The sequence below is a fragment of the Hyperolius riggenbachi genome, chromosome 5 (genome assembly GCF_040937935.1).
Source record: "Hyperolius riggenbachi isolate aHypRig1 chromosome 5, aHypRig1.pri, whole genome shotgun sequence".
Taxonomy (NCBI): domain Eukaryota; kingdom Metazoa; phylum Chordata; class Amphibia; order Anura; family Hyperoliidae; genus Hyperolius; species Hyperolius riggenbachi.
The window spans coordinates 93,586,700-93,708,595 of NC_090650.1; the positions used below are offsets into that span (position 1 = coordinate 93,586,700).

The 121,896-nt window shown below is 45.7% G+C and overlaps 1 protein-coding gene and 1 long non-coding RNA gene across 5 annotated transcripts; one reads left to right on the plus strand and one right to left on the minus strand.

The window, feature by feature from the left end:
* Positions 1 to 17,800: 17,800 nt before the first annotated feature.
* LOC137518315 (uncharacterized) lies at positions 17,801 to 27,288 on the plus strand. Of its 2 annotated transcripts, none has more exons than XR_011020785.1 (4): positions 17,801 to 17,877; positions 20,957 to 20,996; positions 23,761 to 23,814; positions 25,475 to 27,288. It is a non-coding gene; the product is annotated as an uncharacterized lncRNA (long non-coding RNA). The 2 variants fall into 2 exon arrangements; XR_011020786.1 differs by having other exon boundaries at positions 17,858 to 17,918.
* Positions 27,289 to 43,207: 15,919 nt separating this feature from the next.
* LOC137519679 (ferroportin-like) lies at positions 43,208 to 121,650 on the minus strand. Of its 3 annotated transcripts, XM_068238645.1 has the most exons (9): positions 121,399 to 121,650; positions 120,326 to 120,434; positions 102,020 to 102,087; positions 100,816 to 100,975; positions 96,729 to 96,844; positions 94,948 to 95,074; positions 81,096 to 81,350; positions 77,538 to 78,248; positions 43,208 to 43,680 (listed from the first exon to the last, which is right to left on the minus strand). In XM_068238645.1, the coding sequence occupies exons 2-9, from the start codon at positions 120,423 to 120,425 to the stop codon at positions 43,409 to 43,411; spliced, it is 1,809 nt and encodes a 602-aa protein (XP_068094746.1). In that variant the 5' UTR covers positions 120,426 to 120,434; positions 121,399 to 121,650; the 3' UTR covers positions 43,208 to 43,408. The 3 variants fall into 3 exon arrangements, with proteins under 3 accessions (XP_068094746.1, XP_068094747.1, XP_068094748.1); XM_068238646.1 differs by lacking the exon at positions 102,020 to 102,087; XM_068238647.1 differs by lacking the exon at positions 77,538 to 78,248.
* Between the last annotated feature and the right edge of the window lie 246 nt (positions 121,651 to 121,896).

Here is a 121,896-nt window from a genome sequence, read left to right on the forward strand (position 1 = left end):
GCAGCCTGGAAGAGCTCAGGGGGCTAGCCAGCAGGTCACCAGCTGGGAGGGGCGGGCTGAGAGGGTCCTGGGAAGTTATTCCCTCTGAGCTGTCCGAAGTGGAGGAGGCAGACCAGCAGATAATCGTTCCCCAAAGGGACCGAGAGATAGGTCCTGCCACTATAGAGAGAGTGCGTGTAGCGACTGTGGGGACCCTTCCCCAGCTGCAGCACTGTCTTTATGGTCACGAATTCACGGTCGTCACTGACCCGCATTCCCCTGGTTGGTTACGTCAGGTTGCCAAGGGCAACAACACATTGCAGCAACCTGACCTAGCTTTCCAGTCGTGTAGCTTGGAGCTAACTGACAGGTGGGGAACCCTCCTGAGGATGCTAAAGGGTTACCCCACCCGGCCAGGCCGTCAATGTAGGCTTTGGCAGGATGATTCTTTAGAATCACCTGCCAGCGCTATCCGGAAGGGGAGCAATCATGGGAATGCTGATGGACTGTCCCGTCAAGCAGAACCAACAATGTAGGTGCTGGCAGGATAATCTGGGAAGATCATCTGCCTTGCACCAAGTTAACGGCGGAGGTGTGGAGATATATTGAGGTGCTGATGATATTAAGGATAACAGGAACATATTCTTTCATTTTTTTCTGCCAGAAGGGAGCAGGTTACCTTGAGTTGCTTGGGGCAAGGAAATGGGTGATTGTCTTGACCATATGAGAGGCTTTGAGTCTGTATGCAGTTCCTCTGAGAGTGCTAATGGGATTATCTGCCTGGCTTTTGAACTCAGGAGACGGCCCATTGTCTCAATACACAAAGCCAGAGGACCAGAGTCTGGAGACTAACACAGGAACGTTTGAAATGTACATGACAGGCTATTAGAAATGGGTGAAGTCCTGTTGATACCATTTTTTACCTGTGGAAATTAAATCATTAGTGGAGGTGCTATAGTACCCTTTTCATGTATGTGGATCTCTGGAAATCCCATTTATGTCTGAGAACTGAGACAGGAAAAAGCCGTAATCAAGTTTTCACCTGGAGTTGAAAGGCTCACTTCACAATCTTTGATGTATGGACTTTTACCTGGAAATGGAATATGTCTGAGATTTAATTAAAACCTAGTTCCTCCCCTCCCCAAGGAAGTTGCAGCCTACAGGCGTAGCTCAGAGTATAAAAAGCAGAGGCGGATGCCTAGTGACTGTCTTCTCTCGGAGGTAGCGAATAGCTAGGGAGGATCGCGACTCCTGGTCGAAACGGCGTCCTCCCGTCAAACAACGTTCTAACCTAAGCTGGTAACGTTTTTTTTAATCCCCATTTTTATTTTACGCAAATATCCGTGTGTGTTATTTTTGTAACTTTTATCTTGTAACATTTTTACTTTGTTTTTTGTAATCTTTTTGTATATATTAAGTTCTGCATTGTTCTATGTTTTTCTGGAATATTAAATTATTATTTAATAAGTTTGACTTCTGCCATACTAAACTAACACTCATAGCCTAGAAGAGACTGAAGTGTAACCGTGTATAAGTTCATGCCTAATTGTACGCTTGAGCAACACTACCGTATGAAATTGTAATTGCATTGTGTGTGGGGGCGTTTGTCATACGTTGGCCTAAGCGCGCAGCTGACCCAACGTACGAACAACGCCAGTGCGAGTAGCGACAGCAGAGTGGCTAACTGTATCGTTCGGAACGACTGTTAGTGGGTCTTTGCTTCACGACAGTGTAAGATTGCAACTGGGTGTGTGTGTGGGTGCGTGGCGTTCCCGTATTTGGCCTAAGCGCAAAGCTGACCCAAATACGAAAACGCAGATTGCGTATTGAGCACTCGATAGCTGAGTGAACGTGTCTAGCAACGCTAGTGGTGGCAGTGGGAAGTGTTTGAGGGGTTCCAGCCTTGGTTGTAGCTTAAATAAGGCTGTTCCCCGCTTAATCTGGTCAAACCCGCAGTCGGGAACCGTATACGCAGGCGTGCCGCGGGCCGGTTCCTGACAGGTAGGTAGGTAGGAAGCCTGATGGGTGGGTAGGTAACCGGGTGGGTAGGTGGTTAGGTAGCCGGTAGGTAGGTAGGTAGGTAGCCGGGTGGGTGGGTAGCTATCCGGGTTGGGGGCCTGACTCTTATCCTCCCCCCCTTCCTCACCTCGGGGGGCCCCCCTCCCTGTATGCGCGGCGGGAGAGCGGCAAATACAGGAAGTCTCCGGGGCTACAGGCAGGCGCTAGAGGCTCAGCCGCTTGGTCTCCAATATGTATATAGAGTTGGAGACATCGGAGACCAAGCGGCCGCTGAGCCTCTAGCGCCTGCCTGGAGCCCTGGAGACTTCCTGTATTTTCCGCTCTCCCGCCACGCACACCGGGAGGGGGGCCCGAGTTGAGGGAGGGAGGGAGGGAGGATAGGAGTCGGGGCCCCCCAGGGAAAAAAATAAAAAAAAATATATAAAAAAAAAATACTTAATGGGCCCCTGAAGCAACGGAACTTCAGGGGCCCTCGTGCGGCGGCACGGCCTGCACGGCCGTATGTCCGCCACTGGTTGGGCCTGTCATAAGGACGCTATGCTGGATACAAATGTATGTAGAAGATGCTTCTCGAAAATGGCAAGAGAAAATGAGCAGACACCTATGGACGTGTCGGAAATGATTAAAGCAGCCGTTCAGGAGTCAATGAGGGAATATATATATCAACATTACCCTCAAAAGATAGAGTCACGGAACAAACACAATCTTCAGGAAGTATGGAAGAAGTTGCTGCAGGATTTGATTTTGCATTGGTTCAGCCATACGTGCAAGCAGTTCGCAAAGCTATTGAATGGGAGAGTTCGGATGAGGAGCAGGAACCGTCGTCTAGCACGAGAAAACATAAAGAACGTCTAGCACGAGAAAACCTAAAGAAGAAAGTGACAACGTTCCCTATGATGACGGAGATATCGGAGGTCATAAAAGAGGAATGGGAAAAGCTGGAGAAAAACTCCCCACTAAATAACCGTATAATGAAGCTATACCCTCTACACTCTAAGGATACAAAGTCATTGGACAACCCGCCGGTGGTGGACGCATCAGTGAGCCGCCTAGCCAAACATGTTACCCTTCCAAGAGATAATGCGGCAACATTTAAGGACGTGTTGGAGAAAAGAATAGACTCGGAATTAAGGAAAATCTATATGATTGTAGGAAATGCAACAAGACCAGCGGTAGCACTCACTTCTATAGCGAAAGCGATACGTGCATGGTCCACGAATGTTGAAGACGCAGTCCGAGCGGGTGCTGATAAGGAGGCCATAATCTCCGCTCTTGATACCATTAATCTGACGGCAGACTTCATTGGAGAGGCTGCAGTGGATATAATAAGATGTGGGGCCAGAGCAATGGTCTTCTCAGAGGGCCTTATGGCTTAAGTCATGGTCGGCGGATCAATCGTCTAGACAAGAATGGTGTAAGATTCCTTACGATGGCGTAAACCTTTTCGGCAAGGAGATGGACACTGCGATCCAAAGAGTGACTGCTGGAAGATCCGGGCTTATCCCGCAAGATAAGAAACCAAGGAGACCTAATCCTCAACAGCCTAATCGTTTCCAACAGACAAGGTTTAGGTCCTACCGACCGGGAAAGGAGTTCAGTAGAAATTGGCAAAGCAGCCATAGTAACCTGCAAAGGTTGACGAGACAGAAGACGACCACCCCTCCTGCTAATCAACAGAAGAATTTTTGACGGGCACTCCACCCAGAGCTGGCCAGTGGGAGGAATACTCCAGAAATTCGGTCAAGTCTGGGTGGAAAACATCCTCAATCCATGGGTACAAAAAAACGTGACTATCGGTCATCGGTGGAGCTTCACAAGGAGACCACCCAAGACTCATTTTGTGCCCACCAGAGTTCCGAGAGTTGTTCAAAAGAGGCAAATATTGGAGGAATACGTTCAGACTCTACTACAGAAGAATGCTATTGTACAAGTTCCACCAGAAGAGAGGGGGAAAGGGGTTTATTCCCCATTATTCTTCGTACTAAAAAAGACTGGTTCGTTGCGACCGGTGTTGGACCTAAGATTTCTAAATCGTCATATAAAATAAAAAAAAATTCAAGATGGAGACGCTGCAATCAATCAAACAGTCGATAAGACCCTACGACTGGATGCTTTCTGTGGATCTGGAAGATGCATACTTGCATATAGCCATACTGTAACGATCGGTGTAACACAGAGAGGATCTGATTACCGCTGATCTGCAGTAGTGTTGGGCGAACAGTGTTCGCCACTGTTGGGGTTCTGCAGAACATCACCCTGTTCGGGTGATGTTCGAGTTCGGCCGAACACCTGACGGTGCTCGGCCAAACCGTTCGGCCACATGGCCGAACTAAGAGCGCATGGCCGAACGTTCCCCGAACGTTCGGCTAGCGCTGTGATTGGCCGAACGGGTCACGTGGTTCGGACCCGAACGCGCTCTGATTGGCCGAACTGTCACGTGGTTCGGGTAAATAAATACCCGAACCACGTCATATCTCCGCCATTTGTCTGTGGGTTTAGCTTTGGGTAGGCAGGCAGGGTAGTTCGCGCTCCAGCCACGCTAGCCAGGGTCCCCCCTGTCATTGTGTCGCTGCCTGCTGGGAATAGTAGTACACCGCTCGCTCAGCCACACTATATAGCATTCTGTTCACTGTTCTGTGTCTGCTGGGAATAGTGGTACACCGCTCGCTCAGCCACACTATATAGCATTCTGTTTACTGTTCTGTGTCTGCTGGGAATAGTAGTACACCACTCGCTCAGCCACACTATATAGCATTCTGTTTACTGCCACTCTGTGTACCTCGCTCAGCCACATTATATAGCATTCTGTTCACTGTTCTGTGTCTGCTGGGAATAGTGGTACACCGCTCGCTCAGCCACACTATATAGCATTCTGTTTACTGTTTTGTGTCTGCTGGGAATAGTGGTACACCGCTCGCTCAGCCACACTGTATAGCATTCTGTTTACTGTTCTGTGTCTGCTGGGAATAGTGGTACACCGCTCGCTCAGCCACACTATATAGCATTCTGTTTACTGTTCTGTGTCTGCTGGGAATAGTAGTACACCACTCGCTCAGCCACACTATATAGCATTCTGTTTACTGCCACTCTGTGTACCTCGCTCAGCCACATTATATAGCATTCTGTTCACTGTTCTGTGTCTGCTGGGAATAGTGGTACACCGCTCGCTCAGCCACACTATATAGCATTCTGTTTACTGTTCTGTGTCTGCTGGGAACAGTAGTACACCGCTCGCTCAGCCAGACTATATAGCATTGTGTTTACTGCCACTCTGTGTACACCGCTCAGCCAGACTATATACCATTGTTTACTGACACTCTGTGTACACCGCTCAGCCAGACTATATACCATTGTTTACTGACACTCTGTGTACACCGCTCAGCCAGACTATATACCATTGTTTACTGCCACTCTGATTCTGCTGGGAACAGTAGTACACCGCTCGCTCAGCCAGACTATATAGCATTGTGTTTACTGCCACTCTGTGTACACCGCTCAGCCAGACTATATACCATTGTTTACTGACACTCTGTGTACACCGCTCAGCCAGACTATATACCATTGTTTACCTCATCCGGAAATGCTAACCCAGCACCAGCAGCAGTAGGATCGTGGAAGCAGTGCAGCACAGCTGTTGGCATGCGTCAGCAAGCGTTGCTGAAGCTGATCTGCCTTGGGGATAAGCAGCACACAGGGGAGAAAATTTGGAGGGGAATAAAGGAACAGACGGATTTGTGGCTGGCACCGCTGGACCTGAAACCGGGCATGAAGCTAGACACCTGGCACGAACTGGCAATGTACGCAATAGAGGTGCTGGCTTGCCCGGCAGCCAGCGTTATGTCGGAACGCTGTTTCAGTGCTGCCGGAGGCATCGTCACAGATCGGCGTATCCGCCTCTCCACAGAAAATGCAGACCGTCTGACTCAAATTAAAATGAATCAATCCTGGATTGGAAACGACTACGCAACACTCCAGGACCCCAACCAAGTAACATGACCGATGAACATCTGGGATGGTTTAGCATTTCCGGTCCCTTTTTATTGAACCTCTCATCTGTATTACATTTATGACTGCATGGCGGCAAAAAGCATTGCTGCTATATCCGCACGCTTTTTGTCCTCATGCAAGGCCTGGGTTGTTGTGTCTCACAAAGCGTGGCCTTCTCCTCCTGCGCCTCCTCCTGTTCCATCACGTGTGCTGCTGCTGGGTTAGCGTTGCCGGTCCCTGTTTATGGAACCACTTATCTTTATTACATTTATGACTGCATGGTGGTACAAAGCATGCTATCCGCACGCTTCTTGTCCTCATGCAAGGCCTGGGTTGTTGTGTCTCAAAGCGTGGCCTTCTCCTCCTGCGCCACCCTCCTCCTGTTCCATCACGTGTGCTGCTGCTGGGTTAGCATTACCGGTCCCTTTTCCTGGAACCTCTTATATGTATTACATTTATGACTGCATGCCGACAAAAAGCATGTTACCTGTGCAAAGAAAACAGACATTTCCCGCATTTAAAAGACAGTTTTCCCTTTGAAACTCGATTTTCTCAAAAACTATAAGCTCTTTTTGCTAAAAAATTTTTCCTCTTGTACCCACTCCCAAGGTGCACATACCCTGTAAATTTGGGGTATGTAGCATGTAAGGAGGCTTTACAAACCACAAAAGTTCGGGTCCCCATTGACTTCCATTATGTTCGGAGTTCGGGTCGAACACCCGAACATCGCGGCCATGTTCGGCCTGTTCGGCCCGAACCCGAACATCTAGATGTTCGCCCAACACTAATCTGCAGTATCACCGAGAATGCAGATATATACCCGATTATTGATGATCTGCAGTATCACCGATAATCAGATATATCTCTAACCTCTGGACACCTGAGTGATGAGAGTGTTTTGGTGCAACAGTAATACTTTGAGGACCGCACCTGCATATCAGGTGCTAGAGCAATAAGGAGTATTGCTCTGCAGCAAGTTCCTTCCGTTGGTCTGAACTCTCCGCAGGGAGGGGTCAGGCCGCGAGAGAGAAGGACAGAATGTGAGTGACACCAATGAGGGAGTGTCACTGACAGATCAGTGAACTATCTCTCAGCAGGAGAGATAGTTCTCGAGGTCGGGCAGGCCAGGTCGTTAACAGACGGACAGATAAAGTACAGAAACAGGAGACAGATGCAGAATCTAGAGACTAGCCGAATTCAGCAACAGAGTATCAGAATGACAAAGGTACAAAATCAGAGATCAGAAGAATGGTCAGAGAAGCAGAAGGTCATAACAAATAATCAACAATTCCTAGACTAAGGTGTGAGTTCCTTGATCATCAACACCTTGGAAACTGGTCTAGATAATAACACAAATAATACAGAATTCTTAGACTAAGGTGTGAGCTCCTTGATCATCAACACCTAAGAAACTGGTCTAATGTAGCACAGATACTGACAGGGTCTGAGTGCTACCACGTAGTGATCGCAACGCCAGACACCAGAAGAATGACCAGCACCCAGTATATATACACCAGCGCTCTCCTGCGCCTCCCGTAAGTGCTGGACCAATGAGAACTAAAAGAATTGTCAGCTGACCGGCCTGGTCAGCTGACACCCCTCTGGCTGTCATAAATGCTCTGCCCCCTCCACGCGCGCACGCGTCCTTCTGAACCAGTGTGGACTATCAGTCCCAGCCACACCAGACATGTGTTGTAATGCCTCTGCTGTTTTGGATGCGGAATCCGCCGCACCGCTGTCCGAGCATGCGGCGTTTACTCCGCATTCAGCAGTACTGACAGAGGTAGGCCTATGCGTGCAAACCGCCGCATCGGACGCGGAATCCGCCGCCCTGTTCTCTGGGCCTGCGGCGGTTTCTCCGCGTTTCGTCAGGCCAGTGAATGCAGGTCCCTGCGCGCAAGCTGCCATGTTGAACGCGGAATCAGCTGCCTTACTCTGAGTACTTGTGGCGGCTTTTCCGCGTTTTCTCACACATACATCCAAAATTCCAAAAATTCCTCAGATTTGCAATAGAAGACTCCCATTATCAATTCAGATGCCTGCCATTCGGGATATCCACGGCACCCAGAACTTTCTCAAAAGTACTACTAGCTCTGGTAGCGACTCTTCGACTGATAGGTCTTCGTCTATTTCACTACCTAGACTACTACTATCAGCAGACAAACAGATACTCATCCAACACCGGGACATCCTAACTCACTCTTTAACCCGCTTCGGATGGAAATTGAACACCCTGAAGAGTCACCTTATTCCAACGCAATCGATGGTCTTCCTAGGGGCTCTTTTCCAGACTGCTCAGAACTCAATCAGTCTTCCGCAGGAGAAGAGGGATATGATCGTTCAAAAGATACACAACATATCGACAGTGAAAACCTTATCGGCAAGACAGTGCATGAGTATCTTGGGCACGTTAACCTCCACTATACAGATGATGCGTTGGGCTAACTGGCCCACCAGAGTCTTTCAATGGGGATTCATGACCCAGTGGGACAAGAAAACCTGGAATCAGGAGATAAACATTACCCCTCTAATGAAGAACAGTCTCTCATGGTGGATCAATGTGGACAATTTATCCAAACACCATTTAATACAGACGCAACACATGATCACAATTACAACAGACGCCAGCCAGAAGGGATGGGGAGCCCACTGTGGTTCAGTGACAGCGCAGGGGCAATGGACCAATCAACAGATTCACACTCATTGCAACATATTGGAGTTGAGAGCGGTGTACCAGGCTTTAATCAGCTTTGTCGATATAATCAGGGGACACTCAGTGTTGGTCCAAGTAGACAACAAGACGGCAGTCGCATACGTGAGGAGACAGGGAGGTACGAAGAGTATGTCTCTACTCCAGGAAACAGCTCCCATCTTACAATTTGCGTAAAAAAAATCTATGGGACTTGAAGTCAGTCTACATTCCGAGCAGGCACAACATACTGGCGGACCGTCTAAGCAGAACATTCATCGACAACAACGAATGGAGCGTGGACACGGAAATATACGAATGGATTTGTCACAGACTAGGAACACCACAACTAGATCTGATGGCCGCACCGCAGAATTCCAAATGCACACTCTTTTACTCCAGGACATACTGCAGTCAGGCGATAGCAGTGGATGCCCTATCGGCCAAATGGGAATTTCAGATTGCCTATGTCTTCCCTCCAACACCGACAATTTTCCAGCTATTAATGAGATTAATCAGGGAGAGGGTGACTCTGATAGCTGTGATTCCCTTTTGGCCGAACCGTCCATGGTTCCCACTGTTGTGGGAGATGAGATTACAGTCTCCTCTACCTCACCCCATACAAGAGAGATATGCTAACACAGAGAGAAACTCTACATCCGAACCCCAGGAAACTGAATCTGAGTGCCTGGATTTTGAAGGGGAAAGGCTAAGAAAGGAGGGTCACTCGGTCGAGGTAATCAAAACCATTCTCAGCTCCAGGATACCAACCACTAACGCAACTTATAAGAGAGTGTGGACTAGGTTTAAGGACTTTGCGGCTGAACTTTAGTTTGAACCCTCAAAACCGGAGCCTAAACACATATTGGAATTCCTACAGAGGGGACTATCCAAAGGATTAGGGTACCATACCCTGAAAGTCCACGTGTCAGCCCTTTCAGCAACAACAGGGATTTCCTGGGCTACCCAGCCGCTTCTAAAATAATTTTTAAGAGGAGTATTAAGAGTAAGACCTCCAAAAAAGGCGTTATTCCCCAAGTGGGATTTACCCTTGGTGTTAGAGGCACTGACGAAACAACCGTTTTTTCCTTTGCAGGAAGCATCACTTTGGCATATTACGTTGAGAACAGTATTCTTGGTGGCTATCGCCTCTGCCCGTAGGGTATCCGAATTGCAAGCGTTAGGGTGTAAAGAACCCTACCTGACCTTATACCCTGATAGGGTGGTGCTGAGACCGATCCAGCAGTTCATCCCTAAGGTAGCCTCCACCTATCACTTGAAAAAGACTGGACATTACCAACCTTCACAGAGGATGAATCAGGAATAACACATCCATTGGATGTTGGCCTAGCGATAAAGACCTACCTGGAAATGACAGCAAATATAAGAACTACGGAAAGACTATGGGTTATACCTACTGTATATAGAAAGGGACAACCTGCTACAGTAAGAACCATAGCCTCATGGATTGTTAAGACCATACAGACTGCCTATAGAATCTTAGGGTTAGAACCCCCTAGTCAGCTATTGGCACATTCTACACGCAGTATGTCTACCTTGTGGGCAGCCTTTAACAAGGTGGCGGCAGAGAAAGTGTGCCAAGCAGCGAACTGGTCACTCCATAAATACCTTTATGCGTCATTATAGAGTAGACTTCTCTACCCAATCCTCAATAACGTTTGGCAAAGCTATTCTGGAGAATGTACAGAATGTGACTACTGTAATTAAAATGTTTCTTTTGTTTCAGCATAATGTGGTCCCACCCTTCTTCTTTCTAGTTAATTCCCAGGTGTGATGACATTAAAGAGACACTGAAGCGAAAAAAAAATTATGATATTATGATTTGTATGTGTAGTACAGCTAAGAAATAAAACATTAAGATCAGATACATCAGTCTAATTGTTTTCAGTACAGGAAGAGTTAAGAAACTCCAGTTATCTCTATGCAAACCAAGCCATTAACTCTATGACTTAAAGGGAAGGTTCAGGGAACTCTTGAAAAAAATAAAAATCCCTATCCACTTACCTGGGGCTTCCTCCAGCCCGTGGCAGGCAGGAGGTGCCCTCGCCGCCGCTCCAGAGGCTTCCGGTCGTCTTCGGTGGCCGACCCGACCTGGCCAGGCCGGCTGCCAGGTCGGGCTCTTCTGCGCTCCATGGCCGGGCTCTTCTGCGTCCCACGCCGGCGCGCTGACATCATCGGACGTCCTCCGGGCTGTACTGCGCAGGCGCAGTAGTTCTGCGCCTGCGCAGTACAGCCCGGAGGACGTCCGATGACGTCAGCGCGCCGGCGTGGGACGCAGAAGAGCCCGGCCATGGAGCGCAGAAGAGCCCGACCTGGCAGCCGGCCTGGCCAGGTCGGGTCGGCCACCGAAGACGACCGGAAGCCTCTGGAGCGGCGGCGAGGGCACCTCCTGCCTGCCACGGGCTGGAGGAAGTTATTTTTTTCAAGAGTTCCCTGAACCTTCCCTTTAAGTTTAGTCCTGGGGAGGGCTGTTATCTGACTTTTATTATCTCAACTGTTTTCTTTTTCTCTGCTAGAGGAGAGGTCATTAGTGCACAGACTGCTCTGAAAGACTCATTTTGAATGCTGAATGTTGTGTAATCTGCACATATTATAGAATGATGCAATGTTAAAAAAAAAACACTATATACCTGAAAATAAAAATATGAGAATATTTTCTTTGCTGCAAATCTTCTAGTAATTATTCATAGTACACAACCAATTCACTATATCATATTTTTTTTTTCGCTTCAGTGTCTCTTTAAGCATAGGGAAAATGGAAAATTGTTACTTACCTATCTGTAATTTTCCTTTCCCGATGCTTATATGTCATCACACCGGTCCCTCCCTTCATGTGAGCTTCGATGATCGAGGTTTACATAGACTGGGGGGGTGCCGGCTTAGTTTAAATTTATAATAGTATGATCCTATGGGGGAGAGGGGGCGGGGCAACTATCCCCAGTGTGATGACATATAAGCAATAAGCATCAGGAAAGGAAAATTACCGATAAGTAAGTAACAATTTTCTGTTTTCCTAGCAGAAAATGGCTTCTGAGAACACGAAAGAGATAAAAAGAGGAATTTCTTATCAGTGAGGGTCACACTGTAGTCACTTCCTGTCAGGACTGAGTCAGCCACTAGCATATCTGATATTTAACTCTTTCAGGCAGAGAAAGAAGAAAAGGAACACAGCATAGTTATTTGTGTGCTAGGCACTGTACATACACATGTCTATCTCATCATGTCACATGTCACTTCGGGTATCCTTTAATGCAGAAAGTCACACTGCAATAGTAAGTTTATGCAACGTTCAGACTGCATGCGGTGCATTGGGATCCAACACACTACAGTGTTTATAACACATGCGTTAACAGAGCCATTATGCAGACTTTTTATTGACCGTATGAAACATAAAGGTTGCATAACATTCGGTTACGTTTCTGTTTTTACTGGGAACGCAATGCATCTTCTACTGTGAACACGTACAAGGAATGTTGCCCAGCGAGGTTCAGTATCAGTAACAAAATTTAAGTAGACTAAGGATTAATGAGTATACATATAAAGTTTTGTTTGTTTGTTTTTTAAAAAGTAAACCTGTAATAAAAAAAAAAGAAAAGAATAAATAGATAATTTCTTTAGTAGAGGGAAGCCTCTGGACAAGCAAAAGGCTTTCAGATCCATCCCTCTGAACATATCTGACAAAAGCTTGTTGGGAATGTTCTTGTGGCCATGCTCCCCTCCGTCTACAAGTGCAGCCATATTCCACACTCCCGAGTAAACCCGTGCTCCTCTCCGACTACACGTGCATCCATACTCCACACTCCCGAGTACGGCCGTGCTCCCCTCCGACTACACGTGCAGCCGTACTCCACACTCCCGAGTAAACCCGTGCTCCTCTCCGACTACACGTGCAGCCGTACTCCACACTCCCGAGTACAGCCATGCTCCACTCCAAATACAAGTGCAGCCGTACTCCACACTCCCGAATAAAGCTATGCTCCTCTCCGACTACAAGTGCAGCCGTACTCCCCACACCGGAGTACAGCCGTGCTCTCCTCCAACTACAAGTGCAGCCGTACTCCACACTCCCAAGTACGGCCGTGCTCCCCTCGAACTACAAGTGCAGCCGTACTCCACACTCCCGAGTATGGCCGTGCTCCCCTCCGACTACAAGTGTAGCCATACTCCACACTCCCGAGTACAGCCGTGCTCCCGAACTCCACACTCCCGAGTACGGCCGTGCTCCCCTCCGACTTCACGTGCAGCCATACTCCACACTCCCGAGTACGACCGTGCTCCCCTCCGTCTACAAGTGCAGCCATACTCCACACTCCCGAGTATGACCGTGCTCCCCTCCGTCTACAAGTGCAGCTGTACTCCACACTCCCGAGTACGGCTGTGCTCCCCTCCATGTACAAGTGCAGCTGTACTCCACACTCCTGAGTATGGCCGTGCTCCCCTCCGACTACAAGTGCAGCCATACTCCACACTCCCGAGTACGGCCGTGCTTCCCTCTGTCTACAAGTGCAGCTGTACTCCACACTCCCAAGTATGGCCGTGCTCCCCTTCGACTACAAGTGCAGCCATACTCCACACTCCCGAGTACGGCCGTGCTCCCCCCGGTCTACAAGTGCAGCCATACTCCACACTCCCGAGTATGGCCGTGCTCCCCTCCAACTACAAGTGCAGCCGTACTCCACACTCCCAAGTCCGGCTGTGCTCCTCTCCAACTACACGTGCAGCCATACTCCACACTCCCGAGTACGGCCGTGCTCCCCTCCGTCTACAAGTGCAGCCGTACTCCACACTCCCGAGTATGGCCATGCTCCCCTCCGACTACAAGTGTAGCCATACTCCACACTCCCGAGTACGGTCGTGCTCCCCTCCGACTACATGTGCAGCCATACTCCACACTCCCGAGTACAGCCGTGCTCCCGAACTCCACACTCCCGAGTACGGCCGTGCTCCCCTCCGACTTCACGTGCAGCCATGCTCCACACTCCCGAGTACGACCGTGCTCCCCTCCATCTACAAGTGCAGCCATACTCCACACTCCCGAGTATGACCGTGCTCCCCTCCGTCTTCAAGTGAAGCTGTACTCCACACTCCCGAGTACAACCGTGCTCCCCTCCGTCTACAAGTGCAGCTGTACTCCACACTCCCGAGTACAGCCGTGCTCCCGAACTCCACACTCCCGAGTACGGCCGTGCTCCCCTCCGACTACACGTGCAGCCATACTCCACACTCCCGAGTACGACCGTGCTCCCCTCCATCTACAAATGCAGCCATACTCCACACTCCCGAGTACGGCCGTGCTCCCCTCAATCTACAAAAGGAAGGCCATACTCCACACTCCTGAGTACAGCCGTGCTCCCGGTCTCCACACTCCCGAGTACAGACGTGCTCCCCTCCATCTACGAGTGCAGCCATACTCCACACTCCCGAGTACGGCCATGCTCCCCTCCGTCTACAAGTGCAGCTGTACTCCACACTCCCGAGTATGGCCGTGCTCCCCTCCATCTACGAGTGCAGCCATACTCCACACTCCCGAGTATGGCCGTGCTCCCCTCCGTCTACAAGTGCAGCCATACTCCCCACTCCGGAGTACAGCCGTGCTCTCTTCCTACTACAAGTGCAGCCATACTCCACACTCCCAAGTAAAGCTGTGCTCTTCTTCGACTACAAGTGCAGCTGTACTCCCCACTCCGGAGTACAGACGTGCTCTCCTCCAACTACCAGTGCAGCCGTACTCCACACTCCCAAGTACGGCCGTGCTCCCCTCCAACTACTTGTGCAGCCGTACTCCACACTCCAGAGTACAGCCATGCTCCCCTCCAAATACAAGTGAAGCCGTACTCCACGCTCCCGAGTAAAGCTGTGCTCCTCTCCAACTACAAGTGCAGCCATACTCCCCACTCCGGAGTACAGTCGTGCTCTCCTCCAACTACAAGTGCAGCCGTACTCCACACTCCCAAGTACGGCCGTGCTCCCCTCCAACTACACGTGCAGCCGTACTCCACACTCCCGAGTACAGCCATGCTCCCCTCCAAATACAAGTGCAGCCGTACTCCACACTCCCGAGTAAAGCTGTGCTCCTCTCCAACTACAAGTGAAGCCGTACTCCCCACTCTGGAGTACAGCCGTGCTCCCCTCCAACTACAAGTGCAGCCGTACTCCACACTCCCAAGTATGGCCGTGCTCCCCTCCAACTACAAGTGCAGCCGTACTCCACACTCCCAAGTACGGCCGTGCTCCTCTCCAACTACACGTGCAGCCATACTCCACACTCCCGAGTACAGCCGTGCTCCCGAACTCCACACTCCCGAGTACGGCCGTGCTCCCCTCCGACTACTCGTGCAGCCATACTCCACACTCCCGAGTACGACCGTTCTCCTCTCTGTCTACAAGTGCAGCCATAATCCACACTCCCGAGTACGACCGTGCTCCCCTCTGTCTACAAGTGCAGCTGTACTCCACAATCCCGAGTATGGCCGTGCTCCCCTCCGTCTACAAATGCATCCATACACCACACTCCCGAGTACGGCCGTGCTCCCCTCAATCTACAAAAGGAAGGCCATACTCCACACTCCTGAGTACAGCCGTGCTCCCAAACTCCACACTCCCGAGTACAGCCGTGCTCCCCTCCATCTATGGGTGCAGCCATACTCCACACTCCCGAGTACGGCCGTGCTCCCCTCCGTCTACAAGTGCAGCGGTACTCCACACTCCAGAGTACGGCCGCGCTCCCCTCCATCTACATGTGCAGCCATACTTCACACTCCCGAGTATGGCCGTGCTCCCCTCCGTCTACAAGTGCACCTGTACTCCACACTCCCGAGTATAGCCGTGCTCCCGCACTCCACACTCCCGAGTACGGTCGTGCTCCCCTCCAACTACATGTGCAACCATACTCCACACTCCCGAGTACAGCCGTGCTCTCGAACTCCACACTCCCTAGTACGGCCGTGCTCCCCTCTGACTACTCGTGCAGCCATACTCCACACTCCCGAGTACGACCGTGCTCCTCTCCGTCTACAAGTGCAGCCATACTCCACACTCCCGAGTACGACCGTGCTCCCCTCTGTCTACAAGTGCAGCTGTACTCCACAATCCCGAGTATGGCCGTGCTCCCCTCCATCTACAAATGCAGCCATACTCCACACTCCCGAGTACGGCCATGCTCCCCTCAATCTACAAAAGTAAGGTCATACTCCACACTCCTGAGTACAGCCGTGCTCCCAAACTCCACACTCCCGAGTACAGCCGTGCTCCCTTCCATCTACGAGTGCAGCCATACTCCACACTCCCGAGTACGGCCGTGCTCCCCTCCATCTACAAGTGCACCTGTACTCCACACTCCCGAGTATAGCCATGCTCCCGCACTTCACACTCCCGAGTACGACCGTGCTCCCCATTGTCTACAAGTGCACCTGTACTCCACACTCCCAAGTACGGCCATGCTCCCGCACTCCACACTCCTCCACAAGAAAAGTAATCCCATTCAAGTTCACTGCTTCGGTGTACCAGAATGGGATCTTCACTAAAATCATACTTCCCAACTTTTTGAGAAAATAAAGATGGGACCTCTGGAACTACCTCTGTGCTGTGTCTGATCCTGCTGCCCTAAAATGTACACATGTACAGTCCGAACCTGTGCTGCCTGCGCGATTTCCTATTCTATTACGATGCGGGCAGCGGGCGATATCTCCACAGCCATTTCACCTACACTCTTCAAATTTTGAGGGTATGGAGGGGCATTCATGTAAAAAAAGGCGTTAGCTGGTAGTAGAATCTTGCTAAACTTAGCGGTATTCTACTACAACTATCCATAGTGGAATATCGGTATTATGTACCGATATTTTACTATTGCTAAACCTGACTCTACTCCCCCCTGGTGGTGCTAACCCTGACTCTCCCCCCCCCCACGCCTAAACCTACCCCCGTTCCCCAACCCCTGGTGGTGCCTAACCCTACCCGCAAACAGCATAAGCAGCTCTAGGGAAGCACGATCAGACAGATACTGCATCAGTCTTCTAGTGTTGTGCGGATCATGAACGATTCGGATCTTTGATCCGAATTTATTTTGTGAGTCGAATCATCCGAATCATCAAAATGAGTGATTCGGATCGCAAAAGGGGCGGGGCCAGGAGCGACACGCCCCCTCTCAGCGGGCATCGGGGTCCTGGAAGCAGAGCAGAGATGGATCGCTCTGTTGGAGGGGACCAAGGGACAGGTAGATGAGAGAGAGGGGACATGGGTGCCACTGCCAGATATGTGTAGAGCAAACATACTGGCTATAACGTGCTGCTGATTATAGGCTGTCTGTTCCGTAGTTGTGCACAGTCAACACATTGGAAGCTTTTGGCTCAGCTCAGCTCAGCTCAGTAACTTTGCAGGCACTGTGATTGCAGTGCAATATATTCCTCCTGCACTGCTCTATACAGCTGCACTTTACTTCTGGGAATGCTTTGGGGAATGGGAGTTGGGAGTACACAGATGAACATGTAGGTGAAATATATGTAAAGCATATGACTGCAGCATGTGGGTATTGTGTGCAAACAAACATTTCTGCTCTCTGCTCGTCCCTCCTCCCTTCTCTGTCCACTCCCTGCCCTCTGTCCATCTTCTCCCCTTCTCTGTGTGTCCACCCCCCTCCCCTTCTCCTGTCCTGCTAGTCATTTCACCCCTAATGCTTCAGTGGTAAAATGATCCGAGATTCGGATCAAAGATCCGGATCTTTTCAATGATCCGATTCGAATCATCCGGATCATTGAAAAGATCCGAACTTCCCATCTCTACAGTCTTCGGAAAACATTAATCACAATAAATTCCAACACGTTCTGTGCATGCTTCCCTTCCCCCCAACATCTCCCTCCCAAGACCATTGACAGCAAGCTTTTTCATTTATGAGGTTATTCTGACACCTGCTGGTCAAGAGTGGAACAGCAACTGAATGTAGCACGTGATGCAAAACTTTCATAACTTCTGAAAGTTTTATAAATACTCAATTACTTCTATTACCGTGTATTAAAATTGTGTATAAGTAAGAGACATTTTAATTTATGTGATTTTAGTGTTCTATTAATGTTTTCCTCTCTTAGTGCCCGGTGAATGGGTGGGTGCAGCAGACGTCACTGTACATCCTGCTCTTCTAGGAAGACGAGACGCCGCCCAGTCTCAGTCTGCAGGGTGAGAAGCATGAGGTAGGTGGTGGGCTGCCGAGCGCTGCATAGCTTTGCACACGGTAATTGTGTTATGTAATAACTTATGATAGGAGGGAGGGAGAGGGGGGCTTTCCATAGCTGGGAGTATTGTAGTTTGTTGCTGGACTGCTCTGCTTAGTGGCTACGCATGGTTTTACAGGCCCCTGCCTAATGCTGCCAGCAGTCAGTAATAAGTATATAATGTGATACACGTATTCTGGCACAACCAGGCTTGGAATTTGCGGCTGCTGATTCAGATCTTTGCAGCAATCCGATTCAAGATCTGCTGGGTAATTGTCCCACAGATGATCTAGCTTGTAGCCTTCATGAAGCAAGATCCTTCTTATAAGGAGGCCATATTGCCACCCAATACGGCAAACCAGGTCCTTTGCTCCTAGTGTCATAGGGGGGCTTAATATGGCAAATGGGATATATCCCTGTCTGATTTGAATCAATTTGATCAGACAGAACAGAAGATTTGCGTTGATCAGTAGCTAGACCAGTGGTCCTCAAACTAAGGCCCGTGAGCCGAATGTGGCCCCCTGAGGCTTTTCTACCGGCCTACACACACAAAATGTATTATAGATGCGGTCAGCGACCTCTTTAAATATTGGTGGTCTGCATATAGAATAGCAGTGCTGGCACCGCCCATCCTCATGGAAGCCAAAAAGCAATAATTTGCTGATTTCCAAACAAATTCCACATCAGGTGACACTGCTGTCCAATTGGACTGCAGATTGTCATCTTGGTGTGCTTCACTGTCTGGCCTGCAGAGACTTCTACATCATTTTATGTAGTATTAGGGCTCTTTTCCACTATGAAATGCGATCGTGATTCCGATCGCAATCGCGTTTCAATTTCCACCATGCGATTGCGATTGAGCTACTATACTCATTATAGTACAGCTCAATCGCATACAAAACGTGGCAGAACGACGATTGCGATTTGACCAAAATCGCATCGCAATCGGATCGCACTAATGGAAATTGCTGCTGCAGTTTCCATTAGTTTAATGTACCTTGCGATTAGAAGCAAATCGCAGGGTAGTGGAAAAAGGCCCTTACTCTGGCCCCCCAGCAGTCTGAAGTATGTTGACCCGGCCCTCGACCCAAAACGTTTGGGGACCCCCTGAGCTAGACAGAAGCTGTGGTTGATCAATGGGCCTAAAGGTAGCCAGCCATACATCTAGCGATTCTGATTCAATTGACTAAATGATTGATATAGGTATGGTTGATCAAAAGTCAATTGACTAATGCCCCACACACTACAAATGATATCCTATGTAATTCACCTTCACTAATTGATCTGGCTGATGTTGTCTCCATGCTCCTGAATGCAAAAATTGATTCAGATTCAATTGAACAGTAGCAGATTTCTGTGCAGCCTACTGATATCTTGCTCGATTGACTAAGCTGGTCGATTTGTCAGATCAGCCACTTTTCATCAATAGGTTATGCTGGATCACACTTTAGTTTCTCTGGATTCTATAAAATGATCTAATCAAATGGTTGATCGTACAGCCAAATCCTACATGTATGGCCACCTATAGTGTTGCACTGCAGTTAGATTTTTCAATAGATTTCCTGCTCAGATTCCAGTCAGAGGAATCGATTGCTTTGCTATCCATGTGTATAGCCACCTATAGTTTGTAACTTTTTATGTACATTGCTAAATACCGGTAATATGCTTGGTAAACAAAAAATAGCTGCAAAGTTTCTGTGCAGCGCTCTCCTGGGTTTGGTCAAGTTAGAATTTGTGAATTGGTTAGATTATGTGCTTATTAGTAACTAGGTTCTGGATCAGATTGGGACCAGTGCACACCAAAAAACGCTACCGTAATTGCAAACGCTCAGCACTTTTTTAAAAATGATTATTCTAGGCACATGTGTTCCTAGCAATTTTTGGAGTGTTTTGGTGTAGTTTATATTTTGTTACAGTAGAGCTGTAACTGAACAGCTTCTGTAACAAAAACGCTTGGAAAATTGCTCTGATCTTACGATTTTCCACTCTCCTATACATAGCATTGAGGCTGAATCACCTCAGAAATCAGCAACCATGCTGCAGGACCCGCGTTTGTATTTGGGAAAAAAGCTAATCACTCTGGTGTGCTCCATTCAAATACATTAGCCAAGCACTTTTCAAAGCGCAAGCATTTGAAAAAGCGCGCTTGGTGTGCACCAGCCCTCAGTATGGGCTGTGAGTAGAAGTGTTCTTTCACTCAAGAAGAATGCCCTTGCAGTGTATTATACACCAGAAAGCAGCCAACACATTAGTATCCCTTGCAGTACTGATCTTCTATTGAAAAGTATGGAGCAACACTAAATTGTGCCCCCTGGTGGGCTACTGTGATAATGCATAACACAGCAAATACTTTGTTTCAAGACTGCAAATATATTTAGCTCAGTACATGCAATGATAAAAAGTTGCTAAGGTTTCGTACATACTACATGGTTCTCGGCCGAGGTGACCGATTGGGCTAGACTCTGTTAATCTAGAGTGTGTATGGCAGCTCCGATACATTGGTGAGAGATAAGTACTCTTACAGAGCCTTTACAGTCTGCTGTCACCCAAGTAATCAAGTCCTGATCCCTGTAGGTGCCTGTCCCTGTTTTTACTTTCAATTTACTATTTTATTCTTCAAGAAAAGGCATGAACAGTTTTTGTAGCTACGTAAAGATCTTTAGAGCCATCTCCCACTAGCAGCGATTTTTGCAGCACTTGCCGGTTGCCGTTACCAATGGAAGCAGGGTCAACAGCAGCATTACAAGTTCTGATCAATCGCAAAAGCGCTGCCTGCTGCGATTTTCCAATTATCTTGGAGCATTCACTGTACAAAGCATTTTAAGGCCTTTTGTGATGGCTCTGGAAATTCCGAAGACAATCGCGGTACTTTGCGATTTGGAAATCGTAAGTGATTTCTGAATTGCTACCATGGACTCTAGTGTGTGCCTAGCCTAAGTGTGGTTTTAAGTTCTATGTATGTTTAAGATACGTTCACCTTTAGTTGCAGTTGCAATATTTTGTCAAATATACACAAAACCTCTGCTTTGTACATAACATTGCTTATTTTTCTCCCTAGGACATTCAGCAAGCGGGTGGTGATGAAGCAGAGACCAGTGGTAAGCTGTAATCACATAATTGTAAACACACTACTTTAAAAAAATCCACCCAATGCCATATGATTGCATTGGCGGTGTGGTATACGGGCATCAGAGCGATAATCACTATGCTAAAGGCCTTCTTCGTATCTTTACTTTTCATAATCTCAGCTTTTTACCACCAGTTACCTCTGCTCTTTGGTTGCCAAGCTTCCTTTTCAAGTTTAGGCATGCCTGTCGGGTAATAGTAGATTTGTAGTATTCTTAAAGAGGAAGGCAAAGTAAAATAAAAATCCTAGAAAAATGGGGAAAACTGTCCTGAAAACTATATATAATCCTTTTTACACCTTTAGATGAAGCATGATTCCAGCCTTGCTTCTAATGCTTTGATTCTCAAACCTTTTGTAAACCCGTGGTGAGCATGAGTCGCTGTGCATTCTGGGAGACTCAGAAAATTTATGCCAGAGATGGATGGAACTGCAGATTACAAATTAAAACCCATGGAGGAAGACTCAGGAGTTTTCAGCATATCTCAAATGTAATCCTGCCTGAAGGAGGAAGTGTGGCAGCTGGAAATTTGTTGGGTGTGGGTGGGATGTCAACACCAGCTATGCCAATGTCAAGTGCCAGAATTTTCGAAGATGCTGAGAAGGCCTTCCGTATGCACCTCCACATATGCCATCATGTAGTGCTGGGTGGGGTTGCCCTTTTTAAACATTCCAGTTTGTACATAGTCAGTGATGAGATCTGTACTCCTGAATATAATCATACTGATGTATTTTAAGGATTTACCTGAGGCTATGTACATCTGCATGAAGACGACATAAAGTGCATTTATCATATTCAAATCCTATGTAAAATCTATTAGTTTTCATAGTGTGCTTCATAGAACAGTCTTGCACTCAGGATCATTGCTGTTTGTATAACTGAGAGCCAGGTGTGATACTGGAACTGCATCTCTTCCTTAACCTCCCTGGCGTTCCGATTAATTGCGGCGCACGGCCACGGGAGGGTTTTTATAGCTTTTTGGTTTTTTTTAACATGTAGCTAGCTACATGCTTCTCCCTTCGCTTTCCCACCCACCCCTCCGATCGCCGCCGGTGCAAATACCCAACAGGAAATCCCGTTCTGAACGGGATTTCCTGTATGGGCTTCCCAGTCGCCATGGCGTCTATCGGATTGACGTCAGGGGGAGTCCCGATTCACCCAATAGCGCAGCCTGGCAGTGAATGACCAGGCTGCGCAAGGGGGGGGGACTCTTTCGCGGCGGAGCGGTGGCGATCAGAGCAAACACGCAGCTAGCAAAGTGCTAGCTGCGTGTTTGAAAAAAAAATGTGCAAATCGGCCCACCAGGGCCTAAGCAATACTCGGCGGCGTTACTGAATGAGCTAAGCTCGTCCGTAACGCCCAGGAGGTTAAAGCTGATCCAAAATCACACAGCAAATCTAGCTGCAAACGGCTTCAATCGTTTGATTATTTATTTCTGTGATACAATGAGGGCAGCCATGTTCTGTTTGTCACATTACACACAGGCAAGCTGATGGCATCTCCAGCCCTCAGCCTGTGACTCATTCAATCCCCTCTCCTCCTCCCCTCTGCCTCTGAAATCTCTGGCTAGTAACCTCCTCCTACCCAGACTGAGCTCCCATAAGCCCTTGCTACCATTGGACTGAGTGCCTTGGCACTCTGGAAAAGCTGTGGGCGTTGCTTGTTTAGTTTATAGGGAATTAGAGTATTAAAACAAAGTATTTGGCTTGAGGAATGCCCTATAAACTATATAAAAGGAACACAATTATGCAGTGAGTAAAAGTTTATCTTGGATCCATTTTAAAGTGAACCCGAGGTGAGAGTGATATGGAGGCTGCCTTATTTATTTCCTTTTAAACAATACTAGTTAACTGGCAGTCCTGCTGATCTATTCGGCTGCAGTAGTGAACTGAATTGCACCAGAAACAAGCATGCAGCTAATCTTCTCGGTTCTGGCAACCCCTGACCTGCAGCATGCTTATTCAGGGTCTATGGTTGAAAGTATTAGGGCTAGTTCACACTGGGTGCTTTGGTAGCACTTTGCTGATCGCCGGCGATCAGCAAAAACCTGTTTCACTGTACAGGAAAGCGATTTAGGAGTGATTGCGTTTTGTGATTCTATAGCATTGAAGAGCAATCGCTCCAAAAATGCATCAGCAAATCACTGATCACTGGCGATCGCTTCAGTGTGAACACTACCATTGACTTGCATTAGCAGCAGCATTTTGCTGATCGCCAGTGATCAGCAAATTGCTGAAAAATCACCCAGTGTGAACTAGACCTCAGGAGCAGAGGACCAGCAAGTGCAGTCAGGCATCTGATATTGCTTAAAAGGAAATAAATATGGCAGCCACCATATTTTTACTTCTGGTTCCCTTTAGAGGACAAATTAAGTGAGCGGGATTAGTGGGGTGCCATATTTATTTCCTTTTAACTCATACCAGTTGCCTGGCTATCCTGCTGCTCCCCCGCCTCTAATACTTTTAGCCACAGACCTTAAACAAGCATGTGGCAGATCAGGTGTTTCTGACATTGAGGAACGAGAGCTGCAGCCCCCTTTACAGCTATAAGTTGGGAAATTTTTGACTGACTCAAGTATACGGCAACCCCCACAATCTTATACTTGAGTCAGTCCTAAATTTCTTAGATGAGTATATAAGATATATTTTTAATTTTAGCAGCTGTATAATTTAATTAATCTCCTGTCTAAGTTCAGTGAATTCATATTTTGACAGAATTTTCTGATTTTTATTTTTAGTACGTGTGGGGATTCATAGCGTATTTATAATGGAGGGTCCAGATGTACAGAGTGGTAAGTATAAAGCTACATACAGGCTTAAAATTCTTGGCTCCAGAAATGTATTTTCGCGGTCACTACTTTTCACAGCAGTTTTTATAAGGAATCCCCAACAGACACAACGCTCATCTCCTTACTGAGGGGTATGCTCTGTTCTATGGATGGGGAAGTAGTGAGGCTGCTGCTCTGCAGAGATTTCCTTTTTAAAGTTCTGCAGGAACAATAGTGAATGGGAATAATGATCTTTCCATGCTGATTTTTTAAAAAAAAAAATTGGGAACACTGGTATACACAGATTTTTTTTTTTTTATACCAAAACAATCAGGAACAAATGTTTTTGAAGGAGTCTGGTGTGTAGTTGCATCTGATGTCTCTGAGGACAGTGGAGTGCTCCAGTAGCCAGTGATGATAATTGTAGTACACCTGACAGGAGATAATCTCCAATGGAAAATATTAAGGATTTATCTGAGGCTACTCATGGACTAAAGCTTAATTTAAAGGGCAAATGAAGCAAGAGGGATATGGAGGCTGACATATTTCCATTTTAACAAGGCACATTGCCTGGCTGTCTTGCTGATCCTCTGCCTCCAATACTTTTAGCCACAGACCCTCAACAAGCATGCTGTTTCTGACATTATTGTCAGATCTGACAAGATTAGCTGCATGCTTGTTTCTGGTGTGATTTAAACACTTCAGCAGCCAAATAGATCAGCAGGGCTGCCATGCAATGCGTATTGTTTAAAAGGAAACTTCAGTTCTCCTTTAAAGGAAGGATGAGGGCAAAGTTCCCACTACATGCTTTGTTTTGCATGTGAGCATTCACATGCAAATGTACACATAGAAATAAAAATACATGCATTTTTGTATGTGGCTAGCATATTGGACAATTGCTTTCTGTGTAATACTTTATATTCTTGACTATAAACTGAGGTATGTCGTTTTTCCTTCATATGCAAAAATAGTTTGACTCGAACTATAACCCCCCATATCACTTCTCTGGTGGTCTAGTGGGCTCCCCGCCTTCCCAATACAGCGTTTTCTGGTGTCTAATGATCCACCCCTCCCACCCCCATACAGTAAACCTGGTGTCTACTGGTCCTCTCTCCCTTCCCTGTAAAGTTCCCTGGTGTCTAGTGTTCTTCCCTCCTTCCCCCATACAGAGTGTACCTGTGTGTCTTGTGGTTCTTCTGCATGTGGTGATGGATTTTAGCTTGCCATGTATGTGATTGAATAAAGCAGTTTGTTTCCACTGACCTGGTGCGGAATCCACTTTCTATTGCACTGTATCTTCTTACACTGCACTGGCAACAGTGGTGGTGGAAAGGCAGTTTACCCAATCCGAGCCAGACCTTCTTGTCTCATCTGATTCAGCCTTTAGTGTTTAGCAGAGAAGGACAAGGAATTGCAGTCAGCCTGTCTGGCCCAGGATTGGGGAAGTTGCATTTCCACCACACAAGTTGCCAGTACACTCCGCAAGGGGACAATGGAAGGGAAAGGGGACAATGGAAGGGAGGGAGCCGAGACTTGTAGTTCCACATTTTTATAAAGGCTGTGACAATACACAGCATGGCTTATGATTCTACTTGCAGCTTGTTACTATTACATGTGCATTTATAGGCAATCCAGTAGTAATGTATGCACAAATGGTTTCTCATTTGCTTTTGTTTGTACTTAGGTTAACTGCAGTGTCGTGAATCTGATGAACAGGATCTCCTGGGACAATGTGGTCACTGCTGATCTCTGAAGAACCCACCGGTCTTTCAAAGGAACAGACCCTTCCCTGGTTGTTCAAATTTAAAGCAAATCTGAAGTGAAAAAAATCACTTCCCGTTTCATACATACCTATGTAGAGGAAAGGCTGTGGATAACATGGAGATTTTCCGGTCCTTGGTCCATCCTGTCATTCTGCGCTGCCCCCGGTTGAAGTTACTTGTACCTCTAGGTCTTCGGTGCTCTTTTGAAACTGAGACACAGAGTAGTTCAAAGACGAGCACATCTGCACTGCGCATGCACCAGCATGGTACAAATGTGCTAGTCTTTAGAACTACTCGGGGGATACAGGAGTGCTGAAGAGCTACTCAAGTTCAACAGGGGATGAAATGGGATGGAGTGAAGGCTGGGAAGGCTCTGTAGTATAGACTTCCCTCTATGTAGGTAGCATTGGAGTTTTTAGAACTTTAATTCACATGATTAGGTAAGTATTGGTGATGTGTAAAATGGCTTTTGATTATTGAGAAATAAATCTGCCTTCAAAACTTACGGAAAAAAAAGTTGGCATAGTAAAATAAAACATCCATAACGTGAAGAGCATTTAACGTATTAATTGCTGTACAATTACACACCAGAAAGCTTAGTCTATTGTTTGTTTTTTTCACTCAACACACCTGTGTAAAGCCATATTTGCACACAAGGGTAACTAGATAATAATGTAAGGCTCCCTCACTATAACATACAAACACCCTAAAAGACATATCCTACATGTTTCACCTCCCCCTTTCCCACCCCAGTAGTCCATCAGGAATGGGATGTAATGCAGGGGTCTTAAACTCACGGCCCGCGGGCCATTTGCGGCCCTTGATGCAATATTTTGTGGCCCTCGCCGGCAAAAGCTTCCTTATAGTTCGCATCAGTGCTCCCAAGTAATCCGCCGCATCCCCAACTCTAAACGAGGGCTGCAGAGCCCCCAAATCGCCCAGGGGGCAATCCGCCGGCATTTCCTGGAAGGGGCAGAGCTTCAGCTCTGCCCCTCCTGACGTCCATTGCGGCGGATAGCCGCTTCTGCCCGCCCCTCTCTGTGAAGGAAGAGTGAGAGGGGCGGGCAGAGGCGGCAATGTGCCGCGATTGTGAAATCCCTTATGCGGCCCAGCCTCATCCTGACTTTGCCTCCTGCGGCTCCCCATGTAAATTGAGTTTGAGACCCCTGGTGAAATGTATAAATACAGCAAAGTGATGATCGATAGTGGTCTGCCAGCCCACTAGCCTGTTTATATAATAATTTTTGTGGTATTTATTTATGAAATTCCTGTAATTACAATGTGTGCACAAACCAATTTTTTTTACCAGTATTTGCACCGTTGGCATTGCACAACTTGCACTACCTAGATAGCCTGCACATATCGCTACTTGAGCTATGTCGGTGGTGAAAATACTGGTAAAATTTATGTGCATGTGATAACTTTACCGGTCTTCCGTGAATATGCTTCTATAGGTTTTATCCCTGATGAAGTCTCATTTGAGGTTGAAACATGTTTAGGGTTGTTTTGATATATTGAGGGAGACCTGCATCATGTGTTAACATAAAATGGGGGCATAGAGGGAGTACAACAAATTAGATAATCTGGTGGTTTATATAGTGTTATCTCTTGTTATATGGACTCTTCACTATGTGGGATTTTTAATGTGCCAGGTTTCTTTTTTTTTTTTTTAGGTGTACCTACACTAAAGGATGATGTGAATATTCCATGTCAATAAAAACTTTTCTCTGCTTAATGTGTGTGATTTTCTTTCTTGCGTTACAGCTTAATAATTGGGTTTCAGAAGACTTTACAGCTGATTCTCATTTGTTCTGTAGATACTAGGTCATCTTAAATCTACATGCCTCTCAGGAAGTACTGGGGTGGTGGGGGAGGGAAATTAATCTGCCATCATGCTGTGAGTGGTCCCAGTGTTTGATACAAAAGATCCCCTTGCAGATATAATCTTTATTTACCAAGTTTGCTGGCATTGTATGTGGTACAGATGTGCAGCTGCTGATCATAAACGCATTGTGAGCAAAAGCCAGCCTTTTGTAGTAGGAGAGAACAGTCCACCAGGAGATGTACCCCTTAAAGAGACTGTAACAAAAATGTTAGCAGTATTTCTCCTATCCTACAAGTTCCTAAGGCTGTTCCATTATGCTCTGGCTTACTGCAGCACTTTCTACTTGCACCATCTCTGTAATAAATCAACTTATCTTTGCCCTGTGGCTGTGTCTGGAAGGCTGCCAACTCTTCAGTAATGTGAACAAGCCCCTCCAGTGCTCTGGTGATGATTATTCCTCACAGACCCACACTGTCAGCTTGTCTGTTCAGTTTATCAGTCTGTTTATCAACCTCAGATAGCAAAGAATAGCTGGCTGAGGAGGAAGCTGCCTGTCATGTTGACAGGAGTGCAGAGCCAAGACTCCAGGCTCTAAACACAGCATGTCATGCTTCGACACAGAGCTCTTTCAAAACTTGCACATAACCTCTGGAGACTGAATTCAATGTGTACTGACTGAATTCTCTGTGTACTCACTGTGTATTAACTGAGTTTACTGCTCTGCTGATGTACTTCCTGTTTTGGTGGCCATCTTTTCTGTTTATAAAACAGTTTTTTTTACCCTCTTAATTGCAGCGGAGCAGCAAAAATATTACAGGGTGCTAGGAGATGACCCCAAACAGCCAGGGATGTTTGTTTATACTTCATTTTGTGAATACAGATTCTCTTTAAGCCCCATCTACACCATACAATTTTTTTTTTTTGTGCAATTTGATTCAATCCGACATGTCCGAATGGGGTTTGCTATGGCAAATTGAATTGAAACCCATTTGGACATGTCGGATTGAATCGAATCGCAAAAAAAAGTATTGTGTAGGTGGGGCTTTATACCTCTCTTTTGATTTTTCAGACTGGATTGATCTGTTGAAATAGGATTCCAACCTATGGCTGGCCAGTCATCTTATACTTCTATACTCTGAACTATAATCTCAGGTGCCTCTATTCTCATGTTGTGCATTTATCTCCACTTTGATCTTGTGGTCACTTTTTATAATAGAAAGGTTAGTTTTATATTTGTGAGAAATAAATACATTTTGGTAATTTTTTTAGATTTCTATGTGTACATAGATGTACATGTATTTTAAGCCTTGGGTAAACACAATTTTGATTGACCTGATCCTATCTGTTTTGCATAAAATTTGCATTGGAATTATTGGCATCCCTCTGACCACTAGATTTGAATAGCAACTGTAGATAGTGTGCACTTTTAATGATGTCCCAATTCCGCCTGCTCTAATTTTTATGAATTGACATGTATTGAGATAATCACCTCACAAGGCGGTCATTTCCCACACTGCTCAGGAATGACAGCTTTTATGAATTGACACTTTGCTAAATGGTAGATAAAGTCAGCTGTTTTGAGCATTACCACATGTGGGAATGCTTTATGAATAGAGGCCAATGTATTTATTCATGAAAGCACAGATGTAATTGTCACACAAGTAAGTGTTTGCGTTTTTCCTATACCTTCCATTGTAGCAAAATAGCCCTAAACATGCTACAGGTAGTGTTTTGCTGAGCAGAAAGCAGATGAAACACGCCGATATGAACTATCCCATAAGGATTCATTGTATAAGCGGTTTTAGGGTGATTTTTAAAATCGCCTGCGCTTCAAAAACAGCAAAAATCTCTAGGTGTGAAAGAACCCTTACTGACCCACTGCCAAACCGGTCTTGCTGGAGGATGTTGCAGGCAGCAGAACATTCCCAACGGCACCTCCAGACTCTTGTTACGTGCTCAGTGCGAACCTGCTTTCATCTGTGAAGAGCACAGGGCTCCAGTGGCGAACTTGGCAATCTTTGTAGTCTGGCAAATGCCAAACGTCCTGTGTGGTGCTTGGCTGTAAGCACAACCCCACCTGTGGACAGCAGGCACTCATACAACCCTCAGGTGAATTAGGGTATTTTAGCGCTAGGTGCCGTCATAGCAGCTGTGCTGTGCACTCCGCATATCGGTAAATACATCTCCCTCCGAGTAGCAACAACTAGTATTTACCACCGCCTGGGTTTTTAGTGGCAGCAGGGAAACCCGTCATCCGGCTCTCCCTGCGCCTAAACTGACTGGCGCTGAGACGCTAATGTACTCCCCTCATGGAGCCGGTTTCTTGCTGGAAGTCATTTTGCAGGGCTCTGGCTGTGGAGCAGTGCTTTTCAGCGCTGCTAGATTTGGGCGCAGCCGGCACCTCCATAGACTACAATAGGAATCATTCCTATTGCAGCGCTCGGTGAGTAACGTCGGCTCCGTCAGAAGATGGAGCCGAGGTTGCTTAACCTCCCTGGCGGTTAATTTTTTTTGCCAAATAGGCAAAAATCCTCTTTTTGTTTGTTTGTTTGTTTGTTTTGTTTTTGTTTCATGTAAAGCTACCAGCGTGGTAGCTACATGAAACACCACTAGAAGGCGCATGTATCCCTCTAGTGCGATTGTCGCCGGCATCAATAGCAAACGGGAACGCGTATATAACGCGCTCCCCTGTTTGGCTTCTCCTGTTGCAATGGCGTCATGGACGTCTTGACGCCTCCGATCCAGCCCATAGCGCTGCCCGGAACTCATTGGTCTGGGCAGCGCAGGGCTCTGGCGGGGGCCCTCTTCTGCCGCTGCGTGCGGGCGATCGCCGCAGAGCGGCGGCAATCAGGCTGTATGTGCGGCTAGCAAAGTGCTAGCTGCGCGTACAGCACTTTAAATGGCCTAAATCGCCCCACCAGGGGCTGAGATATCTTCCTGCGCGGCAGAGGAAGGCAGGAAGGTTAAAAAAAAACAATGATTCGGCCTCCAGCAATCGCTGGAAGCCGAATTATTTCATTCCCCCACTATCCATGGTGGCCTGGAGGAGGAATAGTAATTAACACAGCCTGGACTTGTGCAGAAGCAGGATCAGCCGTATACCGGCTGTATTCTGCGCCCAAGTCTACCGGTGCCGATTTCAAATGTATTCCTCTGGCTGTGCTCCTCTTGTTCCTTCTTGCACAAAGGCAGAGGTAGTGGTCCTGCTGCTGGGTTGTTGAGCTCCTACGGCCTCCTTCATGTCTCCTGATGTACTAGCCTGTCTCCTGGTAGCGCCTTCATACTTTGAACACAACGCTGACAGACACAGCAAACATTCTTGCCACAGCTCGCATTGATATGCCTTTTCTGGATCAGCTGCACCACCTGAGACATTTGTGTGGGTTGTAGACTCCAGTTTAAGTATGGTTGTGAGGTCCTGCTAGCTTTATCTTTCAGGAGAGCTATAGCCGGTGCACTCCTCCAGACCCCTGTTACACCTGATGAAGGGCGGATCCCAAAACATGTAGTGTATGCTGACGTTGCATTAAAGGACTTCCGAGGCCAAAAAGATGAAAATTACACAATACCTTTTATATATCTGAATCCACGGAGGACGTCCAGCGCGTCCGCACCGTACCGCCGTCATTGCTGCCTTTTTCTTTCCCCCCTGGCTCGGCCCGACCCCACTGAACGGGTCGCATAGGCTTCCACTACTAAGATGGCCGCCGCCTTGAGCCGCGGCTGCGCAGTACGCTTTGCCCTTAGTGCGACTGCGCAGCCTTCAGCCCGCCTCCCGCAGCGTACGGACATACGCTTGGGCAGCATTACGGAATCCGTACGCTGCGGGAGGCGGGCTGAAGGCTGCGCAGTCGCACTAAGGGCAAAGCGTACTGCGCAGCCGCGGCTCAAGGCGGCGGCCATCTTAGTGGAAGCCTATGCGACCCGTTCAGTGGGGTCGGGCCGAGCCAGGGGGGAAAGAGAAAGGCAGCAATGACGGCGGTACGGTGCGGAGGACGCGCTGGACGTCCTCCGTGGATTCAGATATATAAAAGGTATTGTGTAATTTTCATCTTTTTGGCCTCGGAAGTCAGGGAACTCGAGGTGAGAGATAATGGAGGCTGCCATTTTTGTTTCCTTTTAAACAATATCTATGGTCTATTTGGCTGCACTAGTGGCTGAAGTACATCCAGAAGCAAGCATACAGCTAATCCTGTCAGTTCTGACAATATTGTCAAACACCTGATCTGCTGCATGCTTGTTCAGGGTCTATGGCTGAAAGTATTAGAGGCAGAGGATCAGCAGGATAGTCAGGCAACTAGTATTGCTTAAAAGGAAATAAATATGGCAGCCTCCATATAACTCACCTCGGAATAACTTTATAGCGACCATAAGTTCAAGCCTGTGGTGTGCCTCCAACCTTCTACAAGACTGGGTTGCAGACTCCATCTCATGCTACTGCTAAGCACCACCAGCATTCAAAAGTGTCCAATACAGCCAGAAAGCATAGGAACTGAGAAGTGGTCTGACCACCACCACCTGCAAAACCACTCCTTTTATTGTGGATGTCTTGCTAATTTTCTATTTTCACCTGTTGTCTATTCCATTTGCAAAACAGCATGTGGAATTGATAGTCAATCAGTGTTGCTAACTGAAGGCTCATACACACGGGGTACGGCCGTCGCCGCAACCACGTGGCACGCGCGTGTTGCGGCGACGGTTCGTCCGTGTGTATGACGCGCGCGCCCCGAACCGTCGCCCGTCGGAGCTGTCGCCAGGCGATTCACATGTTCAATCGCCGGCTACAGCCGTCGCCGCAACATCGCCGGAACTGTCGCTAGCCCCGCATGTGTATGCGGGCTAGTGACAGCTACCCACACACAGTACACGGAGCATCCGGCGGGGGGGAGGAACCTCGGCAACAGCTTCCGCCGCATCGCTAATCCCTCTGCTGCCGTGTGTATGCAGAGGGACTTGGCGACGAGCTGTCGCCGAACTGTCTCCGAACTGTCGCGCACACGCTCCCGTGTGCAGCGACAGCTACAATTGTCCCCCCGTGAGTACTTAGCTTAAGGCCCAGTGCACACCAAAACCGCTAGCAGATCCGCAATACGCTAGCGGTTTTGGGAGCTGATTTCAGAGCGATTCTAGGTATGTTTAGAGAGGTTTTCTAAACATACCTATCGGTTTTGCGTGCGTTTTTGTGTAGCAGATTACACATATTGTTACAGTAAAAGCTGTTACTGAACAGCTACTGTAACAAAAATGCCTGGCAAACCGCTCTGAAAACAAAAATGCCTGGCAAACCGCTCTGAACTAGCGTTTTTCAGAGCGGTTTGCGGTTTTCCTATACTTTACATTGAGGACGAAACGCTTCCGAAAACCGCAAACGCGCAGCAGGAGGCGCGTTTGCGGCTTGGCAAAAACCGCAAACCGCCGGTGTGCACCATCCCATTGCAATACATTAGACAGGCGTTTTTAGAGGCGGATGCGGCAGGCGGATCGCTCCAAAAACCGCTCGGTGTGCACTGGGCCTAAGGCTTTGTTCACATTGGCAAATGCGGATGGCCGTGCGTTTGGAACGCAGCGCGTACGAACGCACACTATCCGCGTTTGTATGCGTTGATGATCGCTGCGCGTTTTGGGAAAAAAAATGCTTGCAGCATGCGTTCCTGGACCACACAGGTCCGGAACGCATGCAGTGTGAACATCAAACAGTGCAGTCTATGCACTGTCTAATGCCGTGCGTGTCGGCCTCCTGCACACATTCCCGAAACGCGGATGGGAACGCATGCAGTGTGTAAGTGGTCATTTTGATTTCATAGGGCTCTATTCACAATTACACATGCGGGAAGAGATTTTTTTTACCACTATATTACCGCCAGTGATAATTTCCGCCAGGGGCGTCGCTAGCCCTGTTTTGGGGTGGCACGTGCCCCCAATCTGTTCTGGGGTGCCACGGATCTCAGCGGCTCCCTCCAGCCGCCGCCGTGTCACTCAGACCTCAGGATCAGGCGGCGAGCCGGCGACCAATCGTGCGGGCGCTAGGACCCAGCGCCCGCACTGATATGCAGAAGTGACATCACTTCCGCATATAGAGCGGGTGCGTCCAGCTCCCGCTCGTACAACTGGTCGGGTCGCCGTTGATCCTGAGGTCTGCTGAGAGGTAGGGGGGAGCGGCGGCAGCTAGAGGGGGGCCTCCCTGTCATGCACTCACTCCCTAAAGGGGCTCCCTGGCACTCACTCACTCCCTAAAGGGGCCCCCTGTCACTCATTCACTCCCTAAAGGGCCTCCCTGTCACTCACTCACTCACTCCCTAAAGGGCCTCCCTGTCACTCACTCACTTCCTAAAGGGGCTCCCTGGCACTAACTCACTCCCTAAAGGGGCTCCCTGGCACTCACTCACTTCCTAAAGGGGCTCCCTGTCACTCATTCACTCCCTAAAGGGCCTCCCCGTCACTCATTCACTCCCTAAAGGGGCTCCCTGGCACTCACTCACTCCCTAAAGGGGCTCCCTGGCACTCACTCACTTCCTAAAGGGGCTCCCTGGCACTCACTCCCTAAAGGGGCTCCCTGTCACTCACTCACTGCCTAAAGGGGCTCCCTGGCACTCACTCACTGCCTAAAGGGGCTCCCTGGCACTCACTCACTGCCTAAAGGGGCTCCCTGGCACTCACTCACTCCCTAAAGGGGCTCCCTGGCACTCACTCCCTAAAGGGGCTCCCTGGCACTCACTCACTCCCTAAAGGGCCTCCCTGTCACTCACTCACTCACTCCCTAAAGGGCCTCCCTGTCACTCACTTACTCCCTAAAGGGCCTCCCTGTCACTCACTCACTCCCTAAAGGGGCTCCCTGGCACTCACTCACTTCCTAAAGGGGCTCCCTGGCACTCACTCCCTAAAGGGGCTCCCTGTCACTCACTCACTGTCTAAAGGGGCTCCCTGGCACTCACTCACTGCCTAAAGGGGCTCCCTGGCACTCACTCACTGCCTAAAGGGGCTCCCTGGCACTCACTCACTCCCTAAAGGGGCTCCCTGGCACTCACTCCCTAAAGGGCCTCCCTGTCACTCACTCACTCCCTAAAGGGCCTCCCTGTCACTCACTCACTCCCTAAAGGGCCTCCCTGTCACTCACTCACTCCCTAAAGGGCCTCCCTGTCACTCACTCACTCCCTAAAGGGCCTCCCTGTCACTCACTCACTCCCCAAAGGGCCTCCCTGTCACTCACTCACTGCCTAAAGGGGCTCCCTGGCACTCACTCACTGCCTAAAGGGGCTCCCTGGCACTCACTCACTGCCTAAAGGGCCTCACTGTCACTCACTCACTACCTAAAGGGCCTCCCTGTCACTTACTCACTTCCTAAAGGGGCTCCCTGTCACTCACTGCCTAAAGGGGCTCCCTGGCACTCACTCACTACCTAAAGAGCCTCCCTGTCACTCACTCACTGCCTAAAGGGGCTCCCTGTCACTCACTCACTGCCTAAAGGGGCTCCCTGTCACTCACTCACTGCCTAAAGGGGCTCCCTGGCACTCACTCACTGCCTAAAGGGGCTCCCTGTCACTCACTCACTGCCTAAAGGGGCTCCCTGGCACTCACTCACTGCCTAAAGGGGCTCCCTGGCACTCACTCACTGCCTAAAGGGGCTCCCTGGCACTCACTCACTGCCTAAAGGGGCTCCCTGGCACTCACTCACTCCCTAAAGGGGCTCCCTGGCACTCACTCCCTAAAGGGGCTCCCTGGCACTCACTCACTCCCTAAAGGGGCTCCCTGGCACTCACTCCCTAAAGGGGCTCCCTGGCACTCACTCACTCCCTAAAGGGCCTCACTGTCACTCACTCACTCCCTAAAGGGCCTCCCTGTCACTCACTCACTCCCTAAAGGGCCTCCCTGTCACTCACTCACTCCCTAAAGGGCCTCCCCGTTACTCACTCACTCCCTAAAGGGCCTCCCTGGCACTCACTCACTGCCTAAAGGGGCTCCCTGGCACTCACTCACTGCCTAAAGGGGCTCCCTGGCACTCACTCACTGCCTAAAGGGCCTCACTGTCACTCACTCACTACCTAAAGGGCCTCCCTGTCACTCACTCACTTCCTAAAGGGGCTCCCTGTCACTCACTGCCTAAAGGGGCTCCCTGGCACTCACTCACTACCTAAAGGGCCTCCCTGTCACTCACTCACTGCCTAAAGGGGCTCCCTGTCACTCACTCACTGCCTAAAGGGGCTCCCTGTCACTCACTCACTGCCTAAAGGGGCTCCCTGTCACTCACTCACTGCCTAAAGGGACTCCCTGGCGCTCACTCACTGCCTAAAGGGGCTCCCTGGCACTCACTCACTGCCTGAAGGGGCTCTCTGGCACTCACTCACTACCTAAAGGGGCTCCCTGTCACTCACTATCGGGGTCCCTGTCACTCACTACCTAACTGGAGGCGCCTGTCACTCACTAGCTAACCTGGGAGTCCCTGTCAATCACTACCTAACTTGGGGGGCTACCATATTAAGGGGGCATTCTGCCTATTTATGTGAAATGCTGTCTATTTATGTGCCTCATGACTGCTGAATTTGTCTTGTTGGGAGCCTTATGATTTGTTGGGGGCCTCAAGATTGCTGAATTTGTCTTGTTGGGGGCCTCATGATTTGTTGGAGGCCTCATGATTGCTGAATTTGTCTTGTTGGGGGCCTCATGATTGCTGAATTTGTCTTGTTGGGGGCCTCATGATTTGTTGGGGGCCTCATGATTGCTGAATTTGTCTTGTTGGGGGTCACATGATTGCTAACTGCGAGACTATGGGAAAAGCTGAATCCTTATCATATGAGACAATAGCATTCAACCTACTTTTTTAGCGTTTTAAAACAGAAAATAAATCTGGGAGGTTCTAAAAAATTGAATACATTTTTCAGGAGTAGGATGGATGAAATTGTTTATCTTCACAGTTTATTTTCAACTTGGATTTTCCATAATGTTCACGTATGAGTTAAAACGTTTGTACAGTATTTAGTTTAAATTGCTGTTGCCACTTTGCGATAGATAAGTGACTTTTGGGTTGCAGTTTGGGCACTCGGCCTCCAAAAGGTTTGCCACCACTGTCATAATCTAATGTCCCACCATTGCTAGGTTCATGTAAATTTGTCTCCACCCGTTACCACACCTATATTCTGGTCCATGGCCCACCCATTTTTCGGTGCGGCGCGATAAGCACACCGCACAACGTGATCCTCATATTTTTGGCACGCTAGCTGCAGTGTGCTGAATTCTGCTGCCTACAGTATGTACAGTATACGCTGTTCTCTAGTGCCTGCACTGTGTGCTGATTTACCTCCAGTGTGTACAGTGTAAGGTGTTGCTCTGTGCCTTTACTGATTGCAAACCAGCTGTATTGTATGCTGATCCCTGCTACTTTCAGTATGTACAGTATTAGCTGTAAACAGGGCCGGCCTGCTCATGAGGCGGGGTGAAACTTTTGCCTCAGGCGGCAAATTTCCAGGGGCGGCACCCGCCCGTCCGTGTGTGAGTGGAGCCGGCCGCCGAGCTGGAGGGGTAGCTGGCAGGACGGGGGTATTGGGCCAGCGGCGGGGAGGGGGGTCGGACCCCCCCCCCCTCCCTCGCCTGGGTCCCCCGTCCTCCGCTCCCCTCCAGCCTTAAATAGAAGCAGCCGCTATGTGTTAGAGGAACGGGCGGGGAGGACTCACCTCTTCCTCGTTCCAGCGTGCGCTCCACTGACGTCACTTCCTGCAACGCTGCAGGAAGTGACGTCAATGGAGCGCACGCTGGGAAGAGGTGAGTGTCCTCCCCGCCCGCCGCTGGCCCAATACCCCCGTCCTGCCAGCTACCCCTCCAGCTCGGCGCCCCCCCCCCCTATGGGGGGGGGGGGGGGGCGGCGGCGGTGGCAATTTTTAAAAAATTTGCCTCAGGCGGCAAAAAGTCTAGGGCCGGCCCTGGCTGTAAAGCCTGGTACACACATACAATTTTGATTAGCCAATTTTAGCTCTGTTCATAAAATTCATTGTCTGTTGGCCCACTTACTGCACGGGGGTGGTAAAATTGGGGGTCAGTGATTGACCAATCAAAATTGTATGTGCGTATACATCTTTGATCTATGCCTATACTGATTGTAAATTATCCAAATAAAGGACAGGGGGCTCCATCCAATATTTCGATGGGCAGGCCCGTTATCTGTAGCTTACACCGCTGCTAAGTTCATGTAAATTTGGCCCCACCCATGGCCACGCCCACTCACATCATGGCCACGTCCATTTTATGCCGCGGCGCGCTGCGCGCTGCGCGCGACGCATATACCTCCCCGCCTGGTGCCCACAGGTGCCCCCGATCTCCAAGGACCCTAGAAACGCCCCTGATTTCCACATTTTTTCCACATTCACTAAAAATGTTCCGAATGTTTCCCGCATGCGGGAACAATGCGTAAACGAATTTGGGAGGCATGCGTAATCACCAAGTACTAGTAGGTGATAAAAAAATCGATAGTTAAGTCAGAAATACGACTCCCCTTTTTTTGTGAATTTTGATTTATTTATTAGGCCCAGTGCACACCAAAACCTCTAGCAGGTCCACAAAATGCTAGCGGTTTTTGGAGCTGATTTCAGAGCGATTCTAGGCATGTTTAGAGATGTTTTCTAAACATGCCTAGCGGTTTTGGGTGCGTTTTTGGGTAGCAGATTACAAATTTAGTTATAGTAAAAGCTGTTACTGAACAGCTTCTTTAACAAAAACGCCTGGCAAACAGCTCTGATCTAGTGTTTTTCAGAGCGGTTTGCATTTTTCCTATACTTTACATTGAGGACGAAACACTTCAGAAAACCGCAAATGTGCCGCAGGAGGCACGTTTGCGGTTTGGAAAAAACCTAAAACTGCTGGTGTGCACCATTCCATTGAAATACATTAGCCAAGCGTTTTTACAGGTGGATGCGGCCAAGGGATCGCACCTAGTGCTGGTGTGCACTGGGCCTTACTGACTTTTGTGGACGTTTACCGCATTTTTTACGCATGCGGGTAAACAATGCGTACAATTTTACGCATGCGGTAAATAATCATGCGTAAAAATTTGTGAATGTCAAGATGGTCTTTTTTCAGTCTGGAATTTACCGCAAGTGCTTTTCTGCACGGAAAATGATTGTGAATAGAGCCCATTGAAGTTAGGCCTCTTTTCCATGGACTGTTGAAATGCCTCTCAAACTCTCACAACTGCTCACTGCTGCCTGAGGCCTCTTTTCCACGGACTGTTGAGCTGTGTGCTCAGCAAGCAGTTACCAGGCAGCAACAAGCAATTACCAGGCAGCAGTGAGTAATTGTTGGTTTGAGAGGCATTGCACTGCCTATGAACAGTCCGTGGAAAAGAGGCCTAAGATTGACTTGGAGTTACGTTGTGTTGTTTAAAGGGAACCAGAGACGAAGCACCCTCATGTATTTTACCATATACAGTATATCAGTGGGAACATTAGAGAAAACACCTACCCTGCTCTCTGTTTCATTATTTACTGCTTTTTATCACCCCTGATAAAACCCCAGACTGAGCATTCAGTCTGGCTTTGTTCAGGAATCTTTATGTCTGTCTTCTGAGCTGTCTTTTCAAGTCCAAGCCTGCCCCCCTTGTGGCTCTGCTCAGGAATCATTATAGCTGAGTCAATGGGCTCTATTCTCAAAGAGCCAAATTTTCCACAAAATGTTACCGCTATTTTCCCGCCAGCGGTAAACTCCGCATTTTTCCACATTCACTAATATTTTCCGCATGCGGGAAAAAAGATGCGGAAACAGCCATTATTCATGCGGGAATGATGCGGTAAAAAGGTCGCATGAAAAAGTGTATAAAAAAAAAGAAGTTAAAATCCAGCAAGCACAGCCCTTAAGCCTCCACACTTCATTAAAGTCAATGGGATGCGGAATATATCACCTACTACTTGTAGGTGATAAAAAATCGGTAATTAACGACGAAATGATGCGCCTGAACATTTTTGAGAATTGATCTTTTATTGTGGAAAATACCGACTTTTGCAGAAATTTTTCCGCATGAATCCCGCACTTTTACCACACTTTTCCGCATGCGGAAAAAACATGCGTAATACTTTGAGAATTCCAACTTGACGGTATTTTGGGTGCAAACTTCCCGCATGTACTTTAACGCATGCGGAAAGTCTTTGAGAATAGAGCCCATTATAGCAAAGCCAGACTGAATGCTCAGTCGGGGATATTATCTGGGCTGATAAGAAGCAATCTGAACAGCAAATAATGAAACGGAGAGCAGGGTAGGTGTTTTCTCTAATGCTGGATACACACGGTGCGTTCCCGCACTCAATGCGCCGCTCGATTCCTGTCGATTCGCGTCGACTCAATTATTTCTGACATGTCCGATTCGCGTTTCGATGGATCATTAGGTTGATTTGGCATACTTTACATGTGAATCGACCTAACAATCATCGAAATGCTCGGAAATAATCGAGTGCGGTAACGCACCGTGTATATCCAGCATAATGTTCCCACTGATATATATGGTAAAATACATAAGGGTGCTTCGTCTCTGGTTCACTTTAAGGCCTCTTTTCCACAAACTGTTTCTAGGCAGTGAAATGCCTCTCAAACTCTCACAATTGCTCACTGCTGCCTGATAACTGCTCACTGCTGCCTGGCAACTGCTTGCTGAGCACACAGCTCAACAGTTCGTGGAAAAGAGGCCTAAGGGTACGTACAGACATACGATAACGATCGTTCGTTCTGAACGACGAACGATGTTAAAGGAGGTATCGGCCGATGATCGTTTGAAGAAAGGCTACTTTGAACATCGTTCGTGTACGAACGATCTTGGAACGAGCGTTGCGTGCGCAACATGATTTATAAACTGATTTCAAACACAAGTGTCAAAAAGAACTGTTTGAGCATGTGCAAAGCTTTGAGAACGAACGATCAACGACCGATCGTTGTACAGACATTACTTTTTGAACGATGGTCGTTGGAAAAGATCTGGCAGAATGGATCGTTCTTTACCAACGACATATCTCGTTGGTCGGTCGTTTTAACGATCGTTCGTGCACTTTTTACGAACGATCGTCGGGCAATGCCGTCGGTAACAATCGTTTTAAACGACTATAGTCGCATGTCTGTACGCACCCTAAGTGTTCCTTTTATTTATTTATTTTTTAGGGCCTCTTTTCCACGGACTGTTGATAGGCAGTGAAATGCCTCAAACTCTCACAACTGCTCACTGCTGCCTGGTAACTGCTTGCTGTGCACACAGCTCAACTGTCCATGGAAAAGAGGCCTTACAGGGTGTGAGTGTTTTTTTCCCTACCCCTTTTAAACAATTCAAATTGCCTGGCTGTTCTGCTGATCCTCTAATACACTTAGGCCTATTTTCCACAAGCAGTTGATAGGCAGTGAATAGCCTCTCAAACTCTCACAACTGCTTGCTGCTGCCTGGTAACTGCTCACTGCTGCCTGGCAACTGTTCGCTGAGCACACAGTTCAACTGCTCGTGGAAAAGAGGCCTGAGCCCGTTTCCACTTGTGCAACGGGATTTCGACGGGAAAATCGCGGCAACGAATCCGCATGCTTTTGCAGTTTCATTGTCGTTTCTATGTGGATTTTCACGCGGAATCGCTCGCGGTTTGTGCAACGCGATTTTAACCATGTCACTGCCGGCAAGTATTGACATGGGTTTTTAAATGGAAAAGCCGGGAAAACCGCAAGACTAAAATGCCTGCGGTTTTCCTATTTAGTTACATTACCGACGAATCGCGTGCGGGTGTGCGGCGTGTGAATTCTGATGGGTCTGCCGTGCAGATTTTTTCTGCATGACAAACCGCACAGAATCCCGCACAAGTGGAAACAGTCCCATCCACTTGTATTGTCTATGCGAATCTGCATGCAGGAAACACATGCAGATTCGCTGTAGTGGAAACGGGCCCTAAAGGTGCGTACACACATGCGACTATAGTCGTTTGTAACGATCGTTCCCCGATCTTTACCAACGACGATCGTTACAAAAAACGAACCAACGACTATTAAGGCAAACGACGAACGAGGCAAATCGCTACAAAACAAAGTTCTGTCTTGGCGGATTTTTACCACCGACGATCGTTAGCAAAAGTGGCACATCGTTGGAAACGATCGTTCGTACCAGGCTGGACATGCGCATTTCACTTTTTCTCCAAGGAACTTTACAATTTTATGCGCAGGCGCATTAAGTGCTTTTACGTGGTGTAACGTTCGTTCTAACGATGTGATCGTTACATACTTTTTACAACTAACTTTACTTCGGTCGTTCTTTCGTCAATTAAAAGATCGTTCGTCGTTGACAACGAACGATCGTTGTCGCATGTGTGTACGTAGCATTGGTGATAGACAATGAACAAGCATGCTGATTGTTTGTTTGACTGAAATCTGAATGGATTAGCTGCATGCTTGTTTCAGGTGTATGATTCAGAGACTACTGCAGCCAAAGCGATCAGCAGGCCTGCCAGACAACTGGTATTTTTTAAAAGGAAACAAATGTCAGCCTCCATATTTCTCTCCCTTTAAAGAGGATCTGTAACTAAAAAAAAAACCTCTAGGGGATAATTATCTCGATGGGGAAGCCTCTGGATCCTAACTAGGCATTCCCCCATCGGATACATATACAATTGGCGCCGGGAGACTTGGGCGCAGGATACAGCCGGTAAGGCTTATCCTGCTGCTGCACAAGTTCCCTCATTACTATTCCCCCTCTAGGTCGACGTAGATAGTGGGCCTATAGCTGGAGGCCGAATTACAGGGTTTTAAATGTAACTTCAGCTCCGTCTTCTGACAGCACAAGAGTTACTCTGTGTGCGCTGCTATAGCTGTAATTCCTATTACAGCCTATGGTGGAGGCGCCCAAATCTTCCTGTGCTCTAATTAAAGCGCTCGCCCCCATCCTTCGGTGTCCCGACAATCTCCTGCTGCAGCCCCCAAACCATGGCAAGGTAAATATTTACCTACCGCAATCCTGCGCAGGTACACTAGCGGCTCTCCGTTCAGGTTAAGGTGAAAATAGCCGAACCTGATTGGATCCACTCTACTGCGCAGGTGCGAGTCCTTTGCGCCTGCGCAGTAGAATGGATATGATCGGGTTCGGCTATTTCCGCCTTACCCGAACGAAGAGCCGCTAGTGTGCCTGCGCAGGATTGCGGCGAGGTAAATAAATCTCCGCTTGTCGGGGTGGGGGGTTTGGAGGAGCCAGCGCTGGATTCCCCAAAGCTGCAGAGGAGGGGGAAAACTCATTGGGACCCAGAGGCTTCCCCCTCCCGAGGTAAGTATCCACCAGAGGGCTTTTTTTTATACAGGTTCTCTTTAAGGTGTGAATCATGCATAGTCACCGATGTTTGACTACAAAGGACAAAGCATGGCTGACACAATCTATCACCCCTTAGGGCCCATTCACAGTTGAGCGTTTTGCTGGCGATTTTGGCAAAACGCTCAAACGCTATATAATAAAACCCTATGGGCCCGTTCTTACTTATGCGATTTGCGGCAATTAGGCCAAAATCCCGAAACGCAAATGCGTAGCCTGCACTGTTTTCAGGCGATTTCCAGGCGATCGCGTTTCAGGGCTATAGAAGCGGAAACCGCGATCGCGGAGAAATTGCTGCACTGTCCAGTGATTTTTCCGAAAAATCACTCCCGCAAAAATCGCAGGCGTTTTGCCCTTTTAAGTGTGAATGGGCCCTTAAGGCGGGTAGAGCAATGCAACAGATTGCAAAGTGCCGGTGATTGTGAAATTGTGGAAGTCCACAGTTTCGATTTACACTCACACACTTCTCAGAAGATCACCAGGTAGTAAAACAATTATGGACAGCAATCGATAGTAGTTTAAATAATGTGTGTGGTTTATTTTCAGTGAAGTAAATAGAATCTGTATATGGAATCGGGTGGTTCATGTATAAAATTATAATAAAAAAAGAAATGTAACAGATTAGGTGAACATTGGACAGGTCTGCTAAGGTTATCCAACACTTCATGCTAAAACTTGTACTACGAAGATTATACTACAGAGAGCGCTAGCGGTTTAAAATGGTTCCTCACAAGACTGTCAGGCAGGAGTATTTATTGATTCCCTCTCTTTTGTTTTATATTTTTTGGTATAAAAAAAATACATGGTGTGTCCAGCTATCACAAACAGAATCGAGATGATGACTAGGAGGCCGAACTGCTGAGGCTGAGGTGCTAGAATGACCATGATGAAATGAACTAAGTCCATCAGGTAATTCATTGAGCTTTGCACGCCATTGACGACTCCCCTCTCGGATTCTGGGATGTTCTCCTGGAGAAGCTGAGTCACTGTCAGGTCAAATGACCACAGGCCTGCAGAGGAGAGAAAAGGCAGAGGTCAGAGTATGAATAGCTGTCAGATGTCTATCCCTAATGGCCCATAATACTCACGGGCTACTTTTGTGGCCTGTCGCTAGCACATGGGAGCGTGTGCGTGACAGGCCGGTGACAGCTCGTCGCCAGGTCCCTCCGCGTACACACGCGGAAGAAGGATTAGTGCAGCGACGGAAGCTGTCGCCGACGTTCCTCCCCCTCGCCGGAAGCGCCGTGGATTGTCTATTGGTTGCTGTCGCTAGTCCGCATACACACGCGGACTAGCGACAGTTGCGACGAAGTTGCGGCGGCAACTGTCGCCATGCGATTGACCGCCGCCAATCGCCTGGCGAGAGCAGCGACGAGCGACGGTATGGGGTGCGCGCCCCATACTCACGGGCAACCTGTCGCCGCAACACGCGCGTGCCACGTGGTTGCGGTGACAATTGTAGCCCGTGAGTATGGGCCATTAGAAAGTCCCAACTTAAAGAATAGCTGAGGGAAAAAAACAGCTGGGGTTGCCAATCTTACAGAGGTGACCACAGCACCCTGGAGGACAACGGAACTGCAGCACTAGACCAGATAGACAGCTAGGGTCTGGAAGAATCCCCAGAAAAGTAAAGCCTAATCTTTATTTTTCACCTTGTATATCCTTTAAAGAGGGATTGTCAACCACAAAATCACATTCCATTTCCCCGCGCTCTGTGTTCAATGCGCAGCCTGGAACCTCACCCTGCAGTGCAAGCTCTGCAATCTATTCAGCAATGTTTCTGCTGTAATAAATCTTATTTCAGTCTGCCTGGCTCTATTCTCGCCATCTCTGAGGAGAAGGGAGCTTGTCATCACCGCTTCCACATTCCTCCTCCTCAATGATTGGCTAAGGGAAGTTCAATGTCAGCTGAAATACGATCTCTATGCTGTGCTCACATGTGTTCATGAAGCAAGCAGCTATGACAGATTTTAGAAGAAAAAAAAAAGTCATGCCTGGGACTCACTAGGAATCGCGGCAGCGCTTTAAAATTACCTAGGGCATTTGCAACGGCGATAACCCAACATTTTGAAGCACTGAACATAAGCATGTACAGCGCTTCCAATTTGCAGGGGTTTTTCTTCATAAAACTTTATTATACTTACCAGACGTCCTTCTTCCGTCCGTTCTCCTGCCCCCTAAAGGAAGAGGTCATAAGTGCTTCTCTATGACCAATCAGAGAAGCGCCTGAGATATCTTCAGTTAGGGGTGGGGCTACGGACAGGAGAAGAAAATACAGGGACTTGGTAAGTTTATTAAAGTTTTATTTAAAGCTAATCGCTCGGGCCCCCAAAACGCTGCATAATCACTTTGATAAGTGATTTATGCAGCGTTTATATACTTTGCATTAAAGCGGATCCGAGATGAAAAACTAACTATAACAAGTAACTTGTCTAAATATCTTATCTAAAGTTTATATAGTTTACAAAGCAAATCTAGCTGCAAACAGCTTTAATAGAATATGATTATTTCTTTCTGTGATACAATGATAGCAGCGATGTTGTTTGTAAACATTACACAGAGGCAGGCTTATCTGCATCTTGAGCAAAAAAAAAACCTAATCCCCCCTCCTCCCCTCTGCCTCTGAAATCTTTGGCTAGTAATACCTCCCCTCCTCCTGCCCAGACTGAGCTCCCATGAGCCCTTGCTACTGTCTGAAAGTGCCTTGGATCTCTGAAAACCTGTGGGCGTGGCTTGTTTCATTTATAGTGAATTAGGGTATTAAAACAAAAACAAAAAAAGTATTTGGCTTGAGGAATGCCCTATAAACAATAGGAAAGGAACACAATTATGCAATGAGTAAAAGTTCATCTCGGATCCACTTTAAGCACAAACACGCTCAAAATGTCCTGCAATTGCGATTACACTCATGGGTTCTCCCCCACCCACTTTCATTGGCAAAGCATTTTTGGGAATCGTCGGGGATCCCAAAAAGCTGCCAAAAACACCTTAGTGGGTTCCCACTCTGAGGGAGTAAATTACATCAGTATTGGTTTCAGTCAGAGGGAACCAAGATGGCAAATGCTAGGAACAGAATTCTCTTTATTTACTATATAAAATTCACTGAAATCAAAATGTGAACAATACAATAGATCTGTTATGTAAGTAGAACAAGTAGTTATCTATTTATGCATGTGTTTTTTTCCTGGCATAGTATGGCTGACCCTGCTGCTTTAAGGTATTTACTGTAGAACCTCTCTTAGGCTGCATACACATTAATTACTCATGTCAACCGTCGAGAATCAGGACCTGATTCCCTTGGGCAACATTGCTGGGCTACACACATGCGTTTCAGCTGTGTAGCTGATGATGGGCTATGTGGCAGGCAGAGGGACCACGAGTGGCGTGTGCGTGACTTCACGCAGTGGGCAAGGGAACAGCGTAAACAACGGGATTGGCGTTGCTGGGGTTGAGTAGATCAGCCTTATGTACACATGCCTGATTTATGGCGTAGGGGGTTGTTAAAGGGAACCTAAACTGAGAATAATAATACCAGTTACCTAACTCTCCTGCTGATCCTGTGTCTGAGGGCTCGTTTCCACTATCGCGAATCCGCATGCGTTCAACGCATGCGGATTAGCACATGTAATGCAAGTGGATGGGCCTGTTTCCACTGTAGCGTTGTTGAGGTGCGTTTTTTTCAGCGGTGAAAAAACGCACAAAAGAGCCGCAGAATTCTCCTGCGAGTGGAATGCATGCGAATCGCCGCTAATGTATTTAATAGGAAATTCGCATGCTGTTTTGGTATGCGAATTTTCATGCGAATTCGCATGAAATCAATGGAAAAGCACACCGGCATTGCCATGGTTAAATTCGCATACATCGTCATCGATGCGAATTTTCATGCGAATTCGCACGAAAATTTGCATGGACATGCATGCGAAATTCGCATGAAATCAATGGAAAAGCACACCGGCATTGCCACGGTTAAATTCGCATACATCGTCATCCATGCGAATTTTCATGCGAATTTGCATGAAAATTTACATGGACATGCATGCGAAATTCGCATCTGCATGCGAATTTTGCCGCAGCGATTTCGCAACGCAATAGTGGAAATGAGCCCTAATACGTTTAGCCACAGCCCCTCAATAAGCATGCAGATCAGGTGCTCTGACTGAAGACAGACTGGATTAGCTGCATGCTCGTTGCAGGTGTGTGACTCAGCCACTACAGCTTAAAGGTGGGTACACACATCAGATAAAAGTCTTTGGAAAATGAAAGATCACAGACCAATTTTACCCCCTTCCATGTAGTATGTATGAGAGACATACCTACACAGTCTATTCTATGGAGTTGAACTCCCCATCAGATAGAAATATTTGCAAGATGCTGTAAACAAAGATGCTGATCTTTTGCATGTGTACAGCATCTTTGTGTTCAGCATCTTGCAAAGATATTTATCTGATGGAGAGTTCAGCTCAAAAGAATAGACTGTGTAGGTATGGCTCTCATACTACATGGAAGGGGGTAAAATTGGTCTGTGATCTTTCATTTTCCAAAGACTTTTATCTGATGTGTGTACCAGTGGCGTAGCTAATGAGCTGTGGGCCCCGGTGCATGTTTTACATGGGGCCCCCCAAGCACGCTATACATAGCAATTGATACGGCGCACCAAAACCTGCCAAGGATTTCCACAATGTCAGAGGTGCAAGAAGGGGATGGGGAACAGTTTGTTAATGATTACTACTATTTAAAACATCTATAGAAGTGATTAATACCAGCACAAGACCAATAGAGAGCTAATATTGTGCTTGAAGAAGGGCCCCTTGGGGCCCCTCTGGCCTAAGGGCCCCGATGCGGTCGCTACCTCTGCACCCCCTATTGCTACGCCACTGTGTGTACCCACCTTAAGAGATCAGCAGGACTGCCAGGCAACTGGTATTGTTTAAAAGGAAACAGCCATATCCCTCTCAGTTAAAGTGGACCGAAATTAAAAATACAAGATTTCAGAAATAAAATCTATTTTCTAAATTATAATAATAAATAGCAGCCTTTTTTCAGCTGCATGATGACAAATATAAAATATTTTACATTTATTGGAGGAACCGCTCCCTTCCTTTCAAATTGCCGGGATTTTTCCGGCAAACTGGTGGAGTAGATGGTGTCCGGCAATGGAGGAATTGCTAATGGCTGCCCCCAGTATAACCCTAGTTATGAAAAGAGAAGGGTGAAAAGCATGTACTGAAATGATCATAGGTTTGAAGGAGTGTTTATTTATCTTTGTATGTGTCAGAGTGGTGCAACTAAATATTTTTAATTAAAAAAATGTTTGGTTTGGGTCCGCTTTAAAGCCTCCTTTCCACGGACTGTTAATGGGCAGTGAAATGCCTCTCAAACTCTCACAACTGCTCACTGCTGCCTGGTAACTGCTTGCTGAGCACACGGTTCAACAGTCCATGGTGGAAAAGAGGCCTGAGTCAGGGGTGTGTACGAGTCTTTAGACTATTAGGCCTCTTTTCCATGGGCAGTTGAACTGTGTGCTCAGCAAGCAGTTACCAGGCAGCAACAAGCAGTTACCAGGCAGCAGTGAGCAGTTGTGATCCTTTGTGAGGCATTTCACTGCCTATCAACTGTCCGTGGAAAAGAAGCCTCACTGATGTTGAGTAGGGATGGTCAATGAGATGCAAAACATACATGAAATGCAAATGTATGCAGCTTGGAAATGGACCAATTGAATGCCGTCTTGCTGGAATTCGAATGGTCTGTTTTCAATCAGTATACATTTGCATACAAAGTTTGCCTAATCCTGTATAAACTCAGAACGATTTGCATCTCATTGGCCACCCCTATTGTGGAGTTCACAATGCTTCAGTTTTAGGCCCTTTCCGCGGACCGCTGATAGGCAGTGAAATACCTCTCAATCTCTCTCATCTGCTCACTGCTGCCTAGTAACTGCTCATTGCTGCATGATAACTGCTTACTTCTGCCTGGTAACTGCTTGCTGAGCACACATCTCAACAGTTTGTGGAAAGGAGGCCTAAGTGTCGGGTCTTAGGCCCAGTGCACACCAAAACCGCTAGCAGATCCGCAAAACTCCAGAGTTTTTTGGAGCAGATTTCAGAGCGATTCTAGAGACGTTTTCTAAACATGCCTAGCGTTCTTGGGAGCGTTTTTGGGTAGCAGATTACAATTATTGTTACAGTAAAAGCTGTTACTGAACAGCTACTGTAACAAAAATGCCTGGGAAACCGCTCTGATCTAGCGTAGTGTTTTCCAGAGCGGTGTGAGCTTTTCCTATACTTTACATTGAGGCAGAAACGCTTCTGCAAACTGCAAACGTGCTGCAGGACCCAAGTTTGCAGTTTGCTTAAAACCTCAAATCGCTGGTGTGCACCATCCCATTGAAATACATAACCCAAGCGTTTTCACAGGCGGAAGCGGTTTGCGAAACGCATCAAAACCCGCTCGGTGTGCACCAGGCCTTATACTTGGTACACACAATGCAATTTTCCTTTCAGATGAAATGGGAATTGGGACACATCCCCTAGTTTGATAATTTCCAACATGTCTGATCTGCTTCCGATTGAGAATGGGATCAATTTTTGAGATTAGTACTGCACAAAATCAATCCCTTTCTCTATTGGAAGCAGACTGAACATATTGGAAATTATTGAACGATAGGAAATTTCCTGTCAATCTGATAGGAAAATAGCATTGTTTGTACCATGCACTAGCTGGTACACACCTTCAATTTTGATTGGCCAATGTTACCACCTCCATGTTATATTAGAGTCCACCTATCTTTTATACTATGAGAAGATTGTGTAGGTAAGCTCTTGTACTTCATAGTTAATGAAAATGGTTGATGATTGGTCAATCAAAGTTGAATGTGTACTAGGCTTAAAAGGGAAAATTTTCAAGTGGGATAGGGATAGGAAATGTGTAAAGTCTGTTCCTTTGTCTGTGTCACTACTGAAACCATTTGTTTTCTCACTTCCTAACCAAGAAACAAGGAAAATCTCTAAAGGGACACAAGACAACTAAAAAGAAACAGGGCAAATCGCCAATAGGGACACAAGACAACTACCGGTATATAAAAAAGAAAATTTTTAACACTATATCCAAAAGCAAAATCATTTTTGGCTGGTTTTTGAATTCCAACTGGGTCATCGCAACATTTAAATGTGTTTACTCAGCTAAAAAAAAATCAGTATTTAACAAAATTATAATAATGCATAAATAAATGGACTGTTGGCAAAGAGTGAACAACTTTTCTCCACTCCGCTGAATTAACACCATGTGCACCAAATTATTTTGCTGACAGAATAAACAGAGTGATTACCTGAGTTTATATCCCGGTCCATTTGCCAAAACATTTATGCTAGATTCTGGATGTTGCTATACCTTTTTAATTAAGGGGGGAAAAAGTTTTCATCCATAGGTATAGGTGCCTAATAACAAAGCAGTGAATTTGTTTGCGATTTGTGGCCTAGGAATTTGGCTACCGCATAGTCGCCCGTTCTAAACTAGTGAATTAGCGGCGGTGGATTTGTAGCAGTGTTCTGCTTCCGTTACGGTGATGGTGTGGACTACATTCCACTTGGCTGAGGGTGGTTAATTATTGGTCTGGCCTGCGGGGCAGGGGCAAATTATCAGCTTGCCAGGGTATGGTTTTAAGCGGCTACACTGTAGCCAAAGCCACAGTGTGGTCCCATTTAATACAAACAAATGGTGTCTCAACCTCCAAAGCCTCAAAATGTGTCTCAATGCATTTTTACTATGCCAAACCACATACAGTGTAAATGGTGCTATATTACTAACTGTTAAACTGCCGTTCAGAAAGATGGCGCCTTAATTGGAAGCCATGGCCACAGGATTCTGGCTTTTTCCTGTTTTTGTTGCCTTTTCCCCACCAATTCACCTTGTTTTCCCCCGTGATGGTGTGCAGTGTAGCCTGGGACGCTGGTGCGGGTTGTGGGAGTCCGGGACCTGGAGTTATTTCACCTTGCTGCTGCCTTGGTCTGTTGTTTGTGCAGATACAGGCCAAGTGGAGTCCACTGCTGTTACCCAAGCAGTAAGGGCTCCACTGAAGTAGGACACGGTGCTGATTATGAAACCTTTGGCCTTGCTGTATGTTGGCTCCATCCATTAATTGGCTATCCACAGCAGGGATACCTCTGGTTCAGCCCCTCCATAATGCCATCCACTAAACCGGAAGTAAGGGCCGACGCAGTTGGATACTTCTGTAACAGCCAAATTATCTTGACCAGCCTTGCTGAATGCTGCCCAGGAGTCGAGGACCACCACAGAAATGAACTCTACTGCACCTTTTGAACTGGAACACCTTGGCCAGTGGTGCCAGATGCCAAATGCCAGCAATCGGGATTCTCAGCCATCACCGCAGCTTTGCTTTAGGAGGGACTGGGTCATCACTGCTGAACCTTCGCCCCCCTCTGTCCCCCCCTTCAATGTCTCCTTGAGGATGACAGATGATTACCAGGTGCTACTGGTGGTGCCGTAGTATGGCAGCCTCAGCTTTTGGCTTTCAGACATTACCCCCCCCCCCCCCCCCTCCATGCTTCCAGAACCTGTATGAGCCAAAACTAATTCCGGGTACAACTTCCTTTGTACTTGGCGAAATAAATGACTCTGATTCTGATTAGTAGGGGTTCTTTTACGCTAGCCATTTGACAGTGGTGCATTTACCATCTGTCAACTGCTTCTATAGTTCTGTTAGAGGTGTACAGGCAATTTCAAGTATTTCTCATTGGTAGTGAGTTGGCACCAGTCCCATGCATGTAACTGAGGAGGGGGCAGCCCCCCAGTGGACGTTACATGCAGTGGTCTTGAAACATTGCCCATTCAGTTGCATTACATAGCAACCAGATGGCACAAAAGCACCCTCATCTGAGGGTCATTGTTGTACAGAGTAATGGCATCTTAGGGTTTCAAAGTAAAAGCCTACTGTGCTGTCTGGCAATGCTAAACCACCAGCAAATGGGCAAAACTGTCAAACATCCCTATTAGTGATGGTCATGTCTAGGAGAAGCCGTGGAAAAGCATGTGATCAGTTTGGTCAGGTGATAGATATGTAAGTCTCTGATTTGCTAGTTGTTATGTGCTAAAGCAGGATGTGATCACAGCAAATCCGAGCTTTGCAAATCTATCAGCTGATCAAACAAATCCCATACTTCGCCATGAGATCCCCTAGACATGACCATCACTAAACCCTTTTTAAGGGGTAAATTATATTTTTGTGGTGCTTTTGGCATTAAACAAGCATTTTCTGACATTTTAAGTCTGGTGTTTAACACTAAAGTAATCAGAGGGGTAACAATAGAAGGAACAGCCACTGCTACTCACCCTTCCCCCCAATATAAGGTCCCCATTCCAGAGCAGGTGTTGTTATGGCCATAGTTATAGGTTGGGGTTGCTATGGTGTTAGCACTGTTATATGACTCCAGGTAGATGGGTTTCCTTGCCATGAAGTACAACGAGGATTGGAGGAACAAGATTTGAATGTAGAGGACCACATGATTTGTAGTTATGTCACTGTAAATGCTACACAGACTTAAAAAAAAATGTGTCCATGTGAATTTGGCCTCAAAGACTTGAATGGCATATTTTTTCCCAAAGATTTTCACATTTGCCAAAACTGCTGCAGAATATAGTTACCCTATTTAGTGAATAAAGACAAGGCATGTCCATGAACCCCATCCTTTTGTCCAGTGGATACTAGGAAGTCCTTATGAAACAGCTATTCTGGGGACAGGGATATGCGGGGGGCGCTGGGTGTGGGAGATTTAGGGCAAATTCTTTTTCTACTCATCTTTTCTCTTTTCTTTGTTCTTCTCTCTTCTTCCTTTACCTTCCTTACTTTAGTTAGGCTAGTTTGGCCTATCATGCGTGTATGAGATTGAGCCTTACGCCTATTTTCGTGTCTTCTATCCTCTAATCCATTATCTGGGAAGGATGCCTATAAGTGAATATATGGAGGCACAGTATCTTCTATGTCTATGTGGTGGAAAACTCTTCTTTGTGGTGCAAACTGTTTGCTTAAATTCTGTTATGTCAAAACTTCAATAAACATTTTGAAACAGAAGCAGCTATTCTTCCAGATGCTGACATATCAACCCAAAGATGCTTGCTATTATAAGTAAAGATATTTCCACCTTCCAGTAGTGTTGGACGAACACCTGGATGTTCGGGTTCGCGAACGTTCGCCGAACATGGCCGCGATGTTCGGGTGTTCGCGCCGAACTCCGAACATAATGGAAGTCAATGGGGACCCGAACTTTCGTGATTTGTAAAGCCTCCTTACATGCTACATACCCCAAATTTACAGGGTATGTGCACCTTGGGAGTGGGTACAAGAGGAAAAAAAATTAGCAAAAAGAGCTTATAGTTTTTGAGAAAATCGATTTTAAAGTTTCAAAGGGAAAACTGTCTTTTAAATGCGGGAAATGTCTGTTTTCTTTGCACAGGTAGCATGCATTTTGCCGCCATGCAGTCATAAATGTAATAAAGATAAGAGGTTCCATAAACAGGGACCGGCAACGCTAACCCAGCAGCAGCACACGTGATGGAACAGGAGGAGGCGCAGGAGGAGAAGGCCAAGCTTTGAGACACAACAACCCAGGCCTTGCATGAGGACAAGAAGCGTGCGGATAGCATGCATTTTGCCGCCATGCAGTCATAAATGTAATAAAGATAAGAGGTTCCATAAACAGGGACCGGCAACGCTAACCCAGCAGCAGCACACGTGATGGAACAGGAGGAGGCGCAGGAGGAGAAGGCCACGCTTTCAGACACAACAACCCAGGCCTTGCATGAGGACAAGAAGCGTGCGGATAGCATGCATTTTGCCGCCATGCAGTCATAAATGTAATAAAGATAAGAGGTTCCATAGTGTGGCTGAGCGGTGTACTACTGTTCCTAGCAGCGACACAGAGCACAATGCTATACAGTGGTGGGTGAGCGGTGTACTACTGTTCCCAGCAGAGACACAGAGTGGCAGTAAACACAATGCTATACAGTGGTGGCTGAGCGGTGTACTACTGTTCCCAGCAGCGACACAGAGCACAATGGTATACAGTGGTGGGTGAGTGGTGTACTACTGTTCCCAGCAGCGACACAGAGCACAATGCTATACAGTGGTGGGTGAGCGGTGTACTACTGTTCCCAGCAGAGACACAGAGTGGCAGTAAACACAATGCTATACAGTAGTGGCTGAGCGGTGTACTACTGTTCCCAGCAGCGACACAGAGCACAATGGTATACAGTGGTGGGTGAGTGGTGTACTACTGTTCCAAGCAGCGATACAGAGCACAATGCTATACAGTGATGGGTGAGCGGTGTACTACTGTTCCCAGCAGAGACACAGAGTGGCAGTAAACACAATGCTATATAGTGTGGGTGAGCGGTGTACTACTGTTCCCAGCAGCGACACAGAGCACAATGCTATACAGTGGTGGGTGAGCGGTGTACTACTGTTCCCAGCAAAGACACAGTGTGGCAGTAAACACAATGCTATACAGTGGTGGGTGAGTGGTGTACTACTGTTCCCAGCAGCGACACAGAGCACAATGCTATACAGTGGTGGGTGGGTGAGCGGTGTACTACTGTTCCCAGCAGCGACACAGAGCACAATGCTATACAGTGGTGGGTGAGCGGTGTACTACTGTTCCCAGCAGACACACAGAGTGGCAGTAAACACAATGCTATATAGTGTGGGTGAGCGGTGTACTACTGTTCCCAGCAGCGACACAGAGCACAATGCTATACAGGGTGATCGGTGTACTACTGTTCCCAGCAGAGAGACACAGAGTGGCAGTAAACACAATGCTATATAGTGTGGGTGAGCGGTGTACTACTATTCCCAGCAGTAACACAATGACCGGGGGACCCTGGCTAGCCTGGCTGGAGAGAGAACTACCCTGCCTGCCTACCCAAAGCTAAACCCACAGACAAATGGCGGAGAAATGACGTGGATCGGGTATTTATTTACCCGAACCACGTGACCCGTTCGGCCAATCACAGCGCTAGCCGAACGTTCGGGTAACGTTCGGCCATGCGCTCTTAGTTCGGCCACATGGCCGAACAGTTTGGCCGAACACCATCAGGTGTTCGGCCGAACTCGAACATCACCCGAACAGGGTGATGTTCTGCAGAACCCGAACAGTGGCGAACACTGTTCACCCAACACTACCTTCCAGATCAGCCTAAACATTAGAACCACCTGATATTGTGCACTTCTCCCTCGTGCCACAAACACTGTTGTGACTATGCTAAGGCCAGTGGCAAACACATGATTTTTAGGGGTGGGGGGGATTCCTGAAAGGTCCAGAAGTACTTATGTCCCTGAGTGCTTCCGAATACAGGTGGCTCCATACTGCCCATGCACAAAAGTGCGCTGGCGTATTACGGAGCTGCCTATCTTTGGATGTACTCAAGGACACGAGTGTTTCTGAGGGCTTCTGGTAGCAACAAATTTAAACGTGGGACAGCGCTGGCACAACTCCCCGAGAGAGGAACGGGAGATAGACTTAGTTTGGAGAATTCAGTGGAATATGCTACATAGTGTCACATAGCGCAAGCGGTAGCCATATGATGCAGGGATCTATGCATCTGCGGAAGATGGCGGCGCTATATAAATACTAAATAATAATAATTTGCCTCACCAGGATTGCACTTTTATTTAGCTTTCCTGTATGACAAGAAGACACACCCAGCACTATGGGAAGAGGGAAACAAAGGTGAATGAGGGAGGCTGGTGCATACCAAGAGTGCTTCTGAGCGTTTTTCAAATCAACAGTGATTTGAAAAGCGCTTGGCTAATGTTACCCTATGAGGGTGTTCGCACAGCAGCGTTGTGATTTTTTCAAAATCGCAGGTATACTGCATGTAGCATGTTTTTGAGCGATTCATTCAAAAATCGCTCTGAATATCGCTTCACAAATTCGCACTCACAAATTGCAAGCGATTGCTATTGTCATTTTGGCGTTGCACTAGCCCAGAGAGAGGAGGAGTGGAGAAATTGAAAATAGCCTGAGATGGAGCAGAGAGCTTATCTATATTGCAGTCCCACATCACACAGAGGCTACTTGCCAGGTAATATGACTCCTGTCCCTGCAGCCCTCCTGGAGTCTAGGGACTGTCATAAACTTTTCAACTTGTTTAACACCTTATCCACACATGCAGTCATTATAACAATGGGGAGAGACCAGACAAATGTTTGCCCACAGACCCTGAGTCCAGGCAAGCTCTGCATCATGCTGTGTATATTTACCAGCTATGTACATGACATAAACCTCTTCTGCCCTACATTACACTACAGACAGGCATTTCAGGGGATACTTCAGGGCACTTATAATGGAAAAGGCATTTACACATTTATAGGCTAAAATTCACTAAATAGCCTAAGTTCTGTCAGGCATCATGAAATAGTAGCAGTGTTTGCAGCTTGACTGATTTGTTACTGTTTCTGTTTTCTTATCTACTGCACTTATTTACCTCTAGCAGAGCTGAGTTGATAACACAAGGAGGTCTGTTCCTCCCAGGTCTGAGGTTACACACTCACAGCTTCTGCAGACTGCAGCACAGGGCAGGCAGGAGTGACTGGTGCCTGAGTCCTGGCTCAGCTGACACTTCTGTGCTGTGGAGAGTTGGGGGACTCGAGAATCAACATTCTCTCACTAACGCAGGCTGCAGCTTCTTGTGGGGGCGGGCTAGGCTGCCTCTATCATTCTATTAGCTGGAGGGAGGCGTCAGAAGTAAGAAGGAGAAGTAAGAAGGGAGGGAGAACAGGCTGTTTATATTATGCGGGCTTCCCTGGCTGAATACACAGCTCAGTGCAGGGGGGGAGGTTCCAGACACCCGGAATACCCCCTTCAGTTCGCCAGTGAAGGCATGCTAGAATAATAGATGTTGCCCTCCTTAATCTTAAAATTTAAAACACCTACAAATAAGAAGTACATTTCTCCCAGAGTAAAATGAGCCATAAATTACTACTCTCCTATGTTGCTGTCACTCATAGTAGGTGGGAAAAATCTGACATTACCGATAGGTTTTGGGTTAGTCCATCTCTCCATAGGAGATTCTCAGCATGGCCTTTATTCTTTATAAAGACATTCCCTGAAAAAGATTTATACAAAGATGCTGGCCAGCCTCCCTGTACACTATTTTGGCAGTTGGACGGAGCAACTGGCATTCCCTCAGGGCCCTTTTCCACTACGGCGTTTGCGATGGCTGAATCGCAAAACCGCAAACCGCTAGTGATTTTTCAAATCGCTACAGTTTGCTTTTAACATAGGAATCGCGGTAGGTCATTTCCACTACCGCATTTCGTTTTTTACCTGATCGCGATCGCACGCCGGAGCGATTATTGCCGCGATTTTGCTATGCAGTGCATAGCATAGCAAAATCGCGATCGCAAACGTCGGAAAATCGCCGGGAATTTTTTACCTTTTGCGATTCAGCAATCGCTAGCGTTCAGCGTGAACACTAGCGATTGCTAGTGGAAAAGGGCCAAGTGCTTTTAAAAATAAAGAAAACCCTGAGAACCCCCTATAAGATCATGGGCTTGGTGGTAATGACAGATTTCTACTTCTTATTGTAAGTGACAGCAGGGTTGCTCTACAAATTCGCGAATTCGTTATGTACCTGAAAATTCGGGTCAATTTTCATGGTTGCCGAAGTTGAATCCAAATTCGAATTCTGATGCTGTTGGCGAATTCAAATTCGAAGCTACCCGAATAGTGCCTCTCAAATTCGGCCGAATGATCGCAAATTCGGATTCGATTCGGTATTCTAGGGAATCTGACCATTGAAATACTGTAAAAGGTCCAGGACGTCAATCAGAGGGCTCACAGCAACCATTCACAGAGGGGAACCCTGGCCAGGGATGCTCATCCGGATTACCCGGATATCTGAACTTTTTAGCACTATCCGACCAGATTCATGATACCTGGGCTGAAATCCGCATAGCACTTCCTCCTCCTCCTCCTCTGGAGGAGGATCTTGTCTTCCAGGGATTTGTAGGATGTCAAAAGCATGCTCACATACATTGGCCTGGAATCGAACCCAGGTCAACTGCTTGGAAGGCAGCTATGCTCACCACTATACTGCCAACGCTACAGACTGAAGCCAGCCTAGCTGGCCTGAGAAGGATGAAAAGCTAGGTGGCCATGCAACCATTCTTGCTAACCTAAAGCTTACTTGTGTCTTACAACACATTGGCTTAAGACTTTACCAAATCCAATGATCCAATATGGGGAAGCTTCTCTGTTTGCTGTGTTTTTTTTGTTTTGTTTTTTAAGTGTGGTGTCACAGTTCACTCATCTCTTCAATGTTACGGCAGGGCCCTTATTACACTTTCTCTTACAGGGCTATGGAAACCGTTTTGCCCATGCGATAAAGCAAGGTGCAAAAATGAAATCATGCCTAGCAGAGGTTGGTTTCAATCCATTAACCTCTGGGTTATGGGCCCAGCACACTTCCACTGCGCCTCTCTGCTTACATATGTAAACAATCTTCAAGTTTAAGAAGGGTACATTAGTTGAAATAGTTAGACTACAATCTATGTTACAGCCAGGGGCGTAGCAATAGGGGGTGCAGAGGTTGCCACCGCATCGGGGCCCTTGGGCCAGAGGGGCCCCGAAGGGCCCTCCCTCAACTGCAGTATTAGCTCTCTATTGGTCCTGTGGTGATAATAATCACTTCTATAGATACTTTGAATAGTGGTAATCATTAAAAAAACTGCTCCCCATCCCCTTCTTGCAACTCCGACACTGTAGTTGCCATTGGCAGGTTTTGGTGCACCATATCAATTGTTATGTATACAGTGCTTGGGGGCCCCATTGTAAAACTTGCATCGGGGCCCAGAGCTCCTTAGCTACGCCACTGGTTACAGCAAGGCCCTAATGACACTTTCTCTTAAGGGGCTATGACCGCCGCTTGGCCCATGTGGTAAAGCAAGATGTAAAAAAAAACAGCAAACAGAGAAGCTTCCCCATATTGGAGCATTGGATTTGGTAAAGTCTTAAGCCAATGTGTTGTAAGCGGGGCCGGATTTGTACTCTTTATCGCCCAAGGCCACTGTCAGCAGCCGCCCCCCTTCAGTACAGGTAGCCAAATGACTCCCCCCCCCCCCCCCGTATAGGTAGCCAGATAAGATAACCCTTCTCCCTCCCTCCAGTATAGAAAGCCCATTGACCCTTACCTCTATTATAGTAGGCAGCCAGATGACACCCCCCCCCCCAATATAGGTAGACAGATAATCCATCCCCCAACTCCTCCAGTTTAGACAGCCTAATGACCCCTCTTCCCTCCAGTATAGGTAGCCTGATGACCCCTTCCCCCCCCCCCCCTTCCCTCTAGTATAAGAAGCTCTCCCCCATCTTCTGTATAGATAGCCTGATGACCCCCTCCCTCCAGTATAGGTAGCCAGGTGACCACTCCCAACCCCCGGTATAGCCTGCTGCCCACCCGCCCTTGATCCTGTGGTGCCCTAGGCCATGGCCTATGTGGCCTTGTCTTAAATCCGGCCCTAGTTGTAAGACACAAGTAAGCTTTAGGTTAGCAGGAATGGTTGCATGGCCACCTAGCTCCTTCCCAGGCTAGCTAGGCTGGCTTCAGCATGTAGCGTTGGTGGTATAGTGGTGAGCATAGCTGCCTTCCAAGCAGTTGACCTGGGTTCGATTCCTGGCCAATGTATGTGAGCATGCTTTTGACATCCTACAAATCCCTGGAAGACAAGATCCTCCTCCCCCAGAGAAGGAATTGTTTTTATTAAATTACACCTATTTAAATGTGGTTTTCCTTTAAAAAAAAAAAAAACCCGAATTTCGCGAACACAAACTTTTCTCGAATTTAGTTACCGATCACGAACCGAATTCGAATTGAATTCGATGGTTGCGATCGAATTCGAATCCGAATTTGCCCTGGACCCAAATTCGAAATTTGCCCCGGACCCGAATTTGAATGTACTCGAATAGAATTTGGGTACATTCGAGCATGCCTGAGTGGCAGGAGCATAGGAGAAAAGTAATTTACGGCTCATTTTACTCTGGGAGAAATGTACTTCTTATTTGTATGTGTTTTAAATTTTAAGATTTTCACGACGGTTCCTCCTTAAATATTTCAAAGTCCACTCTGACTGCTTTGCTTAAACTGCAAAATTCTCAAAATACAACCTAAAATGTGTAAGTGCTCTAAACAGTCGTAGGTAATTGCATAAATCTGCAAGTCTTTTGTAAAGCCTGGTACCCACCATGCAATTTCCCATCGGATAGAAGGGGTTGAAAGGACTTGCAGGTTTATGCCATTACCTAGGACTGTTTAGAGCGCTTTCACTTATGCTAAGGCATGGTCTGTATAAGGCCTCTGATGGTATCCTGAGGTATCTGGCACCAAGAGGTTAGCAGCAGATGTTATGTCCTGTAAGTTGCAAAGTGGGTCCTGAATGGATTGGACTTTTTTTTCCGGGACATCCCACAGATTCTCAAGTAGATTCTGATTTGGGGAATTTGAAGAACCAAAGAAAACACAATTTATTAGATCAGGCCACTACTTCTTCCATTGCTTTTGGTAGTGGACAGGGGTCAACAAAGGCTGGTCTGTGGATAGCACTGCAGTTTGCTGCATATAACTACTGTGTGCTCTGACTTTTTTGTTTCATGGCCAGCATTTACTTTTTCAGTGATTTGTGCTACACTAATGCCCCATTCAGCATATCAGAGTTCACATGCGTCGTGTGGAATAGCAATGTTGTGCTTGTCTCACATATAACGTATTTCAATGGAGTTACATTTGACCTTTTTCATTTTTTTTCTTTTTGTGCAATTTTTGATTTTTCTGTGTATTTACTGTACATCATGCAGCAGTGTTGCTTTCTTCCATGTGTGGGTGATGTATGGATCACATGCAGAAATATCACCGTTTTGTGTTGAAGTTAGATACGTTTTTATGTAAATTAACTTAATTGGTATGCACAAAAAAATCCCCAAAAATCACATTAAAATTAGCACAAAAATCGCAAAACACAGAATTGGACACGCAGAAAGCCACATGCAGAATTCCCATGGAATGGAGTGTGAACGATGCCTAACCCTTCTATGCGGTTGGACTAGACGAGCTTGACTTCTTTTCCCGCTCATATCAATGTGCCTTGGGCATGCTGAAGGAATCATGGCCATATACTTTCGTAAGCTTAGCGATTTGTGAATCGCCAGCGATTCTTTGAAAACACCAATTACTACTGAAAACCTTCCAGTGGACCACAGAGCTAAAGATTTTAAAGACGAACTCCACTGAAAATAATGTAATAAAAAAGTGCTTAAAGGGAAAGTCCAAGCTCCAAGCTTACCCGGGGCTTCCTCCAGCCCCTGGCAGCTGTCCTGTGCCCTCACCGCAGCTCCGGTGCCTCCCGTTGTCCTGCACTGCAGAAGCTGACCTGGCGAGGTCAGCTTCCTGGTTGGTTTCTTCTGCGCTCCATGGCGCGGGTCACGTGGTCCGGCCGACGTCATCAGCATTGTACTGCGCAGGCGCAGAACTACTGTGATTCTAGTTTTTGGAGTAAATAGCACTTGGATAGGCGTTAATCATTGTGTCCCTTATATAACTGATTTTGGAGGCAGCAACATCTACACTTCTGTATATAGACCAATACTGTAGTGGACAAATGAATATAGAGTTTGAGAGACAAACTGCCCAATCCAGAAACCAACAAGCCATGTGAAAGAGCCAATTCCATCAACAGAAACCTAAACCAAATAGATGCCAGCTGTACTTTTTTATGCATTTGGTTACCTGTCTATGTGGTTATCAGTAGGAATGGAATGTAAATCTAAGTTGATGCAGAACTATGCAAATTGTGTATGCAAAGGTATGCAGCTTGAAAATCGACCAACCATGGCTTAATTTGGTCCTTTTTCAAGCTACAAAAATTTGCATACACAATTTGCATGAAGACTGGTGTCCCCTGGCAGGGATCAGGGCACGATCCCACAGGCAGCAGTTTGTGAACAAGGCTGTACAGACACAGCCAGCGACATGCTCTGTCTATGTGGAGGGCAGCAGGTGGCCGAAGTGCGGCGGAGGGGGGTGGAGTGCAGGAGAAAACAATACACTGGTGCAATGCTTGGGCGAGATGAAACAGCATGCTGGATCTCCCGCTGATCTACTTGGGTGCCATACGCACACTAGATTCTCAGCAGAGGCAGTCTGTAGCAGCCACCTCAGCCGATGGTCATATCTAGAAGAACCCATGGAGAAGTATGAGATTTGTTTGATCAACTGATAGATTTGCAAAGCTCTGATTTGTTGTGATCTCATCCTGCATCAGCACATGATCATGGCTAGCAAATCAGAGACATACATATCTATCACCTGACCTAACTGATCACATTTCTCCATGAGTTATCCTTGACATGACCATCACTACAAGTCAAGTGTGTATGGACCTTAATTCTGTATTATTTGCATCTAACTGACCATTTCTAGCTATCAGCTTCATGTTCACAGAGCACCTGTGGAGCCAGAGCTGTGACATCATCCTTTTTGTAACTATACAGATTTATTTATTATTACTTCTAAAATAATGCAAAGTTTTGCACTGCTGAACAAAATGCTCATTTCAAAATATCTACCAGGCAAAAACTGGTGCATTTTTTCACAATTGCTTGCAGCTATAGATCTGCACTGCTCACATTTCTCCATTGGATCCCATCATACCTGGTTCCAACAGTGCATCTGCATTTTTACTGAAAAAAAAGAAAGGGCTTTGTCCACTGCAAAGCTCTCCACAATCTCTCTCCCCTGTACATCTCCTCACTAGTCTCCAGATACCAACCCAACCGCAGTCTCAGATCTGCACACGAGCTTCTTCTATCCTCTTCTACAATTACCTCCTCACATTCACGTGTACAAGACTTCTCACGTGCCTCACCCCTCCTCTGGAATGCCCTTCCACAACACATCCGCCACTCTCCCACCTTTGAAATCTTTAAACGCTCCCTCAAAACCCACCTTTTCTGACAAGCATATTCTCTAGCTTAGGCCATGCACCCACTAAATAACCTAATTACGCACTGCCTGTACATATACTGTATACTTCCCCACCTCTTGTTTCCACCCCATTCCTTTAGATTGTAAGCTCGCAAGGGCAGGGCTCTCACCCTTTTGTGTCATGGAATATTATTAATTTAATTGCTTGCACACTGTTAGACATTTATACATTTTAGTCATCATGTTAAATCAAATTGTATCTTGTATCAGTGTTCATATTTGATGTATATCATTGTCTGTATCATTATGTATCCCTTGTTTGTTTTCTTACATTGTACAGCGCCACGGAATATGTTGGCGCTTTATAAATAAATAATAATAATAATAAATAATAATAATAATAATAATCTCAGGCTCTCAAATGCAGAAAATGTTGTCTTGTTTAGCTAGTGCTAAACGCTTTCTACTACCGAGCAGAAAAGCATTTGTCATCAGTTCCTGTTATTCGTCATTGCATCCCGTTTTGAACCCCTAGAGGGATACAGAACTGCAAACAACACTAGATGCTACTGGACATGCAGCATCTTGGAAAATGTGATCCACTGCGGCACTTGTGCAATCTCCAGAAATCAATGGTAAATGCATTGAGAGGTACGCGTCAATTCACCACAATGTGGGATGGGGCAGATCCCAGTGCTAAATGACATGCATGGACACCGGCAGCTGTCCTCTTGAACTGGCCTTAATCCCACCAATATATTCAGGAAGAAGAGTCCCACTTAGCAACATTCTGCTCAAAAGAGACTTTATTCATCCAAATAGGCTGGATTCACAGTGGTCAGTTGTTATGAGTGTGAACTGCAATGGAGACTGGACACAGACTTTAACCACTTCACAACCGCAGTGTTTTTCCGTCTAAAACCAAAGCAATTTTCACATCACGCTCTTCCCCTTCATTGGCCAATAACTTTGTTGTTACTTATCACACCAAAATGATGTACTGTATATATTGGGTTTTTTTTCGCCACAAATTAGGCTTTTTTTGGGTGGTACTTTTTACAACAAATTATTTTATTTTATATGCATTTTAACTTCTTAACAACCGCCCCACGCCAACAGGCGTGGTCGCGGCGGCAGCCCCAGGATCGCCTAAAGCCAATTGGCGTCAAGTCCTGGGGCTGCATTTTGCAGGAGATCGCGCACAGGCAGCGCGCGCATCTCCTGCGCACATCTCCTGCTTCAGGCTCGGGAGACTGTTAGACGGCGTGATCACCGTCTATTTACATGTACAGTGCTGCGATCGGCAGCAGCGCTGTACTGGGGACAGCCGTGTGACACGGCTGTCCCCCTGAGGGACAAGAGAGCGATCGGCTCTCATAGGGTGAAGCCTATGAGAGCTGATCGCTATGATTGGCTGGCTGGGGGGAGGGAGGGTTTGAAATAAATAGATAAGTTAAAAAATAGTAAAAAATAATAAAAAAAACCACAAATATTTAAAAAAAAAAAAAACACCTGGGGGGCGATCAGACCCCACCAACAGAGAGGTCTGTTGGTGGGGAGAAAAGGGGGGGATCACTTGTGTGCTGTGTTGTGCGGTCCTGCAGCTTGGCCTTAAAGCTGCAGTAGCCAATTATGGAAAACACAGCCTGGTCTTTAGGGGGGTTTACCACTGTGGTCCTCAAGTGGTTAAAGGGAATAACGAGAAAAAAAAATTAAAAAATAATTATTTCTCAGTTTTCAGCCATTACAGTTTTAAAATAAAATGTGCTATGATAGATAAAGCCCACATGTTTTATTCGCCCATTTGTTCCAGTTATTACAATGTTTAACCACTTAAGCCTAACTGGCCGAAAATTTTCATCCAGTTAGGCTGCGCGCACTCCCGCGGGTCGCACGCGCTCCCGCGGGCCCCCCCCCCCCCCCCCCCCCCGTGTGCTCCCCCGCTGCTGGCCGCTAGCCCACCGATCAGTGAAAGGGATTATAAATCCCTTTCGCTGATTGGACCCCTCCCCCCGGAGAAAAGCAGACAGCGTCTCTTCAGACGCTGCGGCTTTTCTGAGCTCTGGTCTCCTTTCTTCTGCTGGGAGCAAGATCGATCGCTCCCAGGACTTTTTGATTGTGGCCATCTTGTGGCCAAATAGCAAATTACACCAAAAACACACAGTATTAAATAAACACATTTAAATACATTAAAAAAAAACCCTGTTTACCTCCCACACCAAAAAATACCCACATACAAGTTTAAATTAAAAAAAAAAAAATTACAATAATAAAAAAAAAAAAAACATAAATAGTTACCTAAGGGTCTGAACTTTTTAAATATGCATGTCAAAGGAGTATATCAATATGATTTAATAAATTATGGGCTTCTAAATAGTGATGGACGCAAATTGAAAAAATGCACCTTTATTTCCAAATAAAATATTGTCGCCATACATTGTGATAGGGACATAATTTTAACGGTGTAATACCCGGGGCATATGGGCAAATACAATATGTGAGTTTTAATTATGGAGGCATGTATTATTTTAAAACTATAATGGCTGAAAACTGAGAAATAATGAATTTTTTCCGTTTTTCTCTTATTCTTCCTGTTAAAATGCATTTACAGTAAAGTGGCTCTTAGCAAAATGTACCACCCACAGAAAGCCTAATTGGTGGCGGAAAAAAAAAGATATAGATCAATTGATTGTGATGAGTAGTGATAAAGTTATTGGCAAATGAATGGGAGGTGAAAGTTGCTCGGATGTAAAAAAATTTCAACCCTGTGGGCTTAAGTGGTTAAATTGTGTCCCTAGTACAATGTATGGTGTTAATATTTTATCTGGAAATAAATGTGTATTTTTTCTGTTTAGTGTTTTTTAATACTGTATTAATAATTAAGAGCCTTTGTTTGAAGAAAATAACAGTAAAATACCCTCATTACATACATATTAAAAAGTCCATAAGGTAGCGATTCTTGTAAGTTTTTGTAAATAGTGTCAATTTTTTTTTCAAGTGTTTTTTTTTTTTGGGGGGGGGGGGAGGGGGGGTAACCATAGGGTAGGGGTGTATGGGGTTATATATTAATAAAAATGTAAATATTGCTATATATAATAGTGTATGGGGTGCATTTTGGTGCTACACTTAATGGCCAAGTACTGTAAACAGTACACAGAAGTAGTAGGTGTAAGTGTTTCGTTTCACTTTGTTAATGAAAGCCAATGCCTAGCTGACGTCAGCTTTTCATTCATCACAGGCACTTTGATCGTGTTTGGGAACAACCTGTTCCCTTTCACCAATCACAGAACAGCGGGATTTTGACGGAAACAGCGGCAGTGCGGCGATCTGTAACTAAAGAAATAAGCATATATACACCCCTGGTGCTGAAGTGAAGTCCACAGCAGCATAGATATGCGTACCAGCGGTCGGGAACCGGTTAATACAAAGACTACATGCAGTGAGTTAGAATAACGCAATCTGTTACAACGTAGTACTATGAACAGGCCCATAGGATTGCATGGTGAGTTGACATGAAGAATTATTCTGCAACGCAACTGCGCCCTTTGAACTAGCCCATAAAGGCAATGTAGCCGGTGCCTCATAATACCTTTTTTTTTTATTTTAAATCAACTTTATAGATCTATATCATTTGAATAATTTTTTGAGGGACACACAGCATGCATTTTGTCAGATATAGCGCCCTCCATAATTTGTGGAACAAAGACACATTTTCGTGGATTTACTTCAGTACATAACTCAGATGTGATTAATGTGAACATTCCAGACTTTAAGGATATTTGCATACATTACAGTTTCCTGTAAAAATACAACACTTTTTATACACAGTCCCCCTCTTTTCAGAGCACCATAATGTTTGGAACGAAGCAATGATACGTAAAGTAGTCGTGTATAGTACTTTGTTGCTGAATCCATGCATGCAATGAGTGCAATTTGTTGACATCACCAGCTGCTGAGTTTCCTCTCTGCTGGTGCTCTGACACGCCTCTGCTGTAGCCATCTTCAGCTTTGAGTATTCCTCTGATGAAGGAGTTCACCCCGAAACATGTTACTGCTGAAAATTTGATAAACGCAAGTTTATTGAGCCAATTGAGTGCCTCCTTCTTATCTATTATCTACTATCTATAGAATTCTTGTTTTTAGCAGTATCTTTGGGATAATCATCTTGTTTCAGAATGAAGCACCGTCATATCCATTTACTGGAACTTTTGCAGATAAGATGTTTCTATATACACTAGAATTCATTGTGTAAAGTTTAGTACACACGCTAGATAAAACTTGGCTGAGGTGTCCCATAACGACTGCCTCTGCCGAGAATCTAGTGTGTGTACAGTGGGCCATGATGCCCCCCAACACATCGGTCAGTGATCAGCCTGGGGCATTGCTTCAGAGAGTTGTTCTTACCCCTCCCGCAGCATGAGGTCACTCTTGTGCCACTCCATTGGCCCTCTGCGCCCCTGCATAGTAACAGAATAGGTCACTAGCCTACAGGGTCCCAATCCCTGCCTGGGAATATGCGTCTTATGCAGGGCCGGATCTTCCAAGTGAACCATGTGCTCAGGACAGCGCTGTTTAGAGGGCAGTCCTGTGGCACAGCCAGAAGTGTCAGGGCCGTTTAAACCAACTGTCAGTACCTTGCTGTTCACCTCACTGCATGGAAGATCTGGCATTGAGTACAGGTGACAAGTTAGTTCACCACCACCTCCATACACACCCACCTCCAATGGAGGAAGAAACAGAGCTCTGTTCCACACTGCAACCCTTTAAGGCCACCCCCTCTTTATATAACAGTAGCCACAGGTGCAATGTTTACTGCATGCGGCCCCGCCTCTAACTCTACACACGCACACACACACACACGCTCACACACCCACACACACACACACACCCAAAAGTTCAGGTGCTAGGCTGGTCTTGGGAAGTTCCTGTTTGCCTCCACACTTCCCGCCATCCCTTTGATACAGGTTGAATTTGGTATTGTCTGTCCACAACACTTTTTCCAGAATTATGTAGGCTCTTTTAGGTACTTTCTTGCAAACTGTAATCTGGACAACTTGGTTTTTATGGCTAACCAGTGGTTTGCATCTTGTATTGTAGCCTCTGTAGTTCTGTTCATGAAGCCCCCAACAAAGAAGCCTGGAACTCACTAGCAGTGCTTTTCTAAGCCTTTTGTAAGAGCTTGTGATTCGAAAAGCTTTTTCTAATGTAATGCTATAGGTGTGATCCCGCTAGAGCCATGTGATTTTATAAAAATCCCCCATAGCATTGCATTAGCAAGAGCTTTTCAAATCATAAGCGCCTAGAAAACCACTGCTAGTGGGTCCCAGGGCTGACGCACTGTTTCTGGTATGCTGGACAGGAGTTTTAGAACTTTTCTTATCCAAAGAGGGGATTCTTCTGTTATCAGCAGTGGAGGTCTTCATTCCTCTCTTTGTGGTTACAGAGCTCATCAGTGCATTCTTTATTTTTAAATAATCATAATAATATTCCAGACAGTTGATTTTAGTCATTCTCAGAATTTGACAATTGCCCCTAATGGTTTTCTTCTTGTTTTTCAGCCTCATAATATTTTTGGGACTTTCAGCTTTTCTCCTCATGTTTGCAACAGAAGATGCTGGCACTATATAAATCCAAAATAACTACAGACTCCAAATGGCAGAAACAAATCTAGACATCTTCTCCTTGTAGTGATGAAAGAGTGAAACACACCTCAGTAATCACAAACACCTTCGAAGACAATTGTCCCAAAACAATATGGTGCCCTGAAATGACAGGAGCTATGTATAAAAACGTGTACATTATACACAGTGACACTGAAATGTCTAAAAAGAACTTTACAGTCTAGAATGAGCACAGTAATAAAGTCTGAGATGTTTGGTTTACAATTTGACATTAAGGAGTAGAGGGATAAATCAAATAAAAATGTCTTTGTCCCAAAGATTACGGAGGGCATTGTAAAGCCACCAAATCCAATGATTGAAGGAAAAGTTGCATCTGTTTTTCCAAAACCATAATTTTATGGAATAAAGCATAAAATCTAACTGCTTGGTTATATCGTGTAATCGCTGTGACCATTAGGTCTGTTCACTTGAATCACTGTAAACAGCCAATCAAGTTCACAGGAATTTACAATAGGAACTTCTCTGCACCTGATTGGATGAAAATGAACAGAGACTGCTCTTCATTGCATTTCTCATTTAGAACATCACTCCCTTTAGATCGTAAAAATTGTAATGTTTTATAAGCTTGATAAATTGTATTTATTTGTATTAAAGCTGAACTCCATTCTAATTAAAGTTGATGATAGTGCATTTGTCATTAAACACTTCAGGTTCTGAGTTATTTACCCCTAAAATTGAACCTGGGATGGCAGGGAGGGGGGTGGGAATATACGTATCTGAGGCTTCCTCCAGCCCCATTTAGGCCGATTGCTCCCTCGCCATCCTCCCCCGCCTCCTGAATTTTCTGAAAATGGCCACAGAAAGTCCTCCGGTCTGCGGCATACTGTGTATGCATAGACCGGCCGCACATGCCCGTCGGGCTCCCAGCCACAGGAGCGTGGTCGGGGAGCGCGCATGGCTGGACTACACCTGCACTGATGGGCCCCAACTGGAGGATTTTCCAGGGCCAATTTCAGAAGATTCAGGAGGCAGATGAGGACAGCAAGGGAGTGATCAGCCTGGAGGGGGCTGGAGAAAGCCCCAGGTACGTTTATTCCCCTCACCCCAGACTATCTCGGGTACACTTTAAGGTTCCTGACAATTTTGGCATTTCAGTTGTGTCAATATTGATCTAGCAATAACTTTTACAATACTTACGCCATCAAAGTGATATAGATTTTGGTTTTATTTCGGGATAACATAGGCTTTCTTTGACACATAGATGCTTGGCCCAGCTACAGACCTCCACTGTACCTACTCCTACCTATTGCCTGATAAAGCGGAGTCATACCTGCGAAACGCGTTGCATTTTTCCATGGAGTATGTAAATAAATTTGTTCTGCTAAACTTTGTTGGCAGACATTTTCATTCTTCTGGCGCCTCTGTATCCCTGTTACATAGACTTTCTTTGGTTACTATTTTTTTTCCCAAGAATTGTTCAATTTTCAAGTTTTCCATTTCCACACTTCCTATTTTTCACATGACAAGTGCCACAGATTTAAAACACCTAAATGTATTATTTTGCTTGTCCCAATTAAAACAATCCCATACATGCCATATTTCCATACTAGCAGTGTATGTAGTGGACCATTATCTCTCTTTTTTGTACTTGCTTGACGCTACGTCACCAGTTCACTATTTTATGCACATAACTGCAGCTATAGCAACAGTTCACTATTTTATGTACATTACTGCAGCTATGGCAACAGTTCACTGTAGCTGGGCAGCACGGTGGCATAGTGGTTAGCACTCTCGCCTTGCATCGCTGGGTCCCCAGTTCGAATTCCAGCCAGGTCAACATCTGCAAGGAGTTTGTATGTTCTCCCAGCATCTGTGTGGGTTTCCTCCGGGTACTCCGGTTTCCTCCCACATCCCAAAAACATACAGAGAAGTTAATTGGCTTCCCCCCTAAAATTGTCCCTAGACTACAGTACATACACTACACAATACAGACATATAACTATGGTAGGGACTAGATTGTGAGCTCCTCCGAGGGACAGTTAGTGACAAGACTATATACAATAATACAATACAATAACATTTGTAAAGCGCTTTTCTCCCATAGGACTCAAAGCGCATAGTTGTGTCTCAGATTAATACAGGGTTGCAGGCTGGATTGTGTTACAGAGGAGATAGTCAGATGTTCATGAATGCCAGACTAAAGAGGTAGGTTTTCAGTTTAGACTTAAATGCTTCCAGGGATGGAGCTGTCCTGATTGGGTGTGGCAGGGAGTTCCAAAATGTAGGGGCAGCATGACAAAAGGCTCTGTCTCCAAAGGTTTTGAGGTGGACTCTGGGGGTGACCATGGTGTTACGTCCTTTTGATCTAAGATTGTGGGGGGTATGATGCAGTTGCAACAAGTCCTTTAGGTATCCAGGGCCCAGATTGTGCAAGGATTTGAATGTCAGTAAGCCGATCTTGAACAGAATTCTCCATTTTATCGGTAGCCAGCGGAGTGAGCTCAGGGTTGGTGTTATATACTTTGTACAGAGCTCTGGAAGATGTTGGCGCTATATAAAGACTAAATAATAATAATAATGTTATGTACATAACTGCACCTATGGCAAAAGTTTACTATTTTATGTAACTAACTGCTCCAAATTTTCATTTTTGCATCCCCATAGCATGATGCTGCAAGAATTTCATTCATGAAATTTGGACTAGAGGTAGTACATTAGAATGCTAAATGTCACTCTGTTCACAGCCCATATGAAGCCTCACACAATTGGCCCCTTTTTCAGTACACTTTGATACCAGCTAAAACAGAAACCAAATTAAGAAGGTGAGCTACATTTTTAAAATGTCTGATGAACACTTTACATTGCATACTGCAGTCCTGGATGGATTTTTTTCCCATAAAAGAAGAATTACACTTTAAAGTGGATCAAAAATAAACTTTTGCTGCCTTCATTTTTCTGCAACCTAACATATAGTTTATTGGGCATTCTTCCCCCTAAATGCTTTTTTTAAAATTTTATTTATTACCTAATTGCATGTAAATGAATGTATCCACACCCCCATCTCCTCTAGCACCTAGGCATTCTGAGTCCCATGCTGAAAGTGTTCATGGGAGCTCAACCTGGGGAGGAGGAGGCTTTTGGTGAAGCATGCACGATATTTCAGAGGTGGGGGGAGCCGAGAAAGGAGGAGAGGAGAGTGGAGTTTTCACAGGCTGAGGGATGGAGATGCAGAGCAGCTTGCCTGTGTGTAATGTTGAGAAGCAGAATATGGCTGCTCTCATTGTATCACAAGGAAGAGATAATCATATACTGTTGAAGCCGTTTGCAGCTAGACTTGCTGTGTAAACTATCAAAACTTTAGATAAGATATATAGACAAGTTACTTGTTATAGTTAGCTTTTCATCTCGGATCCGCTTTAATTGTACAATCAGCAGAAAATTGCTGTGCTGGACTCTCCCTGTCATTTTATCATTCATTTCATCATTTGAAAATGATGACTTGACTGTACTTCCTGTTCAGAGCTACAAAAAATAACAACCATGGTTTGACACATTGTTTTGGGGAACACCTTCATTTTCACTACTTTTAATGAAAAAAAGCCCAAATGTCTAGAATATAAAAATAAAGTTGCTAATGACATAAATAATAAATATGTGCTTGCAGTGTAATGATCAGTTTACAGGTGTCAGTTTAAAGATGCCCATTAATGGTACTTTTTTTCACTAAATGCGATCTTTCGATGCGATTTGAATGAAGGCCATTATCGATTGTTCACATTTACTGAGTGATTTTACCCTATTTAGCAATCGACCAAAGAATCGTTCATTGTGATTGCCTTCATAAACAGCATATTTTCTATACCATTCAATTGTAAAATATCACATCGAAAGATTACATTTGGTTAAAAAATTGTACCGTTCATGGGCACCTTAATATAGACTTGAATGGAGGGTACTGTTGGTTTGTCAGACCATACTGCTATGCCCATTATTTCACAGGAAGTGTTCATCTGAGGGCTCGTTTCCACTATTGCGGTGCGGAATCGCCTGGATTCCACCGCTGATGAAATCGCGTGCGAATTCGCATAGGTGAGGGTATCTGCGATTTTAACCATGTCACTGCCTGTGTGAATTTACATCGGTACCTATGCGAATTCGCGGCAAAAAACGCATGGGGAAAACGCATGCGATTTCCCTATTAAATACATTGTGTGCGATTCGCCTGCATTCCACACGCAGGCGAATTCTGCAGGGTGTTCCGTGCAGATTTTGTCTGCACAATAAAACGCTCCCGCAGACGCATAAGTGGAAACAGGCCCATTCACTTATATTGTCTATGCAAATCCGCATACGCAAGACGCATGCGGATTCGCGATAGAGGAAACGGGGCCTAAGTAGTCAGCAATGCCCTGCTATCACCAAGGCACACTGATGTACAGTATGGAGTCAGCATTCCCTGTGTTGTGAATGATTCTCACATGTTTGTACCAAGCACTCAGCAGAAACTTGCTGTGAGGAGATACATAACATTAGTAGCCATACATTGAGGCTAAGTTCACAGTGGGACGTTAAAGTCGTACGTTAAAACAGCATTTAACGCAGAATAACTCACTGCAATGAAAAATCAATGCCCTGTTCACAGTGCACAAATGCGTTGGTGTGTAACGCTGCACGTTAAGTAAAAGTACAGCATGCAGTGCGTTATACACGTTATTAGCTGCGTTGGACTGTTTGCACGTGCTCAGTAATGACTTGGAAGCATACTTTTCATTGCCTGTATTTTTTACTGTATGTGCTGTATGCAACGGTAACACTGCGTTGCCACTTTTTGGGCGCGTTGCGTTGTAAGCTTGCGGTGCGACTTTAACGTGGCATCAAAACGCAACGTCCCACTGTGAATCTAGCCTGACACTTTTAGGGGAGAACATCCTATCACTTATTACCATTAATGTTTGAATGATTTTACCTGCCTTGCTTCTAATTGTTTACAAAGATCTTAAATCTTTGTAAAAAATTGTAAAAATATATATATACAGTAACTTACCAATATTATTCATATGCTTAATTCAGCGACACTTCAAGGAGTTCTCATTCAGAGTACACCTCTTTTGAAATGATATACAGTCACTTTCTTGAGGTCTTGTAAATACTAGCAGTTGTTTTTTTGCGTATGAAACTAGCCTCCTTCTCCACCCACCAGGAGAGTAGAAGGAAGGCTTATACAGCTTACAGTAGGAACGCAGCACATGAGTCAGGTAAAAAGGGTGACGCGCAGCCGAGGACATTTGGGCGCCGCCATAGACCTTGATGTGAATTACAGCTAATGAGTAATTTGGGCGTCGGCAAAGCACAAATTACTATACAAAACAGCTGAGCAATAGCTGGAAGGCGAATTGCATCTTACACCCACTGTATGGTGCCTTGGAGGGGGAATAGTACCGTATATTCCGGCGTATAAGATGACCCCCCCCAACTTTTCCAGGTAAAATATAGAGTTTGGTATATACTCGTTGTATAAGACTACCCCTCTTCCAATGCACACCAAATAAAAAAAAAAAAATCCTATACTGGTGCTATGTATGAACAGAGACTGGTGCTGTACGGTATGTGGTTCCCAGTATATAACAGTATATAGGCGATTGACTGGTTGGATTGGTCAACTCTCCCTAAGTGGATTGGTCAGCTCTCCTTGTCTACCTGTTTATCAGAGCGGTATGGAAGAATAGATCGCGCTGTGCCCATAAAACACGCCTCTTTTACCCTTCTGGCCCACCCTTGTATCCTATTTACCTCCTTCTAGCACAGATCTTGCCCACGTGCACCTGCGTCGCTTCACTACAGTCCACAGCAGCAAAATCTGAAAGTCAGTAACAGGATAGGGCGTATCACCCGGCATCAATGACACCCGGTGTATAAGACGACCCCTGACTTTTCAGATGATTTTCAAGGGTTAAAAAGTAGTCTTATACACCAGAAAATACAGTAATTAACACCACCGGGAAACTTGCTACAGCAGGGTAAGACAGCAAAGACTTAGGGCCCGTTCAGACTACAAAATGCGGACCGCAACGCATGCGGACCGCAACGCGTACGAACGCACGCATGTCCGCGTTCGTATGCGTTGCGTGGCTGATCCCATCACTGAAAAGTGAATGGGACAGCCGCGCGTTTTTGTAAAATCTGCGTGCAGCATGCGTTCCCGGACCGCACAGGTCCAGAACGCATGCAGTGTGAACATCAGACATTGCACTCTATGCAATGTCTGATGTCGTGCGTTTTGGCCACCTGCACGCGTTTCCAAAACGCGGCTGGAAACGCGTGCAGTGTGAACGGGCCCTTAACCCTGCACCCAAATTTCCAGACGCCTTTTTTTCATGTATGCGTCAGCACAAAAATTATTCTACTTGGAGGTTCTGTCAATGCGTACATGGTGTCCTGACGCCATGGCTTTTCTGTGAGGGTGAGCCGAAAGATGGCTCACCCTTTTTTCTTGGAATGTATTATTCATTTTGTGTGTCTTGCAATTTGTTATACATTGTATACTTAAAGTGTACTAGAGCTGAAAAATATAAAAGATTTATACATACCTGGGGCTTTCTCCAGCCCCATCCGCAAGGATCGCTCCCACGCCGCCATCCTCAGCCTTCTGCAGCGTCGGTACCGGGTCCCGTAACTTAAGCCAGTTGCGGCCAGTCTAAGCAGGAGCAGTACGCCCTCTACGTATCTCTTTCTACGTAAGACAAGTACGTTCTTTGCGTGTCTCTCCGGCAGCCGCTCGCTGAAGTTACGGGACCCGGGTCCAGCGCTGCAGAACGCTGAATGTGGTGGCGTAGGAGCGATCCAGGCGGATGGGGCTGGAAGAAGCCCCAGGTATGTATAAATCTTTTATATTTTTTGCTTTGGTTTTCTTTAATATTAAATTTGTCACTGTAATTACCAGTTCTGTATGTTGCACCAGTGTCTAGACTTGGTGTACACCATTGTCTGTATTATTATGTACTTCTTGTATGTTTGAAAATAATTGTGGCTGCTGGAGATGAGAATATGAGCATTATTGTGTAGGAAGACTTTCAGTATTACAGAATCATTGCTATCTGTTCACTCTCCCCAATCTGTTTGTGCAGCTTTAAGTTGGAACTTATCCAATGACAGTTGCTTTTGCCTCCTTTTGAGGACTTCACGGAAATATTTAATTGTACAGTCCCGACACTCAGATCAAATATTGATTAGTCAGTGTTTGGATACTGTAAAATCTTTCCTCATCTGATTTACATTCTGAAATGTATCTGATGGTGGCATCTTTAGTTCTGCCAGGTGATCTGTACGGAATGTTCGTTACTGAGAGTTCTATGCACAGAGGGAGATATTGCTTACTTGGCAGTTGGAAAAAGCCGTTATTTCCCACAATGCAATGAGGTTCACAGACAGCAAACTGTTAGGACCTTGTTCATGACATCACACTGTGGGAGGGGTTTCACCACAATATCAGCCATACAGACCCCTCTGATGACCTATTTCGTGAAAGGGTAAAGATATGGGAAAGGGGGCATCAGCTACTGTTTGGGATGAAGTTCCATCTTGGGTTAAAGTGGATCCAAGATACATTTTTACTCATTGTATAATTGTATTCCTTTCCTATAGTTTATAGGGCATTCCTTAAGCCAAATACTTTTTTGTTTTAATACTCTAATTCCCCATAAACTAAACAAGCCACGCCCACAGCTTTTCATAGTGCCTTGGCATTTTCAGACAGTAGCTAGAGCTTATGGGAGCTCAGTCTGGGGAGGAGGAAGGGGAGGCGTTACTAGCCAGAGATTTCAGAGGCAGAGGGGAGGAGGGGGAATTAAGTTTTCACAGGCTGAGGGCTGGAGGTGCAGATCAGCTTGCCTGTGTGTAATGTTTACAAACAGAACATGGCCGCTGTCATTGTATCACAGGAAGAAATAATCATATTCTGTTGAAGCTGTTTGTAGCTAGATCTAAACTTTAGATAAGATATATAGACAAGTTACTTGTTATAGTTAGTTTTTCATCTCGGATCCGCTTTAAAGTTCCTCTTTAACCACTTTGGGACTGGATGGCTCTGGCCCCTATAAACCGTGATTACTGTGATTAGCTCACAGTAATCACAAGGTCTCAATGAAATTGTCTCATAATCGAAATACGTAGCTCTGCAGTCAGTGTGATAGCAGAGGGTGGACTGCGGAGTCGCAGTATTGACACAAATGACGGGAACAGCTGGCACGTGGAATGTAAAATCTATGCCCTGCTGTCTCAGGAAGACAAAAACAGGGCATAGTTTTCAACTGCACTGGTCCTGAACCGGGTAAGTAGAATCCTAGTGTCAAAGAAGGGAAGAACTATATGCTCAGTCATAATGATGTGACGTTTGTATACGTACTGTGCTTGTACTACAAGACGTTGCTTGCTTAAGCAACAAAGAAAGTTCATAAACGCTCTAAACCCCCAAACATCATATCAGTCCGTGCAGGATCAGGTCAGCCAGGCCATACGAGATAAATGAACAAAAAAGGGATCCGCACACCAGACCAAATTGAAGTAGAAAAAGGTTAATATATTTATTTGAAAAATCCACAGACAGTGCAATAAATCCTGTGATTTTATTGCACTGCCTGTGGATTTTTCAAATAAATATATTAGCCTTTTTCTACTTCAATTTGGTCTGGTTTGCGGATCCCTTTTTTGTTCACGTTGCTTGCTTAACAAGTCAAAATTTCATAAATATTTTTGCTTGTCTTGCAAAGTGCTTGCAAACTGAGTTACTCTGAATCCAAGGGTTTTCTGTATGTTTTTATCACATTAATGTAGTGGTATTATATTTTTAAATAAGTGTACAACTTCTCCCTTCCCCTCACGATTTGTATCTTACATGCAGTACACCACTACCTTGAGTACAGCCCAAATCAGAGGAACACCGTGTCCCCACCAACATACCCTTACCGTATTGTCAAAACAATATTGGACGGCACACACAACGTATTACACTGTATAAAATTATACTATTCAAAAGTAAGGGTAACCTTATACATTAGATTTTTGGCCACATCAGGTATCTTTTATCGACTCCAGCATAAAGTACAAGCAGTGGTCTGCAGGTTGGGAATCTTTTGGACAGACAAAAAAAAAAACCAGAATTCCATACATTTACTTATCCTTGCTCAGTTACCACGATGGGTCACTGAACTGAGGTGAGATCCAAACCAAGCATGAACAATGAAGGCTGGTGTATTCGTACTTACCTACTCTGGCTAGTATTACTCCTGAAAACAACAGTATGATGGAGATGTAAGAGTCTGGCTGGTCGCCGGCACGGACACTCTCAAACAACACAGTATTGTTAGTCCAGTGGATAGAGGAGCGGTCTGGGAGGATAGGTTGGTTGATATTCCCTTGAGATGGATATATGTGAAGCTGATTTTGATGCAACTTCTCTGTGTTTAAAGAAGAATTCATACCCGTAAGGACAGAGAAAATGCTAAGGTCAAAAGGACTTCCTGGAGCAAAGACTGAAAATACGCAAAGCATCAGACAACTGACATGGAGGCAACTTGATATGATTCCTGTGACCACTAAGCCATAATGTCTTCTTAGCTTGGTAAACAGAAAGGTGCCCATTAATCCTGAGATAGCGGAGACAGCCATGAGTATGCTAAGCAAAGAGCCACTGATCCCCTGAGTGTAGGCGTAACCTGTAGTGATACAGTCAAAGCCAAGGACCGTGGTGTACAAGAAGGCTAATCCCAAACCCGCTAAAAAGACGGACTGCCTGTAGTAGGACTTCCAGCCATCTGTACAAGTGCGCAGCACACGGTGCAGTTTCTGAAAGCAGACAGGGGCCGATGACGTGCGTTCTGCAGAAGGTTCTCTAGTCCGGGCTCTTTCCCTTGATGAAGTAGGGATGGCTGGTGTGCTAATGAAGTCACCTATGGCTGAGCAGATAGGCAGATCACCTGCAAAGTAATAGAGATATGTCCTTAATAAAGCTACATACAGAATCTAGGTAGGCCAGGCAGAGCAATCTAGCTATTATCTTTAATCTGCCCAGTTGACTCAGATATATACACTTGAGTGAGTTGAATGACATGTCTATTTTGGTGAGCAGTGTTAGCTGTGTAGCACAGGGGATGCCTGGATTGAAAGCAAATTGACATCAAATTCTATCAAACTGTGGTTTTAGAAAACAGAAATGTAAAGTATGTATGAGGCTTAAAGAGAAACCAAGGCATGAATATATACTTAAGGAGAGGGAAGCCTCTGAATCCTCCAGAGGCCTGCCATGCTGTTCTCCAGTCCTTCACCGCTGCCGAGGACCCTCCAGCTGATCTGAGCCACGCTCCTCTTCTGGCACAAACGGCACCGGAAGTAGCACAGAGACACCTGTGCACGAGCGGCTCCGGTTTACAGTGCAGGCACAGCTGTACCCAACCCAAGCAGATGCTGCACTCGTGCTCAAAGAGGGGCACAGGCCAGATCAGATTGCTTACAAGCCTTTGTCAGTAATCTTTGGAGGGTTCACTGGAGGCACTGGGGGACTGGAGGACACAGAGAGAAAGATTATTAGGATCCAAAGGCTTGTTTCTTCTTAGGTAGATATGTGATTTTTGTACCCGAACCTTCGGCTTTAGTATATTTTAATGGCAAATGGAAACCTTTCACTTCCCCTTACCCAACCTCATTCTCACATCTGTGATTGCCATGGAAACAATAATTTGAAATCAATGCTCTTTCCAGTTCAGAATGCTAACTCATATCTGTTAGGATATTTAGTTTCAAGGAGTCATAGCTTCATATCTGCACTGTCCCAGCACTTTAATGACCTACCATCAAGTTTAACCCTCTTAAAGCATCTACCTGACAGGATCATTGTATCATATTCCTACATCTAGCAGTCATAGAAGTGGATTCCCTTCAAAGTTAAGAAAGCATCCAAACCATTTTTAAAAGTATAGAATTTGCCATAACTGCTTTTTTTGTGGTAAGATATTCCACATTTTATCCATTCTGAATGCAAGAACAACACCTTTCTACCCAGGAAGGATCTTCCTTCCATACGCATATCCTATCCTTTTATCCTTAATACAGATCTCAGGATAAAAAGCTCACCTGCCAAGCTTTTATTTACAAATATTAATCAGGTCACCTCTTAGTTGTCTTTTTTTCCAAGCTAAATAAGCCCAGTTTGTCCATGCTTTCTTGATAAGTGAGACCTTCCATTCCCCTGATTAATTTAACTACCCATTTTGTACCTGTTCTAAAACATCCTTCTTATAGTTCTTCCTACTGTATACTGTGGGATCCAAAACTGTATCCTACACTGCAGAGGTGGCCTCACAGGTAATTTATACAGAGGAAGTAGTATACTAGCATCTCATGATTCCCATTTCCCATTTATGCTTCCCAGAATTGTATTTGCTTTAACTACAGCGGCTTGGCATTGAATGTGGTTGCTTAACTTGTTATCGACCAGTATACCCAAGTCCTTCTCAAAGTCTGACGTTCCCAGCCATATGCCATTTATTTTAAATGCTGCTCAGCCTCTGCAATGTCCAACGTGCATGACCTTACATTTATCAACATCTTCCTTGCAACCACTGATATACTAATCTAAACCCTTAAAAAAACCTGAACTGAAAATTAAAAGTCAAAATAAGCATACACAAGTCATACTTACCTTCCATGTAGTTTACTCCTCAGTGTCTTTCTCCTGTCCCACGTCCTGTTTGTTCACTGTGATCAAAGGAAATTTTCCGTCCTCCATTTTGAAAATGGCCATTACCCATAACAGCTTTCTGGTCAGCACACAGTTAAACTGTAACATCGCCCACTTGAGCCATAGAGAAACATGGACATTACCTGGTACATCAGTTTTCCTCTCAGCTATAACTGACAGCAACTGATATTTTACTGACAGCAACTGATATATTTCAGATCTGACAAAATATTGTCAGAACTGGAAGGGATTATTGTCAGAAGAACATGGTGAGCTATGGGGGGGAACTGATGGCAAGGTAACTATGTAATGTTCATTTGAAGTTACTTCATGTGTTTATTTTAAATATTTTTACTCAGTACAGGTTCTCTTTAAAGCAGCAGGGTCAGCCATACTATGCTAAATCCAGACTGCAAACACAAATTGGGCTACGCACAACTTCTTAATGATCCAGTAGAAAACTATTTATTAAACAGCATAATTTTTCCGTGACACAAATAACGGAGATCCACATAGAGCAAAACATCTCAACAAAAAGCCAGGAAAAAAAAACACATATATAAGTAGATAACGACTTGTTCTACTTACATAACAGATGTATTGTACTGTCCATGTTTTGATTTAAGTTAATTTTATATATTAAATAAAGAGAATTCTGTTCCTGGCATTTGCCATCTCTATTCCCTCTGACCGAAGCAATCCTGATTATATTTCCCCTCTTACTTTTTTTTTTCTCCTAGAATCTGCACTGTCATATCTAGCTCGCTTTGTAAACACATGAGAGCACAGGCATAGATCGTATTTCAGCAGCACTGAACTGCCCTCAGCCAATCAGTGAGGAGCAGGAATGTGGGAAGGGTGATGACAAGCTTCCCTATCTCGTTGGCAATGGCAAAAATAGAGCCTGGCTGACTGGGATAAGATTTATAACAGCAGAAACATTTCTGAATAGATTTCAGTGCTTGCAATGCAGGGTGAGGTTCCAAGCTGCATAATGAACACAGTGCAGTGGGTAAATGGAATTTGATTTTGTGCCTGACAATCCCTCTTTAAGATTTGATACAGAGTACAACGACACAGAACATACCTTGAACATTGATAAGTTCCAGCTGTCTTTCTATGTAATGCTCCCCTACAGGTTGATGAGATTTTATAGCCAGCTGAGGTACCATTTTGTAAACTCTAGAGAGGAAGATGAATTCCACCAGGAGTGACACGAGGTTCCAGCCAAGAATGAATCCACAGCCGACCACATTAGAAGCCCAAGTCATCACCTGACCCACCGATAATGGGGCAAAGATATTAATGACTTGATCCATCCTTCTAACAGTTGCATTCATTCCTAGAGTTTGGAGATAAAACAAATTTACAAAATCTGTAATATGCTTTATGGGTGCTAAAATATTTAATTATTGCTATTATGCATTGTGCGCTTGACAACAGGCATATTATTTTTATATATTTTATTTTGTATTTATACCATGCTGGCATCTTGCACTATGCTTTACAGCGTATACAGTATAGTCATGTCACTCACTGTCCTTTAGAGGAGCTCACAATCTGAATCAAGTTCATATGTCCATCACAGTCTAAAGGTGGCAACACACTATACAATTTTTTTAAATATCTGTTCAATTCAAGAAAAGCAATCAATTTTTTTGACGGATTGTAAAAATTTAAAAATCTAACCAATGTATCACACACGTGTTAAATTTTTCCCCAATCATGAATAAAATAATTGAAAGCTCAGCAAAAAATTGATTGGAACTGTACATCAAGTAATTGACAATCCATTATACACCATACAGTTCTTGATAAAGTTGATCTGAAATTTCTAACATGCCCAATCTCCCTAAAATAACAAAACCGGGAAATTTGATCAGATTTATCGATCGAAAACAAAGAAAAACTCTTGATTTTTTGGGACAACCAATCGAAATTATCGAATTGTTGAAAAATTGGATCTTTTAATTGTATGGCGTGTGGTTACCTTCAGGCCTGGTATACACCATGTCAATTTCCCGTCAGAACAGGAATTCCTAACACAACGCGTTAATGTACAAACTTAATTTCGCATAAACAGTGAAAAATTATAACTGTCCCTGACATAATTGTGAAAATTCTACATTAAAATTTGAAGCAAAAAAGTGAATATCAAACCGAAATTGTAACCTAGTGAACATATTTTCTCAAATTCACACTAACCATATTTAAACTTAGTTAGTGTGAAAATGTATACTATAATTACAATTTTACTATTTTACAATGCAAACTCAGAATCTGTGAAATTTGGAATTTCGGCCAATTCAGAATTCGGCAATTCAAACTATTCATGAGTTACAGAAAACCAGAACATACAGGATATTTTTGTAATGGTCACAAAAAAACTGGAAATCACCTTGCTTGAAAAGCACTGCAAATTATTCTAGATCCTTTATGAAAAAACGGAGCTGCCATAGGCCACCAACAATAATAAAAGCCACATTTTGCTGCATGAAAGGGAAATTTGGCCGCACGGGGGTGGCCACCAAATTTTGCCTTCTTTGCTGCAAAACGTGGCTTTTAGCATAGCCGCGAAATGCAACTATGAAGGTTCATTTTAATGCCCGGAGGCGCCCGATTACCGGCAAGAGGGGGTCATTATCAGCTTTGCGGAAGGGGGGGAAAGCTTTAGGAGGGGAATTTAGGGTTAGGTGCCACCGGGGGGGGGGGGGGGGATCTTAGGGTTAGGCACCACCAGGAAGAGGTTAGGTTTAGGCACCATGAGGGGGGGTGTCACGGTCTGTTCTTGGGCAGGCTTGGCAGCCGGTACTTACTGATGTCCGCGGGTCCTGGGGCATGCTATCGGCCTCCTGGAAACAGGATCCGGTGGTGTGCGTCTGCGTGTGTTGCTGCGTGCGCGCCTGGCCTCTGCACCGGAAGTTGTGGTGGCGGGTGTGTCCGTGCACGCACGCGGAGGGACTTCCGCGTGTACATGTAATCCCGCTTTGAAGTACGCATGCGCGGGCATATGCGTACGTCATTACGCATGACGTAATTAGCGCCAAACGGCCTATTTAAGCCTGCTGAGATCAGTGCTCGGCGCTGTAGTCTTGCAGCAAGTTCCCTGTATCTCCTGTGACGTGACTTAGTGTCTGCCTGCCTGATTTGTCCTGTTTCAATGCTGACCTTGGCTCGTCTGACTGCCCGCTTTGTTACCGACCCTGGCTTTGTACGACTACCCGCTTTGTTGCCGACCCTGGTCCGTCTGAATACCCGATTTGTTGCCGAACCTCTGCCCGTCCGAGAACCTGCCTCGCTGCCCGAACCCTGCTGCTTGTCTACTCACCTGTCCTTCGGATTGTTCCAGATTCAAGTTCCTGCTGGTTGGTCAAGTCCCTGCACTACCAGACTTGACCCGCGGGGGCGCTTCAGAGCCGCACTGGTCACACGCTTCGGTGTCACGCCATTGGTCCTGCTAGCGCTCCTGCCCTTTGTCAACTGCTTGCCGCTGTACCCACTCCAGGGCCTCCAGTTGATAACCCGCAAGAGTTGCTGTCCTCGGCACATCGGTCTCCATCAGAAGAGGTACGTTACAAAAGACTACAGCCATCGAATGGAGACCGCCGAGGCAGCAAATATCCTGAGTACCCTATGCAAGCAGGTCTCAGCCCTGACCGAAGCAATTAAGGAACTCCAGTCTAGTCACATTCAGCTAGAAGGCCGAGTGAATACCATTGCCAATGTAGTTCCTCAAACACCTCCTCCAACGCCAGCAGCTTCCATTAACACCAGTAATCCGGCGCCTGTTGAGACGGTTCCTGCCATGCCGTATCTTCCTGAACCCCGGGTGCCTGTACCAGAACGATTTAACGGAGATCGCACAAAGTTTCAAGCATTCAAACATGCCTGCGAACTATTTTTTCTATTGCAGCCTCGCACCTTCACGGATGAAGCAACTAAAGTGGGATTCGTGATTTCTCTTCTTCAAGGGGAACCTCAGACCTGGGCCCATCAACTTATGGACCAAAAACATGCCTCCCTAGCCAATTTGGAAGCTCTCTTTAAGGCAATGGCCGTGCTTTTTGAGGATCCTCAGCGTAGTTCCACTGCAGAGCTCTCTCTTCACCACTTACGCCAGGGGCGGCGACCCATAGAAGAGTACACATCGGAATTCCGAAGGTGGGCTGCAGATACTGATTGGGGGCAACCTGCCTTGAAGTTTCATTACCGTATGGGCCTTTCTGATTACATCAGGGATGAGCTGGCCCGTACTGGACTTCCTGCTACCTTAGACGAATTAATACTATCAGCCATCCAGATTGACCGCCGTCATAGAGAAAGGCAGATGGAAAAAGGGGGAGCTAGCACTAGTCGATCTCTATTTCCTACCATTCCTCCTGCTCCAGTATTAACCCAGCAACCTGTAGAGGATCAGCCCGAACCCATGCAATTAGGAGTGATTCGTCCGGCCCTAACTAGTGAAGAGAGGAATAGACGACGTCAACATAACTTGTGCTTCTACTGTGGAGCTTCTGGTCACTTCATAGGAGTCTGTCCTACTCGTCCATCTGGTAAGAAGGTCTCTATTGAGGCTCGACCGCTAGATCCTATCAAAATATCTGCTAATCATTTTTCTATCCCTGTTTATTTTCAGCTTCCCGGAAGAACCGTTAAGACCTCTGCCATAATCGACTCTGGGGCCTGTAGTTGTTTTATGGACATTTCCTACGCTAACACTCATCAAATCCCAACTCAAAACCGTAGAGAACCTCTCTTAATCCATCTGGCTGATGGAACCTCGATTAGTTCTGGACCTGTTACACTGGAAACCCAGCCAATCAGTACTTCAATCTGCAATAACCACCAGGAAATCCTTAAGATGGACTTAGTCTCTTCCCCTCTTTACCCAGTAATATTGGGGTTGCCGTGGTTACGGGCACATAACCCCACCATTGACTGGTCATTAGGGCTCATCTCCTTTGACTCCGTCTACTGTAACAGCTGCTGCACCCTATCCAGTTCCGCATCATCTGGACCTCTACTTTGTTCATCTGCCTTACAGGAAATCATTCCGGAACAATACCACGCATTTCTGGATGTATTTGATAAGAAGGGAGCTGACCAATTACCACCTCATCGGCCTTACGACTGTCCGATTGATTTACAAACGGGGGCGAAGATTCCCTTTGGACGCATGTTCCCTTTATCTGATCCTGAGCAGGAAGTTTTGAAACAATATATAGAAGAAAATCTGAAGAAGGGATTCATCCGCCCTTCCTCTTCTCCTGCAGGTGCGGGCATCTTCTTTGTGGAAAAGAAAGATAAAACATTGAGACCCTGCATTGATTATCGAGAGTTAAACAAAATTACCATCAAGAATAGGTATCCCTTGCCCTTGGTACCAGAGCTTTTCCAGAAACTACGCGAGGCAAAGATTTTTACTAAACTTGACCTTAGGGGAGCCTATAATTTAATCCGAATCCGAGACGGGGACGGAAAACCGCTTTTAGATCCCGATACGGTCATTTTGAATACCTTGTAATGCCGTTTGGACTTTGTAACGCTCCTGCGACCTTTCAATACTTTATTAATGATGTGCTTAGAGAATTAATTGATCATTTCATCATTGTCTATTTAGATGATATCCTGGTATTCTCCTTTTCATTGGAAACTCATCGGGGACAAGTTTGTCAGGTTCTTTCTCAATTAAGAATTCACCAACTTTACGTCAAAGCTGAGAAATGCGAATTTGAAAAACAATCTATCCAGTTTCTCGGTCTCATCATTTCAGCAAACGGCTTCACCATGGATCCCCAAAAGATTTTGTCTATTCTCAATTGGCCACCTCCTACTAACAAAAAGGCAATTCAAAGATTTATCGGATTTGCAGACTTTTACAGGAGATTTATCAAGAACTTCTCTGCTGTTATCCTTCCAATCACTCAACTCACTCGTAAACAGGTTCATTTCTGCTGGTCTCCTGAGGCCCAGTTGGCTTTTGATAGATTAAAGAAACTCTTCACTACCGCTCCGATCTTAAGACATCCCGATCCCAAATTACCGTATGTTCTGGAGGTTGATGCATCAGAGTCTGCAGTGGGGGCAGTCTTATCTCAAAGACATGGCGAAAAGTCTCTTCTTCATCCAGTGGCTTTTTTCTCAAGGAAACTCTCCGATGCTGAGAAAAACTATGATGTGGGAGATAAGGAACTTCTGGCAATTAAAGTGGCGTTGGAGGAGTGGAGATATTTGCTTGAGGGTGCTGCACATGACATTCTTATTTTTACTGACCACAGGAACTTGGAGTACCTCAAATCAGCTAAGAGGCTAAACCCTAGGCAGGCCAGGTGGGCACTTTTTTTTTCAAGATTTTCCTTCCACATTACCTATCGACCTGGATCAAAGAATATTAAGCCTGATGCATTATCTCGTATGTTCCCGGAGGATGAAAATATGCACTCCCCACCTGATACAATCCTGTCCAGTCATAATTTCTTACTGATCCAACCGGAACTGATTAAACAGATTCGTCAGTCAACTGTTACACTTCCTGACAAATACCGTTCTGAGATGACACAGAAGGAGGGTCTTTGGCTTTTCAAGAATAAAATTTTTGTTTCAGAGCAATTCCGGCCCATGGTTCTCAAGCTATGCCATGATCATCCACTAGCGGGTCACTTTGGAAGTTTCAAAACAAAGGATCTGGTCCAGAGGAACTTCTGGTGGCCTGGTCTCGCTAAAGACTGCAAGAGGTACGTGAATTCCTGTCAAGTTTGTAGTCGTTGCAAGGGGTCAAGACTTAAGCCTTGGGGTTTGTTGGACCCATTACCTATCCCGTCTAGACCTTGGCTCTCTATATCTATGGATTTTATTGTTGAATTACCCACTTCTGAGGATTATGACACAATCTTTGTAGTAGTGGATCGGTTATCAAAAATGGCTCATTTTGTGGCTATGCAGGGGACACCTTCAGCTAAGTCCACTGCTTCAGCCTTTGTAAAGGAAATCATCAGGCTCCATGGAATCCCAGATGACATCATATCTGACAGGGGCTCTCAATTCACATCCAAGTTTTGGAAAGCCTTATGTAAAATCCTCAAGATTCAGCTTAATTATTCCTCTGCATACCACCCTCAATCCAATGGCCAGACGGAACGAACCAATCAGACATTAGAACAATACCTAAGATGCTTTGTCTCCTTTTCACAGGATGATTGGTACCCACTACTTCCGCTAGCAGAATTTTCTTACAATAATTCTATTCACTCATCAACTCAACAATCCCCCTTCTTTGCAAACTATGGTTTTCATCCATCATTTCTGCCTAATTTTGTTGGTCAGTCTTCAGTTCCTGCTGCACAAGAGATGGTCACTTTCTGGTCCACCAACAATAAATTTCTCCAAGACAATATGGCTCGTGCCCAGGTCGCTTTCAAGAAATACGCCGATTGTCATAGAAGAAGGGACCCGGAAATTAAGGAAGGAGAGCTGGTTTGGCTCTCCACTGAGAATATTAAACTGGCTTGCCCTTCTCGGAAATTGGGTCCCAAGTTTATGGGTCCTTTCCCTGTCAAGAGAAGAATTGGGCGTGTAGCCTATGAATTAGGACTTCCAAGTACACTTAGAGTGCATCCGGTGTTTCATGCATCTTTACTCAAACCTGTATCTACTGAACCATTCCCTAATCAATTACAAGATCCTGTTCCTCCTGTCATGGTGAATGGAGAGGAGGAATTCGAGGTCGAGGCAATCCTCGACTCCTGAAGACGAGGCAGGGCTCTTCAGTATCTGATCAAATGGAAGGGGTATGGACCTGAGGAGAATTCCTGGCAATCAGAAAAGGATGTACATGCACCCAGGTTGGTCAGAGACTTTCATCACAGATTTCCGGGTAAGCCAGGTCCCAGAGGGCATCCGGAGGCTGCCCCTTAGGGGGGGGCATTGTCACGGTCTGTTCTTGGGCAGGCTTGGCAGCCGGTACTTACTGATGTCCGCGGGTCCTGGGGCATGCTATCGGCCTCCTGGAAACAGGATCCGGTGGTGTGCGTCTGCGTGTGTTGCTGCGTGCGCGCCTGGCCTCTGCACCGGAAGTTGTGGTGGCGGGTGTGTCCGTGCACGCACGCGGAGGGACTTCCGCGTGTACATGTAATCCCGCTTTGAAGTACGCATGCGCGGGCATATGCGTACGTCATTACGCATGACGTAATTAGCGCCAAACGGCCTATTTAAGCCTGCTGAGATCAGTGCTCGGCGCTGTAGTCTTGCAGCAAGTTCCCTGTATCTCCTGTGACATGACTTAGTGTCTGCCTGCCTGATTTGTCCTGTTTCAATGCTGACCTTGGCTCGTCTGACTGCCCGCTTTGTTACCGACCCTGGCTTTGTACGACTACCTGCTTTGTTGCCGACCCTGGTCCGTCTGAATACCCGATTTGTTGCCGAACCTCTGCCCGTCCGAGAACCTGCCTCGCTGCCCGAACCCTGCTGCTTGTCTACTCACCTGTCCTTCGGATTGTTCCAGATTCAAGTTCCTGCTGGTTGGTCAAGTCCCTGCACTACCAGACTTGACCCGCGGGGGCGCTTCAGAGCCGCACTGGTCACACGCTTCGGTGTCACGCCATTGGTCCTGCTAGCGCTCCTGCCCTTTGTCAACTGCTTGCCGCTGTACCCACTCCAGGGCCTCCAGTTGATAACCCGCAAGAGTTGCTGTCCTCGGCACATTGGTCTCCATCAGAAGAGGTACGTTACAGGGGGTCTTAGCGCTAGGCACCACAGGGGGGGGGTTAGGGTCTAAGGTTAGGCACCACCAGGAGGGGGTTAGGTTTAGGCACCACCGGGGGGAGGTCTTAGAGGGTTAGGCACCACCGGGGGTTGTTTTAGTGTTAGGCACCTCCTGGCAGGGGGTCTTAGGGTTAGGCACCACCAGGAAAGGGTTATGTGTGAGAGTAGGGTTAGGTTCAGCCATAGTAAAATATCAGTAAATATTACCGATATTTTACTATCAAAATCCAGTAGTAGATTATCACTAAGTTTAGTGTTATTTTACTAGTGGCAATCCCCTGCGCCCTTTTTTGCAGACGCCTTTTTTCATGTATGCCTGCACAAATACACCCCATTGTAACAAATCTTTCAAATGTCTTGATTACAACTAAATGAATCCGTGCGAAACTAGATGTCCTCCTCTATCATTTATTATTATCAGAAAACGACTCACTCAGAGCAGAATGAGGCAGTGAATCAGAGACGAGTTATCGCTGTGTGTAGCTCAGGGTATTTTGCATACATTTTGCATAATTTCCTAATTCTTAGGGAATTTAATGTGGATTTATGGCACGATAAATGTAACATCTATTTCCATATAAAATACCTAATTTTGCAAAATGTATGCTCATGCAAAGGATCTGCAATCTGTGTGCCTATATCCTAAGGCTGGCAGTCCTATAGAAGCAGGAAAACATATGTAACAACAGCAAGAACATCTGAGCAATTACTGAGTGTTTGAATGCACAAAAAGCTTAATCACCTAATGTTGTGAGATCTTTTCCAAACATTTAGCTAGGAGTACATCAAATGACTTTGTTTCTCAACTTTACAATTATGGTAGATTTAATGGCGTACCTATTAAATAGCTGCCGGGAGATTTCAGTGCAGGGGAAAGCCGATATACGGCTCACCCTGCTCCTGCACATGTCCCGGCGGTGTTAATTACTATTCCCCCTCCATACCGCCATGGATGGGGGGAAAAACTTAATTTGGCTTTCAGCTATCGCTGGCGGCTGAATTACAGTGTTTTTGGTGTGATTTGTGCTCCGTCTTCTGACTAAGCGCTGCTATAGCTGTAATTCCTATTACAGGTTATGGTGGTGCCGGCTGCGTCCAAATTTCTTGCGCTGTTTTTACAGAACTCCAATTTAATGACCCTAAAATGTTTTCAATCCGTCAGATAAGACCGATAATATTTACCTGTCAGTAGGGATGGTCAATGGGATGCAATTAATTAATTCAGTTGATGCAAGCTTATACAGATTTATGCCATTTGAAAAGCGAGCAAATGATTAATGCCAAAATGCTAAATTTGCATACAAAATGTGATTAACCCCCCCCCCCCCCCCCATCAACTGCGTCTCATTGACCATCCCTACCTGTCATTGATACGTCAACTACAATTGCTCTTTAGGACTTGGTTACTGGTATAATCAGCCACAAGAGACGGTACCCAATTTATTGCATCACCCCTGCATTGCGTGTGACTACGGGCAGTGACGGTGCTATAGATCTCAAGGCAGTACTGGTGTACCAGCTACACAACATTAGATTCCCACTAGATCTCCCTGATATTAATTATTGGCCTGGCTTATCACTTTTGCACCATTCAGTAGAAATCAGAACAAATATTAATTGTAATGCCATCACCTATAGCTTTGTACAGCATGATGCAGTAAAAAGCTACGCAGCTGTCAATGATGGGCTGCTCACCCTCACGTATGCTTTATCAATAAAAAGATACTTTCCCATCCAAGCTTTGATTAATATTTTGATCATGAATACATTGGGGTGGTACTAGTTTTTAATAGACATAGGCAAACGCAGGTGGGGGGATTACAGCTGCCCAGAATCCCCCTCAGACCAGGGCCGGTGCAGTGTCTGGGGACAGGCACAAGCTGAAACACCAGAATATCTGCAGGTATCCTGCAGCTCACAGTACTGCCTCCTGTCAGGTATGAGCACAGCTCTGTGCCCTGCTGTGGGAATGCTTCACTTTCCCCTTCATTATCAATGTCTGCTGTCCTCATTATTATCTGTATCCAAACTGCTCCTGATCAATCCCGTTGTCAGTCAGTCAGACGGGAAATTGTATTATGTGTACCCAGCATGATGTCCTACCATATTATTATACTGTATTGTGCATGGCTGAGGGAGTCCTTTAAAGAAATCCCCCCCTTGAAAATCCTGAGTTTGCCCCTGATAGGCGTTCATTTGTTTCTGTCAAAAGTCTAATCTATTAAAGGAAACCCGAGGTGTGAGATCTATGGAGGCTGCCATCTTTGCTTCCTATGAAACAATACCAGTTGCCTGGCTGTCCTGCTGATCTTTCTGGTCAGTAGGGTCTAATGCTGGGTACACACGGTATGATTTTCTGTGCAATTTTCTGACCCGATCGTTTTTTTCTGCACGATTCTGCGCTCAATTCTCTTATTTCCATTTGTTTTTCTTATCTTTTTCCATTCACTGTTATGAGAAATTGAGCGCAGAAAGAATCGGGAGTAATATCGGATATGACAGATTTTATCAATCGGATCCATCTATCGCACGGAAAAACGTACCGTGTGTATTAGGCATAATGCTGGGAATACACCATGAGATTTTTGGGGAGATAGATGGTTCGATAGATAATTTCCAACATGTCCAATCTGTTTTTACATCGTTTTTCTGATCGATTTCTGATAGAAGTGAATGGAAATTGATCAGAAAACGATTGGAAAAATCGATCGGACAGTAAATCTGCTGAAAAATCTCATCGTGTATCCCAGCATGAATCACACACCTGAAACAAGCATGCAGTTAATCTTGTCAGATTTTTGTCAGAAACCTCTCATCTGCATGCGTGCTCAGGGTGTAGGGCTGTATTAGAGGCAGAGGATCAGCAGAACAGCTAGGCAATTATTTAAAAGGAAATAAACACATCAGTCTCCATATCTCTCTCACCTCGGGTTCCCTTTAAAAACATTTTAAAGTGTATGTTTTTACTATTTACTCCTTTTTCCTAGCATTGACCTTCTTCCTTGGCCTGTCTCTTACACAGACCCCACCCCCTCCGCCTATGCGTCTAAATGTGTACGCAGACACACAAATATCGTTGTCCGTAAAGATCATGCTCGGTACGTGAGCACTGTGTACTGTTCTATGGAAGGGTGAGAAGGGACGACAGAACAGCAGATCATGGAACAGGTTCCCGCAGTCCTACTCCATATTAATCCAAGACCACTTCCTATTATTTACCAGCTTTGTACTTGTATTGCGTAATGTATAGATTCCAATTCCATTTTTTTCTGTGTGCTTATCAGAGCTAGATCATCTATGAGCCAAGCTAGGCATGTGCCTGGTTACTCCCCTCCACCTTACCAAATAACACAGTTGGCAAACAGGACAACCAAAGCTGCTACCATGCCTAGGGCCCCATTTCATTTGCATACATCTGTAGCTGGTGTGTGTGAGTGTTTGTGTGTGTGTGTGGGGGGGGGGGGGGGGCTAGATTAGATGTATACACACACACACACACACCAAGGAGCGAATTTATTTTCCAAATGTATCACAAAGTGGCACTTCGGGGGGGGGGGGGGGGGGTGAATAAGACAGAAGAGGGGATTTTGTTTGGAGGGGCTCTGGCTGATTGATTATGGACACTGGCAGGCACACTCTTTAATATGAGAAGAAGAGGCAGACCGGGCACATAGGAATCAAAATTCAAGCTTTATTATACCATAGGCTGACCAGGCGTCCTCTTTTGCCCAGACAGGTCCACTTTTTCAGGCCGTCCTCCAAGGTTTTTAAATTGTCCGGTGAGAGAGCCGAACACAGAGTCGAACACGAGTCTGCCGAGCGGCAGAAGAGCCGCTTGCAGAGACAGAGAGCCAAACACGAGCCGAATCTTTGGGAGCGCAAGCCAGAAGAGCCGATGCTTTAAAGAGCCGGAATTCCCACCACTAGACTGAGTCTTAGTCTAGCGATGAAAATTCCGGCTCTTTAAGCATCGGCTCTTCTGGCTCGTTCAGCTCCCCAAACGGCTCTTTGGCAATCAATCCCTGCTGCTCTGCCTCTGCCCAGGGGCGGACTGGCGTGGGGGATGGGGGGCAATTGCGTGAGCGTGTGGCCCGCAGGAGGAGGAGTAGGATGGAGGAGATCGGGTCGGGTCCAGACACAGCCAGCCAGTGAGGAGATTTGAAATGGCAGAGACTGCCAGAAGAGTCCAGTTCTGCCTCGTGTCTGCAACGTTCTTGTAGAGTGCCAAGTGTCCCCTCAGCTCAGTCCCAGCATCCTGGCTCTTGAAGCTCCGACGGGACAGGGACACACTGGCCGCACAGACACCAGACACCAGAAACTCTAATTGGTAAGCCAGCCGACACCTCCTCTCTCCATTTGTCTTCTGTGTCTTGAGCAGGCAAGCCCTGCTAGCACAGCCCACATCTCTGTCTCCTGTACCCTTTCATTGCTGGTATTAGCTGAATCAGCTTGTTGCAGCACTGGTACATTGTATTTAAAGGAAACATCAGGCTTTTTATAAAAAACAAACAGATCTTATCTGGGGCTTTCTCCTGCCCCTTGCAGCCTATGTGTCCCTCTACTCCCAGATGTTATCCTGGGGTTCCCTCCGTAGCAGTTGGCGACCTGGTGTGGCCGGGAGCATTCTGCGCAGGCGGCATTGCTGCGTGCAGTTGCAGAAGTGGCCAACCTCGCCAGGTCCCCGGTTGCTATGGAGGAGACCCCAGGATAACTTCTGGGAGCAAAGCTGAGGTGGGCTGCCAAGAGCAGGAAGAAACCCCAGATAAGATCTGTCACGCTGGTGCTCTGTGGCTTGTGGGAGCAATTCTCATTGCATTAGTGGGAAAATCTGCTGCCAATAAGATTGCATTTTGTGGGGAAATCTTCTGCGAATCTGATTGCATTTTGTGGTCCGTCGGCCCTCCACCATGTTATCTGGAAAAAAAAACTGCCCTCCATGACCACAAAGTTGGACAGCACACTGCTAAGGTCTTGTATATTTGGCCCCACCCATGACCACGCCCACATACTGTTGTGATCTTCCTCTTTTTTGGAAATCAAAATATGGTCACCCTATTATACCATCAATTGGATAAACACAGACATACGTAGGACTGCAGTGAGGGTTGGTACAACCAGCGGCCTGACACAAGTTTTGCTGAGACTACCACTTTGTAAGTGGCCTTGTATCTGTGCTTTGCTTTTAATCAACTGATGGTCTAATAAATCTTGCATTTTGATTCTTATGTGCTTGACTCCCCTCTTCTTCTCATCAGATCCTTGAGCACCGGTACTGTTGTGCAAGCTTTATTGAGCACCCTGTCTGGGAGGCAGGGGCATAGCAATAGCCATAGCAGCCATAACAGCTGCTACGGGGCCCTGGATCATAAAGTGCCCAGTGGGTACTTAATGTATTCACCATTAACTTTATTTATTTTTCCACCCTTTGACTTTGTCTCAGTGCCCATGAACTATGTACAGTGTTAATTGCATGAGAGTGTAAATTGCCCAATTAACTCATATCCATAGGGTAGGGGCAGGTGGCATTGCTTAAGAGTGCCTCCATCTGAGGGCCCCATGAAAGTTTTGCTATGGGGCCCCATGATCTCTAGCTATGTCACTGCTAGGAGGGTAGCTACTGCCAGCATTTTTTGTCTCAGAGGTCTCCCGCGTACGTGTGCCAGTGTTGAGCATGAGCCATTAAAGGATACCCAAAGTGACATGTGACATGATGAGATAGACGTGTATGTACAGTGCCTAGCACACAAATAACTATGCTGTGTTCCTTTATTTCTTTCTCTGCCTGAAAGAGTTAAATATCAGGTATGTAAGTGGCTGACTCAGTCCTGACTTAGACAGGAAGTGACTACAGTGTAACCCTCACTGATAAGAAATTCCCCTTTTTATCTCTTTCTTGCTCTCAGAAGCCATTTTGTACTAGGAAAGTGTTTTATAGTTGGAATTTCTTATCAGTGAGGGTCACACTGTAGTCACTTCCTGTCTGAGTCAGCCATTTACATGCCTGATATTTAACTCTTTCAGGCAGAGAAAGAAAAAAAGGAACACAGCCTAGTTATTTGTGTGCTAGGCACTGTACATACACATGTCTATCTCATCATGTCACATGTCACTTCAGGTATCCTTTAAATTTGCAAGTAACCATGCAGCTACACTTATTCCTATGGGTGAGTTGTTCTTACCAGCCAGCTGACTTCTGTTATCTCCGGTGAGCACTACAATCCAGTCCTTCTGGATAGTTATGGTCAGCGCTGTACTTGCAAGGTTTGCCAGGTCAGCTAAAATGATAACTACTCCATAGCAGAATACCTGTGAAGCGCAGCATGAAACATCATGTTATTTGTTATAATCATGTCCTGTCACGTTAGTGCTGAACTAATGAAAACATACAGGGAAACATTGGTTGGCGAGCATAAATGAATTCCGGAAACATGCTTGTAATCCAAAGCACTCTTATATCAAAGCACATTTCCCCATAAGGATTAATGGAAACTCAGGTGACTCATTCTACAATCCAAAAAAAGTTATAGAACAATATTTAATACAAAGTACTGTACAAAATAAAAATGTAAACAAGGTTTTCGCTGTACTAAAATCATTGCAGTCTGTTGCCTCAACCCAACCCTTTATGTGTGTGCCTTTAACCACTTGAGGACCTCCTCACGCAAATTGGCGTGAGAGGGGCGGCAGCCCCAGGACCACCTAACGCCAATTGGCGTGCAGTCCTGGGGGTAGAGATTGCAGGAGATCGCGTGCGCATCTCCACATGCATGACAGAGCGGAGCTCCACCATGAGTCTCCAAGCGGTTAGGAGTCTCCCAGATCGCCGCTGGGAGACTCGCTAGGCGGATAGGCATGATAACTGACATCTCTGAGACAGCTTTCTGTATCCTTCCTCTAAACCATGATGGTGAACAATGTTTGTTTTCAGGTCATTTGAGAGTTGTTTTGAGACCTCCATGTTGCTACTTTTAAGAGAAAATTAAAAGAGGAGGGAAACTTACAATTGACCCCCTTAAATACTCTTTCTCATAATTGGATTCACCTGTGTATGTAGGTCAGGGGTCACTGAGCTTACCAAGCCAATTTGAGTTTCAATAATTAGTTCTAAATGTTTTGGAATCGATAAAATTTTGGAATAAGGTGCTGTGGACTGATGAAACTAAAATTTAGTTATTTGGGCCAAATTTATACACCTACCTAATTTATGTTTAAACAGTTTTTGAACACTTTCTGTAAATCCAATAAACTTAATTTCACTTCTCAAATATCACTGTGTGTCTTTCCTATATGATATATTTAACTGACATTTTCCAATGATTTATACAGGAAAATCATGGCGATTAACAAGGTTGTCCAAACTTTCTCATCCCACTGTATTTTTACCTGAGATTAGGCAAATATCCAGGGGGTCTACTTGTTATTAAAGTTGACTTCCAGATCACATGGATCCCATTAAAATTCCCTTCCCTCCTTTACCACTACCACCATTATCATCACCACACCCACCTTACCCTGGGCACCAGAGTGGGAAGGGTAAGGACCCTGCCCATCATTTTGGATAATGGTGTCCTGCAAGGAAAGGGGGGGGGGGGCTTTTCAAACTACCCTAACACCTCCCCCCCCCCCCGCCCTTCCCTTCTTTTGCAGGATACACCTGGCTGGATAGTGTGCTGATTAAGGGCACCACCTTTGGCTTGGGAGATCTGGGTTCGAATCCTGGCTGCAGGGTGGCCTCTTGAGCGTGTCCCAGTGGCTGCAGCTCTTGAGCGCTTTGAGTCTGACAGGAGAAAAGCGCTATACAAATGTTCAGATGATTATTATTATTATTATTATTACCTTATGCATAGTTCTAGGCCATGGTGGTGGATTGTAATTGACATAAAATATGCAACAATTAAGGTTGAGGAAGTAAACTGTTAGGAGCCAACACTGTAAAGTAAAACACAATCCACAGACTTACTGTAAGCCAGCCATGCCATATCTGTTCTATTTCATTCTTGTAGGAGAACACCAGCATAAGGACTATGCAGCAAGCTGTGACGGATGAATTCTGAATGAACAGTGATGCATGAGCAACTGCAGAGATAAGAAAGCCACATTAACTTACAGGTGTTGTAAGTCAAGCTGATCAATGAAAACTTAAACTACAGCAAAAAGTGGAGCAGTCAGTTTTGAGGCTGCGTATCAAAGAACAGACAAGATTTGCTAATGTCTGTACTGACAAAAATATAAAATCTCATTCTTATTTTTAGCCTCACACTCAACGCCAATGATGGAGAGGAAAATTTGTAGTAAACGAAACTCAGCACTAATAAAATATATAAAAGGAACCTCTCCCTAAGGGAGGTTTGTAAATAGTGTGGGCCGATAGGGAGGGTGGCAAGCATTACTTAAGTTAATCTACGTACCCACGTTGCGATTTTTCAAGCAATTTCTCCCACGTGATGAGTGATTGTTTCTGCAATTTTGCAACGTGGGTACATGCGTTCAAATAAACAAATTACATTTTGCAACACGCAGTGATTACAACCATCATGGCAGATCAGATCTTTAAGATCTCATGCAAAGTGCAGCGATTGTTTGAACTCTTGTTTTCACCCATCGCGCGCCATCACATTTTCCCACAGGTAGGAAGATGGATCAGGGAATGCTTGTTCATGGGGACGCATCACTGTGGGTTCCCCAAACTATCTCCCAGTGAGTACAGGCCTTTACATTGAGGTAAATAAGTATTTGATCCCCTGCTGATTTTGCTCGTTTGCCCTCTGATCAATAAATGACCAATCTATAATTGTAATGGTAAGTTTATTGTAGCTGTGAGAGACAGAATAACAAAACAAACAAACAAAAAACAATGCAGTGCACCAAAGTAAGAGCTTGATGTGCATTGTAATGCAGGAAAGAAGTATTTGATCCCCTATCAAAATATGACTTAGTACTTAGTGTATTGTATTTCTTGTATATTGCCTACCAGGTTTGCACACATCTCAGCAAAGATTTTGGGCATACCTCTTTGTAGATCCTCTCCAAGTCAGTGAGGTTTCAAGGCTGATGTTTGGCAGCTCGAACCTGCAGCTCCCTCCCCAGATTTTCCTTTGTATTAAGGTCTGGAGACTGGCTAGGCCACTCTGGTACCATCATGTGCTTCTTCTTGAGCCACTCCTTTCTTGCCTTTGCCTTGTGTTTTGGGTCATTATCACGATGGAATACCCATCCATTACTCTTTTTCAATGACCTGGCTAAGGAAAGGAGGTTCTCCCCCATGACTTGTTGGTGCATTGCTCCATCCACTGTCCCTTCGATGTAGTGAAGGTGTCCTTTTACCTTAGCAGAAAAACACCCCCAAAGCATAAAGTGCTCACCACCATGTTTGACGAAGGGATGGAGTTTTTGGGGTCATAAGCAGCAATCCTTCTTCTCCGAACGTGGCGTGTTGAGTTGATGCCAAAGAGATCAATTTTTATCTCAACTGACCACAACACTTTCACCCAGTTCTCCTCTGTATCATCTAGGCTACTTTCATAGTGGGACGTTGCGTTTTGATGCGACGCTAAAGTCGCAACACAAACTAACAACGCAACGTCCCAAAAATGTCACAACGCAACTCTATGCCCTGTTATCGTCGCATACAGTAGGCATACAGGCAATGAAAAGTATGCTTCCAGGTCATTACTGAGCATGTGCAAACAGTCCACCGCAGTTAATAACATGCATAACGCACAGCATGTAGCACTTTCTAATAATGCTACGGGTTACACACAAATGCAACGTGTGCACTGTGAATTTTGCACAGACTTAAGGTGGCCACTAGCGGTCCAATTTCTAGCAAAAATCGTTCGAGCGAAGTGAAATATTGTAATACATCGTTCACAACACCATCAACAAACTAATCTTTGCTTCCAATCTATCTCAACCAACAAGAAAAATCCAAATTTTGGTTCGATGAAAATGCATTCGGACGGCATTTTTTTCACTCGTTCATAATCGATTGTGTGCACCAATAGAGATTATTTACAACCAATCCGATCAGAATTTCTGATCGCTCGAACGATTTTTCGCTAGAAATTGGACCGTTAGTGGCTACCTTTAGTATTGCTGTGCGTTTGTCCATGTTAAAACATTTTCTAACGTGCGACTTTAACGTCGCACTGTGAAAGAGGCCTTAGATGTGCGATAGCAAACTGCAGATGAGGTTGTACGTGTGCAGGGGGACCTTGCAGGCTCTGCAAGATTTGAGTATTATAGTGTGTTACTAATTATTTTCTTGGTGACTATGGTCCCAGCTGCCCTGAGATCATTGACAAGTTCCTATTGTGTAGTTCTGGGCTGCTTCGTCACCATTCTCATGATCATAGCAACCCCATGAGGTGAGGTCTTGCATAGAGCCCAAGACTGAGGGAGATACAGTTATTTTGTGTTCCTTCCATTTGCGAATTATTGTGCCAACTGTTGTCACCTTCACACCAAGCTGCTTGGCGATAGTCTTGTAGTCTAGTCCAGCCTTGTGCAGGTCTATAATCTTGTCCCTGCAATCCTTGGACAGTTCATTGGTCTTAGCCATAGTAGCTAGTTTGGAATCTGATTGATTGCTTCTGTTCACAGATGTCTTTTATACAGGTTCTGCAACAAGCTGGGCTTAGGCACACTACCCATTACAGGAATCTCATATCGATACCCTCATACAGGTAACCTGAATACAGTGAAGACACCTGGGTGCCTGAAATCTTGCTGGTTTATAGGGGATCAAATACTTATAATGCACATCAACCTCTGACTTTGGGGCACTGCGGTTTTGAGAATTCTTTTATTGTTATTCTGTCTCTCACAGCTACAGTAAACCTACTATTACAATTATAGACTGGTCATTTCCTAGAGGGCAAAACAAGCAAAACCATCATGGGATCAAACAGGGGTGTAACTAGAAATCACTGGGCCCCCCCTGCAAAACTTTGGATGGGGCCCCCTCCGGACAACCCTGTTGAGAACCAATGTTATTCAATTGGCTAGTGCACACTTGAATGAGTTTTCCCCATGCAGATAAAAACAGACAGCAGTGAAGCACTGCACACATTTTCTCTATCAATTACATTCGCTTCTGTGATAGAACATGCATGTTTTCACATATACAGACACACATGGGGCTTAATTCAATAAACCGTGATAACTCATATCACGGCCACACTAGCATTTTTGCTCTCGTTACAACGCTCGTAACTGTTTATGCGCGCAATCGCAAATTTACGTGCGCAAACACAAATTTTCGTATGCGCTTGCGCTCAGAAATTTGCATTTGCGTGCAAAAACTGCACGTTTGTTCCCGTAAACCGTTACGCAAAACGCTGGCGCGGCCTTGATATGAGTTATCACGATTTAGTGAATCAAGCCCATGGTGTGCAGAAAACGCATACAGAAACCCAACAGGCGAGTATACTCCGAGCCTCAGCTTATTACACTCACTCTGTCCATCTCTGGTGGAGCAGAACTGGCTCTGCAGCTTTCTCCAGCATCACTACAGTACAGAGCACTTGGGGTGGAGTAGAGCGGTTGAGGGCGGGGCGCTGTACAGACGAGCAGTGATCTGCATATACTTGTTTCAGGTTTGTAAGTATATTGCAGTCACTATTGCCAGATAACTCACTGGTTCCAGAAACAATGGAAGAGTCCACATTTCTCTTTTTTTTATCAATGCACTTTCACATAGATTGAGTTCTTATTACAGTTACTAGATACCACAATCCTTAATTAACTTTTTCTCCTACGTTTTCTCCTAGACGCTAATTTTTCATCTTCACTTTAGAATAAATTTCCAGCACTTAGCGATTGAAAAAGTACCAAAAAGTGGCTCAAAAAGTGCTGTCAAGTATTACTATTATTTTCTTGCTTGCTGCTGGTTTAAAAGGAATTTTAATTACGGTGTGAAAATATTACCTAGGAGAAAAAGTGAATTCCATACGGGTCCATCCTTCCTGTACTTTATAAAGTCTTAGCCCAACAAGCTAATATAATTTTCATATCTCTACTACTGAACACTGTAAAATGCCACTTACCTTTATTCCTTGGTTTCCTGTCAATCCAGTCACCGATTAAAGCCCCAAATATCAGTACAGAGCCAGCCACCACTAAGCCAAACACAGCTGTGAGCAGCAGGTTATGCCCATACAATTCAATGAGGAATACTGAGATGGCAAAATGCCACATGCGATCCCCCTAATGACAAAATACAGCACAGACAGCTATGTTACTGGCAATCTAAACACAGTTCCAACAATATTCTCATTCATGTTCCATTATACAGTGCAGTGCGCAATATCAGCATTACAGATGTTCCTGATGATCTATTCGAGAAAAGGTAAAGATTTCTCATGGAAAAGGGGATACTGGCAGAGCCAGGACAAGGTCCTCCAGCACCCAAGGCTGAGACATCAAAGTGCGCCCCTCCATCCCTCCCACCCCAGCCGTCACACACTGATTGCTCTTAGACTAAGAGGCGCCCAGGCCCTCAACACCTTATCTCTAGTTATCTGGCTTGCAGTCCCTGTCATGTATCCCCTTTTCTTATTTCTCTCTGCTTCAAACACAATAGGGAAACGATATCTGAGTGAGTTGTGCGCCCCTCCTACACTGCGCCCTGAGGCTAGAGCCTCTCTCGCCTCTGCCTCAGCCCGGCCCTGGATACTGGCTACTATTTGGGATGAAGTTCAGTCCTCCTGGGTTACAGTTCCTCTTTAAGTGAGCTTTACTTAGATGTGGGATTGCCACTTTCTGTAGTGTCACCAATTTCCACAAAATGACTGTTGCTTCTAAACTGTCAATCATTTCTACCAGTAGCCATAAGCACAAATTGTATTGTGTCCGCTTTGCACCTTTGGCATCACAAATTTAAACAGCCAAGCCGTCATTTACACTTATTTTCAAAGGTCCCAATATTGGGTAACACAGAATTCCTTCCCACTCTCCACAGATGGACACAGGAGGAGGGCAACAGGTGGCACCAGCACAACAGGAGTTAAAATTTATTGAAAATCTGTCTGCAATGTGTGGGCTCTGATCAGATTCGATCAGGGAGGGAGTTATCAGATGGCAGATTGAGAGTTCTATGGGCACTGTATTTTATTATCAATGAGATTGATAAGTGATTTTCATAATAGACTTCCATTTTGTATGACTCTGTTACAGAACAGTAATGTTAATGTAACTGTAATAATATTAATAGCAATTGTAACATCACTAACACTTATAAAGTGATCTTACCCATATTGAAAGTGCACAGCTTACGTAGACAAGAAACTTTGGTCCCATGATATAGTTAAACGCTGGACCTGACAATGAAATGCAAATACCTAGTTAAAGGGCAAAAAAAAGAGATCACAGGCCAAACTATAGAAACTGTTCTCTAACCATGGGTGGTGCTACACTGGGGCGCTGCCCCCGCCTCCCCCAAATGCCCCCTTCCACACCCTCTTCCTGCTTAGTAACATACAGTTAACTGTTTCCAGGCTCACAGTGAATAGGATAGGGTCGGTAAAAAACCCTCTATGTCAGCCTGAGTCTATGAAGGCATTAAGGGTCTTATCTATTTGCCATAAATACCTCACAATTCTTTCAAGATTCCTTGTGATTAAAGAAAATGTGTAACTAAAAAAATAGGTCCCCTGGGGGGTACTTACCTCAGGTGAGGGAAGCCTCCGGATCCTATTGAGGCTTCCCCGTCCTCCTGTGTCCCACGGTGGCAGCAATAAAGCTCCCTGAACAGCGGGGATGTAAATATTTACCTTCCCAGCTCCAGCTCAGGCGCAGTATCGGCTCTTCTCTCAGAGAGAGGCAGAAATAGATGATCTGTGTCGGTCCACTCTACTGCGCAAGCGCAAGTCTCCTGCACCTGTGTAGCAGAGCGAACCCGACAGAGATCTGCTATTTCCAACTATTTGTGAGCGGAGAGGCGCAACAGTGCCCCCGCTGGAGCCAGAAAAGGTAAATATTGCACGACCTGACAATCTGTCGCCTGTGCGTTCCGTGGGCTGCAGCGAAACTGCCTTGGGACACAGGAGGACAGCGGAAGCCTCGATAGGACCCAGAGGCTTCCCCCTACCGAGCTGAGTACCCCCCAGGGGAGTTTTTTTTCATTACAGAGTCTCTTTAATATATCTAGATGAGATTTATATTTGCAAAAAAAATCTCTTTACCTCCTTCTGATTGTATGTTTTAACATTGTCAGTCAGCAGGATCGAAAGTCTGAAGAAGGCTTACCAGCTGAAAGCGGTTTTTCTTTGAAATTATCCAATTAGTTAGAGCTTATATTTTCCAGACAGAAAGTTTTGAATCAGGATAATAATCTTGATTCAAAACTTTCTGTCTGTAAAATACAAGCTCCAGTCTCCAGCAATGCTTAGCTACTAAGATAGGGAATTACACACACTGGGCCATATGCAATTCACTTTTTCACCTGAGTTTTCTCCTAGGAGATAATTTTTCATCTTTGATTTGAAATAACTTTTCAGCAATTTTCAACTAAAAAAGTACCAAAAAGATGGTGAAAAAGTACTATCAAAATTATGTTGAGTATGTTCTTGCTTTCTGTTGGCTTAAAAAGCATTTTATTGACAAGTTTAAAATTATGACCTAGGAGCAAACTCAGGTGAAAAAGTGAATTGCATATGGGCCACAGTGTTTCTCTCCCTCCTGCCTCTTCCTCCTCCTCTTGCTTGTAGAGTGGTGAGACACAGGCTGGGGACTGGGATTATTTGTCTGTGATCTGTCCACACAGGAGCAGCTTGCTAGCAAGTAAGGATCAAAGCATACCAGAAAACTAGCCAAGTACATCTGTAGGTAACTTTACCTCAATAATAGCACCATCATTTGGACATTCGGCTCTGCTCAAAAGTTTCAAGAGTTCTATTTAAGATGTTTACATTTGGTTCCTCTCATTGCTGAACAAGTTAGCCTTAATTTTATCACCTGAGTTAGGCAAAAAATATCTAAAGCTCAACATACAAACATTGATTTTGATCACCCAAATGGCCCCCACCAGCCAGCCATCATACCCCATTTGTGCCCCCTCCCAACAATCTGAAGCTGGAGCCGCCTCTGTCTCAAACCATATGATAAGAGAGCAATTGTATAGAGGGACGGCTATACATTGATAATTTTTACCAGTCACAGTCACCCCATTAACTGGTTGCTACTGTAAAGCAAAGTACAGATGTCAAAATGTGTCCCCCAAATCAACCATTTTTTGTGCAAGTGATGAATGTCTATAGATGCCTCCAAACTCCGTCGGCATGGGGCGTTTTTAAGCATAGGCATTCCAGGCCACTGCCTGGAAAGCCATAGGTCCTGAGGGGGGCTTCATGCCCCTGATTAAGCTCCAACCCCAAACTAAGCCCTGCCCATGAACTAGGCCACGCCCCCCACACGTGTTTTGTGCCTACTGTCTTCCTTTGTGCCTCCTTCTGTCCCCTTGTCCCGCCTTCAGTGCCCATGTGCCATCTCTGCCCCCCTGTGCGTCCAGAGATGGATGAAGGTGACATGGTACTCTAAGCCCTAGGTTCTCAACGTGTGCTACGCATACCCCAGGGGGTACGTCTAATGGTTGCAGGGGGTACTCGGGCTTGATATACTTAACCAAGAATAACAAATTTAGAGTTTTTTAAAACATAATAACCCTTATTTAAACACCTCCAAATTAGTATTTTAGCCAATTAAAAGCAATAGTAAATGCTTGAAAATTGTTTAGAACCAATTATCATGTACTAAAATTAAATATATATTTGTAAAGGGGTACTTGTGATAATGTTCACTATGCTCAGGGGTACTTGGTGAGTACAGGGTTTTAAAAGGGGTACATACCAATAAAATGTTGTGAAACACTGCGTCTAACCAACAACGACTTTGGGCCTACCCTTGATGGCCACCTAGCTTTTCTGGCAAGATTTGTTGGGGGCTAGCATAAACCGGGCCCCTAGACTCCCTCTAGGCCTTAGGCACCTGCCTAAGTTGCCTTGTGGATGATCCAGCTCAGTGTCTGTACCTCTGTGCATCCCTCTGTCCCACTGTGCCTCCTTCTGTCCCCCTTTGTGCCTCCCTCTATCCCCTTGTCCCATTATCCATTCCCATCCCCCTCCTGCGCTCCCCCAGTCCAGTTTGTAAAGGCAGATTATAGCACAGCTTGAAGCTGTGCTCTATCCTCCCATCTATAGTCCAGTGCTGTGCCTGTGCGACCATCCTGTCTGTGTTCTGCTCCCTGTAGTGCCGGCACCTCACTTTCCTCATGTAGCGTGTAATCACGGTACATGCGGTAGGAGATGCTGAGCACTAGGACGAGTGGTGAGCGGACAGGTGGAAGCGCAGCACTGGACTCCAGCGGAGAGGCTTCTTCTGCGCTGTACTCTGCATTTACACACTAAGCTGAGGTAGTGCAGGAAGGGGATGTGCAACTAAAAGTTTCAGGATCGGTGTGTTTGTATCTCAGGGACTCCGAGTCCCTGCATTATGCATTTATCCTGTACGGGCACATGGTTTATATTCTCTAGTGTGTGGGTGTAGTTTTTTGGGGGGGTTGGGGGTGTGTGACACAGGAATGTTTGCCTGGAGTGACAAAAAGGCTAGAAACGCCTTGACCCTTGGTACTCCTGTGCCTAACCCTTTTTCAATACAATTTTCAAATTAGTTGTATTCTTCACAGCTGACTCTCTTTCTCCTTCCTCACCTGATGAGTCATGCTGTGAACTGTTGTGTGTACAGTGCTTTTCTCATCTTAAGGTGCCCATACATTAGAAGATTATGGGCAGATTCGACCAAGAGACAAATTTATCTCTAATCGAATCTGATTACAGATAAATTTGTCTCTAATTGAATCTGCTCATACACTACAGGTTGATTCCCGTCCGATTTCAGCATAAAATCATGAGGGAATCAGCTGACCAGCCGCGTCTGCCCCGCCACTGCCGCCGCAATGTATAAATGTAAGCAGTGTGTATGCATTTATACATTACCTGTCCCGTGTACGCCTCCACGCGGTGACCGTCCATCTCACCGGGTAACAGCCGCATACACGCCGGCGGCACATAGCGTCTGACGTCAGACGCCATGTGACGCCGGCATGTATGCGGAACCCGGCAAAATTTACATTGCGGCGGGGGTTTCGTCGTCTCAACGCTCGTTCGCAATTCGTCCGCCGTACTGCCGCACACCCGACCAACCAACTTCGGCCCGAAATTTTCCAACATGCGCGATTGACCGTGCAGCCAATTTCTGTCCCGAAATTGGTCGCTTTGTCGGTCGGGCATGCGCTTGGCCGCACAAATTTTCATCCAATTCGATTATAATAATCGAATTGGATGGTCGATTGGTTGGTTGGTCGGAAAATGTATGGGCCCCTTTAGGGTCCATCTGGACAGCAGTGAACACATAGAACAGTCTTGTTTCTATACACATCATGACTCATCAGAAGGAGAAGGAAGAAGTTAGCAGAGAGCCTTTCAATGTGCTTTATTCACAAAGCCGTGAAAACTGTTATCACGGCTGTGAAAAAGTGCTTTGCACGAGTTTTAGCTTGTTTCCACGTGAAAAACGGTTATTGCATGCAAAAATTTGCATTTGCACGATTACGTGAATTTTCACGCATTAACCTTCGCATACGTATGATAACGCAAATTTATCGCGTGGACACGGAACGTTAACGCACAAAAAATTCACGCTATCACACGAACGCAAGTATTTGCTTGCGATAACCGTTTTCGCGCTAAATTTTGTGCGAACCACTTTTCACAGCGTGAATCAAGCCCAATGTGTCTAAACAAAGAAAGTGTAGCAGACACTGCAACCCACTTAAAGGACTTTCAAGGCGAAATAGGTTAAAAAAGGTGCATGAAATATCAATGCACGGAGAACGCCATCTGCGCCCTCCGTGTCTTTCCGCCGGGTCCCCGCAGCTGCATGTCCCCTCCGGGCCAGTCCCGACCCCACAGACCAGGTCGGGCTCTCCTGCCTCTTCCAATATGGCCGACGGAGCTAGCAGCGGCTGCGTAGTCCGCATATGCGCGAGTGCGGCTGCGCAGCTCTAGGGCCAACCCCCCAATCCACGCAACAGGAAATAGCCTGTAGCGTGGATCTGGGGGTTGGCCTTAGAGCTGCGCAGTCGCACTCGCGCATATGCGGACTACGCAGCCGCGGCTAGCTCTGTCGGGCATATTGGAAGAGGCAGGAGAGCCCGACCCGGTCTGTGGGGTCGGGACCGGCCCGGGGGGGACATTCAGCTGCGGGGACCCGGCGGAAAGACACGAAGGGCGCAGATGGCGTTCGCCGTGCATTGATATTTCATGCAGGTAATTACCTTTTTTAACCTATTTCGCCTCGTAAGTCCTTTAAGGATAATGTTGCCAGGTAGTCCAAACAGGATGAGCCTGGAACCACCAAAGGCTTGATGTCCGTAACAAGTAACAAAGAACCAGGACTCCACCGGGATGACCTACTAGGCCCAATCCATTAAACTTTTTCTCCTAGAAGATATTTTCACATTTTACCCAAAAAATGCTTTTTAAGCCACCAGCAATGAAGTAAATACTCAAAATAATGTTGACAGAACTTGTTCAACTACTTTGTGTTACTTTTTCAATTGTAGACTGTGGAAAAGTTATTTTAAACAGAAGATGAAAAATAATCTCCTTGGAGAAACTTAGGATAAAAAGTTAACTGGATCTGGCTCAATGTGTCTAAACCCGTAGACATCGGTAAACTGAACAGCAGTGGACAGATCCGTTCTTGCTACAACCCATTTGCAACACAGTTTTCAGATGGCTAGATTAGGAAATTTAATATTTTTACAAGGTAAGAAACAGCAACAGTTCTTTTGCGTCTGTTTAAAGGATACCCGAGGTGACATGTGACATGATGAGATAGATGTAGATGTGTATGTACAGTGCCTAGCACACAAATAACTATGCCGAGTTCCTTTTTTTTCTTCTCTGCCTGAAAGAATTAAATATCAGGTATGTAAGTGGCTGACTCAGTCCTGACACAGACAGGAAGTGACTACAGTGCTACCCTCACTGATAAGAAATTCCAACTATAAAACACTTTCCTAGCAGAAAATGGCTTGAGAGCAAGAAAGAGGTAAAAAGGGGAATTTCTTATCAGTGAGGGTCACACTGTAGTCACTTTCTGTCTGAGTCAGGAGTGAGTCAGCCACTTACATACCTGATATTTAACTCTTTCAGACAGAGAAAGAAAAAAAGGAACACAGCATAGTTATTTGTGTGCTAGGCACTGCACATATACATGTCTATCTCATGTCACATGTCACTTCGGGTATCCTTTAAGGATCCTTTAAGGATATAGTTATGGGTATAAAATTTGAATGCACAACAGGGTCCCCTTAACCCCCCTGGCGGTATGATTCTTCTTAGGATCTTTCAGACCCTAAAACCTGGAAAAAATCATGCTGCCAGGGAGATCGGCAGCAGTTTTTTCTTAACAATATCTCACCTCCCTGGCTCCAGCACTGCAGTTATGCCTCCATCCTCCGGGGGGCACAGCAACTCTAAAGTGAAATTGCCGGTTGTCGTCATGATGAGAGGAAGTAGAATGGCGACCAACGTCGAGATCCCCCGGGAGGTATGTAAAAACGCCTGCTGCGCGATATACTCGGCACACAGCCTCTGGCGGCTACCCTGAGCAGAGGTCGGGATTAGCGCTCTGAGCTGCGGTTTTTCCGCCTTGACCCTAGCTCGGGATTACCACCAAGGAGGTTAAAGGTAACTTTAACTGAATAAAAAATTGCCCAGTTACTTACCTGGGGCTTCTTCCAGCCCTTTGAAGTCTTCCTGGTACCTCGTCGTCATCCCGCACTGCACGGTTCCACCAATGTCACCCTCTAAACGCTGGATGCACGGGTACATGCTGTGCGCCTCCTCCAACAGGCTCTCGTAGCTGAGAGCGCTCTGTGCTTGTGCAGTAAGCAAAAATTGCTACTGCTTATGTGCAAAACTTTCCCAGCACAGGAGCGCAATAGAGGAGGAGCGTGCCAACTGCCTGTGCGTTCACAGTGGGCAGTGGCCAGTGACTAGCTCATGGGGTGAGACAGCAGAGGAATGGCAGAACATGGAGTCGTGGCGAGGGAGCAGTAGGACTTCAGGAGGCTTAAAGCGGAATATAACCCTGCATTTCAACTTTGCTCTAAAACATTATTTACAGTATATTATATGCAACCAGCATTTTTTTTTTTACTAGACCAGCATTGGAAGGGTTACACAGGGCTTTAAAGTCCCTGGAGATTTTTGCAGACGCATCCGAACTTCAGTTAGATACTTTTTGTTTACAAATATGTATCTAACTGTTTATTGTGACTCATCTCTCTCACTGAGAAGGAGCTTGGAGGACAGCCAAAGAGTGTGTAACTGTTTATCAATAGATACATCTAACTAAATAGAATGTAACTATCTGAACGTCTGCACGGAACTTAAAACCTCTGTGTTTAACCCTTCCAATGCTGGTCTACTAAAAAAAAAAATGCTTTTTGCATATAATATGCTGTAAATAATGTTTTAGAGCAAAGTTGAAATGCAGGGTTATATTCCGCTTTAAAGAAACCCAAGGTAAGTAACAGGGCATTTTTTTTTATTACGTTAAGTGACCCTTTAAGCAACACATGGTTGGAAGTAAAGATGGCTTGTTCATAAGACAATAATGTAAAGTTTGTAGGTAGAAAAGAAAATTAAACTTAAGAGAGCACTATTGTACTGCACTGTAAATGTTGCATAAGTGTTGCATTACAGTGCAACTTTCAGCGTTACAATGCAGCTCTTATGTTGCACCGCAACGCCCCTCTGTGAACGTGGCCTTAATGCTAATAAGTGCTATATTAATTCATGGGAAGTGCAAATATTAATCATAGGAATGGTTTATCTGTGTTTAATGGATAACCAGAGGATGGAATCAGAGCCTGCATTATGTTACTTTACATCCCTCCTGGCCATTGTTTTTTTTTTTTGGGGGGGGGGGAGATAACTTTTTATTATTATTATAATTATTATTATTATTATTGAGGACCAAGATTCCAGTACAGAATAAGAGGAAAAACCAATGTCAAGATCAAATGCAATCCAAAAAAGTAGCACAAAATAGCACCAGAAAAAAAAGTAAACAGAGAAGGTCAAGGCCTCAAAGATTCTTCAAATGGTAGAGATAGTCTCAGAAGAGAAGTTAAAAACCAACAATAATGCGCAGCTTCTGAGCTCAGCTATCAACTTTAAGCACATAAAGGATAATTCAGCTCCTAACAGGAGCATCAGGTAAAAAATAACATTGCAGGCTAGCTCAAGTCAAAGGCCCAAGGCCCAAGAGTAAACAGAAAAAGTAGACCCTCAAATGTTCATCTAGGCCCCCCTTTCCCTCATCAGTAGGCAAAAATATCCAGATCACAAAGAACCAGTTTCTGCTACTACCACATTGATGTCCCAAAAGTCCCACATTTTCTCAAAAGCTGCAACCCTGTTATTTCTGGTTGCAGTTAAATAAATTTGTCTAATGAACTCAATTTTGGACCGTACCCTTTTCATGGTTGGCAGGGAAGGGTATGTCCAACATGCCACTATTGCTAATCGAGCTGCAACCAGATAACATTTGCCAATTTTTGAGTAGAAACCCTGGTCTGAGGCAGAGGAAGACCGAGTACCAATGTCCACGGATCAAAGGGGACATTTTTGTGGATAGTCTTCCTAACAAGATCACTGATCTTCCTCAAAAAATGTTCCAGACGGGGGCACGACCAGAAAATATGATCTATTGTACCAATCTGATACTTCAGGAGAAATGCCATGCAAGAAAGCAGGGGTACGACCGCCTGGCCATTTTAGCACTACTGATTAGACATTTGTTCTGTGTGATTTCTCCCACAGGTGAAATAATTTAGGACAAAACAGGAAATAGAAGTGACACATTTTGTATTCCCTTTGAAAATCTTTTACAGTTGCTGTTTTCACCAGGGGTATTGCTAGCCCCAAAGATCAGTGGATTGTGCCACGGATCTATTCTAGGTGCCCCGGATGTCCTCCAGGCAGAGTCAGAGCTGTGGCGGGCATGCTGGGAGCTGTGATGCCTCTATGGGGGCATGTTGAGTGCTGTTGTGCCATGCTGGGTGCAGTGGTGCCTTTATGGGGGCATGCACGACGCTGTGGTTATTCTATGGCGGGCGGCATGCACTGTTAAATCTAAATGTGAATGAATACTAAAAAAAAAAGGAAAGCTAAACTAAAAAAGTAATTTATTTTTGGATGATTCTTTTTTTCAGTTATTATGGAGTTTCATCCCACTTTAAAGAGACACTGAAGCGGAAAAAAATATATGATATAATGAATTGGTTGTGTACTATGTATAATTACTAGAAGATTAGCAGCAAAGAAAATATTCTCATATTTTTATTTTCAGGTATATAGTGTTTTTTCTAACATTGCATCATTCTATAATATGTGCAGATTACACAACACTCAGCATTAAAAATGAGTCTTTCAGAGCAGTCTGTGAAGTAATGACCTCTCCTCTAGCAGAGAAAAAGTAAACAGTTCACTTACAGTTGAGATAATAAAAGTCAGATAACAGCCCTCTCCACGACTAAGACTTATGCTAGATACACACGGTGCGTTCGCGCACTCGATTTTCCCATCGATTCCCGTCGATTCGTTTATTTCCAACATGTCCGATTTGGATTTCGATGGATCGTTAGGTCGATTCGCATGCAAAGTATGCTGAATCGACCTAACGATCCTTCGAAATCCAAATCGGACATGTTGGAAATAAACGAATCGACGGGAATCGACGGGAAAATCGAGTGCGCGAACGCACCGTGTGTATCCAGCATTAGTCAGAGAGCTTAATGGCTTGTTTGCATAGAGATAACAACTGGAGTTTCTCAACTCTTCCTGTACTGGAAACAATTAGACTGATGTATCTGATCTTAATGTTTTATTTCATAGCTGTACTACACATACAAATCATAATATCATCATTTTTTTTTCGCTTCAGTGTCTCTTTAACCACTTAAGGACCGCCCCCAGCTGATGGGCGGCGGCAAAGTCCTGGCCCAAACGACCGCAATACGCCCATCGGCGGGGGCGGCTGCGGGAGTGGCTATGCGGCGATCGCGTCATTCGTGACGCGATCAGCCGCCGGGGACTGGCTCCGCCCACCGTTCGCTGTAACCCGCCGGCCGTTCGGAAGCGCCGGCGGGTTACTAGCACCCGGATCGCCGCTGAAACAAGGTATAATAGGCTTTTTAATGTATACAAAGCCTATTATACTGGCTGCCTCCTGCCCTGGTGGTCCCAATGTCCGAGGGACCACCAGGGCAGGCTGCAGCCACCCTAGTCTGCACCCAAGCACACTGATTTCCCCCCCCCCCCGCCCCCTGATCGCCCACAGCACCCCTCAGACCCCCCCCCTGCCCACCCCCCAGACCACTGTTTGCACCCAGTCACCCCCCTAATCACCCATCAATCACTCCCTGTCACTATCTGTCAACGCTATTTATTTTTTTAGTCCCTAATCTGCCCCCTACTCCCTCCTGATCACCCCCCCACCCCTCAGATTGTCCCCAGACCCCCCCCCCCCAGACCCCCCCCCTGTGTACTGTATGCATCTATCCCCCCTGATCACCTGTCAATCACCCGTCAATCACCCCCTGTCACTGCCACCCATCAATCAGCCCCTAACCTGCCCCTTGCGGGCAATCTGATCACCCACCCACACCAATAGATCGCTCGCAGATCCGACATCATATCACCTCCCAAGTGCAGTGTTTACATCTCTTCTCTCCTCTAAACACCCACTAATTACCCATCAATCACCCATCAATCACCCCCTATCACCACCTGTCACTGTTACCCATCAGATTAGACCCTAATCTGCCCCTTGCGGGCACCCAATCACCCGCCCACACGCTCAGATTGCCCTCAGACCCCCCCCTTATCAATTCGCCAGTGCAATATTTACATCTGTTATTCCCTGTAATAACCCACTGATCACCTGCCAATCACCCATCAATCACCCCCTGTCACTGCCACCCATCAATCACCCCCTGTCACTGCCACCCATCAATCAGCCCCTAACCTGCCCCTTGCGGGCAATCTGATCACCCACCCACACCAATAGATCGCCCGCAGGTCCGACATCAGATCACCTCCCAAGTGCAGTGTTTACATCTCTTCTCTCCTCTAAACACCCACTAATTACCCATCAATCACCCATCAATCACCCCCTATCACCACCTGTCACTGTTACCCATCAGATTAGACCCTAATCTGCCCCTTGCGGGCACCCAATCACCCGCCCACACGCTCAGATTGCCCTCAGACCCCCCCTTATCAATTCGCCAGTGCAATTTTTACATCTGTTATTCCCTGTAATAACCCACTGATCACCTGTCAATCACCCATCAATCACCCCCTGTCACTGCCACCCATTAATCACCCCCTGTCACTGCCACCCATCAATCAGCCCCTAACCTGCCCCTTGCGGGCAATCTGATCACCCACCCACACCAATAGATCGCCCGCAGGTCCGACATCAGATCACCTCCCAAGTGCAGTGTTTACATCTCTTCTCTCCTCTAAACACCCACTAATTACCCATCAATCACCCATCAATCACACCCTATCACCACCTGTCACTGTTACCCATCAGATTAGACCCTAATCTGCCCCTTGCGGGCACCCAATCACCCGCCCACACCTCAGAACGCCCTCAGACACCAGCCCTGATCACCTCGCCAGTGCATTGCTTGCATCTATTTCCCCCCTCTAATCACACCTTGAGACACCCATCTATCACCTCCTGTCACCCCCTAGCACACCTACCCATCAGATCAGGCCCTAATTTGCCCCGTGTGGGCTCCTGATCACTCGGCCAAACCCACAGCACCCCTCAGACCCCCCCCCCCTGCCCACCCCCCAGACCACTGTTTGCACCCAGTCACCCCCCTAATCACCCATCAATCACTCCCTGTCACTATCTGTCAACGCTATTTATTTTTTTAGTCCCTAATCTGCCCCCTACTCCCTCCTGATCACCCCCCCACCCCTCAGATTGTCCCCAGACCCCCCCCCCCCAGACCCCCCCCCCTGTGTACTGTATGCATCTATCCCCCCTGATCACCTGTCAATCACCCGTCAATCACCCCCTGTCACTGCCACCCATCAATCAGCCCCTAACCTGCCCCTTGCGGGCAATCTGATCACCCACCCACACCAATAGAGCGCCCGCAGATCCGACATCAGATCACCTCCCAAGTGCAGTGTTTACATCTCTTCTCTCCTCTAAACACCCACTAATTACCCATCAATCACCCATCAATCACCCCCTATCACCACCTGTCACTGTTACCCATCAGATTAGACCCTAATCTGCCCCTTGCGGGCACCCAATCACCCGCCCACACGCTCAGATTGCCCTCAGACCCCCCCTTATCAATTCGCCAGTGCAATATTTACATCTGTTATTCCCTGTAATAACCCACTGATCACCTGTCAATCACCCATCAATCACCCCCTGTCACTGCCACCCATCAATCACCCCCTGTCACTGCCACCCATCAATCAGCCCCTAACCTGCCCCTTGCGGGCAATCTGATCACCCACCCACACCAATAGATCGCCCACAGGTCCGACATCAGATCACCTCCCAAGTGCAGTGTTTACATCTCTTCTCTCCTCTAAACACCCATTAATTACCCATCAATCACCCATCAATCACCCCCTATCACCACCTGTCACTGTTACCCATCAGATTAGACCCTAATCTGCCCCTTGCGGGCACCCAATCACCCGCCCACACACTCAGATTGCCCTCAGACCCGCCCTTATCAATTCGCCAGTGCAATATTTACATCTGTTATTCCCTGTAATAACCCACTGATCACCTGTCAATCACCCATCAATCACCCCCTGTCACTGCCACCCATTAATCACCCCCTGTCACTGCCACCCATCAATCAGCCCCTATCCTGCCCCTTGCGGGCAATCTGATCACCCACCCACACCAATAGATCGCCCGCAGGTCCGACATCAGATCACCTCCCAAGTGCAGTGTTTACATCTCTTCTCTCCTCTAAACACCCACTAATTACCCATCAATCACCCATCAATCACCCCCTATCACCACCTGTCACTGTTACCCATCAGATTAGACCCTAATCTGCCCCTTGCGGGCACCAAATCACCCGCCCACACCTCAGAACGCCCTCAGACGCCAGCCCTGATCACCTCGCCAGTGCATTGCTTGCATCTATTTCCCCCCTCTAATCACACCTTGAGACACCCATCTATCACCTCCTGTCACCCCCTAGCACACCTACCCATCAGATCAGGCCCTAATTTGCCCCGTGTGGGCTCCTGATCACTCGGCCAAACCCTCAGATCCCCCTCAGACCCCCTTCCGATCACCTCCCCAGTGCATTGATTGCATCTATTTTCCCCTCTAACCGCCCCCTGAGACACAGATCAATCACCTCCTGTCACCCGCCAAGCACTCCTATCCATCAGATCAGGCCCAATACATCCTGTCATCTAAGAGGCCACCCTGCTTATGACCGGTTCCACAAAATTTGCCCCCTCATAGACCACCTGTCATCAAAATTTGCAGATGCTTATACCCCTGAACAGTCATTTTGAGACATTTGGTTTCCAGACTACTCACAGTTTTGGGCCCGTAAAATGCCAGGGCAGTATAGGAACCCCACAAGTGACCCCATTTTAGAAAGAAGACACCCCAAGGTATTCTGTTAGGTGTATGATGAGTTCATAGAAGATTTTATTTTTTGTCAAAAGTTAGCGGAAATTGGATTTTTATTGTTTTTTTCACAAAGTGTCATTTTTCACTAACTTGTGACAAAAAATAAAATCTTCTATGAACTCACCATACCCCTAACGGAATACCTTGGGGTGTATTCTTTCTAAAATGGGGTCACTTGTGGGGTTCCTATACTGCCCTGGCATTTTAGGGGCCCTAAACCGTGAGGAGTAGTCTAGAAAACAAATGCCTCAAAATGACCTGTGAATAGGACGTTGGGCCCCTTAGCGCACCTAGGCTGCAAAAAAGTGTCACACATGTGGTATCGCCGTACTCAGAAGAAGTAGTATAATGTGTTTTGGGGTGTATTTTTATACATACCCATGCTGGGTGGGAGAAATCTCTCTGTAAATGGACAATTGTGTGTAAAAAAATCAAATAATTGTCATTTACAGAGATATTTCTCCCACCCAGCATCTGTATGTGTAAAAATACACCCCAAAACACATTATACTACTTCTTCTTAATACGGCGATACCACATGTGTGACACTTTTTTGCAGCCTAACTGTGCTAAGGGGCCCAAAGTCCAATGAGTACCTTTAGGATTTCACAGGTCATTTTGCGACATTTGGTTTCAAGACTACTCCTCACGGTTTAGGGCCCCTAAAATGCCAGGGCAGCATAGGAACCACACAAATGACCCCATTTTAAAAAGAAGACACCCCAAGGTATTCCGTTAGGGGTATGGTGAGTTCATAGAAGATTTTAATTTTTGTCACAAGTTAGCGGAAAATGACATTTTGTGAAAAAAAAAACAATTAAAATCAATTTCCGCTAACTTGTGACAAAAAAAAAAATCTTCTATGAACTCACCATACTCCTAACGGAATACCTTGGGGTGTCTTCTTTCTAAAATGGGGTAATTTGTGGGGTTCCTATACTGTCCTGGCATTTTAGGGGCCCTAAACCGTGAGCAGTAGTCTTGAAACCAAATTTCTCAAAATGACGTGTGAAATCCTAAAGGTACTCATTGGACTTTGGGCCCCTTAGCGCAGTTAGGGTGCAAAAAAGTGCCACACATGTGGTATCGCCGTACTCAGGAGAAGTAGTATAATGTGTTTTGGGGTGTATTTTTCCACATACCCATGCTGAGTGGGAGAAATATCTCTATAAATAGACAATTGTGTGTAAAAAAAATTAAAAAATTGTCATTTACGGAGATATTTCTCCCACCCAGCATGGGTATGTGTAAAAATACACCCCAAAACACATTATACTACTTCTCCTGAGTACGGCAATACCACATGTGTGGCACTTTTTTGCAGCCTAACTGCGCTAAGGGGCCCAAAGTCCAATGAGCATCTTTAGGCTTTACAGGGGTGCTTACAATTAGGCACCCCCCAAAATGCCAGGACAGTGAACACACCCCACAAATGACCACATTTTGGAAAGTAGACACTTCAAGGTATTCAGAGAGGAGCATAGTGAGTTCGTGGCAGATTTCATTTTTTTTTGTCGCAAGTTAGAAGAAATGGAAACTTTTTATTTATTTTTTTTTTGGCACAAAGTGTCATTTTCCGCTAACTTGTGACAAAAAATAAAATCTTCTATGAACTCACCATGCCTCTCACTGAATACTTTGGGATGTCTTCTTTCCAAAATGAGGTCATTTGGGGGGTATTTGTACTATCCTGGAATTTTAGCCCCTCATGAAACCTGACAGGTGCGCAGAAAAGTCAGAGATGCTTGAAAATGGGAAAATTCACTTTTGGCACCATAGTTTATAAACGCTATAACTTTTACCAAATCCAATAAATATACACTGAATGGTTTTTTTTTAATCAAAGACATGTAGCAGAATAACTTTCGTGCTCAAATGTATAGGAAATTTTACTTTATTTGAAAAATGTCAGCACAGAAAGTTAAAAAAGTCATTTGACAAAATTCATGTCTTTTTTGATGAATATAATAAAAAGTAAAACTCGCAGCAGCAATCAAATAGCACCAAAAGAAAGCTGTATTAGTGACAAGAAAAGGAGGTAAAATTCATTTAGGTGGTAGGTTGCATGAGCGAGCAATAAACCGTGAAAGCTGCAGTGGTCTGAATGGAGAAAAAGGCTCTGGTCCTTAACCACTTGAGGACCCACCCTTTACCCCCCCCTTAAGGACCAGCATTGAATTATGTGATCTGTGCTGGGTGGGCTCTACAGCCCCCAGCACAGATCAGGGTGCAGGCAGAGAGATCAGATCACCCCCCTTTTTTCCCCACTAGGGGGATGATGTGCTGGGGGGGTCCGATCTCTCCTGCCTGCGTGTGGCTGGCGGGGGGGGGCACCTCAAAGCCCCCCTCCGCGGCGACATTCACCCCCCTCCCTCTCCTACCTGTCCCCCCGGTGATCGGGGCTGCACAGGACGCTATCCGTCCTGTGCAGCCTGTGACAGGACGTCCCCTGTCACATGGCGGCGATCCCCGGCCGCTGATTGGCCGGGGATCGCCGATCTGCCTTACGGCGCTGCTGCGCAGCAGCACCGTACAATGTAAACAAAGCGGATTATTTCCGCTTGTGTTTACATTTAGCCTGCGAGCCGCCATCGGCGGCCCGCAGGCTATTCACGGAGCCCTCCGCCGTGATTTGACAGGAAGCAGCCGCTCGCACGAGCGGCTGCTTCCTGATTAATCAGCCTGCAGCTGGCGACGCAGTACTGCGTCGCTGGTCCTGCAGCTGCCACTTTGCCGACGCACGGTATAAGCGTGCGGTCGGCAAGTGGTTAAGGGGCGAAAAGACTGTGGTCCTCAAGTGGTTAAGCATAACATCCAAGAAAATGGTATTTGCTATTACAAATGGGCAAATTTGACAACAAGTTTGCAGTGAGAAATGTTTGTTGTAAACTCAGCCGTGGCAGTGTCAGCGCTGATAAATTCCCTGATGGGGGTCATTGCTGGTGGCAGCAGTAGGTATGAGTGCTAAGTTCATATTCACTCAATTAACTTTGTCCACAAAACTTCTGTTATGATCAGTGGTCATTTCACCCTGCCTTAGGGCTAATTCACACTACAACAAGAGCTTTTCTAAGCACTATTTATTTTAAAAAGCTCTTGCTAATGGTATCCTATGTGTGTGTTCTCACTGAAACGATGTGATTTTGTAAAAATTCTGCATACCATTGCATTAGCAATAGCTTTTCAAAATCACTAGTGCTTAAAAACCTCTTGTAGTGTGAATCAGCCCTTAGGCCTTGTTCACAGCATAAATCACAAGCTCTGAGCGATTTATTGAGGTTTTTTTCAGCGCTTTTCCCTGCGCCTCGCGCTTTTCTAAGTGCTTTTCTAAGCGCTTTTGCAGAGCGATTTGTTTTTTCCACTTCCTGACATCAGTCAGGAAGTGAACTCTTTCACCTGGAAATAAATAAATAAAATATATTTATTCATGAAAGTACTGGGGAAATCTCTATACAAAGCGCTTTTTCAAGCGCTTTGCGATTTCCCTGTACCAGGGGCGTAACAATAGCCCCTGCAAGGGATGCGACCGCAGGGGGGGCCCTTAGGGGGAGAAGCCTGAGGGGGGCCTCTGGCTCTGGGGCCTTCCATGGCCATTTTTAGGGGCAGTAGGGTGGTGCTGTGCAGGAAGGGGGAGAAGCAGGCAAAAATAGCAGTGGGGAGATGGGCCCAACTCCCCCCCTCACCTCGCGCTACCATCAGTGCTCCGCCTTACAGCAAAGACCGTGGGGGGCCTCACCCAAAGTTTTGCAGGGGGGCCCAGTGATTTCTAGTTACGCCCCTGCCCTGTACCTTTCATTGAGCCAAAACACTCAGAAAATGGTACAGGCAGCGCTTTGGGGAGCGGATCGAAATCGAACTGCTCATATGTGAACACTCCCCCTGATAATTGTGATTGGAAGGGAAATATTGTAATACATCGTTCACTACACCATCAACGAACCAATCTTTGCTTCCTATCTATCAAACCCAACGAGAAAATCCAAATCCTGGTTTGATCCAATCCAATTGAACGACTCGAACTATGAAAAAGCTAATAAATTTTACTGATCTACCAGATAAATATAAAACATAAATCTGATATAAAACATCAAGCTTATCCTGATAACAACAGTTTATAACAAACATTGCATGATTATAGCCCAACCCGATCATCTGCAGCCAGATTATTGTTATATTATTATTATTATTTATATAACGCTGACATCTTCTGCAGCACTTTACAGAGTATATAGTCATGTCACTCATCCCTTCCATAGGGCCAAATGTTTGGGGAGGCCCAATAAACCATCTGTATGCTTTTGGGATGTGATTAGTAACAATCTTATTCCTTCTACCAGCTTCTGTGACTTACTGTATTTTTTTTTATCTGATTTTTTTTATTGTATTCTCCAGCAACAGATGGACTCTTGGCTCTTCCTCTTTTTCCTACCCAGGGTAAGAGGAATGCTGGTCTTTTGTGACAGTTGTCATGTCACGCAATCACCTAATATGTCTGCCCACATACAGCTTTCTGCTGCCATAAATGTGTCTCTGCAACAGACAACCAGAAACAACATATACATTGCATTCTAATGTCTTACAATCACAAAATAAATATATAATGAATAATGTATCAATTATAATACCTATCTTTTATTAAGTATTTTATTTAAGCCGTATGATATCTCAACTCTACACACTCAAGTCTAACTGGCCAGTTGTAACAAATTGCTTTATACGTTAGATTGCTGTTTGCAACATGAACAGATCTACAGCAAGCCTTATTGGTGAGATATTTACCAAGTCTTTTCTTCTTGTCTTCTTTAGCTTGTGTGGCTGGGGGCTCCCCTTCTGCAGGTTCATATCCTGGACCCTTTATTTCTTCTAATTCTTCCAGCATTGCAGATTACTATATAAAAAGTAACACACACATCAATGGACATGCATGCTATGTGCCCCTTAAAGGGCCCATTTCCATTACGTGCAAATTTGTGCGTTTTAAAGGAACACGCATTCGCACAGCATTTGTTTTCTATGGGTCTATTTCCATTAGATGTGAAATCCGCATCCAGAAAAAAACAGCAGTGTTACTATTTTTCTGACGGTCAATTCTGTTTTGGTGTGCATTTTCGCATTTGCATTTTTTACCCATTTTCAAATCACGATCAATAATGTCAATGGGATTTCCTTCTTATAAAACCAAAACAATTATGCAAATTAGCATTTAAAAAGGCATATGTGTGATTTTCATCTGAAAAATGTCATGCAAATCACATGCTTCTAAAGTGGAAACATATCCTTATACTTGGGGAAAAAATGTAGTATTCACAGAAACCACACCATTGCAAGCGAACAGTATTCAGATAAAAGCTCTAAAACAGCTAATGTCCACTTTCAGGCCTTGCATTGAGCATTACGTTCTTTTAGATAAACATTTACATTAAATTAAAAATAATAAAAAACAAAACGAAACATAAACATCTAAATGAGCAGAAACACCACATAAACATCCTGCTGATGTAAAGAGATTTTTTTTTGAATAAAATAACATTAGATCTGTAAAATGAAAAAAAAATAAACAAAAATAAAATAAAAAAAAAGTTGATAAATGCGTTTAATATCTATTAAACTAGCATCTGCCTACTAATCCTTAACAAATAACATAAAATGCATCACAACAATACGCCACAAAATAAATGATTAAAAGTTATACACTAATTAGCTGCAATTTATGTTATTGCTGACAGCTTTTCTTGCAAACGACTTTACTGAACAAGATCACAACAAAAAAAGTTAAATTACCACTGTAGTTGACTGCCTCCTCTATACACAGCAATCACAAAACAGAGCACCTTTTCTATATATGTACTCACCATAAACAGGATGAAATCGATACTCTCATGTGCCCTATTGTGAGTTTTTCAAACCATCGCTGAAAACAATTTTGATAGTCGGAGAGAGGGCCTCCCAGGCTCGGAAAGAAGATAATTCCAATTAAAGGAAAAAAAAATGAAGTTAAAGGAAAAGAAAACAAAAAAGGATGAGATCACTTGATGAAACTTACATGGGCACTTGCTAATAGGTACCCCACTGTGTAAAAATGCTGCAGGTGCAAATGTTTCATGTTTGTTGTGAAAAGGACAGCCAGCACTTTCTGTCACACGTGACAGGCTAGTACAATGTGCTGTATCTGGGGTCAATCTGAGCTATGGGAATGCAGTGGCTGGAGACAGGCTATGCATTAGGCTGCCTGGGATTACGTTTGTGCAACACAATGGGGACTGAAGCGCTGGCCCGAAGCACGCAATCACAGAATTACAGGGACACAAGCCTGTCTGCTGCTACTCTACGCCATTTCTGCCTATCACGTC

Excerpts from the sequence above, each read along its gene's own strand:
- LOC137519679 (XM_068238645.1), bottom strand. The coding sequence starts at position 120,425 with ATGCTGGAAGAATTAGAAGAAATAAAGGGTCCAGGATATGAACCTGCA. Across the intron at positions 96,845-100,815 it reads CAGGAAACCAAGGAATAAAG|TTGCTCATGCATCACTGTTC; the intron begins GTAAGTGGCATT and ends TTATCTCTGCAG. Across the intron at positions 81,351-94,947 it reads TAACAGAAGTCAGCTGGCTG|GAATGAATGCAACTGTTAGA; the intron begins GTAAGAACAACT and ends TCCAAACTCTAG.